The 131,917-nt window shown below is 40.9% G+C and overlaps 2 protein-coding genes and 2 long non-coding RNA genes across 8 annotated transcripts; all 4 read left to right on the forward strand.

Annotated features, from left to right (window-relative positions):
• The first annotated feature begins 507 nt into the window (after positions 1 to 507).
• PLCH1 (phospholipase C eta 1) lies at positions 508 to 80,758 on the forward strand. Of its 5 annotated transcripts, XM_057421705.1 has the most exons (24): positions 508 to 841; positions 16,204 to 16,321; positions 38,784 to 38,930; positions 39,961 to 40,204; positions 43,267 to 43,396; positions 46,202 to 46,372; positions 50,134 to 50,227; positions 52,931 to 53,134; positions 54,689 to 54,809; positions 56,090 to 56,261; positions 59,172 to 59,279; positions 60,947 to 61,108; positions 63,672 to 63,743; positions 66,556 to 66,650; positions 67,301 to 67,401; positions 69,430 to 69,609; positions 69,705 to 69,812; positions 70,155 to 70,279; positions 70,708 to 70,792; positions 71,560 to 71,706; positions 72,090 to 72,169; positions 74,168 to 74,227; positions 74,704 to 75,061; positions 78,035 to 80,758. In XM_057421705.1, the coding sequence occupies exons 2-24, from the start codon at positions 16,243 to 16,245 to the stop codon at positions 80,140 to 80,142; spliced, it is 5,151 nt and encodes a 1,716-aa protein (XP_057277688.1). In that variant the 5' UTR covers positions 508 to 841; positions 16,204 to 16,242; the 3' UTR covers positions 80,143 to 80,758. The 5 variants fall into 5 exon arrangements, with proteins under 5 accessions (XP_057277688.1, XP_057277690.1, XP_057277691.1 ...); XM_057421707.1 differs by lacking the exon at positions 74,168 to 74,227; XM_057421708.1 differs by lacking the exon at positions 74,168 to 74,227 and having other exon boundaries at positions 67,304 to 67,401.
• A 2,295-nt stretch (positions 80,759 to 83,053) lies between these two features.
• Positions 83,054 to 98,061, forward strand: LOC130605895 (uncharacterized). The gene is made up of 3 exons (XR_008973819.1): positions 83,054 to 83,223; positions 96,160 to 96,378; positions 97,803 to 98,061. It is a non-coding gene; the product is annotated as an uncharacterized LOC130605895 (long non-coding RNA).
• Positions 98,062 to 108,910: 10,849 nt separating this feature from the next.
• On the forward strand, positions 108,911 to 112,750 carry LOC130605952 (uncharacterized). Its single transcript, XR_008973835.1, has 3 exons — positions 108,911 to 109,333; positions 111,472 to 111,546; positions 112,499 to 112,750. It is a non-coding gene; the product is annotated as an uncharacterized LOC130605952 (long non-coding RNA).
• An 8,106-nt stretch (positions 112,751 to 120,856) lies between these two features.
• On the forward strand, positions 120,857 to 121,551 carry STRIT1 (small transmembrane regulator of ion transport 1). The gene is made up of 2 exons (XM_057421690.1): positions 120,857 to 121,005; positions 121,089 to 121,551. Exon 1 carries the CDS (start codon positions 120,869 to 120,871, stop codon positions 120,998 to 121,000), a length of 132 nt encoding a protein of 43 aa, XP_057277673.1. The 5' UTR covers positions 120,857 to 120,868; the 3' UTR covers positions 121,001 to 121,005; positions 121,089 to 121,551.
• Positions 121,552 to 131,917: the final 10,366 nt, after the last annotated feature.

The raw sequence follows: 131,917 nt of genomic DNA on the forward strand, positions 1-131,917 counted from the left end.
CCTCCAGCACAGAGCTGCATTCCTTCACACCAGGACATCCGTTCACCGTCGGTATGCTGGATGTCAGGGACACTGGGGCTGTACAGGTACCGGCTATCGTTTCTCTGCAGTTACACTCTGTTAGGGCAGGTGAACGTCACCATAGATTTTTAAAAGCAAAAAAGTACTTCAGAAGTCCGCCAACGCGGTATTCCCCTCCCCGGGGGGGGGGGGGGGGGATCCCGCACTGCTCGGAGGAAGGCCCCTAAAGGCTCTTTCCAACTCCTGGAGGCGACGGGTCTCTCCCAGGGCTCGCCTCGTTCCGCGCCGCCCCGCGGCAGGTGCGGCGTTGTGGCCGTTGTTGCGCGATGCCCTGAGGTGACGGGGCCGTCCCGCGCGTCTCCATGACACCCGCCGCCGGCGGGACGAAGGTGAGCCTCAGGGTCCGCCTCACCGCGGCTGCTCCCCCCCCAGCTCGGGAGCTCTGTGATTCCGCCAAGGGGAGACTCTACCGGGACATGGCTAGGGGAAGGGCCCCTCGTTCTGCGGCAGCCCGTGAAGCGGGGTAGCGCTGAGGGGCAGCACGGCGCCCCACCGGCTCGGAGCGCACACAATGGAGCAGGTTGAATGGGAGCGGGCGCGGGGCCGCAGCAACAACGGGGCTGGATCGCTGGCCTCAGCCGCTACCGCCGCCCCGCTAGCGGACGGGAGCACGCTCCATTCCGCGTCCGGCGCTGCTCCGGGTTTCCCCTGAGCTCCGCGCTGGAGGGCGGACCCGGCTGGGCCGGGCGGCAGAGCCGTGCGTTTGAACCGGAGAGCAGGTTGCGGCGGTACGAGATTGATCTGAATCTGGCGTCCTGTGGTGAGTGCGGACGGGCTGAGCCCCCGGCGGGAGCCTTCGAGGCCCTGGCCATTGAGGCGCGGGCAGGCGGGTGGCTGTGGAGCGGTGGTGGGACGGAGCTGTCCTGGGGCGTGCGCGGACTGCCCGCCTCTGGGGGAACCTCCGCTGGGGTCTTGCTTCGGGAATTAATGCCGGTTTTTTGCTGTGTTTGTCGCCGGAAGTTAAGGTAAGGGTTTACACACTGTAACTACCCCCCCGATAAAATATTGCTGTGGTCGGTGAGAAACGCTGTACCTCACGGGACGCCGTTATAGTAGCTTTTTCAAGAAACCGCGACTTTTCCTTTCTCTGGAGCCGCAGCCGGTCCGGGGCATCCTCGAGGGCATCGTGGGGTCCCCGAGGGAAGCGGCAGCGCCCGCAGCACAGCTGGTCCATGGGCTGTTCCTTGGTACTCCGAGGTGCACCTGGAGCCGGCCGGAGTCATAAGGGGCTACACCAGCGGTTGTGTTGGCCGTATTTGTTCTGTTGGTTAAATAATGAATCATGCCGGATAAAATTTCAGCCGTCTTTGGGCTCTTTGCCCACTTTCTTGGGGGTGAAATCTGCTTTGCCATGTGCTGTGGGAGGTTCTGCTTGAAGGCTGCGTCAAAACGGTTGCAGGACCCACTTCGGCGGTGAGCTAAAACCAGAGAAAGCTGCAGCCGTTTGGTATGCCTTAAATTTAGGCCAGACCGTGTTAAATGAGGCTTCACGTAAAGTCGTGACCCCACTGAGAAGAGTCGAGGACGCTACCCAGAGTGTTGCAGGGTGTAACAGTGAGGGAGAGCACTTGGTCTTAACCCTGTAAGGTGCTGAAATAGGTGTGAGTCAAGCCTCTTGGGGTATTAAGTACTTCATCAGCCCTCAAACAAGGCATTTTTTGGATCTACTCAGCAAACTATTTTTCAAGGGGGAAAAAGAGCCAAAGCAACAAAACAGAACATACGATGAGCTGGGAATTATACTCCGTGCCGGTTTTGTTGTATTTAGGTAACTATATAATTCTGGGAACTTCAACTCTAGCTGACCAAAAAGTGTTCCTAAAAGAAGTGTTATTAAATTCCAGGGAGAGAGATATAAGCCTTATCTGATGAACCAGTCATAGGCTCTTTGTTTAAAGTGTGCTTTAACTCGTGAGTTATAAAGCACAATGTTTGCCTGTTTTCAGTGGACTCTCCTGATTTACTTGTCCTTGAGACTTCTGGCCTTTGTATGTTACAAAACTTAGACGAAGAGAAAGAAAACTTTGGGTGTCTTGTTCTGAAATGTGAAAGAATAATTGCACACACCATTACTGAAAGGACAGACAGGATTCAACCTGGCAACAAGACACCAAATTTAGCAATAATGTGGTATATAAAAAAAAAAAAAGAAAGCAGACTTTCTGGGAGGTGGAGTACATGGACACTGTTAGAAATCTTCCTGTTTCTTTAAATTTTAGCTGTCTGGAATAAGTTTGAGAATGCTACTTACTTTAAAAAAGAAAACTCTGAAAGATGCTTTTTTCTAGGTCTAAAAATACTGGTAGGCTGTCAGAGAAAAAAAATATTAAGTTTTATCAGTTGAAGACACAGGATTTGTGAAAAATTATCTGACCAGTGGCAGACGTTTTCTGTTTTTTTTCTACCTATTGTCTCTAGAAATGGGGATCAGCTGGTGGTTTTGGATTGAGTGGTGCACAACTCATTATTTTAACAACACTGGCTCAGCCTGAGAGGTTGCCTAGGGAATTGTTTTAATGCTTCTGTCCTTTCACCCTTTGAGGCACGTGTCCCATGATGACTTTGATAAAAATCACCAGTAGTTGTAAAAGAATAAAATTTTCACTCCATAAAAGCAAAGGAGAGGCCACCCACTATTAACAGATCCTGGTTTTGCATGAGTAGATCTGTAATTCAAAACACTGCTAAGAAATACCTGTAAAACAATTTTATGAGCATCAAAACACAGAACAAAAATTAATCTTATATTCAATATTTAGCTTCCCTTTATTTGGGAAAGGCTTTTATGCTGAAGCTGTGTATTTCTTTTGGCTCTACAACGTAATCTTTCCATAAATAGAATGATTTTTCCTTCAATGAAATGGGAATACGATTTTTCTTAAAGGTGTCACCCAAGATCCAATTCAATTAAATGGATTACCTAGGCAGCAAAGCCAGAGCTGCAGCTACAAAAGGTGATGTGGTGTTTTTTTCTGTTTGTTTTTGTTTTGTGTTTTTTTTTTTTTTTGTAATAAGTTAAAGTCTGAATATTAAAATAAAACCCCAATAACATAAACACTCAAAATTTGGAAACCCGAGGTCTGCTTCCCCTCCTGTATTATCTTCAACAGGATAGCATTTTTTGCCTGTATTTTCAGAGGAGGTAAGGTTGCCATGTATGACTGCTGTGGTCTTGCAGAAACTGCTTTAATGCTTCAAATTTGCTTCAATGTGTTGAAATGAAGGTGCTTTAGGAGCACAGTTATTATGGCATTTTCTTTTTGGCATAGTAGGATGCAGAGCATGGTCTGAGCAGTCATTAGGGGCTGTTGTACTGGAAGGGTGTTAAAGCCACTTATCTGCACAATGTGGCTCCCCCGGGGCGAAGGAGCAGGGCTGAGCAATGTGCTAGAGTTTAATTGGTCTGAACCATTGGGTCTGGACTTTGCTAGGGATAGACCTGTCTTTGCTTCCAAGTCTGTAAGCAGAAGATGCTTCTGCTTGAGTACTGCTGAGGTTGGCCAACGTTTGTGCAGACTGATCTAATGGCCAGGAGGGAGGTGTGTGTACTCTTTCTATTTTGGTTTGGTTTTTGATTTGTTTTCTTGCTTATTTTGGGAAACTGAGATTGATTCTGTAACAAAGATAACTTTTCTTGTCCATGGATACTGAGGTCATTATCATTACTCCAGAGATAGGAGCTTGCCCTCTGCTTTCCTGACTTACGGTGCATTTTGATGGTCATCCAGCATTACAGAGGGACTATCTGGTTGTACCTGGGTGGCAGAGAGTGATGTAGAGTGTGCATTTGAGAGATGGTAAGGCAGGCTGGGAGATCCAGAAGGTGAGGAAATATCTGCTACCATGGATAGGCACTTACTGTGGTTCCCACAAGGGCAGTAGGAGTGCCGAGGAGTGGAATAGAGAGGTGGGCGGAGTGGCTGACAGCGGTTGGAGGCAGACACCTGTTGCAGTGCTAGAGAAAGCCAGGGACAGGATGATGCAGATGCTCCATACCCCTGAAGAGGCTCAGGTCCACCAGTGAACAATGCAAAACTGCTTCAAGGCCGCCTGTCCGTGTGTTAAAGCAGTATATCATTCTCAGCAAGAGCTGTCCATGTGAATCTCTTCAACCTGAAATAACTCAAGGTTGCATGCAAGAGATTTCAAGTGGAGACAAACTGTTGTGTAAAGCAGTCCATGCTCCATTACCAAATTGATTTATTGGAACTGACACACAGTTCAGGTACCTACACACACTGAGCATGACCAAGCATGTTACTGAGATGGAGTACGTGATAACTGCGTGGGTCTGAATTGGGCACTGCTGAGGCTCACATTAATGTGCTTCCCATATTCTTTGCTTGGTCTTAGTTCCAGCCACATGCGATTGACGCATTGGTTGGTAGTGTCCGTACAAGAAAAAGAGGGAAGGAAATTGGCAATTACCAACTGTCTCAATGACAAACGCAACAGGTCTTGTGGTTTAAAACATCTGCTTTGTGGGGGACTATGTATCGAGTGGTAAGTAACTATATATACATTTACATGGCTGGCTGTGCTGATACAAATCCTTTCCAGGCATCTTATTTTTATCTTCTCGTATTGTCGCATTATTTGAATTACTCTATGCTACAGAAAATCAACATCCAGGGTCCTCTAAGTAGAGCCAGACCTGTAAGTTCAGCAATAGCTCATTTAGCTATGAAGAATAAGGTCTTGTATGTTAACAGTGTGTCTGAAAATGGCTTCTCCAAATTATTAAATATTTACTCATAGTGAGAGATGGGTACTCCTGGGTGTGATCTGGTGTGCTGTGTATCACCTGCTTTTTACAGGGTATATTTCTGATGATCTCTTGAGGAAAAAAAGGTCCTCCTTAAAGCAAAATAACCTATGGGAGAGAAATTTTTATATTAGTTTCTAGAAAGAGAATTGTTTTCTAGAATTATGATGGGCAAGAACAAAGCAAGCTTATGCTTCATGTTCATTATCATGACTTCATGCCTTTAAAGCATGGTTTTGCTGGTTGAAAAGGTCTTAAAGTCTTTGTCAGGTATTTTCAGAAGATCTTAAACATGTGTTGTTAGCAGCTGTTGAGTGAATTTCTCGCTGTGTTCAATCTACTCCCTTCACTTGTGTTCTGTGTTTCACACTCCAGGCAGTGATGCACATGGTGAAGTGCTGCTAAGCAGAGCTTCATCTAAAATCAGGTCTGGATGTGCTCTAGGGAGGCTGGGGGGTTCCTGTTGCCCACACTCAATAGTTCACCCTAGTCAGCATCAGCACCACCAAACTGAGTGGTGGGAATTAGTCTTTTCTTGACTGTGTGCAGTAATGTAATTCATTGAAGTCTGTGAAATTTTTCATCTCCAGCACGGGAGATAAAGTTGGCTTATTTTTAATATATATATATATATATATATATATATTTTTTTTTTTTTTTTTCCTCTTGATCTAGTTTTTTGCCTTAAGAATTGAGGCATGAGCCAGGAATCTCTGGAAGTCCAGAAACTGCCTCTGATACCAATCAATTCTTCTGACTTTGGGAGCATTAATATTGGGGTGGATGGCTCTGGGCTTCCTGTGCATTCCTTTGCCTACTTCAAAGTGATTGGTTTTTAAGAAGAAATTTGAGAAAATATTAAGAAAATCTCAGAGTAGAATAGAAACTGAAGATGTGTTGTTGATGATGCATTAAAAATAGCATTGCCAGTGTGGTGAAGTGAGTTCTTTCTCTGGAGATTAAAATCTCCAGTGTAGAAAGACTCTTCCATTCAGCATCTAGAGTTTGAAAGCCTTTGTGCAGCAAAACTAAAAAATGATTTGGGTTAGTTAATTGGTGTACAGAGAACTGGTAAAAGTAGCAGAAAGGTGTATAGAGTACTGGAAAGCTGTGTAAGGGAAACATACATGTACACTTGTTCATACACAGTTCCATGTCTGCTGGGATCACTGCTATGCTGAAGACGGGGTGTGCAAAGTGTTTTCCAAAGCTGTGCCTGCTGAGCGACAGAGGCAGCAGCATGCCACCCTCCTGGAAATAATTCCTTAAATAGGAGAAAAACAAATTCCATTTAGGTTTCTTGAGGAATGGGGAGCAAATGCTAATTCCCTTTCAGAGTCTGTTGCTATGGGGAATCAGTTAAAATCCTTTCTAATGCCTTCCTCAGCAGCAAGTTGTGCTGACACATGCTTTTCATGACTTCCCAGAAAGAGCAGAGAAATGACTTGAAACAAAAGGTCCATCAGAATTAACAGCCACAGGAAGATTAAGGTTTGCTGGTTTTTAGTTGTTGGTAGGGCAGATAAGAAAGTTGTCCATTACACAGGCTGACATGGGTTGACTGGCCTCCTGTCTGCAATGGGTGGGCTACACAGCGGGGAGGACTTGCTGGGCAGACACCATGTATGATGCAGCATAGTGAAGTCTACCTGCTCCTCTCCTGCAAAGTGAAAGGGTAGTTTGTGGAACAAACTGTGGGCATCAGCCCTCTGGTGTGATCCAAGTTAGATGCAGTTACGGTTAGGCTGAACCCTACATACCATTAGATGATGTGCAGCTGCCACTGCCTGCTCTTTATACCATGGCATTAGCAAAGTGAAGCTGAGTACAGCTTCCTGAGTGTCCTCAGTTGAATGCTGGAACTGGGACAAGAGACTGAACTGTTGTAGGGGACAGTGAAGGGATCTGTGGTCTGATACGGCAGTAGCAACGGTATGATAATGCTATTTCAGTCTTGCTGATGTAGATAATCGCTGTAAAATGAACAAAGATTTAGAAGCATTTTTAAACACTTAAGTAAACTGATATAAGAGTCTGTCTTCATCTAGTGAATGATGTATAACTAAGATTTGCATTTAATGGTCTAATATGGGAACAGCCAAAATAAAAGTTTAAAGCAAATAAAATAATAAAAAAATCTGCATTTTCAGGAAACCACATCTGCCTCAAGTATATGCAAGTGCAGCATCTGTGTCCTAAATCCAAACTGTCTTATGCCTTTTTCCATTTGAACAGACAACTCTGACTTCTAAGAGTTTCCAATTGCTCCCAGCAAAATCCACAGGATTTCTACTGAGCTGGCTTGCATACTCCAACACCTTTACTGCCAGCTTTTTGCCAGCACAGCTGTTCTTGTGGCATCATGGCACGTTAGATTAGGGAACTGATCTGGCAGAAAAATAAACCAAACCAAAATCACTTCTTCTATTCCTCCAGACCAGTTCCTCGAGAGATAAGAAAAGGATCAAATACTGGTTGGTTTTCCTTTCTATTATCAAGTATTATCAGTAATATTTTTTTCATGCTGGTGGTACTTACAGATAAATATTTGCTGTTGAAAAGGGAGTTTAACTTTTTTAAGCTTTTTGTTTATGCATGATACTTTAACTTCTGGTAAGTACCCCTACATTTCTGAAATAGTTTACACCGTAGATAGGTGAAACTTTGTTTTTTGAGTTAGAGAGCAACATTAATTTGTGGTCAAAAATGTCATTTTCTATCAGCAGGGTGAATCTTCCACTTGATGCCACTAATGTGCCTTGCCTATTCCTCATGGGTCCTATGCATCTAACTTTACCCACATTTATACAAGTTATTTTGAGTCAATGTTGATACTTGATACTAATTAAAGTGAAAGTCTGCACAGATGATGTATGGAACCCTTAGAGAGCCTGGCTCTGTATGGCAGTTAAATCTAAATCTGCATGAATTCAGACCAGCTTAAATGTTTAGCAATATTTGGGTGGTTTAGTGGCTTAATGTAATAAGAATCCCAAGATGCTCCATCCCTGGCAGTGCTCAAGGCCAGGTTGGATGAAGCCTTGGGTGGCATAGTTTAGTGTGAGGTGTCCCTGCCCATGGCAGCGGGGTTGGAACTAGATGATCTTAAGGTCCTTTCCAACCCTAACTATTCTATGATTTTAAGATTGCAGATGGGTGGATGCCCTATGAAATATTGTCATATTAGGATGTTATTATCTCTTCAGGTTCTGTTTTCAGGTCTGACTATGAGTAAGCTTTTCATGTGATAGCCTACTTTGTTTTGTGGATACTGTTTAAAAAAAAAAATACAGCCCATGTTGTTCAGCTGATCTCTGAAAGCTTGAAGGTTGCTTCACTAGAAGATTTGTCCATACTTTCTTTAGAAAGTAAAACCACGGGCTAGAAACACCAGCTGTTCTAATGCAGCAAGCCTGGAAAGAGGTTTGTGCTAGTGGCTACTGATGAGCTAATTTAGGATAAATCCTTCAGCATATATTAACATGCTCCAGGGAAAGAGTTGTTGAGGGCTTAATTTTTCCTGGTTGCATGTTGTGGTGTAAACAGAATTGCAAATTACTTCCCTCCCTCTTTTTAGTACCTGTTATTTTGTAATATTAGTATAACAAAGGACTGAGCCCTAGGACCCTTGAGAGCATGTTCTGGGATAAGTCTTATCTGATTTCTACTGCCATGAGTTTGTCAAGCTGCTGAGTGCTGATGACACCTTTAGATATGATGTATGGCTTGATCTGGAACATTTCTTTATCAAATTTAGGAGGTCTTACAGACAGACCAAGAATCTCAACCCCACCTTGGCAGTCCTCATTCTGATCCTGAGGTGTGCAAGTAAATCTTTTGCTTACTCTCAAATTTAAGGCAAATCTAATGGTCTACCTCTGTTCTAATACCTCTCCTTCTAATCTACATGTATGTACATCTGCTGTGAAGCTAATTTGCTTGACTTTGAATACTACATCAGTATTTTCAAAGAAAAGTTCAAAGTGGAATTTGTACTGTGATTTGGTGTTTGTTTTTATTGTTTCTAATAACTGGAAGCTAACTGGATGCACATGATAGCAGTCAGATTCTGAGTGTGCCCGCTGCAATCACAGCTGTCAGATTAAAGACCAGGGTTTCTCTTTGGACAGTATATTTTTCTGCTCCTTAGTGCCAGCCAGGTAGTCTTTCTGCCCTCACATACAGATGTTTGATGTTTTTAAGGGTGCTCTCTGGCCATATCTGGAGCTAATACAGTAGTATTTCCAGTCACACACTTGGTGTGTCCTTTGCTTGATTGCATTACTTTTCTCATTTCTAAACTATTTCTTGTTTATCTGTTTCTTTATTATTCTTTCCCTTTACATCAGTTGTGGTGTCCATTTTCTCTGAATTATTTTTCATTGTAAAATTTATCATAACAGATAAATCATAAATTTATCATAACAGATATCTTAAACAGGTGCATGCTTCCAAAATCTGCAGTCCTCTGAATATTCAGTGTTTTCTGGGCTTTCTTTCCAGTTTAAGACAGAATTGCCAGGCACCCAGGCACATGCACATTTTTTATTTTTTATTTTTTTTTACTTTGGTAGAACTTTCCACAAAATATTTGTTTTTTTTTCCCATACACCATTTGTGCTAAGGAATACTTTTTTTTTATAAATCATACTTTCAAAATATGCTTACTAGGTAGATTCTGGTGTGAGCTTTGAAGCTGGAGCTGTGGTTTTGTCAGAGGGTGGTTAACAGCAGTATCTGTCCTGTTATTAGGAACAATTCACAGCATCTGATTGACTTAATACTGTTATCTGTTGAAGTGCTTTAGAAACAAGAAGGGGAGAGGGCAGCTAAGAAAAAGTGAGATTAGCAATCTCTCCACCTGTACACTGTTTGCTTAACTACCTGTTAATCTATCTGAGCATTCTCAAGAGAGCTGTGCAGTGAACTCCCAACTGCACAGGCAGAGTTCCCACCTGGTGCTAAATGGATGTGTGCCTAATACCCTCTACACATTTGGGACCTTCACAGGTCCAGGTTAAATATTGCAGATAAATATTTAGATTATGCTGCTACTCTCAAAAACGGCTTGGTGCTAACCGTAGCAGTCAGCCTGGGCTGAGAACATATTCTGCTCAAGTGTTGATCACCCTCCAGCTGCTGGTGTTGTGATTCACTGGAATGAGCATTCTGCTCCTCTGCAAAACTCACTAAAGCATGGGGGTTTTAGTGCAAGAGGGAAAACTGGAGCATACAGTGACACCAGTGTGTCAGGTGTTCCTGGTGTTAAGCCTCTTGTAATAAGAAGCATTTATCACAACCTAGACAGAATATGCATCCTCTTCTAGATTCAGAAGTATCTTACACATTCATCTCTACAACTTTCATAATAAAATGATTTCATAATGTATGCATATAGAAAAAATTCTGTTGTAAGAAGCTTACCCACTATGTTGATAACAACAACAAAAAAAATCGTATTTGTTAATTTCATCCAGCTATCTGGGGTTGGTATTGGGACCGGTGCTGTTCAACATTGTCAGTGACATGGACAGTGGGATTGAGTGCAGCCTTAGGAACCTTACTGATACCAAGCTATGTGGTGTGGTTGACATGATGGATGGAAGGGTTCCCATCCAGAGGAACCTGGACAGGCTCAAGAGGTAGACCAGCACAAACCTCATGAAGTTCAACAAGGCCAAGTGCCAGGTCCTGCACATGGGCTGGGGCAATCCCAAGCACAACTGCAGGCTGGGCAGAGACTGGATTGAAAGCATCTCTGAGGAGAACAATTTGAGAGTGTTGGTTGACAAAAAGCTCAACCTGACCCTGCAATGTGCACTTGCAGCCCAGAAACCAGCCATATGCTGGGCTGCATCAAAAGGAATGTGGCCAGCAGGTTGAGATGGGATTCTACCCCTCTACTCTGCTCTTGTGAGACCCTACCTGCAGTACTGCTTTCAGCTCTGGAGCCCCAAACATAAGGGATGTAGATCTGCTTCAGTGAGTCCAGAGGAGGGCCACAAGTGCTTGGAGGCCTGGAGCACCTCTCCTATGGAGACAGGCTGAGAGAGCTGGGGTTGTTCAGCCAGGAGAAGGCTTGAAGGAGGACTTATAACAGTCTTCCAGTACCTAAAGAGGGCCTAAAAGAAAGCTGGAGAGGGATTTTTTTATAAGGGCATATACTGATAGGATAAGGGAGAATGGCTTTAAACTGACAGAGGGTAGATTTAGATCAGATATTATGAAGAAATTTTTTGCTATAAGGGTGGTGAGGCACTGGCACAGGTTGCCTAGGGAAGTTGTGAATGCCCCATCCCTGGAAGTGTTTAAGGCCAGGTTGGATGGGGCTTTGAGCAACCTAGTCCAGTGGAAGGTGTCTCTGCCTGTGGCTGGGGAGTTGGCACTAGACGATCTTTAAGGTCCCTTCCAACCCTAACCATTCTATGATTCTCTATCAACAGATACATGTATATACATGCATACATGCATGAATACATAAGTTTAATTTTCTTGTATCAAACTCTCTTGTAAAGAACAGTTCAGTAGGAATAATCATAGCTCTTCTGAAGTATGTCTTTCATGGAACATAGTACTAAAATAGGACAAGAAATCTGAAGGACTTTTTACAAGGGCATGTAGTGATAGGACAAGGGGGAATGGTTTTAAATTGAAAGAGGGTAGATTTAGAATTAGGTATTAGGAAAAAAATTCTTTACTATAAGGATGATGAGATATTGGAATAGAAGCTGTGGCTGCCCCATCCCTGGAAGTGTTTAAGGCTAGGTTGGATGGGGCTTTGAGCAATTTCGCCTAATGGAAGGTGTCCCTTCCCGTGATGGGGGTTGGATGGATGATCTCTAATGTCCCTTCCAACCTCAACCATTCTATGATTCTATGAAAATAACACAGCTGACACACATTTAATGGAAATTAATTGGCTAAAATAGAAAGTACAGTTCTTTCAAGTTCTTGTGTTTCTGCAGACCACATAATGGACTCCCTTGCTCCCTGCCTGTAAATTCACTTTATCCAGGTATAAAGTAGATGGATTCTTGACACGCTGGAGTAATGTCTCTTCACTTGACTGGTGAAACACTGATTACCACTTTGAATGTGCCAGGCTCAGGACTGAACCTGCAGGAATTCTGTTCGTTGTGAAAGAATGATACCCCTAAGGTGAGAAATCTGCAGAGTGGAAAAGTTAGGAATGTTTTCAAGTCTTTCTGAATTGGTTGCTTTATCAAGTAACTACACACAAAAATTTTGAATTCAGATTTATATATGCTCAGGATCTTCGTAACTTTTGCCAAAATAGTTTGGTGGTACAAGTCCTTTCCTACTTAAACATATGCTTACTGGCACTTTTTACTCATATAGCATATTCTACATGACATAACCAGGATATTCTTTTTCTGCTACATTGTTGTTGAAATGGTGCAAATTTTTGAACAGTTATGTTCCAAAGTGCATGTTAATTTGAGATAATGGTATTTTGGTCCAAAGTGTGTGATTGCTTGGTTTCTTGCTTGCTTTTTTTTGTGTAATATAGGGCGTGATCCTGCCTGGGCTCTCCCAGAGCTCTGTGACAGAAAAAGCAAATAACTTTGAGGGCCATCCAAATAACTGCTGGCATTTCTTAGGAAGGTTTTCTTACAGGATGTTTGTGTCAGCTGATACAGCTACTTTGGGATTCTGCCTTCATCCCTGATGTGCCAGGAAGAACGTTTGTTCTAAGGGGCCACTGTGGTGTGGGAGAGCCCTTTGTGCAAGAACAAAGGAGTGTTGAATCAGCAGGAGCCGTGAGAGGGAGGGGGCTGAAGGGCTTCTTTCAGAGGTGCTGCATATGTGTTTTGATGGCAACATTTTCCCTATAAGTCTCCCCTGTGGTATGAGTTCTGTGTGGAAGCTGAGCAGGAGATAACTTCTCTTTTTATTTTGTATAAATTCTCAATGATGAATATTTGATATGTGTTTCTTAATTAGAAACATGGTGCCACTTGCATTTTTATAGCCTAAAATCAAAAAGCCTGGCAGTAGGCTGGGTCATGATGGTAAAATTATTCCTACACTTTAAAAGTAACTAACAGCTTGTGCCTTACTAATTAATGCTAGAAGAGTAACCCTAGTTATGGCAAGTTATAATGAAAGCTCATGTCTGACAAGGGTGAAAGTCCAGGAAACGTAGAAGATGAAGTTTGGCAGAGGTAGCAGGTATTACTGCTTAGCATTCCAAATTTTATGCCTTTAGTGTAAACAATACATGGGCCATGCTCAAAAGACATACTGTAATGGAGACTGATAGGTTTAAGATAGAGCAAACCAGAATGGGTGTTTTTGACTCACACTTGGAGTGGATCGTTCAGATCATCTCTCCTCCCCACAGAGGCAACAGTAGAGAGGCAAATCCTGCATCTACAGCAACAGCCTCCTCACAAACCTGCAACAGAAATATCATAGACATCATGTCAGTATTTGCCTATCAATCTCTAATACTTGCACCGATCAACACTGCAAGTAAACATGAACGTAATTTTGCACTTTTGCACAAGTTGTTGGCTTCAGCCCCAGGCTAGCTGTTGTTTCTGCGAAGGAAAACCTATCCCTGCTCCAGACAGAGCGCCCCTGGCAGGGATGTTTTTGACACCCCAGCGGATCTGACAGCTCCTTGGCAGGAGATCTGAAGGCTGTCTCCACCTCTGCCTTGCCTCCACGTTGCAGGATGTTGCTATCCCTTCACATGGGCAATGCTGCTGAACCTTCTCTGAGCTCATTCAGCCTGCTAGCTCTCCAGGAACAGCCTGCTGTTTTTCCTGGGTTTATGAGGTGAATCAGTTGAGGAGGTGTCTGGTGACTTATTGAGAGGGAGGGAAGGTCCGTTCTTTTGATACGGGGGACTACAATAGAGGTGGGACTGAGGCTGTTCCCAGGTGGACCAGACACAGCAGGTATTTCTGGGCTCTTCACGATCAGCTGCTTCATCACTGCAGGAGATGGCATTCATCATACTAACGAATGGGAAAGGGGAAAAGTTCTCCAGGTTCCTTAGTTCCCATATAGCTGGGTTGGGTCCCAGCAAAGGATTGTAGCTAAACTGATCATTAAATGAGTCCTGTTAGCTATGACTTAAGATTACTTGTTTATTTTCTTGTTTTGAAATCCCTTGAACAAAATGGATTTGTGTTCCTCAGCAGAGCTGCAGTCCAGGCATTTACAACATGCTGTGGTATTTCATCTGTGGGGATTTGTTACTGCCCCCTAGCAGTACTTTTATGAGGAGGCTTGAATAGCAGTGTCCTTGCATCCTGCTAGCGGTTTGCTTGGATAAAGACAACTGGAGTTGCTTATATCTGGCGTGGGCGAGAAAGCAGCTGGGTTGACTGATGTGAAGGTGGGAGGGAGATAAAATAGGAGGCCAAAGTGGGCTTGTAACAGGAAGGGGTAACTGGGTTGCTGAAACGAGAGTCTTGAACTTAACAATGCTGCAGACGGAGAAGGAGGATCCAGTGAAAGGATTTGGTGTTAGAGCAAGATATCAAGGAGTCCATGGTTGGTTGGTTTCTTTTTTGTTGGGGATTTTTTTTGTTTGTTTGTTTGGGTTTTCTTGGTGTTTTTGGTTTGGGGTGAGTTTTGGGTTTGGTTTTTTTTTTTTTTGCTTTTTTTTTTTTTTAGCAACAAGTATCAAAGAAATATGAAATACATTTTTGTTTGGCTATAACTGTAACTGGCATAAGAAGGCCTGCTGGGTTTTTGCAAGGTCCAACTTGCAAAACAAAAGTTTGGAAGGTCAGGGAAATTCAATGAAATGACTCAAACAAATACAGCCTTGTCTTGAGTTATAACCATCAGCTTATTAATGAGTTAACTTCTACTGTTTAGGTCTCTGAATATAATTGTTCCAATTGTTTCTGTTGTCCTGGGTTGTGGCAGTAGAACAATGAGTGGCTATGATGGAAACACTCCCAGAGCTGAAGGAGGGTTGTTTCTCACCTCATTGTCAGCGATTGGATCACGTTTCCTTCGCTTGGCTGGGCGCGTTTGGCCTCGCTTGCTGTTCATTTCTATTTTAACTGGTTTCTAAATATTACTGGCTGGATCCAAGAAAGATTAGTGGTTGGGGGCTTGGCCTAGTGGAGCTCCGGGGCCTGTGTCCAAAAAGACTGCTCTCCCCTCCCAGCACTTCTTGGTGGTAGCATCTGCGGCAAATTACCCATGAATGCTTTGATGACTTGTCTCTGATGCTGCTGGTGTCAGAGGCAGAACTCATCTGTGACAGTGCTGGGAGCCTCGGCAATCCCTTGCAAGCAGGGAAGGCAGGGCCTCCATGCACCCGTGCAGGGGCGGGCTGCTGCAGTTTCCTGGGATGTTCTCTGCAGTCTGCCTCTGAAATGAGTGCTGTGGTTCAGAGATGAATCCCAGTCTTCCTGCACAGCAGTGTGAGCTTCTGCCTGCTGATAAAGACATATGGTTTGTGGCCTCCACTGTGGAGGGGGAGCGCTCAGGCTCCCAGGTGCTCTGGCTGTGCCCTGGGCTGTCCTCAGCTGGTGGCACTGCCAGGAAGGGTGCTGCTCCCACTCTGGTTGGTTTGGTGATTAGCTGTGCAATAGGAGTGTAATGGAGGCAGGGGAAGCAGAAAAGATGGAAGCAGATTGACAATATCATGTGCTTCAGCACATGGTAGCCCTGGCACTCTGAGTTGAGGGCATCTCTTCCCTGTGCAAAACTGGTGTCCCTTAGGGCTAAAGGACACAAATTTTGCATGGGTGACTGCCTCCTCAAAGGTGCTGCTCAAACTGCCTGTCCCCAGGAGAGTTCTTGAGCTCCCTCACAGGAAACTGCCAAAGGCAAGGGTGCGTAGGCACAGGGGAGTGCTCAGAGGCTCTGTGTCCACGTAACACTACTTTAGTCTCAAAATTAACTTTGATTCATTTGGGGAAGGTTTATAGTTTTGTCCATTGTCTGGTGTTTCTGCAGCTCGTTAAATATGGGACAGCATCACTAAATAGACTAAATTGATCATCTCGTCATGGCCCCACAGTAGCCTGCAGGGACTGTGGAGGTGGCTGTAACAACAGGCACCCATTGTGGGTGCAGTGAGTGCTGGGTAGGCTGGGCTTGCTCCAGCAGCCTTTAACATGCTAGCTATAAGTGTGCTGACCCTTCTGCCCTGTCCAGATGATCTGCTCCTACCCTTTGCCTGTACATAATCAGAGATGGGCATGTTTGGAGAGTGAAGGACTAACTCTGTTGCAATGCTTTGTATGACGCTAATGAACTGTTTTGCATAAGGGGCACAAACAGCACTCTTACAGTGCTTTGTAGTTATGCATTTCTTGTAAATTAACTTCTAATTATCCACTCTTTGTTTTCCTTTGTAGGGCCACTGCCTTGGATGGTGAGCAGGAAATTATCTTACGATGAGTTACTGGAGTCTGGACAAGAAATGCTGTATGCAGTACTGCAGGCACTTCTTGGTGGACAATGGTGTGTTTCATGGTGAGTTACAACATACCCTAAGTGCTGGCTTCTAGCGTTTCCTACGGTCAGGTGCCACCGAGGTTTTGAGCGTGTATGCACATCGTGTTGGTAATGCAGCTCTTGGGGCCAGTTAGCAACGGGGCCTGCTCAGCTCACCGTGGGTGCGAAGGCCTGGATGCTCTTCGGGTGGGGTGCCGGGGCTGCGGCGTCCCAGTGGTGCGTTAGTGGCCGGGGGGTGCACAGAGTGGGGCCGGCCGCTGGCGGCGCCGCGCGGGCACGCCAGGGGGCGCTCCGGGACCGCACGCCCTCCACAAGTGCTGCCCCCCCGCACACCGGCCGCGGCTCCCGGCAGGTCAGCGCAGGGAGCCCTTCCCTTTCTCCCCGCCGCTTGGCTCAGGAATGCGCTTCCTTCCTTCCCCATGGGTGAGGCCACCGACAGGCTGGTGCACCTGGCAGGTTATGCTTAACCAGAGCATTAAAGCCCGGAGAAAAGCAGCGCAGCAGTGGGAGCACAAGCAGTGGGCAGGGTTGCTTGTAGTGTAGGTGGTAATTGTACTTTGGGGTGAAATGGATTAATTGTGTTCGCAAAGCCTGGCGCTGCCTTACACTTAAACATTCCCTCCTGACATTTCTAGAACTGCTCCAGTTGCAGGTATGCATCCTTTGTGCTCCTAAAAAGAAGGAATTGAAAGTGTCCGAAAGAGCTTGACTTCCAAGTATTGACCAGGCATTTGTGTACGTGCAAAATAGATGCCTAATAGTGATCCCTGGTTAGTTCCCTATCAACCCCTTAGATCTTAGTCTCTTGCCATTGCAGATAACATGCTATAATCATTTAGTTATTGAAGTATTTATCCAATAGCAAAGTCAGGAAATACTCTGAAGAAATTTTGTTATAAGAGGCTTCCTTCTCAGGACCTTTTTTTATTCACTTCAAATTTGATTTATCAATTTAGAGCATGCGTGTCCCCCATGCAGGTTTCTCTCCCCTTGCTTTACTCTTGGACACAGGGTGTTGAGCCCAGCCCATGCTCCTGCAGTGGGTTAGGGACCACCAGGACTTGGAAGCCATGCCTGCCTGGAATAGACTCCTGCAGGCCTAATCTAATAAGACTGCTGGACACCTACCTGTCCTGCTGGGGGAGGGACTTTCTAATGCTGTTTCCAGGAGCCCAAATTTTGTATTCTTTATTCCCTTTGAGATCAGTGGTTAAAAATTGTCACTTTAGGGTAGATTTGTGGGACTATTAGTAGCAGCAGTGTGAAATGCCTATAAATTTAACAGAAATACTCAACTTTTTCAAAAGCAATTTTTTTTTCCCCTAGAGAACCTACGCCTCCTTTTTCATTGCTTGTCAGGAAGCTGGGGAAGTTTGAGCCTTGCAGAACTTCAATGTAACCCATCATAAACCAAACTGCATCTGCATTTTTGTCACTAGTTAAGTTACCATTGATGAAGCTAGTAGCTAGTGGTTGAATTAATCATTTGTCAATTTCTGCATCATCTTAACAGTCTATTTAGAGATTACCATTTTCCCCTGTATTGCTTTTTTTCTTGCCCGTAGGCACTGTTAGTTCTGTTTGGGACATTGGAAGAATGTTGTTACTTTTCTGTAAGTCAGTCTGACAGCAGCACTGTCATTCAATTTTGTGCTACATCTGGGACATGCGTTACATGGAAGATGGTTCACAAACTTGTCATTGGTAAATCTGTTGTCTCCAGGCACAGCTGTTCTGCTTCTCAGATGAAGCAGATGCGTTCCTGGGATTCATCAGGCCACACATGTGGCCCCACTGCCTTTTGTGGGATCGTGTTCTCTCTGACACCATAGGAGGAGACTGTTGTTTCCCAGATATCTTCACCCAGCTACCTCTTTTCTGAGTCTGAGCACTCTGGCAATGTTTTGGTAGATGCCAATTAATCACACTTTTCTCCAGGTAACAGTCTGCTTTCTGAGTGTATAACTGGAGCAGCCGTGTTTTGGGTGTGTATTTGCAATTTTGCTATTCCAGATCAAGTGAAAGAAAAGTCTGGTCCATACTATGTAACTTGAGGTAGCATTTTATTGTAAAGCATCACAATGTCTTTATCTCCCTCATGGCATGAAGGATAGATAATGAGCCATTAGCACAAAGTCCAGTAGTCCATGAACAGCTATAGAGTAATGAGTCTGAAAAGTGATAGTCATCTAAAATAGAAGACAGAATTAGCAGGCATCCTAGACCAGAAAGATTCTATAGCTTAATTTATTTTTCTTTCATTAATGACCAGACAGGTTTAATTATTTTTCTCTGACAGAATCCTTCAGGGCTTCCTATTTGTCTCTTTGACCTAAGCAAGGCACTGCAGTGACAGTTATTTTCACACTGAGTATATGGAGGGTGTTGAAGTCCAAGCTGGACAGTGACAGAGGTCCCAACAGCATGACATAAGTGGACATGTGCATGTCTGTGGGAATTAGCATGTTGCTCCTGATGCTCAAGAGAAGCTGGTTTCCTGTGGGACTATGCTGATATAGATAAAAGGGTTGATGGAGCTTTTTAAGGATTTGGGTTTTTTTGTCAGTGAGCCTTCTTATCTTGTAGGTCCTGACAAAGAGCACGGGGGACTGGTGGGGGTGTGTGGGCTGGGTGCTTGCCCCCATTCCTAGTGGCAGGTAAGACCAACCCATTTCCTTTCCGTTCTTGAAGAGTTCAAGTGGGTCTGAGCAGTGAACTTTTGAGCTTTGCATGGCTAAGTGAAAGCCACACAACTAAATTGGGACTTACCTGTGTCTGAGGCCATATTTTCTTCAGCAGATATAAGGAAATTGTACTTGTTTAGAACTTTTTTATAGCGCTGGGAAATTGGGAAAGAAAATCTCATATGAACTCTGTGGGAAGGGACTGTTAGCAGGGAAGGTACTGTGATACAACCCCTTGTGATTTGCTGACATTTTAGTGTTTGGGTTTGTACATGTCCAGCTTTAGGGTGTATTAATTCTGTTTTACACATTTTTTTCATTTTTTTTTTTTAGTTATTACTATTATCATTTCGTATTCTGACATTGAGAACATAGCTCTTCAGGGAGCAGGCACACAGAGCTATTGATTAGCTTATTTTTCTATGTTTATGAATGCTAATACTCTGTAATAGTTAAACAGAAAGAAGCTGTGACACGTTTAGCAAATAGCTGATTTTGTCTTGGCAGTTCTGAAAGTATCTGTTCATATATAGAGTCAGTTACCTATGCCAATTTTCTTCTTAAGTTCTCTCAGAAATACAACCCTTTTGTTTTAATTGTGTTTCCATAATTGTAATTCATTCTCTGTTTCTAATGTTATCTTCTGGATTCTGCACCTCTTTCCAGACTTGTGTCGAGGGACTTGGTCACTGTTGGTAGGATGTCATGTTAATTAAGTCTTGTTCATATTACCTAAACTGCACTCTTCAGAGTGATGGACTAATTTAATTGTATCATCTTCTCTAGAAGGTTCCATCACAGTGGTACAGTTATTATCTGCAATTGAGCTTGTAACCTGGAAGAACTGTTGCACCTTGGGTGCAAACCAGTTGGATAAAAATATCCCACTCCATCAGATGGTGTTCTTAAAAAGCATAGGAACATCATTATCTGTAGAGACCTAAGTACTGGAAGCATCTACAGTGGCACACAATATGAACTTTGCTGCTCAACTGCATTCATCTCTGGTGCCTTCTTGGAGCTCAGGAACAGGCAGAAAAAAGGACTACAGAAGTGGAGGCAAGATGAGTCTGGTTTGTTTAGCCTGGGAAATCAAAGATTGATAGGGGATGTGACTGACTATCAGTGCATTGCTCAGGGAAGCAAGGGCTTATTTGAACTGATGGGGAAATCTGGCACAAGAGCAAATTGAAAATTGTCCACAAGTATATAAAGAGACACAGGAAAAACTAGCATACTTTGAGCTGGAGATTGAGCTGGTAAGTTTTGGAAAAAAATTCTTAAAGCACCCTGTCTGTGCTCTTACTCTGAAGTTATAAATGTAATTAGTAGCAAGCAGTATATTGGCTAATGTGGATGTAAGGCTGAGGAATTATTGAAGTGGTCCCAATTCAAATCCTGTGTACAGTGAATATCAAGTACAAACAGGAGTGTTTCCATTCTATTCTAGAAAATGCTGCTGTACAAAATCAGGCTGCTCTTTCCCTACATTATGATGATGAGACACATGTTGTTAGGCAAGAAAAAGTATTGATACATAGCTGTGTGCCTTTCCATGGAGCTTTAATGGGTTGCCTTTGAGTAATGACTGAACATTCATCTGTGTAATGCTGAAGTACTATATGCATCAAAAGTGCCTAAGGATTTATCCTAATTTTATAATTTTTTAATAAAAATCTGCTAATAGCTGCAGTTGCAAAATATAAAATTCTAATCTGTTAATGTCTGAAATTTTTGGTTACAGAAGTGAAGGTTGCTGCTGTGTCTTGTAGTCTAGGGAGTCTTATCTGCCTAGAAGCAAAAATGTCAGTTTTCTTCAGCAACAGTTAAGATACGGCACTGTGTGTGCACACAGAGAATAACAAACCGAAGACAGAACTGGGTTTAAGCTATTTTAGCAGTTTCTGTAGAACAGAGCAGATAAGCAATTATAATGTGCCGAAAAGCCATGAGGACTTGATGAACCCACTTTCTTTTCCTTCCTGTTGCATACAGTGCCAAAATACTAAGTATATCGTGCCTCTAGGCTTGGAAAAAGAGTTTTTAATTTTCTCAGGGTTTTTCAAGCTATAAATGTGGATCATATTTTGTTTGTTTGCTGGCAGTAACAATGTAGGAATGGTGGTGTTGTCAGACCAAGCATCCATCTACTTTGCTAGTAGATGTTTGGGGCTTAAAGCAAAAAGGGGGAAAACCACAGTCTGTACATAATAACCCTTTCTGTGGCACACGCTCCCAGTGCCTGTTGGTCAGCAGCATAAGTACTTCCCAAGCCAGAAGCTGCATCTAGATACTTGCATTTATTAACCTTTACATCTGATAAGTTTTTCTCCTGAAGTTTTTTGGAATTCATTTATGCTTGTGACCATCTGTGCAGGTAAACTACAAAATTAACAATGGTTGGTGTAAATCTGCTTGAATGGATACAATAATTTCATGTAACAATGCCACATTCAGACCATAATAGATGGAACAGGTTTGGTTGCTTGATTGGTTCACCTTTGAAAAACTATTGGCTGGATGTCCTGAACTGAGGGCCAAATCCGTAAGATAGAGAGGTACTTCAGTCTTGTCAGGCAGACATTTTGATAGCTTCGAATGTCTGCTTTCTAACATCTTGCAGAGGAAATGGGTGGAGAACATTGTGGTGATAGCACTTTCTGCTGCCCCTGAGAAAGGGAAAGCAGCAAGAATGGGAACTTCATTCTGAACTTCAATATTGAGGTCAGTATTGAGGTCTTGAGACATCACAGTGAAGCTTTGTGGCACAGTGAATACAAGTACTTCCACTTACTTTAAATGGCACTTTGAGACAGGCCACTCAGATGTCTGTCTCGTGCTGGCACTAAGCAAACAATATTTTTCAGTAATTATTTTGTCATCTGACAGTGTGCAGTGTCTATCCCAGCCACCAGCAGACTTGCAGGGAAAATTGCTGGCTGCTGATTTGGATTCCTGCATGTGCTCTCTGCCTCTTGTTTCGGGAATATCCAGCTCATCTCTCAAAAGGTTCTTCCAAATCTCCTACTTCTATACATCCCAAGTTGAGGAGGGAGAGACTTAGTCCAAGGCAGTTGCTTATTTTGAGAGATAATCTCAAAGATTTCCCAATTGTAATGGATGTAATTGTGCACTGCCTTTATTAGATGAGCAGCTACTCCTGTTACACAACCAGCTTTGCACAGGTAAACAAGAGGTTGCTTATGGCTGGTGTTACTGCAGTGGTTTTCCATTCATTTCAGCCTGAGAGGCTGAGCTTTTGTGCAAGTTGTTGTAGAATTCTTTTGCTTCAGTGATCCTGAACTTTTGTGCCCAATGAATGGGAATGTGAAATGCATTATATTTTACTTTTTATGCAATAAAATGGTCTATTTTGGTTATTAGAGCACAAGAGTTTGGGAAAACAATATTAAATCATTGTTGAAGTGCCCATATATGTTAGGCTTGATGTTTGCTGATGGGCAGTGCTTTATAATTAGCTCTGCTGAAGCCTCATGCAAGCCCTGTGCTTGAGGCTACAGTGCTAAAGATGGCAGATGTAGACTGCAGAATTCAGACTTACATCTTAGTAGTCAGCTTCAATTTAAGTTTTATAATGATGCATGGGAAAGTAGGACAAGATAATAGTGCAATAATTTTTGTTTTGGTTTATATTCTGATTTATGTAGCAAAATATCCACAATTCATTCCTTGAGAGAACCAGACATAACTGAAAATGTATATGCAAGAAGGGCATTAAAGAATTTCTTTATTAAAGTTCGCATAGGTTTAAGAAGTGCCTAAAATTCCTGAAGAAAGGGCCTCTTGATGCTTCGTTGAATGTATAACTACCTTCAAGAACCCCGTGTGTTGTTAGATGCATCTTTGCTGAAAGGAGGAGTTTCATGTGTGGGATTCCTCTCATAGTGTATCAGGGGGTGAGTTCTAATGCCAAGTGTTTTCACCTTTCCATCTTTATATACTTGTTAGCTTTCCAAAGGGCCATGTCTTCATAAATCACAAATGAGTAGAGTTGATAAAAACTTTAATCTGATAAAAACGATGAGTTTTTCATGCAGCTAAATTAAAGTTTTCTTCACTGTTAGCTGGCTTTTCATGAGGAGGTTGTATTACAGCTTAGGTCTAAGATTAAATTTGGATGATTAATATGAAGATGTTATCCTCTTATTTCATTATCTATTTGCTGTAAGAGGTAGAAGTTCTCTAATCAGCTTTTCTTGCTTTTTAGCAGAATTAGTCTCTATACAAGTTTCCAGCTATTTTGACAGTGAAAAAGGAAAAACTGATGAACCAGAAAATTAATATTCTTTTGACGCTATAATTTCAAAACTGTTAGTTAAATCATATTCTCATTTACTGGAAAATGAATATTTTGCTGTACAACTTGCAGTGTTGTGTCTCTGCCCAGTGTCTAAGCCTTGTGAGGTATGGTTTTTAGTGTTAAAAATTGGGCTTCTGTTTCTGGCAATCTGGCAAAGGCTGATGCTTTTGGTAATTAAATTTCTTCAGTAGTGAACGGCGACGTGTCAGGCGCCTAGTTCAGGTGCTGCTGGGCTGTGGTGAGGAAGGGAAGTCTTCTGTGTCTCAGGGCGCAGGCAGGGCTACACCGCAGCTGGTTCTCCAGGAGATACCTTGGACCATGGCCACTAAGCATTGCCAAATGTGGGCTGTTAGCTCTTGAAAGGAGCATCTGCCTGAGCTCGTGTGGTACAGCCCTGCCTGGCTTCCTGCATCTTGTCTAACCCAGAGCAGCAAACACAAGGCAGGATTTTTACCCTGCAAGTACTGGTTCAGGTTTTCATGGCACATGTATCTTCCATGCATCTCAAGGGAGTTTTTAACTGGTTTTATAGCCCAACAGACTTGAGCTGCCTGGGGAGAAGGGGCTTGAATGTAGCGATTCCTGCAGCTGGCTGGCTGTCTCCTTGGTCATTCCATGTGGGAATATTTGCTAGTTACCCCATCGGCTGTTCCCTCACAGGGATGAGCTGGGAGTGCCTTGGTGGCAGGTTTAATCCATATTTTCTTGCAAAGAGCTGAAAGCATTGGCTATGGTTTGGCATATATACCCCAAGCCAAGCCAGCACCTCTTTGTCCCTCTGGCATTGTTTTTGGTGGAAACCCACATTCTTTCATCTCGCTCAGAGCTGTAAGCTGAACTACAGTGTATTTTAAATGAAAACATATCTGTAACTATGGGCATGGAAGAGAAGAACTACAGTCTGCAGATATTACAAGAAAGCTTTAAATCCCCTTTTTTAATGAAATGGTAGGGATAGTGCTTTGACACTGTCTGCTTTGTACCTGGAGGTACTTGTTGTCTTACCTCAAAATAATTCCAGTGGTTTAATGACAGAAGTGTTGTTGTTTTTGTTTGTTTTTTTTTGAACAGCAAATTGAAAAGACTGGAAAATAATATGAGCCTAGGGGAGATGAGTGAATAAGCATCTTTTTATGTATTTTGTTGCTTTTGTAGCTGGATTGTCAAAAGCTATTGGCGAGATGAAGTTTGGAGGATAGTTCATGTGTTTCTTGAAACCAGCTTAAAAAGTTTTAAACTCCAGCCTTTTAAGTATGCAAAGCACTGGCAAAGGTCTTGCAAGGAAGTGCTTAAGGGGCAGAAAACATGAACAGGAAAAACAGGCATACAAGTGAGCCTGTTACCTTCCATGCCAAACCTTATCTGGGGATTGTGCAGTGGTGGCTGTTCAGAGTATGTATATTTGTCTTACAGTGCTCATTGATGTTAATCAAATTCAGGTAATGATAACAATTTTATATTCAGAAAGGGTGCTTGTTACCATCAACCCTGAGACTTTGGTAGGACTTTGTGTGTGGTGGCTCCGTGAATGGCTCCCAGCAGGAACATCATGATCCCCTTGAGAATAGGGGATGTATGTGAAAGTGAAGTGGGCTGGAAGGATGTGAGGGTCACCCAGCCATGGCTGCAATAAGATGTAGGTACAGCATCAGATGGAATAAAGTGAACTATTTGTCTTTTGACTTCTCCCCTTGCAGACAGTCAAACTCATGTAGAGTGTCTTTGGGGACACACCATTTTCAGATCTGACTCTGACAGGGCCAGAAATCAGATGCAAAACCTGGCTTGTCAGTGAAGAGTTGTCATGGTGAGTTTTTTGGGGGGTGTAAGTTGAATAAGCCTACAATTATCTTCATATCAGTTTGCATGTCTCCTGAATTATATAGAAGTCTTTGGGCTGTTTTAAAAGGAACTTTATTTTGAAGACAAAATAATAAGGAATGTATTAATTATTGAGCAAGGTTTCTTACAGAGTAGCTTTTTTAAAGATGGTTGTGTATAGCTCCTTTCATAATTAACAGAAGGATAGGACTATGGAGTAATTTGCATTTAACACATTGTCAAGTGCAATCTGATCTATCAATAATTAAACTATAGACTGGTGATAGTTTAGATTTTGTTGTTGAATTGCAACTTCAGCACATCAATTCATTTGAATGTAAATGTATTGATAACTGTCTAGAGGCTTCAGAGTGAGGACTTCATCCATTAATCTTGTGAACTGAGGTGTGAACCAGTGGTGGGGTAATGATGCAGCTGTTTCATTTCCCTTGTTATAACTGAGATGAGTGACACCTCTTTCCACAGAGCATGACTTCTGCTGTGTCCTGAAAGTGTGATTAGGAGTGTGAGCTTTGAGTGCAGATAAGAATGATCCTTCAGTGGGTTTGGTACATTGTTTCATTTTATAGGTTTGTTAGATATAGTACACACACATATTGCAGTGTGCTGTGATCTATTGTGACGTGGTGACTGTGGGAAGTCTTACAATTTGTCTTAGCAGCAGCTAAGAAGTAATGATATCTCAGCAAGTAAAACATGTCGGCTCCACTTGTATCTTGTCTCCCATCTTATGCAAGTTCTACAGGCATGTAGAACTGTGGGCTTTTTTTGGTTTTGTTTTGTTTTCTCAGTCACGCTGTCTATTATGTAACTTTCTCCTAGCATGTGCTAGGCAAATTCTGTCCTTTTTTATTACTGTTACAATCTTTGAGAATACAACTGGGGATTTCTTTGGTGTTCTGATGTAAATGTCACTCTGTAAAAAGGCAGCTGAATAGTAAAACAATTAGGAAATGCAATAAATCAAAGATGTGAAGCATTATGTATGGAGCCTGCTTTATTCTTGCTATGCTTTCCAGCCCTCTGCCCCCTTGGGCTCTGTCATAAGTAAGTGCAGTTTATGCAAGTCTGAATGTTTCTTCCCATTGTTCCACCCTGACTATAAACCTATTGATTTGAGTTAGTTTAAACAAGCCTGGTATTTTAGCCGGTAGTATGGTAATTTTTTTTTATAGCTCTTGGAAGAGTTAGCGCTCAGCATCTCACAGGAGACTACTTGTTCTTACGAAATCAAATACTCAGTGATGCAGACACTGAACATTTGCATGCTTTGTGCTCTAATTGCCTTGATTCTGCACAATGACTGTTCCCTATCAAGTTAGTGACAGAGACAGGAGGGGGGGCACAAATCTAGGGGGAAGAAGTGCAGTCCACAGGGATTCTGTCCTGCCTCGCAGAATCCCATGGCTGCAGATGCTGAGACTTTTCTTGGAACAAGGGTCATTTCTCTTCTGCATTCAGCTGGTGTCTTTCTCCCACTTTTTACTTGAAGTATGGTAATCCTTTCCTGACCAGCTTTCCTAGATGCAAGCAGGATTTCCTCACACTTGCCTATATAGAGCTGCTCTTCCCAGGCGTTGCGCACACTTACTGCCTGGAGCATCTTAATCGCTGTGCTATGTATGCATGTCTCATACCAAAAGTAGTCGCTGCTTCTGCGTTCCTGCAGCAGCAGCAGCATAGAGCAGCATCCTTCTCAGACTGTGCTTTTCGGTTTTGAAGAAAGTTGCCTAGTATTGTCTCTGGATTTGTCCTTTCCTGGTTTTATGGATCATGAAGGTTTCATCATTTCTTGTAAAGAGCAGTGCTGACAGTGTTCTCCTGTGCTTCTAAGGACTGCTTTCCAAATGTTTTAGCTGTGGAGACATGAAGACTAAATTGAGCCTTTCCTGCAGTGAGAATTTCCATTCCACTTGCCAATAATGCATGAGTTACAAATTTAATGGCAGACCTTGAGGTATATAAAAATTTAAGTCCAGAAAAAGGTAAGGATGTTTGAGTTTGGAATTACTCTAGGAAGAGCTTGTAACATTTCTGGAAGTGCTATAGAAAAATGAGGTAACTTTACCCTTATGGCTGGTGAGTCACATACAATATGTGGACATTGTTAGTATGAAAAATATGTGCATATATATATATATATATATATATATATATATATATATATATTCCTGAATATTTAAAAGGAAAACTTGGAATTTTTGTATTGACTTGAAAGTATATTTGTCCATGAAAACATAATATGTATTGTATGTGAGATGCTGCTATGACATGGACGTACTGCACTTGTGTGTTACCTTAAATTATTAAAAACGTATCTGTGTGTAGAGAAAAATATATATAATCTTGACATTTTCATCTCTTGGTCATTTTGTTGTGGCATAGCTTTCTATGGAAAAGAGTTTCTGTGGCTAGTTGTTGGGGTTTTTGCCCTAGTAGCACTTACAAATAGTATAACACACCTGCAAAGGATGTGTAAAATTTTAATCAAATAGCATTGGGTGGTAAAGATGTGTCTTTTCAAGAATTGCAGGAGGATGGTACAAAACAGGAAGGCATCTTGAATAACTTTCTCCAGTAACTTGTAGTTTACAATTTCTGACTTTGTTCAATTTAAGTCATTGCTGGATGGAAAGTGGTAATTGGCTTAAGCATCTTAAGTGGAGGCTGTAGTGCTGTGGAAAAATCATGAGGGATAAAATTTATTTTTGTATTTTTCTTATCCTTAATCATGTTGGATTATATGCTTTTAAAGAGAAAACAACACAATTTACAAAATACATTTAGCAGAGAGCTGGCTTGCCAGAATGGGGTAGTTCAGACGACATTTGCTAACAATATTATCAATAAGTTGAAACCAAACTAATCTAAAATAAAACCACCAAAAGTCATGGATTGTATTTGAAATATCATTTTGCCCACTATGAAACATGTTAAAAAGGATTAAGGGCAGTGTTGGCGATTAATATATACTGATTTTTTTAATTAATATTTATTTAGCATGGATTATTTTATTTGACAAATTTTTTTTTTAACTAGAGAAAATTACTGGAAATAGACACAGCTGTTGTACAAGAAATTGATATATTTTTAAAGAAAAGGTCAGTGATTTGTATATCCTCTCAGGGAAGGAACTGTATGCTACAGTTCCAAATGCTGTGTTTTTATTTTGGAGGTTTTGGTTACACAAAACTCTACATTAAGCTTTGATGCATATGGTTAGGTAAAGGAGACCAGGTGTTACTCCATCTGAGATGCAGAAGGTAATGGATATGTCCCCATTCAATAATTTACAAGAGCTAGCTTATTTGAAGGGGGTGTTTTTTGAGCAGTCTTGGAAGAAAAGCATCAGGTTTAAGTTTTGAAGCTCATGTAAATGTGTGTGTATGTGTAGATAAGCAGGTTTCATACCAAAGTACTCAGCTGATGGTGAAAATCTGTCTGAGGTCATTTTTTAGTCAGTACCTTTTTCTTAGGCAGATATAATAGCAACTGCCAAATTTCTGTTGATCTTTTCCAGTTAGCAGCACTACCGTTTCTCTGCCTGCTGGAGGTGGTTAAAGGATGCAGCAGCAGCAAGTGCAACACCATGTGACTTGGTATCCCTTGCATTCAGGTTCGGCTGCTTTGGTGGTGTTGCAGCAGTGCATGTGGGGTCATGGTTGGGCGACTGGGGTGCCCACAGCACCAGGCAAGCACAGACTGTGGACAGTGCATTTCGTAGGCATGAATATATTCATGTGCTTGAATGTTGGAAGAAGGCAGATTACTTCATCTTCTCTTGCTCAGGCTGGTGATCACTGATGCTGATAACAGCAGGATCACACCCCTTGCACAATTTAGGCACAATAAGAGTGCTTGTATGACGTACAGCACCTGTATAAGGGGATAGCTGAACATACAGGTTCTGTGTGTGCTGTTGCTGGCTGGGTGTCTGATTTGCTCTTCAATAAGCACTTGCAGGAAGCAGTAGCTCTGCACCTGCGAGTAGCTTGGCTGTGAGTTCATATGCGACTTCTAACCACTGTGAACAGGAAATGTGCATGTGCAATAAGGGGTATCAGCAGTGGGACATTAATGGGCATGGCACAGGAGGAGCGGTATGGACTTCCCTTGTTCATGGGTCTGTATCTTTGGCTAATGGGGTCATAGTACTTGGTAGTTACCTTGTTACTGCTTTAGCAGAGCACTAGGGTTGCAGCTGGTACAGCTAAGCAGAGAACTGCATTGTATTTCATTGACAGACTATTGCAGCAGCCTTTTTTAACGTCATTATTAGTGCTTCTTTGGGACTCTTGTATCCTTCGTTGCATCTGACCAAGTGCTTGTGTCCTGGGTTCAGCAGTAGCAGTCATGTTTCTCCTTCTTGGTAGCTGATGCAGTGCAGTGTTTTGACTTTCGGCCTGGGCCGGTTCACCCCTCCTTAGTCAACCTGGTGTGCCTCAGCTCCCTGTGGCTCACCATATTGATGCCGGCCTTAGCGCGGAAAGTCAAAACACTGCACTGCACCAGCTACCAAGAAGGAGAAACATGACTGCTACTGCTGAACCCAGCACAGCTTGTAAACCAAGTATTAAGTATAGACACTAGAATAGTAAGTGATATATAAATAAATTACCTCAGAATGGCATACACAGTGGATATCGAAGGCATTAGCCTCCTCCTGTGAAGAAATTAGGTCTTCCATAAATTTAATCCCACTAATGTCTTAAATCGATCACAGTATTATGTGCACTTGCAGTAAAGTAACATATGCATATGGTTCAAAGCCTCTGGGTTGTTTGGTATGTTCTGATGATGTTACCCTGTGTGAAGTGAAACCCCTCACCTGCCAGCCTAAAAAGAGCGTCTCTGTGGTGTGCAGTGTGGAGTGCCAAGTCCTTCTGTGGCACCACTGAAGTTTCATAGGATGCTGGAGTTGGATACCGAATGCTGATGGCTGAGTGAAAGGTGTGTAATCTGCTTCTGTATGCTTGGTATATACTTTGTGTTCCGTTTTTTTGTTTGTTTGTTTTGTGTTTTCTGTGCTTGTGAATTAAATAAGCTCCTGTTTCAATAAATCTACAGGACACCATCATCTTGTGATACTGAAAAGGTTCTTAGAATTTGCTGGAGAACTGTGCCTTTCTGAAAGTATACGGCAAAATTTAGAACTGTTAAAGTAACTCTTTCATTGCTTTGATGATGGCCAGATGCCAGCACTGAGCTTACCTACAAGGGGAAATATGTGTGCTTATTTTTCCTCTTTACCATGAATTTTGAAGTAGTCCCTTAAGAAGTTCATGTCTTAAAGGGCAGCCTGTTAGTATACAGGCAGCATTTTGTGCTGGTATGTGTGCTTCTTGGATGACTAAAATTAAAGTCATGGGAAACCATAAGCTGTCTTTTTTTATACAAGTGACGGAAGTGACAGAAAAAAGCTGCACCAAGGGAGGTTTAGATTGGATATTAAGAAAAATTTATTCACTGAGAGGGTGATCAGGTATTGGAACAGGATGCTAGGGAAGTGGTGGAATCATCGTCACTGGAAGTGTGCAAAAACCATGAAGATGATGAGGGCCTCAGTGACAAGGTTTAGTGGTGGTCTTGGCAGTGTAGGGTAACAGTTGGACTTGATGATCTTAGAGGTCTTTTCCAACCTAACTGATTCTGTAATTCTCTGTGTTTCAATTGGGTTCTGACTGATACTAAAAAAAAAACAAACCTGCAGGTGAGGAAGTTTACCTGTTCTAGGTCAGATTATTGCTGTCCTCAGCAATGTAACAGTAACTGGTTTGGAGGCATTTTCACATTACTGGTAGAAACATAGATCAGCATGAGACTTGTGCACAAATAGATGCACAAAACATGATTATTTTTGTCAATAAAATTACTTTGGTGTTTGAGACTCAAGTCATTGTTTGTCCACAGACGACTTACTGTTGTGAGTGACTTGCACTGAGGTAATCTGAGAATAGAATCCACATGTTTCTTTAGCAAAATTGCTTTCTGAGGCATTTGAATAAATTATTTCATATAATCAGTTATGCTGTAGTCTTCATTACTTCTAAAGGTTTATTAACTCTACCTTCATTTCTATTCTGTTTCTTTTTTCTACCTCCTATTCTTACCAAGCCCCAGATGTGGATTTATTTGGCATTATTTGGCAGCCGAAGGGGAAGCAATGCTTCCACCAGTCCAACCACTGTCGCAACCCATCATGATGAGTGGGCTCCAGGTCCTGGGGACTGGATCCTTTTCCACCCACTTCATCCTACTTCATACAGCTAGCTGCTCTTGTGCCCGGTGTTTTATTCCCCTGACCAGGATGTGATGCTGTACAGGTGCCAAAATTGCTGTGACATTGCTATTTGCTGATAAATTTGTAGACATTAGAATTCATTGTTTGCACTGAAGCTGAGACAGTTTATCCTCTGCACGTCTTCTGTGTGGGGACAGAAGCAAGCTTTATGAAGGGTGTTCTCATGAGGGTTTTATTCTTTTGTTTTGTTGGAGAAGTTGGGGGGAGGGAAATATAAAAGAATAGCATATTTCTGGGGCAGAAGGGAGGGGATCTGACCCAGCTCAGTATGTTACAGTGGGAAATGTATTTCATTGAAGACCTGGGTAGTATTGAGGAACAGTGATGACATTCAGTGCTGTACAGCAAAGGCAGGCTTAGAAAAAGACATAGTTGGTTATTGGTCATATGATCCTACTTTATGTACTTATTGATTTTTAGAGGGCAGACATTCTGGGATTCTGGAAAAGAAAGATTTTACTGTTTTGAGCTCTGATCTCTGTATCCAGAGGCACAGCTTCAGGGGTGCCTTTCAGACTTCTTTATCAGTTGCTGTGTGGCCTCAAAGGAGAAGCTCATGTCTTAGTGCTGCTGGGGAGCATACACAGGTGACTCAGCTGAGCTACTCAGAGTGAGTTAATGCTGTTTTTTTCTGGGAACTGAGCAAACGCTTGCCTAGTTGAAAGGCGACCCTAGGGTTTCCTTTGGAGAGATGACCCTAGAACAATGTCTTATATTCCATGTGAATGGTTACAGTGGAGTGAAGGTGCTGCCCGAGAAGCCAAATGTGCCTCTGCCCTTTGCTTGTCCTGAACTGTACTACTTTGGCTACCACAGCAATATGTATGTACAGACCTGTCCACTCATCCTCCTTGTTGGCAGGTGTTGTAGAAACTGTCCTCCTCCATTTCGTCCTTTCTGCTGCTGCTTCCATTTGCTCTATGGTGTCATTATCAATTGCTGTGCCCTCCCTGCTTCAGGAGTCCTCATGCAATAGTAGGGATTAGGATGTGCAAACTTGTCAGCTGTATTTGCTTAATAAATATACGTTCTTTGTTCACTCTATTGATGTGAGGATGTGTTTTGGCAGTTGGCCGTGTCTGTGGTTACATGGTTGTGTGTTTTCAGTGTTGAGAAAGGAGTAATTCAAGGAATGGAAAACTTACAGTCCTCAGACATGCGTTGCAGTGGCGCAAGAGCTCTTGAACAGCTTTGCTGCAGCCTATTTCTGAAAAGCCTTGTTCTTAAGCATCACCCCTCTTGTTTGCATATTATTTAGTGAATTTACAAGTGTAAGTCGGTTTTCAGATTTTATGATTTTCATTCATTCGCAATTGTTTTGAGTGTCAGAGTTTGTGTTTGGCTGGACTATTTGTTTTGATTCTCTACCTTCTTGAGGGCTGAAATGAAATACCTGCATGTTTTTTCAGCTGGGCCTTGCAAGGACTAACATCAGCCTTTGACATCTCTGCTGGTTTTGTGTAACTTCCTTGAGGATTTTGAGATTTGCAGAAGTGTGAGAGATTGTCCATCTCATGTCCATAGACTTCACAGAGATTATGATTCGATCCACTCTAAGAAGCTTAATGTAAAATTCCATCAGGTTGAAAGAGTTGCTGCAAATCAAATTACAATCTGGCATAAAATATGACATGTGGCTATTAAAAATGGTCCTGACTGGGGCTGCCATGGATTCCCCCAGACCTGTGGTCTCTGTTCTCCTGGGCTTTTTGCCCATTACGTAATAAAACAGCAATCAACCATTTGATGACATTAGTGGTAAGCTGCGTGGTCTGCTGGATATTAGTGCTGTTCTATGGGATTTAGATAAAATGTGCTTGCTGGGGAATGGAGGTAGGGAGGAAATGGCTTTAATGGCATTAGTGTAAAGGCAAACTTACAACTTTCATATGATTAATAAATGATGCAAAAAAGGGTGATGAGAAGAATTCAGACAACTGAGAATACTGGGGGTTTGGTAGTTTGTTGCTGGGGTTTTGGTTGTTTTTTTTTTTTGTTCTATTGGTTTTGTTTTTTTTTGTTTTTTTTTTTTGTTTTTGTGGGGGAGTTTGGGGATTTTTGTGGTGGTGGTGGTGTTTTTTTTTTGGTTGCCTGTTTTGGTTTGGTGATTTCATCCAGAGTATCTTCACTACTTGAATCCTGACAGTTTAATTTCATACAGTTCTCTAGCTCAGGAGTGTGTGTGGGTTTTGGGTTGTTTTGGTTTTTTTTTGTTGTTTTTTTTTTGTTTGTTTGTTTGGGTTTTTTGTTTTTTGTGTTTTTGTTTTTTTTTTTAATATATATACTTCTTCAATGCCTGCTTCTGGGAATGTGCATCAGTGTCAGTAAAAATGGATTCCAAACTGGATCCAAGTACATGACTACAGTGGTGGAAGCATGCTGAGACTCCTTTGTTAACTACCAACCACACACTTTTTGTAACAGCCCCATTTAGAGTTCAGTTTCTGGAATTTGGGGGGGGGGGGGGGTGTGTTAAATCTGAAAACTGAAGATAATAACAACTAAGATAAACCATGGTTTCTGTAGTGTAAGAGCAGTTACCTTATGTTGAACCTCTTGGGATGCTGCGTCCAGTGAATCACAGGAGCTGTCTGCAGAAGTCCTGGCAATTGTGTGGGTGGGAATAGTGTTTGGTAGTACCGGAGGGTCTTTTGGTTCTTCCCTCTCGGAAGAGAGAGCAAACAATGTATCTGCAAAGTGTACAGTGAAACAAAAACACCTGAAAGGGGGGGAGAAGAGCTGATGTTGCAGTTGAAAAAGTAACTTCTGCGTTTTATGGCTTTCTTTTATTTCCTCAAGCTTAATGTTGGCTTTATGCGGTTACTGCATATAGTTTAGAAACGTGGCTCATCCTCTTTCATAATTATACTTCTCATTGTTTGGTAATGCTCTTTATACCTTATTTAATCTTTTTGATTTGTCAGACAGCTGTAACATTAAGTCCATAAAAGCAGTGGAGTTGGGATAACCCAGAAAACGGCGTGCAGTGTTGGCTGTCACGTGTGGGCGATGGGGCAGCTGGTACATGCCAAATATCCCAGCTGCATCCCAGCCAGCATCCCTTGGGTGCCAGTGCCTCTCCTGCATGGTGCCTGCCTGTTGGCTCCAATTGCACAGTGACCCGCGTATTTATTTAATCTTGGATAACATGTTCTATGGGGAGTGGATATTTGTTTCACTGATGTGATGTGCCCTATATAGTAAAGTGCATTTCTGTTTTACTGAAAGTGGTGCCAGGTGTAATGTTTTAATTCCCTAAATATTTTCCATCTAAAGGGTTCTGCACACCTTAGGGCTTTGTAGTGAAACACAGCAGCAAGCAGATGTATAAGTCATAACTATGACTGTTGAGAATTAAACCAAGTTAATTGCAAACCCTTGAATAACAGGTCATGACTGTTAAACCTGTGAACAGAGCTGTAACTTTCTGTGAGAGATTCTTGCAGGGTGCAGTGCTAAGCTATTCGCTGGTTATTAAAGACCTGATTACATATCGGGATAGATTAGAGCAGAGCTGGATGGACAGTAGCATTGACTGATTTGTGGCAGATTAGAGTGCTTTTTGAACATAAGACCACGTATGGTTAGTGGTCAGAGTTCCAGCTTAGTGTTCCCAGGCAGCAGCTTGATTTATTCAGCAGCAAGGAGCTGTGCTGTCAGGTAGAATAAATAGAATCTGCCTAACGTGCAAGATTTCAAGTAACATCTGGACTTTCCAGGAGCTTGGATGGCTTTCCTCCTGGCTTCAGAGGTCTGCCATGTGCTGGGGAGTGTGGCCACTTCAGAAAAAGTCCAGCTGGCACAGATGGGTTTGTATCTGGCTTACTGTTAGAGAAGCAGCTCCTTCTGCGAGGAGATGTGTGTACTACTAGGAATAGTTATCATTGTTTGAACTAGAAATCGGAAAACGCTTTTTGAACTCAGGTCTGTTTAGCTCTAAATGGTTATTTGGAAGGAAAAAATAGACTTTTTTAATATTATTAAAATCCATTAAACTACAGGATGTCTGGATGAATTTAGACTATCAAGAATAAGTTTGCATAAATCTGGAAAGAGAAATTACTAGTTTTCAGATTTTTATTTTTTTTCATTTGAAGGTAAAGCTTTAAATAAACAATGCATAAGCTTAATAATTTTGTATTTCCAGATTAACTTGCTTTGTTCTTGTAATATATAAACTATATTGTATTCTAGTTTCACTAAATTAATTTTCAGACTTCGGGCAAAAAATGCATAGCTAGTCCTTGTGTAAAAAAAAAAACAACCCACCATTTAATGGAGATCATTATATGTCTTGTTTTCTCAAACTTCTGCATCGAGGAGCTGCTTCACTTACTTAGTATTCATGATTTAGCTAGACAATTAAATGTTTTTCTGAAGTGAGTTTTCCTATTCCTTAGTGAAAGCATTCTTGAATTGCTGTTCTGGAGCTTTATTCTGAACTGCCTTCACTTTATTCAGATGCTAACGTGCGGTGGTCTCTCTTTTATGAATGTCTGGCCAGAGACTGAAATTAGCATATTAGGAATAGATTTGAACAGGAGTTTTTTTCTTTGTGTACTTATATTTTATAAATAGCTTTAAGGGGAGGACTATATTTTGTAAATGGTTTGCAGAGTTGAAATCCAATGGGCCTATGAATGGTGTGGCAGTTCCATTACCCTAGTCCTTTCTTTAGAAGTGGATTGTTTCTGTTATTAACACCTACACAGTAGGGACAATGTGATGAACTCTCTTACATGTTTACTATTCTTCTTTAAATGTTTGCATTTGGATGATATTTTCTGATGGAAAATTTCAAGCAGAAAAGATGGTGCTTATTTGGGCAGTGGGCTTCTTTGCAGGTGGCATCCAAAAAATGGAGAATGTTGAGATATTTGGCAGGAACTGGATTTCTTCCACTTTGAAAAAAAGTGTTTTAAAATCTGTTCCCTCTAACTTTGATTCAGAAGTCTATCTGCAAGTGTGTATGTGAAATGCATCTATAACAGTTACAAATGTGATACAGAAATTATTAGGCAATTGAAACAGTGAAGAGGTTTTGGTTTGTGGGTTTTTTGTTTTTTCTTTTCTCCCCATGGCTTTGTTGGCTGTAATTATCTGTGTGGCCCATTTTCTGCTTTTCTTACAGTAAAGAAATGTAGACCTCTTTCTTCTGCTGTTTGTTATCTGTCTTCAGCATCTTTAGTGAAGCCAGATTGTTGTTGGTTGTTTTTTTTTCCTATGATAACTGAGCTAATAAAAATAAAGACTTATGTAAGAATTAGGTTTTTTGTAAGACTTCTAATAATAACTGATAGCCTTGGGTGCAAAGAAGCACACTTTGTGTTGAATAGCTTGTTGCTAAACCTCTTCCTTAGATAAAACACTGTTGCAATTGATCGCTCTAATGGTGTTGATACTTTTAATAGTGAAATAAGAACGTGTCTGAAGTTTGTATGCCAGGCTAATGCAGCGGTACAGATTTGCATATCCACGCACACACTGGTACAACTTTTTTTTGTGGAGAACCTTATTCCTGTGCTGGAGGACAATTATTGTATGTTAAGCATGAATCCAAGGCAAACTTGATCTAAACTCAGTTCCAAAATGAAAAGCTCAGTTTGCCAAGAGAAGGTGTGCGTGTATGTACATATGTAATAAGTTTTAGAGGTTTAGTTTTGCTTCAGTTAACCTTTCTTCAAGGTTCTGAATATTCCATCTCTTGTAGTGTAAAGGCTTGTCTTCCTGTTATTTTGTGCATCTTCAGGTAGGTACAGGTTAAAACTGCCACAGTCACTGTGTGGATATTGCACAACGTCTATTTCTGGCTTGATCTATGTACTTTCCTGGCTCATCTTAAAGAACTTCCAAAGCCACATTTTTATTTCGTGTATATTATGTATATTCAGGGAAGGACATATATTTATGGACATATAAAGGACAAATTTACTGCACTCATGCATCTGATGCTTTCAGAACACTTTAGTTCTGTTTAGCTCAACCTGAGTCCTCTCTTTCCTTCAGGAAAAACAACTCGGTAAAAACTGCTTCTGATGCAGTTTATGTGATGTGGAGCTTGGCTTGCCATCTCCCTTTGTGTGAGGGAGCCAGGGGAAGCTGGTCCAGCAACCATGGCTGTTTGTCCCATATTTGACTAATGTTTGGGATGCTGTTCTGACTGCATCTGACCCAGAGATGCTTCAGAAGGAGCATCAGGCTTATTTTCTTTCACTGATAGCCTCAGAGTTGTGTGACTGCTGGAAGGCATGCTCTGGCCATATATCTGCTGTGGAGGTTAACTGAGAAGGGCGATCACAATGTGTTTTGGTGTACGAGAGCACTGTTGGGTTTCAGCTGGGTCTGAGTCCACTGCTGGATGTGCCACTTGCTGTGGGAGTTAAGGAGTTGTCAGGAGCTTAGAAAATAAATCCTGGTTCTGACAGAGAGGAGTGAGAGGGTGTCTTGGTCTTTGTTGTGATACCAAGAGGAGTATTGGAGAGAAATAATAGAGAGCAGAAGGGTGATAAGAAGTAAAGACAGACACAGATAGTGTTTGGGAGCCAGCCAGAGTGTAAACAAATCATCTGAGAGGTGAATGTGGAGTGATATCAAGTGAGGAGAGGCTGTGAATGGATATGAGACCGTAACTTAAGAGCATGGATCAAGAGGAAATGTTATCTTGATCCTACTGTTTGGAAAACTGTAGGAGGGAAGATGTGAGATGAAATGGAAGAGATGGGTATATTTTGGTCAAAACATAGAGAAACAAAGCCCTATCATCCTGGGTGGGATGATTAAAGGAAGTCATCACAGTATGTGCTTGAAACTTAGTAGCAGGATGGAGAGGGTGTAAATGTGTGTGGTAGGGAGGAGGGATTGTGTATTTCTAAATCTGTTATCAATTCTAACAGTGTCAAAAGCGCAAGATATAGGCTAAAAGATTAGCAGACCCAGAGGAATGGGAGTTTGAGTGATAATCTCACCATCTGAAATTTGCAGAGTACTGGGGTTTAAAATTACAGTAGTGTGTGTAATAATAGAAAATAATTAAGTGAGGTAAGTATTGAACAACTTTAACTTATTTAGCTTCAATACATGGTAAAGTTTTCTTTGCCTCCTTTGTTGTGAAAGTGTTTTGACAGATTATTTTTGATTTTATTTATTTTTTTCCCTATATGGAGAAGCTACTGAAGAAGAAATAATATGTCTCATACAGCAGTGACTAGTTTCTGTCATTAAAGGTGCAAATCGAAAATGTGATATGCTTGGCAGATGTTGGAAAGCCAGTAAGTCATTTTACTAGAGGAATTAGATGGCCATTTAGTTGAATTTATTCTGTCTGTTACACAGTTGAAAGATGCATGAGTGTTATGCAATCTGGGACTCAGATGGTTAAGCTGAAGAGTGGAACCAAAGGACTAGTTCGTCTCTTCTACCTGGATGAGCACAGAACCTGCATTCGATGGAGACCATCCAGAAAAAGCGAAAAGGCAAAAAGTAAACTTCTAATATTCCTTTTAATTTCTGGGGCAGTTCAGTATTAGAATGTGAACTACAGAGGGATTGATTAAATAAATGCTTTTTGATGCTTGTTTCAAATGTGATGTTATTCTTACATGAAGATTTTCAAGAGTGTGGGTAGAGTTTAACCACCTACTAAAAGTTCAGGATTATGAAAGGAAGGCAGTGTAGTTCAGTCTGATGTCAACATTTTCCATACCTCTATATGAATTATGAGCAAACTGAATATAACTGCAGGGAACTATTTTAAATATATACATCACAGGTGGTTTAAGTACAGAATCTAGAAAAGTTTAGATTGAGGTTTCTTAATCTTAACTGATAATTTTCTTTAGATATTAAATCTTGAAGTCAATGTGTAGCATTATTTTGTATTGAAACTGTTTCTGCTGCACTGTTTTAAATTGGAATTTGAAATTAGTGGCTTATTGAATAAAATAACTAGTTCACAGGACTGTCAAGGAGGCTTGAGATTAAAAGCAAGCAATTGGGTAGGCTACAGACAGTGACAGTTGATGCTTTTGGTTCAGTGAGTGGTGGCTAAGAGCTGTTGTGTTGAACAGCATAGCTGTTTCATGGTATGGCACTGGGAACCATGTTATCCATCACTGTGCCATGGTATCCCTGTCTTCCTGCTCTAGAGAGTACAGCTGTGATAGGAGGAGTCCCTTTGGAGCTATGCAGTGTTTCACTCATTGATGGAAGACATTTGGTATCTGTCTTCTTGTGCTCCCCTTTGAGTAGCCTGCAGTCCTCTGATGTAGCAAGGAGCACTCAGAGCTCTGCTGTAACCTGCCTGTACATGCGCTGGCATGCCTTCAAGGCAGATGCACTGTACATGTGGCTTGGACAAACCTAGAAAACAAAAAGCACTTTGGGATATGACAATGTAACATTAACAAATGTTTAATGACATTTTGCCTGAATAAATCAGAATTGCTAAAACCAGAAAGAGGTTGTGTGGATATCCAAGCATGCCAATTTCTGTTTTCCCTTTTCCCAACAGTTGTCATTGATTCTATTTACAAAGTCACTGAAGGCCGGCAGTCTGAAATTTTCCACCGCCATGCAGAGGGGAACTTTGACCCGAGCTGTTGCTTTACCATTTACCATGGCAGCCACATGGAGTCACTGGATCTGATTACATCTAACCCAGAGGAAGCTCGCACCTGGATCACAGGACTGAAATATTTGATGGCTGGAATAAGTGATGAGGACTCACTTGCTAAGCGACAGAGAACACATGATCAGTATCCTTTTATGAGCCCGAGCTCCATCTTCTGATTCAGTGTTTCTGGCTTGTATTTTTTGTGTTTTAGTGACTTCAGCTTAGGGTGTCCTTTTACCTGCTGTTATGTGATCAAAAACCTTACCGTTGATTGTAATGAAAGCTTGAGTAATGGGTTTGACATGGACACTTACCTGTGCAATAAAACATCAGCTGTGCCTTAGGGATTGCATTAAGCTGCAATGAAGTCAGGGGATAGTCTTGCATTTTGTTAGTGAAATTCTTGTTGAAGAGTCAAAACAGTCATTTCTAATTATCGCAGTAAATACTAACCTATCCTGGGTTCAGCAGTAGCAGTCATTTTTTCTCCTTCTTAGTAGCTGGTGCAGTGCTGTGTTTTTGACTTTTGGCCTGGGAACCATGCTGATAACACCGATGTTTTTAGTTACTGCTCAAATGTTTAGTCTGACCAAGGACTTTCTGAGTCTCATGCTCTGCCAGGGAGGAGAGGAAGCTGGGAGGAAGCAGAGACAGGACACCTGACCCAAACTAGCCAAAGAGATATTCCATACCACAGCACGTCATGCCCAGGATGTAACTGAGAGTTACCCGGCAGGGCTAGTTCACTGCTTGGTCAGGCTGGGTATTGACAGGTGGTATTGTATTCTCTTCCCTTGTTATTCCCCTTATCATTATTATCATTGGTGGTAGTAGTAGTGGTAGTAGTGGTTTGTGTTATACCTTAGTTACTGGACTGCTCTTATCTCAACCCCTGGGAGTTACATTCTTTCGATTCTCCTCCCCGTTCCTCCGGGAGCAGGGTGGGGGGAGAAAGTGGGGGAGTGAGAGAGCGGGCTGCGTGGGTTACTGACTGTACTTGAACCATGACATAACCTCAGCATGATTTCAGGATTTCTGTCATCTTCTGTGTTTTTATTCTTCTGCTGCAAATTGCAAAGTCCATTAGAAGACACTGTCTTCAAGATACTGTCAATTGAAAACTTGAATTCGTTAGCTTCTGCACAAGTGAAACTCAGTGTTTTTAGGAGTCTTCAAGTAAACTGACTTGTAATTCCTTGTCATCTCTGTTTCTCCTGGTCAGTGTATGTCAGATATGTGTCTACTTCTCAGCCTCCATTGATTGTCGGGAGCACAAATCTTTAAAGCTCCTTAAATGTTTGTTGTAACCTAGCAACCAAAATGAACGTCTTATAAAGATCATGTCCATTGAATATTTCTTTGATGTGCTTGCTTTCACAACAGTGTTGACTAGTATTTTAGGCCAGGTTGGACCAGGCTTTGAGCAACCTGGTCTAGTGGAAAGTGTCCCTGCTTGTGGCAGGAGAGTTAGAACTGCATGATATTTAAGGTCCCTTACAAACCAAACTATTCTATGATTCATTCTGTGTTAAATACAAAGAACACTCTTCCCACTAAACCAAAACCTCACCTCCAAAAAACCCAGAACAACAAACCAATAAACAACAAAGCCCATATTGACTAAAATTGTAACCTGTCTCTTCTGCCACATGTAAATCTACAGTGATCACTTGTAAATATTCCTTCTGAAGAATATACATCAGGTATTTTTAATTCCTATTTCCAGTGTTTAATTCTTTACAAGATAGGCACAGGTCCATTTGGGGGTTATATTGCATACGCTGTTGCACACATACTTAGTTTGCTGTATTTATCCACAACTTTTCCAAGCTGCATGTCCTCTACTGATGAAACATCACTTGAAGTCTCATTTGTGGTATCAAAAGGGGCAGCTGAGAGACTGCAGACAGAATGACCCTGTACCAGTTCCACCTAGCATAAGGACCTGGCAAAAGCTGCAAAGGGATATATGTGCAAAGAGGGGGTACAAGGTACTGGTTAGAAAGTGGAGGAATTCAAGCAGAAGGGAGGGAGAAGTGGAAGATGATGTTGGAGCAAGCTGAACAGTCTTTGAAAACTTAGAGTGTGTTCTCAGAGAAGTTAGTAGCAGAAATGAGATTGTGAAGGGGCTGGTATTGTGAACCTGTAAATAATAGTCCAAACCAGTACCAGTTATAAGCTTTTGAATGAAATTGTAGCAGGGCAGGGAGAGGGGGAGAGAAAAACTGGTTTAGTGTCGGCTCAAACCCATGTAAACCTGCAGAACATCCCAATAAAGGTTATGTTAAAAACGAGCTCTATGCTGCGTGAAGAATCACCTCTTGTTTTCTGAATTTGACAGCTGTTGACTTTATTTGATGCCATTTTGCCTTTGTGAGGGGAGAAAAAGTGAATGTATGGGCGCTATCCATTTTCTCTGTGCCACTTACAGTTCTGATGCCCTCTGGAAGTGTAACACAAGGTGAGGACAGAGGTGTTGGAGATAAAGTGGTGGACAAAGAACTTGTCCAGAGATGGAAGAGTTATACAGATACAGGTGAAAGAACTGTGTGACAGTCTTGAAGGAGAGAGCATGGAAAAACAAGAATAGTTAATTTTTAATGAGGTTCTGATGGAAACCAGAGGCCGATAATCATGTACTTTGGCTGGTTTAACAGAGTCTTCCTTATTCTATCCTCTTACACTAGATTAACATCATCCCTGATACAGATGGCTATTGAGCTTGATTCCTTAGAGTTGAGTCACAAAATCACCAGCCCTCAAATATAACTGTTTTAGTTGCACCAAGCAGGAGGTGCAATAGCAAATTGTACCACAGGGTGTACAGTAGTAAAAATGCTTTGATTTGGCACGAGTGTGTGGAGAACAATGTAGATAGCACCAGATCTTTGCCAGCAATAACTTTATTTCACAGTGTACCTATGATAACAATAATGCAGGCTGTGGGAAGTCTTAATGCAAATGTTCTACTTGGAAGCACTGACTTGAGGAAGACTTGTTTGTGAAGACTGAATTGAATAATGCCCAAGTTTTTCTCCCTGGAAGTTGTTAAGGTTCTCTGCTAAGGATTACTTCCCTGCCCAGAAGATTTGGGGCAGAGACTTGTTCTCCTGAATCTGAGTCTTGTCCCTTACCTCTTAACTGCTTTGTCTCCGTATGCATGAGGAAATTTCACTCTTGTGCCTTTCCTTGACACATTTGTAGCTGGGTCAAACAAACCTTTGAGGAGGCTGACAAGAATGGAGATGGTCTGCTGAATATTGAAGAGATCCACCAGCTGATGCATAAACTAAATGTTAACCTGCCCCGCAGGAAGGTCCGGCAGATGTTTCAGGTTGGTAGTCTCTAACACAGTTTTGCTGTGGTAAGATAGTGCCAGTTATGGTCTGTTTCTGGACAGATCCAGAATAGGATTTGCAAGTTGCGGCTTTAAACTCTGTCCTTTCCAGCACCCCAGACTTTCTTTGGGCCTCAACCTTTTTGTAGACAAGGATGCATCAGAACATTGTTTTAATAATGTGAGCCACACAGAAGACAATTTATTAATATTACTTTTTCAGATGCATGATTGTTTTCATCTCTGAACTGAATTGTTCTATGCTGGCATTGATGGACAATGAAGTTACTCTGTTTCTATTGAAATACTTTTTCATTTCCTTTATGAAAAATTATTTAATAGAAACTAGCTTTATGACAGTAATTGTTTGGTTTTTTTTTTTAAAAAAAAGCTTCCTCTTAGTTAGCCAGAATCAATTTTTTTACTTCTGTCTGAAAGCAGTTACCATTTTCCACCAGCCCTAGTATTTGCTGATAGAAATAGATAAAAGATAAGCCAAGGACGTAATGAAGAACAGAATATTTTTTTCTTAACTCTTCAGAAACAGTAGCAGCCAGAAGTTGGCTTGCTGTAAAACATGGGAAAATTAAAGAATCTTCTATAGTCAGAAGTAATTTGGTTTTCTGTCATAAACCCCATATTAGAGATACATCTATGGAGTTTTCAAGTTACTCCCCAATGACTTTAGAAGTGTGGAAACTGGTGGGGCTGTGTTGCAGTAATGAATTCAGGTTGTACTTGTTCCCACAAACGGTAAATATCATTTAAGATATGTAGTAGGTATAAAATGCTTCAAAATCCAACTCAGCATCAGATAGCTGGGAATTATTTTCTTCTCGGCTTACTTTGTGATCTGAGTTTATAGCTCAGATGGCATTAGAACTAATAAGGTGTAATGAAATGCAGCTCCCTGAGATCCTCAGGTTTTGCTGATACTGTGAACTGCTACAGGAGAGGGAGTTGTGAAGCCATGTACTGAGAGGAAAAATAACGTAGTTCTGTCTGCACTGTTAAACTGTCTAGGAATGAGTGCTAGGGCACTCTAGAAACCATTAGCTTTTGTATAATCAGAGGGAACTTTTGATTAAAAATGAAATGCTTTATTTACTTTCATTTTGCTGCACTTTCTGCCAGCATATACCCGAGTTAATGTCCTAGACTTCACAGACATGGTTAAAGTTATTAAGGTCGAGTAGAAAAGTAGCGTTGAAAGTTTGTTTATTGTTAGTCATTCAGGGCTCAATCCTAGAGGTCTTACCGCACAAGCAGTGCTTTGTGCCAGCAGTTCTATGGACTTCCAGGACTTAATGCAGGATAAAGGGAGTAGCAGAATAATGGTGGGACAAATCCTTGCCCCTGTATCTAGCTACTCTGCCCTGTTCTTGCACTTAATCTGCTCAGGTGGTACTGTTTATGTGACTTAGCATTACAGTTTGGACATGGCACAAACAGCACCTGGCCTGGAGGAACACCTGTGGTCCATGGGAATCGCTGGGCACCCTGCACCTGGGAATAGAGTATGGGGCTGCTACTTCAGCTGTGTGAACTTACTAAGAGTAAAGATGGTTTCCTGTTCTAAGACGTGCTTCAAAGTTAAGTGGAGTATTTTATGTGAAGGGGAAAGTAGAACCGGATCCTTGGAAAGCAAGCCAGGTCAGAGATGTGTTCATTGTGTCTGCTCTTCTTCTGTAGAAAAAGTGAGGTTGGACACCAATTGGAAGAGCATTCTTGTGAAGGAAGAAATGATAGCAGGATGAATATGTCCTCCATCTGGAGAAAAACTTGTGTTTGGTGCACAGCTGTAGATGCAAGACCATAGGTTCAAAGCAAAGTCAGTGTTAAAAGGGCTCTCTGCACAGAAGGTCTTCTGATCGGAACAGAAGAAAACACTACTTTTAACAGAATATGGTTTGAGAATGGCAATGGGGTTTATAACAACTACAGAGAAAAAAACACCCTATATACAGCTATGAATGAAGTGCATTATTCATGGGAAAAATAGCATACTTCTAAACATTTATTTCATTTTGTCTCCGTTATCTGCTTATGGCCTCAAACTTGGCAAGAGTTGAGTTTCCATGAAGTTTGTTTTTTGTGGAGACCTACGTGAAGTTTTACGGCAGTTCTCCAGAATATATTGTTTGTTTTGAAAGTCCAAAGAAATCCTCTTAGGCAGATGTTCACAGTGAAAAGCTTGTATTAACATGCTTTAAGTACTGTTTTCTTCTCTTTGTACCTCTGAGGATAAACAAAACCTGCCATCAAGACTCAGGCTATTTGGCATGTGGTATCTTATTGCTGCTGCAGACTTGTCCCCTCTACAGAGTGCTGACAGGGGGCTGAGTGTGTTGTAGTTTGGATTACCATATAAGACTCTGATATTGTCCTGAATGCTTTCAAATCTGAGACGCTGTTGTTTGGGGAAGCCATGTGAGAAATTATTAGGTTCCTTACTATATTTTAATCCAGGATAGCTGCAGGGCATACAAGAGAGTAACAGAGATCAGAATAAAGCCCCAGGTGAGCCTCTTAACAGGGGTAACAAATTCAAAACTAAGGATGGAATTGAGTCTTTCATAAGACACCTGTAGTTTTAGTGTGGCAACTGTTTTCACAAAAAAAAATAATCCAATAGATGGTACTATAATTTTGCAGTTATTTTTGCCACTGGAATTTGTGTCTGAACAGAATCTTGCAGACTAGAATTTACTAGATTTCTGTTGTCTATGTAAAACCTGTTCTGCTTTGTTCCCTGAATTCACCTGTGTTTAGCATGCTTATCTGAGTTTCTTTACCTCTTAGGAAGCAGACACGGATGAGAACCAGGGAACCCTAAATTTTGAAGAATTTTCAGTGTTTTACAAGATGATGTCCTTACGTCGAGATCTCTACTTACTGCTCTTAAGTTACAGTGACAAGAAGGATCACCTCACTGTTGAAGAACTTGCTCAGTTTCTAAAGGTGGAACAAAAGGTATGGGAATACTAGGCAGGCATATATATGACCATTTAAATATATCCAAGCATAGGGAAAAAATGTTCAGACAGCTGTTGTGTGACTGCTCTTCCCTCTGTGTTTCTGCTGCACTCACAGCACATCAAGTGCTTTTATTTCAGTCATAGCAGAGACCTTTTTGATTCTTGTGCTGATGGCTTTATGCAGTTACAAGGTTCGTGTTACAAACATGAAATATTTAGTTTTGATTTCCTGAGAGTGAAGTTTCCCCATGTGCCTGCTTGCCACTTGGATCAGTTACTTTGCAATACAGTGTTCCTCTGTCCTGAAAATAAGGGCAGCCTGCTGAGAATTTGCCTACAGCAGCATTCTCTGCATGCTCCAAGAAAGTGCTTCATATTGAATGATGTGCCCTGTTATGCTCCCAGGTGACAAGAATCAGGTGGACTTGTTAATACTGTGGCACCATATTGGTACCAAACTGGTATCTTCTGTGGTTAAAAGGGCAGCTGTTATATGCAGCCCAAAAGAAACTGATGACAAAAATGAATGCCCCTGTTCATTTTAATTGAGCTAAAAAGGAAGCAATTTTGTAACAGTTACACCCTCGGAACATGCACATATAATTATGTAAAGCTTTTTGTTAATTATTCAGTATGGGCTACTGCATTTTGAGTTAAGCCTTCTTGAGAGAGTAATTTTCCTCTTGTTACTTCTCTACATTAATTATAGAGTATCACAGGAATAACTAGGGATGTGGTGAATAGTGAAAATGTGACAAAAAGTGGTGACAAATGGTGATTAAGTACACTTTTAGAAAATGAATATTTTGAAATAACTGTATGTGCTCTCTTGGGAGGTGTTTTAAAGGGCTATAATGAGATAGTATATACCAGGGTGTGTCTGTATGTGTCAGGCTATGATCTGAAACGGTGTGTGCAGAAGAATATCAGGAGCCAGTATCCCAAAAGGAATAGGGAACTGATAAGAATATCAGTGTTGGTGCACAGACTTTAAAAACAGGAGAAACTGTAGAGCTTGTTACTATTAGGTAAAGAATACAATATCAGACTATCATGCCTAGTCAATCCTTGCTGCTTTCCAAAAAAACCCAAAACCACCACCAAAAACCCCTCTATGGCAACACAAACTCTTGATTGGAAAGCAAGATGATGCCTTCCTCCCTCTCTCACACAAGAAGATAATCACTATAACAGATTTATGTGGTGACCCAGTACGTCATGACATCTTACATTGACATCTTGCACTGAAATTGGAAGAATGGCTTTGATTATTTATATTTTGACTTTTCTTACAGAATAAATAACTGAGCAACTAAAGCCTAAACCATTACAGTACTTTAGACGTGCCTGGTGGGTTGGCATCCTGTCTAGGAATACCTGTTATTAGCATTGTGCTGCTTTTCTAACTTCTCCTTTTTTTTCATAACTTCCCTTCTACTTTACATTCCCTTCTCCCACTTTCTTTCCTATGAGAATGGGAAATGAGGTCTCTCCTATTACTTCACATTGCAGTGCTTTGCAGCTTCAGATAGCATTAGACTTTCAGCATCCAGTCAGATTGGTGAAATCAAAAGTGAGTTCCCTCTTCTTTCTCATACTTCTACACTGAAGATTAGGGATAATGTTGTTTTTTTTGTAGTTCTGTAGGATCTTATTTTAGGAAAATTAATTGGTAGTTCATTTAGTTAAAAACAAAGTCTTATTGGCTATTCAAAGGCTGATGACCTTGTAAAGGAGATATCTCCATCAAAACTAAAGCATTTAGCCAGGAACATAAAAAGTAGCTATGTATTCAAGAGATTTTGGAAATACTGCTGTCGGCCATCTTCAATAATTCATGTATCTAAATATTCAGTTATTGATCACGATTATTGCTATTTTATATTAATTTTAGTGGAATACTTTAAAACTTAATGAAAACAAATTTAAATGAGTAGCCTAAGTTATCATCTCTCAATCTCCAGTTAAAAAGCATGAATCAGTGGGCTTTTCCCTAGCAGATGCAGCTTTGGACTAGATTAGACATTTTCATTCTTAGAGCACACAAGTGTGCTGCCATTCAGCCATCAAGGAGCCATACGGGACAATGAAAACTTTATTTCTAGCCAGCTCATGCTGAAGAATGGCCTGCTATGAATAGTGTTTGCAATCAAACAGCAACAGTTACTTGAGCTAAGATAATCAGTTGGGTTTTTTCCTACTGAATTGTTCTTTTTCCTATAATCCTGTGTAAATCCTGCAGGCGTCTCATGATTTTTGGCTTAGGTAGGAGATATAAATGTTTGGAGAAGGAGATGGGCCAAGCCATGCTTTCCCTGTGCAAGAGTAAAACAGAGGCAAGGGCAAAGGGCAGAAAGGCTAGAAAATAGCTCTATGTCTCTCAACTCACATGGCAACTCAAGCTGAAGTGTTCACATGCTTGCCTTCTGTTACTACTAACATTGACATATCTAGTTTTTCAACTCCTCTGGTAACTTTTCATACTTAGGCCATAGCCTTTTAGTTGTTATGAAATATGGTCAGGCATGGCATCCAAATTTCTTAAGAGGAACCCAGCACTTGGCAGGATTGGGCCTTTAGAGAAAATGAGATTGAGAGAGTCAACATAGTTCTAGATTTCCATATAGCTGAATGCTGTTACTGGGAATCCCGAGCTACAGGAAATAATGGAAAGCACAAATTCATCAAAGGCCACATAGAGAGCAGCGTAAATAAAATTGATGTTGCCATCTGAAAGAGAAGTCTGTTAGTAAGAACAGTTCACAGAGAGACTGTTTTCAAATTTAAAACAATAAATACTGTGTAACCTGCATGATGACTAACTTCACTTCTGTCTCTGCCTGAAGCAGTCATGTTAACAGAGGCAACACACTATCTGAGAGGGGGAACTGCATGTTCTTGTGCTTCCAGACTGTCTGCATGTCAGGGCATTTGAGCTGACTTTGACAAAGGATGCTGAGTACAACCAGTAAACAGAATAATGATACAAATAAGCTGCCAAAGGTTTTAGTGTTGTCATTGTCATCCTGTGATATTATTATTGGAGGAAATGAAATACACCCAGTTGTATTTCTTCTCACTTTGGTTCTATACACCTTCAGGGTGGTGTGACAAGAGAAGAGCTGAGCAACAAAAGCTGCTACTTTCCTTTAAAATTAAAGGAAATAGAAGTATGTGGTGATACTTTGACCACACTAGTCAGGTAGGACTTAAGCTGCTGGCTAGTTGAAGCTGATGACAAAACTCTTACTTGTTTCAGAAGAACTGCTGGTTTTCTTTTCAGAATCTAATTATTTATCTCAGCCTGTGTATTATAGTGAACACTCCTGGAAGTAATGAAATCACAGAAGCGGAAAATACATGAAAATGAAATCAAACCCTGACAATTTTTTTTTGCATGTTTAAGTGGATTATATTAAAGAATATAACTTCATAGTTCTCATTTCATCAGTATTGCCCAGTACAAATAGTAAGTTTGCTTAACAGTTTATTTTAATCTTTAAATTACAATGACACACCTTTTAAGTGATTGCTACCTCTCCTATTTTTATCCTCAAAGATAAGAGCCATGAGGCTTGTGCCAGAAATAAAATCAAAATCATACAAGTCTTTTACAGTAGTGTTACTGACTCTCTTACTCATATTTGACTGATCTCAATTTGATCATAAGTTTTTTCAACTGAACCCAGAAGCCTGAAGTAAGGTTTGACATGGTATTTAATGTAAGTGCACCGATGCTGTTTTTTTTTTGTGCAGATGAATAATGTGACACCAGAATATTGTCTTGACATCATACAGAAGTTTGAAGTATCAGAAGAAAACAAGAAACAAAATGTTCTTGGGATTGAAGGTAAAGGTTTTGATTTCAAAATTATCTTTGTCTCTATATAATGTAGTGGAATGGAAAAGCTTTAACAGTGTTCTAGTGTAGCCAAAACGTCCTGTGATAGGATGTTATGTAGATTAGCAGTCTGATCAGTAGTGGAGGTGCTTTTTTGTGGGACACGGCAGAGATGAGAGTAGGTGGGGTGAATTAGCAGTTAGTATTGTACAGTGATACATCATAAGCATCAGACAGTAATGTGAATGCCTTGGGCTTGAATGAATTTGTTGCTGAGTATTTGTAAAACACAAACGTAAAACATTCTATACCATGTGATTTATACCACATCTTGCTCGCAACTGCAGCAATAAAAGCGAAGTTTCCATTCTGCTCTGTCTTTGCAGGTTTGGAATTGCTCCTGTACAATCCATTGATTTATGCTTATGTGAAATAAGCAGATGAAATTAAATACGGGTAGTTGCATTTTCTTTGGGTTTGAAAACCTTATTGATCTTGTTTGCTAAAGCAATTCTAAATGGTTTATTTGTTCAGAACCCAGGTTGGAATCAAATGAAAATCTGAACTGGCATGAAATAGATTAAATGCCATGGTGTGTTAATTTGCCCAGAAGACAGCTTTCCATGAAGCAGCATAATTTAAATGGTGACTTTGGGGCGGGGGAAGGAGAATTCTTTCAGATGGTACTTAAATCCTCGGTATAACCTTCCAGATCTTAAACAAGCCTCTGGTGTGACCCAGGGCACCGCACTTGAACTGAAGTGAGGATAGCAAAATGAACAAGCCATGCACTTAGATAACAAATATTTCTGAAAGCATTCCTGTTCCTCTTAACCTTACTGCTGCTGCTTTTGTGTTTGAGCTGCTTTCAGGGTTAGGGTTGTTTGCACTATCCTTTTGTAATATTTTACATTTCTCTGTCTCAAAGGAGGTATTTTTAAAACTTTATCTATCTAAAAGCTGATTTGCAGAAGTATAAACCAACTACCATCTTCTCAGATAAACTTGAAGCATAGGGAAAACTGTAAATTATAGTGAAATTAGCTAGATGTTCGAGTTGGCTAGCATGGGCCCCGTGCTCCCTGCACTGCAGTGTAGCTGTTTGGGTGGTGCTACCTTGTCTACATATTATATTCAGTCAGGGTAGTGCTTACAGTAAAGGAGTGTCACTGGGGCAGAGTCAGCGATAAACTCAGGGAGCGGGGGAAAGGATGGAAAGGAAGCCTTTGCTTCAAAGTCAGGATGTCAGTCTAACTCCCACTTCTGTCCTGTGATCTGTATAAGAAAGATCTGACAATTTCACTTCGATAAAAGTGTTATTTTGTTTTGTTCTTGACACTGTTGTGCTTTCTGAAGATAACTTCTCAACTTGGGACCCATGGAGCATTACCAGCATCATGAAGTCCTGGCAGCTCTGCAGGATACCAAAACTATACTCTTGCAGGTGTCATAACCTTTGTTTCTTCTGCTGCCCAGTATTTGAGGGATTTCCTCTGCTTCCTCTTATTTACGATACATTACACTTGTGACGGAGCAGAACAGAATAGCATTTACCTGCTACCATCACAAGGGTCCATTGAGGGAAAGATGGTGCACATGTCAAATTCTTTGCATCCTGCTGAAAGTGAGGCTGAGGTTCCTCCCCCCCTCCCACCTTCCCATCTACATTCCCAGCAAGCAAATCACTTGCCCTCCAAGGCACAATTCATTGTCCCAGGAAATGCAGACTGATGCTGCTGAAGCATTTGACCGAATTTCTCAGTTATACTGATGCTTTAACAAGGATCATGAGGGTGTAAGGGATACCAGTTTGAGAAGAAGGGGAAGGAAAAGACAGTTTTTGTAGCAGTAATGACTCATGGTTTAGCTGCTTACATAGCATCTAGATGAAGAGATCATTTTTATCTCACTGAATAATGGTGAGGGAGGATATTTTCTTCCACCAGTTCTAACAGAATCAGTAACAGATTCTTCTGTTCCACTTAATAGTGGAGTGGTTTTGTCTGAACTGCAGAAGGCAGCTGGAGCACACTTGTTTGTCCATGCACTGGATTTGGTGTAGGCTTGTCAGGGTTTCATAGAATTTTTACATGTGTGTTTTTGTCATCTGCCCCTTTTGAGGGTCTGAATGAAACATCTGATCTGAAAATAGGTTGGCCAGTGGCCATATCTATCTGTCTTGTTTTCAGCCTTCTCATATAGCTACTGTTCTTTACTTTTTATGTTTCTCTTAGAATCCTATTTTGTTTTTCACTATTAGTTGTTAATTAATTTCTAAAGAGACTTAGCTCAATGTGACATTTTGCAAATGCTTGATTTTTATTTTTCAGAGAAGTCATAAATGTGTCTTTCTAGATTATATTTGCTCTTCTAGTTCAAAGCTGTTTGAAAATTGTCTGGGTTGGATCTTGGGAATGTGTACTTGTCAAAGGTGTCAGAACTTCTATAGGCTAAAAAAAGAAATACCTGTGTGTCTGCCACCAGTGGACTGAGTATGTGCAGCATCTTCAGTTTGCAAAGAACCAATCAAGTCACAGACAGGACTTAATATGTTGAAAACACAGGGTACAGGAAAATAATCCCTGTGATGTGGTTTTGGAGACCACAAGCACAGACAAGCATAAACAGAAAAAAATAAATGTTACAGTGCAAATCATTTGCTTGGCAAATATGTACTGCATCTATTGCAAAACTGTTTCTCTTTGTTCAAAGGTTTCACCAATTTCATGCGCAGTCCTGCTTGTGATATATTTAATCCGCTGCACTGCGAAGTGCATCAGGATATGGATCAACCCCTTTGTAACTACTTTATTGCTTCATCTCACAATACATACCTGACGGGAGACCAACTGCTGTCCCAGTCCAGAGTGGAGATGTATGCACGAGTGCTGCAAGATGGTTGTCGATGTGTTGAAGGTATATTTTTAGTGTAACTTGCTGGCTCTGGGAAGTATGGTGGATATTTCTTATGAGCACAAAGTCAGTGGCAAATTCAAAGCATTAATGCTTCACTGTCTGATTACCTTAAATAGTAAACTCTTGTTTTCTAGCTGTCTAAACAGAATTTTCCTATTGGGGATGACAATCTCAAACATCACAGACACCACAGTTTTCTCCTGCCTGCTGCTGTGTTCTGCTTTTCTCAGCCAGTGCAAGTCTTCCATTGCCCTGAATTTGTGTAAAGCATATTTTTTTGTGGCACAAGTTCCAGTAAGGCAATGGGCAGGCACCTGTCTGGGAACCTGCAGCTCCAGCAGAGCAGGCCTGGGTGTTCTGCTCTGCAGGTCCCCTGTGCATCACAGAACAGCTTCCAAATCCACATTGTTCAGAATGAGCTAAACTAGCAAAGACCTTTTTGTTTCACAAGCTGAATGGGAAAGTGGGTGTTTGCATATGCAGTTCCTCTCGTGAATGCAAAGGGAAGATGAAAGGTGCCTGGAGGAGGAGGACAGGTGAGCACAGTTCATTCTGTCAGCACAGCTGAGTATCTACTTCTGTCACCATCTTAGAGCTGAGAAACTTAGCTTTTGTCTGCCACAATGGAGAGGTGGGATGCAGTTTCATTGGCTTAATGCTGATGGATTAAAACAAGATGCTGTTTGATAGCCTAGAGAGTGTGTTGGATTCTTGTTTAAGTTCTGCATGATTTAAATAATAACAAAACATTAGCATTTTGTTTTCAGGATTCTGGGTAGAATAAAGTCTTTTGACAAATTTTTTAGAACTAATACTGCAAAACTCATCTCTAGAAAAGAAAAGTTACTCTGAATTTAGAAATTAATTAGAGAAAGTGAACCTGAGAAGATTGGGCAATCTACCACTGTACTTTCACTTTTGTAGGAAAGTTCACCAGAACACAGAGTAGCATGCTATTTTGTTTGATCTCAAAACTGTTGTGGGCTCTATACAGCCTAGCTAATAGCTCTGTGGCTTCTCTTTGTGAAGCTCTTGACTTCCTATAGAGGCAATAGTAGTAACAAGGTTGGTGTGAATCCAGGATAATTCATTAGGAGAAGTATTACTGTCCTAATCCATTCTACGTATTATGGATTTGATGCTACTTTTACTATAGTCAGTTATAAAACTGCATGCTTAATTGGGCATGGAAAAAGACTAAATTCTTTTTAAATAGTCTGTCTTTCAGAAGCAGAAGCTGCTTTCCCAAGAGATAGCTGTAAATGTTATTTGCCTATCACACCTTTATAATTTTATATATAAGGGAAAAAACCTCTGCTTAATATAAGGGGAAAAAGCTAATTTAGGTTACGTATTTCTCATTTGGTGTAAGAAAAAAACCTGGTTTGTTAGTGTTAACTCAATTGGTAGGTCATAATAAATTGAATGAATTTCTTGACACCTGCATGTTTGGGTAGTGTACCTATTATTGCCAGTTCTGCTGGCAAGCAAGATCAGCAGAAATGTATCAGATCATGGGCATCTCTTAATGTATAGCTTTTTCTTTCCTAATAGTGGACTGCTGGGATGGTCCAGATGGAGAGCCGGTAGTGCACCATGGTTACACTCTTACTTCTAAAATACTATTCCGTGATGTGGCAGAAACTATCAATAAATACGCCTTCATCAAAAACGAGTAAGTGTAGAGTGAGTTTTGAAGCTACATGTCTGGTTTGTGTAGTTAATCCCATGTCTAAATCAATAATCAATGTCAGGAAGTACGAATATTCATTAAAACACACTGAAAAATTATAAATTTGGTTCTGTTCCCGTTTGTCATATTTATTGTTCAACTGCAAGAGCTGTTTCCATCAATCAAGTTAGAATGTTCGTTCTAAGTTAGAAAGACCTTTCTTGCATTGTAAACTCAGTAATGTTTTGAACAGCCTGAGACTGTTGAATATCTTTGAACAGAACTTCCCACTCATATCCACAGGGAAATTATTCTTAAAAATCAGTATATTCTCTACGTAAGGAAAATGCTTCATTTCAGTAGGAAAATTGAGAAACTATCTCATACATAGCATGAGAAAATACTGAGATGTGGGGCAATGTTCAGATTCTATTTTGTTTACCATGGTAACATGTAACAGTTTATGAAAATCATGGAGTTTAACCACATATATCCAGCAGTCTTAGGTCATGAGTATAGAATTTTGAGTATTTTAGAGAGAATAAAGGGGAAATGCTTACATTCTCTTTTTAAAAAAGAAAAGGGCAGGAGGCAGGGGGAGGCAAAAAAATTCCCAACCAACAAACAAAATACTCAAGCCCAAAAGTTTGGTGTTATCGATTAGAAACAGGAGATGGGGATTTCAAAACTGAAGGAGATGGCTCTTTATTTGAGGTGTAGTTGGCACTGGGGATTCCTTGCCATAGAATTCTGGGGCTGCCAAGAGTTTAGAAAACAACAAGGCAAATTTGTGGAATGTCTTTACCTAAGGAAACTTCAGCTGTAAGTTACTGGAGCCTTGGATCTTTTGATTCCAAAACATTTTTCTTCAGGAGCATCTTGCTGGTCATTTAGAGCTTACGAAGACTTTGTTCATGGCTTGCAAAGGAGTAACGTACCTTCTGCTCAGTTAGATAGAACAGCAAGGCATTCTGTTGCTGATGAGCTTTATTGCAAGTTTCTCTGTGCCTCATGCTTGGTGATCATCACTTTCAAACTTTGTCATCCTGTGTGCTAGTGGGTAGGGTTGGAGTAAAAGAGCAGAATCGCCTGCAGGGACTGCCCAAGGGATTCTGACAGAACACAGATTTGGGAGTTCATGTGTAAAGTCCTTCTTTCCAAAGTGAGTTTGTTTCCAGACTACTAACAATGCAAAAGCAAACTGTAAAATAGTTTACATGGCAAGCTGTGCAGGTCTTCTCTCTTAAAACAGTTATGACAATATCTGGGTTTTTTGCTTCTAGGTTTCCGGTGATACTGTCTATTGAAAACCATTGCAGTATTCAGCAGCAAAAGAAGATTGCTCAGTACATGAAGGAGATATTTGGTGACAAACTGGACTTGTCATCTGTAGTCACTGCAGATTACAGACAACTTCCTAGCCCTCAAAATTTGAAAGGGAAAATTCTAGTGAAGGTAACTTGCTACTGGTGGTGTGTTCAAAATGCAAAAAAAAAGAGTAATATTTATTGTGCTATTTATTGTGTATTTTCTTTGGCTTTAGAGATCTAGTTCAGCAGTATCATGTAGAATAGTACAGATGCAGTAAGTGAGTTAAAATTCTGAGCTTTTCAGAGGCACTCAAACTGAGTTCACCTTGGACTTGGCAAGGGTTCCAAAGTACTTTTGTAGGTGTTTCAACAGGGAGGTGATATCAAGAGCAGTGGAAAGAAAATTCTTCCTATTTTTTGAGCATCTTACCTGAGAGTCTTAAAGAAAAAGGTGCTTATTTGTAAACCTTAGCACCATGTCAGGAGAGCAGAAAAATGACATAAAATCCATCAAGATGAATAAAAAGAACTGTGACAGTTATCTGAACCTGGTATTTTCTTTTTTTTTTTTTTTATTTTTAATTTGTTTAAATTTGTCTGGCCTGTTATTAGTGGATATTGTTCTGTATGGTTCAGATCCCTATAGCATCTAAACATTACCCTACAGTTCCTTCTTGATACTCATATTTTGGAGTAATATAAAAGCATCTCAAAATTTCTTGTGTTTTCTCTCATTTCCCCCTCATCTTGCTTTGAGCAGTAGTTCATGAAATGAAACTATTTTCATGGTTCATCAGCTGTGTTTATGAAAGAAGAGCACTTCAGAAGGTAGCTGTAAGGAACAGTGAAGGAGGAGGAGGCCCTGGAGCACTGAAGTTAGTGTTGTATGCAAGATTAATTGTTTGAACCTCTCAGTATAAATGGGTTTGCTCTGAAAGGAATTTCGAAGACTGAGATGGATATAATAAGAAAGAAATGCAAGGCAGATCTTTGAGAGGGTGATTAATAGAGTTGTAGCTTATCAGACTGTCAAATTTACTTTGACACATGAGAGCAATTACTTTGTTGTGAGCTCTTGATATACTTTTTTTTTTTTTCCCCTCTGTCCTCTATATCAAGCTGGCTACCAGGATTCACAATTCTGGTTTGATGTTAATTTGGATATATTTCAATGTGTAGTGCAAAGCTGATTCTGAATTAGAAGACCTTTATGTGCTTTACTGAATCAGTTTTCATGTGTAACTGCTAGTTAATAAACTATGCAAGCATGCAGTGTTGGTGTTTTAGAGAGTCAAACTAAACAGTATGTAATGTCAGTCATGTGACAAAACCTGGCACACCTGGCTTGAAATACAATGTCAATGCAGAAAAAAAACAGAAGAGGTTTGATACTGTGCAGCTCTTACATGAAAATTTGAGCTGTTTTTTGTAGTACACCTGAGTTTGTAACTTTGGTTTAATTCTTCAGTTGACAGTGCTGAAACCCCATGAGCTGTTACAAAATAGTATGGAGCTGAGCTAATGTTTAGAGAATAGGGAATGCTATTTTAAGCATCACAGTATCTTTTCACAAAGCCCTGTCTCCCATCTCCTTCTCAATTTAAGTAGCCCTCTCGCAAAAGATAAAATCATATATAAGAATCAACATCCTGTTGAGAAGTAAACCAGTTTCTCATATTTTGCCATTATTTTTGCTGGGGTTTGCATTTTACTTTGAAAGGCAGTTTTGATTCATTAGCCAAACAATTTTGAGTAATGGCATAATTTTCATTCTGCTAGTGTATATAAAGAGTAATTGTAATAATACTCACAGATTTAAGCCAGTATTAAAGGTGACAGTGTGTAGTGAATTTGACCTACTCGTTAGCGGTAGCATTATTAATTTTGAAATGCAGCCAGAAATCAATCTATTTCTGCAGAAAACTGGGTGTAATTCTTGTCTACCTCTGCCACTGATGAAACAGACTGTGAACATTTCTGTAGTCAGTGAGAAAGACACACATAGAAGTAATAACTCAAAAGTTTAATAGGGTAATTTATTAAGTAGCAGATGGTAAAGCAAGAGGCAGTGGCCACAAGTTACAGCTTGGGAGGGGCAGATTGGATGCCAGGAAAAGCTTTTTCAGCTGATAGTAGTGCAGCATGGAAAGAGACTGTGCAGAAGGCCAGGGGAGTCTCCACCTTTGAAAGTTTGCAAGACGTGGCAAAGGAAAGCTCGACGAGAGCCGGTAATGATCCTCCTTTACTGGGAGATTGGACCAAAGACATTCAGAGTTCCCATAGCCAACATTTCTAAGGTTCTGTGATTGCGCTTCACTGTAAGTCATGAAACAGCAAAATCAAAGGTTAATGCTCTAAAAAGCAAAACTAATCTGTCAGAGCATTTGTTTGTTTGTTTGTTTTACTGTAAGTAGCCAGTAACCTCTGTTTGATGCTCACCACTCTAATCAGTTGTTGGAAACTAGACATGGAGTTAAAGTAGTTCCTTTCTAATGTAGATATACAACATTCACAGTACTGGATTAGCATCTAATTTTGGACTGCTGACTATACTCTTGCATGAGCATGCAATATTAAAATAGGTTTTGGCTTTGCTGCTTCCTTCATGTTGATGGGTGCTTGCAGTGACTTCTTTTGTGTCTGTGTTTTCTATTCTTATGAGGAACCTATAACAAAATCTCAGCTTGTGACTTTTTTTAAAATGTTAAATATACAGTCGTCTGCTTGCTAGGAGTAAGTCTGAAATATCTGAAAGTTAACTCAAAAAAATCTTTTGGACCCTTGCTTGCTTTCGCCACACATGGGAGATGATACGCTTTTTTGAAAGAGCTTGCAAAGATCTTCCAGTAAGAAACTCTTCCAGAAAATCTTAAAATATCACCTGTGATAATCTAGGTCCTTGAACCAGTTTGCGTGAGACTCTCTGAAAACAATTTCCAGACTGTGGCCATAATTAAAATAAGGAATAGTTGAGGAATGGGCTGTTTTGGTCTTTGCATTAAATAAAACTGTCCATGTGTGCATTTATTGTGAATATTTTTTTTCCTCATTCTAGGGTAAAAAGTTGCCTTGCAGTCTCGGGCCAGATGCTGAGGAAGGAGAAGTTTCAGATGAGGATAGTGCTGATGAAATTGAAGATGACTGCAAATTAAAGCCTAGCTATGTATGTGCATTTATACAGTTCCTAGAACTGTTATAACTCTACAATGCATACTCTATAATCCTACGTAGTTGTTAGCAGATGAGTTTTTAACTGTGATTTTTAAGTCAGGCCCTTAAGATACAGAAGTTATATAATTTCACATTTAGATATGGAATTACGTTGTTTGGAAATGCACACTTTGTCTTTTAAATCATATAAATAAAGGATTTAAATAATTCAGGTACACTAGACTGTAAGCATTGATGCCAGCACTTGCAAGCTTGCTAGGCTTTTTTCAGATACAAATGTGTAGTACTTAAAGCAATGGCATGATGGATTTGCTACACAATTGCTAGATGAAAATTGAGACATACAAATGAAACAAATATGAGGTTCATTTTCAATCCTTCTTTTTCTTATTTTTTGATACAGAAGCTTGATTTCTGTTTGCTTTCTTAACTCTTCATTTATTTTTCTGCTGTTAATTTTATTAACATATTTTTTGCTACAAGCTGAAACTGGTGTGCATTATCCAGCAAGTGGGTTTTAGTCTAGTCAGGAGACAGCCTTGCTTCACCAGTTAAAACTTTTGAACAAAGAAAATGCTATCTAGGGAGACATAGAAAGAATTGATTTGAAAGAATTCAAATTAGCAATTGGCAAGTCTAGTGTTTAGCTTGCTCCATGACTCAGAATGTTATATTTTTGTTGGTATTTACTACAGTATTGGAAATATTTGGTATTAATTTTATGGGGAAGCTTGAAGACTCCCAATTCCATAAATCTTTAGGAATATGATTGATTTTAAGTATAGCTACAAAATTCTGCAGGTTTAAGTTCAAGGAAAAAGTATATATTGAAAGAACATAACTCTCATTATGGGTGTAGTGAGATGAGATTGCTCTACTGGTTCTGAAACCAATGTAAGGCCTGAAACCAATGTGCTGTTCAAAGGAGCAGTCTGTGTAATCCATGTATACTTTACTAATGTGGCTTCAGCACTTCTGATAAGATTATGGTTTCTTTAACAGAAAGATCTATGACAAATTTGGCAATCCTTAAAGCCAATGCAAAACACAGTATGTATTTTGGGGTTAGAAATGGAACGTGTTAGTACAGAACAGTTGCTATCTTCTCCTTTCTCAAGAGAGGTCTCCCACCTCAGTGACAAAGGGATGCTAAGTGCACACTGTTCTACAAGATCCATTTTTATTCTAGGCACCTTATGTAAGAGACTGGTTTCTGTCTGTATAGTACATATGAGTGATGTTAACTCCTCTTTCTTACTGTTTGGAGCCAAAGTATAACGATGCTTGGGTTGTCTGGTATTTTGGAGGAAGTAGGTAAGTGCATTAGCTTGTCATCATCTGAGAGAGAAGATCAGACTTGTGACAGTTTTGAAAGAAATTGCTAACACCAGGGCCAGGTTCTCGGCGTTCTACGTGGTGGACTGTGATTTGGTGTGGCAGTGTAAGTTGTGTCGGGAGGACTAAAAAGAAAAAGGAGAATGGAAAGGGCGGTAAAAGTGACTAATAAAAAGGCAAGGTTATGCAAGACAGAATTATACAAGAAGCTTCTTACAAAGAAAATGTTCGGAGTGTTGTGTTGCCCAAAACGTGTGTAATGCTTCCTCAGGCTGTTCCAGAAGCGATGGACATAATAATCTACTTTAACTGGATTTCTTTCAGAGTAATGGTGCAACTGAGCACCAGGTGGAATCTTTTATAAGAACAAAACTGGAATCTCTAATAAAAGAATCCCAAATCAGGGACAAAGAAGATCCTGACAGCTTCACTGTGAGAGCCCTACTAAAGGCAACTCATGAGGGTTTAAATGTTAACCTGAAGCAGGTATGTGGGTTTTTCCCTTTCATATGCTCTGTTCAATATTAAGAGAGTACAATGTGTATTGCACATTTTTCAGATGAGAAAACTGATACATTTTAAACAGCTTCTGAAAGTTTGCTTTGTCCAAAAAGCAAAAACTTGGAACTATTTTAGGGAAATACCTAAGAAGAGAATTTGGTCAAATGTGAAGAGTATGTTGCTTCAATGTTTTCTAATCGGGTTTACTCCTTGTAACACTTGGAAGCAACCAGCGCAGTCAAGTACCAATTGCAAGCATGTATCAAGCAATTCAGTTTGTGTCTAGGAAGATCCTTTTTCTGTTGCCTTAGTCTTAGGAAGTCTGGCTGTAATAACAGAAAGCGTTCTCTGCCTGTAATGCCAATGGATGAAAGAAAGGCTGGGTTTTTTTCATGACTTTGAGACTGTTTCAGATCAAGAAGGGCAGGTTTTCTTTTCCCTTTTGACATCAAACTACTTTTGTAAAACAATAAAATGTATCAGAATTTTGACTACGTCAGTAAACAGTACCTTGAATCCACGGATACCATACTTTTACCTCAATTGTATGCAAACCTCGGTTAAATACTGAGTGAATTGTTGTGTGGGAGTGCCTACTCTGTAAGAGGTGTAGTCTTAAAGGTCAAGTACACGTAGCTCTGCTTCCTGCATGTCTTCCCACTCTTTAGAGCTTATGTAGTTCTCATCAATCTTTCTCCAAGGCTGGACCTATGAGACTTTTGCCTGGAGCCAGGCTTGACTGCAGCAAACATGCTCGGCTTGTGCTGATGCTTGAGACATCTGTAAAACCTGTGTTGTGGTGGGAAGAGGCTGTAAGAGTGCAGAGGACAAAGCAATCTGACATGACAGAGAAGGGTTATTTTCAGACTTTGGCTTTGCAGTCTGAGAACAGTCAGATTGCTTGTTCCCTTTGGCCTTCATGAGGTCAGAAAAGTGGGATTTCAGAGAGCAAACTCCCTGTGTTAGTAAATATGATTATATATGAGTCATTTCAATGCTACTTTGTGTTAAAATTACATTTGCTGTGTTCTCTGATGTCTGGAAAATTATTGGCCCCTAGATAGCTTTTGAAGGGGTAAGAAGTTTTGTTTAGAGAATGCAAATTTCTATGAGGTGTTGATGTTGGATATGATGAATGAGATTACCCTTTACATGTCATTGATGTGATAAAAGTACTGAAAATACTTTAGTAATACAAGTGCATTATTCAGATATCTGTCAGGTAATAATATTAAATGATAGAATTTTCTAACTGACATTTGAAATTATTAGATCTCTTGCTGCAACAATCCTGTGTGAAGATTGATTGTACATGACTCTTTTCAAGGGTCTTATAGCAATACAGAGCTGAACAATTAATAATAGTTAAAACAATAATAAGAATAATTTATAGCCACTGTTGACTTAGATGGGAGGAAGCTAACTGGTTAAACACTTTGGTGGTTTGGTAATTGTCTAACTCATTAGCTAGCTTTGGTGGTGTTGTAAAGCTTTTTTCTAGTAGTTACTTTGTAATTGATGTACCAAAATGGGATCTGTTGGGAATTTTTTCTACTTTTTGGTGGTCAGATCTCATTTTCCTTTATCGCAAGTTTTATGTGCTCATCTCCAGTAATTACCAAGCGGGTTCTGGGGGTAGGTGAGCAAGGTAAGCAAGCAGTGTGTACAATACTTACTGTCAGGCCTGATACTAGTTTCAGTTTGCTGTTGAAATTGTCAACTCTCACCCTTATCTGAGGGAGAAAAGCACTTTGTCTGCTGAAGTTTCGTTCAGCGTTTTACAGAGACTTTCATCCTGAGCTAGGAACAGATCTTTGAACATAGATACAGAGGCTATTGACCTCCTTGGATGTAGTGCCCTTACCACGACAGTAGTCGGAAGCGAATTCCAACTCAACACTGAACAGGGAATAATTGGAATTCATAGGAATTGCTGAAACCCTGGGGAAATATTCTTCAGCACCTTTAGGTCTTTGTTTTGCTTTTTAGAAGAGGAAGGAATGTGCTTTTCTGACAGAAAAAGCTAGGTGCTGCTTGGGATTATCAAATTTGTGTCTAGGGGCATGGCTATGAACATGAAACTCAGACTTCATGCTACCTATGAAAAGTTCACATTTATCTGCTAGATTATTTTTTTTTTTCCCTTTTCCTTTGTGATTGTTTTCAAGTGCACTTTCAAATGTGTTTTGTTGTTGCTTGCTTGTTTTTGCTAGACTGCTTTTTGTACATGGTTGGTTGTTGTCTTAAGTGTCAATATTTTTCCTTAATGCTAGAGGGTTGCTAAGCTATCAATTATATAAGCAAATTAGAGAAGTCCTGTGAAGATCTTGGATTTCAGTTTATGGTCACAGATCAGTATGTTGCAGTTTAGACTTTAACTCACTTTTATTCTCACTTGGAATCACTGTACTTTTCTAATAGTGAATCAGGGTGACATGCAAAAACTTACGTTAGGTAGAAATGATGTCTTTTAGAGACTGTAGCAGTCTCTTTAAGGATGCTTCTGAAGGTATCTAGTTACACTTCTTATTGCACTTTCTCTGCACAGAACCTGGATGTAAAAGAAGGTGGAAAAAAGTCTCATAGTCGATCATTAATGGGCAACTTCGGTAAACACAAAGTAAGTAAAATGAAAGACTCAGTTTGTTCTTCTAGTTCTCACAGCATTCTAGAGACACTGGATATGTTTTATTGCTTGGAACAAGCATGGTGTGTAGGGGCAGTCAGAAAATCTATGTGATTACACATTTATTGCTGTTCAGAGGAATACTGGCTGCTAGCAGTATTGGAGAACTTTTTAAAGATGAGCTTGTAAAGTAAAAAAAAAAATAAATAAAAAAACACCAACACAAAAAAAAAAAAACACAAAATCTTGCCGGACCAAAAAGATTGTCTTTACCAGTGATGTGGAATTGCTGGTTTTCTGATCAAACTTGCAACGGCATAAAAGTAACATAGACAAATGCCTTGGTGTATTCTTATTTTCCAGACTTGTGTGCACACAGCACACATAATGTTGGTTTCATTCAGGGTCCAGTTTTGCTATTTCATACCCTGAGCAGTGCCACACAGGGTGTGCTGTGACTGGCTTTCCACTTGATTTAGGGGTCTGCTGTGACTGAGTACTGGCTCTGACTTCTGCTTTGTAAGAATGTATTCTTTTCTGATCTCTTAATGGTTTTGCAGCTAAGTTAGATCTTTGTGTAGCTGCTAGGTCAAACTGTTTGCTTCGCTGGGTCTTCACTGTTGCAGCTGAACCAAGTAAGATCTGATATAATTCAAATGAGTGTGAGGTTTTGTTTTACAGGTGGACAGCAGCTACCAGAAGTGACAGTGAGCCTATGTTTCTTCCTATTCCCATATCTTGACAAATGTGTTCCTGTCATCCACCTCCCCTGTTCCCACACTCCCACAGTGCTTTGAGGCTTGGATTTATTGAACATGTAATCTCAGCATGATTTGGTTCAACTGAAGGCTTCCTTCCTCCTGAGTCAATTAGCAGATACCAAGTAAATAAATCAGTAGATAGGCTTGTCAGGAAAGGGGCACACAGCAGTTCTGCGTCTGAGTCACTGTTCTGCCAGCACTTCCTCTGCCCCAGCTTGCAAGACACCTGTATTGCTCTTCAGTGCTCTCTGCAGTGAAAGCTGCATCTGAGCAGGGAACACACTCTGTAATAGATAAAATCTGAGCATCAGCTTAGGAAAAACAGCAATTATGAAATAGTTCATACAACTTAATCAGCCACCAGTTCATCTGCCGTGGAGTCAGCTAGTAGCCATCAGAAATTCTCTAAGCAGGACTCATTTACACTGTGATTATAAGCTTACATCAGATGGAAGCGAACATACTTCTTTCAGCAGCTTTAGCTAAGTGCACATTATTCACCCAGAATATGTTGAGATCTGTAAGTACCTGTTGTGCATGATAGTGGACACTTCTCTTTGTAACCTGTGCTTGCTGATGGGAAAACAAATGCTGTGTAATGAGATATCACAGGCGAAAGTCAGCCACTAAAAATTGCTGGTTACGCTGAGGGCTGGAAAATATGTCAATAGTTTAATTACTACAACTATCTAACCTAATGGATAGAGAAGGTTGGAAAGCCCATTTGCTTCATCTCTGCTGAAAAAAATTCAGAGTATATATAGATTTATTTTTTTTTTCTTCCCAATTGTGTTGTAGACCGAGGCAACAGGGTTGTCCAGTAACTTCCCATTTATGCCATTCCAGCTAAAGGGAAGGACAGTTACTATTGATATTTTTGCAGGTACAAAATCATCCACTCAGGGATATTGACTTGGGGTATTTTCAGCCAGCTCTTGTGCCTCATGTATAAACTCTTTAAAAACTGCCAGTGGAGGGACAAACACACTAAGGCTGGCAGTTCCTGCAACTTAACTGTGGGAAGCATCCCCAGTGCAGACCTTCAGATTCCAAAATTAAACCAAGGAAATTATTCCCAATCTAGGCAATTTTATTTCAGCACTAAACACAGCAAACTAAATTATGTACATTATTTGTGTATCGTAACAGGAGAAAAGAAATCTGTGCTCAATTAGCCATATGAGTAAAAGGGTAAAGAGTCTTCAGTTATATGGTTAATTACCCCTTGATGAGAAGGGAATTAAAGAAACTCTCACTTGAAGACATTGTTAGTGTTACAAAAGATGTAATGTTGTTGAAATAGGAAACTATTAAGTAACAGTTGCTTGTGAAATAAAGGTGCTTTGGAGATGTTAATGTTTTTATCATAGCTATTTACTGTCTACTGTAATAATTTGGAATAACTTGAATGCTTGTATGGGGGGGCTCAAAAGGCCGCAGAAGGGTGATGTTTGAAAATTTTTGCCCAGACTGTTCTCCACTTCATGGATTATTCCCTAAATTTTCTAAGTTGGGAGTAGCATAGGTAGGTGAAAGTAATGCATGTTGTGTGTTACTGTTTGTTAAATATGATACAACCCATTAGAATTTCAGCAGGACTGGTGGCCAGTGTACTGGAGACAGTTGGAGCATTGTTGTGTTTTCATGTTAGGAGGGAGCAGGGGAGGGAAGCTGCAGAATATGCACTGGCTTGCAACGGACTGGTCAGTTTGCAGAAATAATATTCTTCAGGCTTGGATTTGTCTGCTTGCCAGCAGGTAAAACTGCTCCCTGGATGCAGGCTTGGACCCTTGCGGCCAGATAGTGAGATCTGGGCACAGGTGCTTTGTTTTGGCTTTTTTTCTCTGCATGTATGGAAACACTTGACATACCCAGAGTTTTCTGTTGTCAAACCCCCAGAGGTCATTCAGCATCCTTGTAGGACACTGGTCCTGTGCTGTAAACCTTCTGCAGCTTGCCCAACCCACTGACAGTAATTACAATAATGTGTACTTATAGACCCACCCCATAAGCTGACACAGCTGTGCTTGATTCTTTCCCAACAGAAAGCTGTGAAGGTAGCATCCAAATACCATAGTGCATCAGATGATGATGAAAGCCAGCAAACACCCTGTGGGAAGGAAATGGGGCAGCTCCACAGGTGAGCCATGAATCACCATAGTTTTACAGCTCAGTTAAGCTAGAGGCAATATTTATTATTATCAATACTTACATGTCATTGCCTCGGGGAAGTCTGTTCTTAAGAGCAGGTCATTTATGACACTTCTGTTGGTGTATATTTTGCTTGACTGCTGTAGCCTGATATTTTGATTACATAGGTTTTCATAGCTGATAGTAATACTCTTCTAATGGAAAAATGCCGATCTACATTTTGCATGCTGTAAGAAAACTGTTTAGGCTAGGTAAGGGTACATCACAGCCCAGCGAACTTTATTACATCTGAGAATGTAAAGAAAAAGCAATCAAAAAAGTGCCATTGAGAATGCATTTGTTGTCACTGCAGTGCTCCTTTTTCAGATACAGCTCAAAGCTGTCTGCCTTGTTTATGTTGAGAAGAGACATGGTGCAGCTATTTCATTATGTTTTAAATGAAAAAAAATGTGTATTGTGACTCTACAGGTACGAGGGGAACAGTCGTCTTGGAGCCCTCTCTGAGAAGGTTTGCCACACACAGTTCCCTGTTCACAGTTGTTCATTTCCTTATAGATGAAAAGAAGAGAAAGGGAGCTTGAAATATGCTTTAAATATTGAAAATCTCCTGATTTGTTTTATGTATTGAACATATTTCAGCAGACTGGCTCATCGAAGAAGAACAGTGAAGCTGTGCCGAGCTCTCTCTGACCTAGTGGTGTACACAAACTCTGTGGCTGCCCAGGATATAGTAGATGATGGTAAGGCTGCTGGCACAAGACTTATACATGCCTTTTTCACTTTCCTATTTGGATAGGAAGCATGTCTGCCTTCTTCATTTTTCCCTTGTTTGTTTGTTGGTTTTGGTTTTGTTTTTTGTTTTGTTTTGTTTTTTTTTTAAGATGTTTTAAAAGCAGGGGAGTTAGTTACCTGTTCCTTTTACCTAACTGACTGCTACTGCCGAACCCACGACAGAGAGAAAGAGTAAAGCACCACCTTTCCCTTGATATGTCATTCATGTTTTAGTGATGGTTTTGAAAATGTCTTTTTGTTTTGAAAAGCTTTTTTTAGGCAAACCCTTTCCTGTTTTCACAGTTTTCTAGAATTTGTCATCATCTTTTAGCTTTATCAGTTTTAAGTAGCATCTAATAACATGATAGATTTTTAGCTGTGATAAATAGATATGATCCCCATTCAGAAAGTGTGCAGTTGTTTTACTAAACAGAGGTAAAATGGACACTGAGAAAGTTGCAAAGGAATTTGTGGGGAAGGTCACTAAATGTACATGAGCAAACTCTGTATGAAATTCTGTAATTACTATAAAATTAATTCCTAATTTAATAGAATTTAATGGGAGAAGTTAAGGAGGGTGAAAGCACCATGGAGAGAGTTCAAGGTATCATACAAGAACAAAGTCTTGAAGAGTTTCAGTGTCATTGTTCTGAGCTGACAAACAGCTCAGCTTTTTCTGCAAGTCCAGGTGCAATCTGAATCCATCTGATTGCTCTTGACGATTTGGAAAGGAGGGCTTGCTCTTACCTTTTGTCTAGATCTTGTGCTTTCTTGATCCTAGCTGAAGAGATGGGCATGGAGAGATCATATGGCTGAGTGGGTCTAACTGCTCTCTCACAGTTGGGCACTTTCACCTAAGAAAGTCTTCTGGGCAGTCTTTCTCCCAGAGGGCTGATCAGAGGGGGTATGCCTAAGGGGTAAAACTCTCAGAGGAAAGACCTACAAATTGGAAAGTTTGCTTGGATTACTTAGTGTCCTGGGTTCAGCAGTAGCAGTCATTTTTCTCCTTCTTGGTGGCTGGTGTAGTGCAGTGTTTTGACTTTCAGCTCGGGAACAGAGCTGATAGCGATGTTTTGGTTTGGCCAAGGACTTTGTGAGCCTCATGCTCTGCCAGGGGGAGGGGAAGCCAGGAGGAAGCAGAGACAGGACACCTGACCCAAACTGACCAAAGAGGTATTCCATACCACAGCACGTCATGCCCAGGATGTAACTGGGAGTGAGCCAGAAGGGCTGGGAGACTGCAGGGTTGGAGGAGGTATCGGTCGGAGCTTGGTCGGGCTGAGGGGGGGCAAGTTATCGGTCTGCTGGTGCTGAGGTCTTGTATTCTCTTCCCTTGTTATTTCCTTTATCATTATTATCATTGGTGGTAGCAGTAGTGATTTGTGTTATACCTTAGTTACTAAACTGTTCTTATCTCAACCCGTGGGAGTTGCATTCTTTTTGATTCTCCTCTCCGTCCCTCTGGGAGCAGGGGGAGGGAAAGAAGGGGGGGAGTGAGTGAATGAGTTACCTGACTGGGTTTAAACCACGACACTTAGAGAAAGGATGAGTTGAAATGGGTTGAGTGCTTCTATTAATGTGTTAACAAGGACAAGAGACCTGCTGGGCACTTCTTCCCCCTGACTGTAAGCTCTTGAGTAAGATAGTTATCATCATGCTGCCATTAGTAGATTTCTCTATAGATTCTTCTTAGCAATCATGTCTGGGCTGTTTGGCAGGAGAAAAGGCTCTAGCAATTAGCTTCAGCTCTTGCTTGGCTTCCCCTTTAAGTTCTGGAAGCTTGACAGTAGAACAAAAGACCCTGCTGGAAGGGGAAACTGGTGGTCTTCAGTTATGCAGTGTGTGTGATTTGCATATGACAGGGCAATCTGTGTTATAATTTAGGACTAAATCTCATGTTCCCCTTGATTAAGACCAGCATAACTGAGGTCTGAGTTCAGGCCCCCATCTTCTGGGATTCCTTTATAACCTGTTTGTTGATTTAACAATGCACGCAGGATCAACAGGGAATGTGCTGTCATTCAGTGAAACAAGAGCCCACCAAGCAGTGCAGCAGAAGGCTGAACAGTTTATGCTTTACAACCAGAAACAGCTTACAAGGGTGTATCCATCAGCCTATCGGATTGACTCCAGCAATTTCAATCCTTTACCTTACTGGAACGTTGGCTGCCAGTTAGGTAGGTGTTGCATGAAAACTTACTTCCCAGTCCTTGTGTATGTGATAAGTGAATATTATCATTATCAATGACACCTGAGTTTTTTCTTTCATCAGTGGCACTAAACTACCAGTCTGAGGGACGTGTGATGCAGTTAAATGAAGCAAAATTTAGGGTAAATGGCAACTGTGGTTATGTCCTCAAACCTCAGCAGATGTGCAAAGGTAATGCCCCACTATACATTTCTTACTGTGTCAAGCCTTTCAGAAAGTGTCTTCATATGAAGTCGTGAAGACACAAGAAAGAACATATATAGAATCTTTAATATTTCCATACATTCATAACTTATTAGAGGGGACCTTTCTGTCTTGTAATCATATAACCAAGGGCTGCTTAGCTCAGAAAAGGTTGCAAGAAAGTGGAATGGAATTTTAAAATTAATCAACAGCTGTTTCATACTCTAAGTTTCTTTCTTATGACTGAATTTCAGCTATATGAATGCATCTTGGGTGATACATCTTCTATGTATGTTTTCCTTACAATTCTCATTCTTTGCCATCTTTTAGGCACATTCAACCCCTACTCTGCTGACCCACTTCCTGCCAGTCCTAAAAAGCAGTTTATTCTGAAAATCATCAGTGGACAGCAGCTTCCTAAGCCCCCTGACTCCATGTTAGGGGACAGAGGAGAGGTAAGATACTCTGATACCAACAGATGCTTCAATGAGAGGCCCTGGAGTGACATGACAGATTGTGACTCAAATAAGCTTTCTCCTTATTTAAATATACTAATAAATTTCCGATATTTTCAAGCTTTTGGTCACTAAATGCTGCATTTTCCCAAGGAGTCTGTATTCTACACATGATCTTTAAGAGCTGATTTGTACTTTCTTGAAAATTAGTCATAGCTGGCCATAGCTTTTGAGACTGCAAACCATACCTCAACTTATACTTTATGAAGTCATTTCTCATGATTATGCTGCTTGAAAATCCATGTGAATCAAAGGTTTTTGAATTCTCATATGAATTTAAATTAACTCTCTGCATGAATTTTCTGAAAAATTGACTTTTAGATTTTATTATTGGCTTGTTTTTAAAATACTTTGTTTTTAAAAAATAGATAATAGATCCCTTTGTTGAGGTGGAAATCATTGGGCTACCTGTTGACTGCTGTAAAGATCAGACCAGGGTGGTTGACGACAATGGTAAGATAATCAGGCTGATTTCTTCTTCTTGGAGTAAAATATTAAATAATTATAAATGATTTAATATCTGTTATTACTTTCTAAATTGCAGAGATTCTTATCTGATGAATTGAAATGATTGTATTCTAACAGATTAATTCTGAATTTCTGGTGTGGGGAGACAGACAAGCTAGGAGTGAAGGACAGGAGCTGTTCACCACAGTATTGTCTCCTGGATAGTTCTTAAACCTCCTTTATGCAGAAGTTGCAAATTTTTTATGTATTTTTTTTAATGTATGGAAAATACAGGTATAACTTCAAATGCAACAAAAAAACCAAATCACACCCTAGGCAATTTCCCTGCCACCTCAGCCTTCATAGGAGGAAGATTGAATAACAGAGTGGGATAGCCTATTGCAACAGGAGAGGTGGGATCACTTCTCATAGGCAGTTGTAAAACAATGGGGAGGGAACAAATGTAGTTCCTGTTTGTTCTGATTTGTCTTTAGCCTACTTCAGTTCTACAAAAAAGTGACTTGCCTTAGTATCCTTGCCAGCTACCCAAACAGAACTGTTTTGTTTGTAAAAGCAAACCAAGAGACAGATCTGTCACTTTGAGTTACATACATAATAGAGATTGAGTGCACCTCTATCTGGATGAGCAATAAGTTATCATTTGTGTGTTTGGTCTGCTTGTTTCCTATGCCTCTTGCTGCCTATCAGGAATATTGAGGCTAGTGCTTCCTATGGACTTGTTTTCCAAAATTTCTGTTCTGTTTGCTTTACAGGGTTTAATCCTGTTTGGGAGGAAACACTCACTTTCACTGTCCACATGCCTGAAATAGCTTTGGTGCGATTTCTTGTTTGGGACCATGATCCTATAGGGCGAGACTTCGTTGGACAAAGAACCCTGGCCTTTAGTAGTCTTGTGCCTGGTTAGTCCCACTTGTTTGATTTAGAAATCTAGCTGAAGAACAAACAGCTTTAAACTTAAAGTTTAAGATGAAGTTATCAACATAAGAGATACGCTAATATATCTCTGAGACTTCTTGTACAAGCATGGACAGTTCTCCTTAGGGTGGTATATTCAGCATTATGTGAAGGAGTTTGGGTGTCTGTGCTTTTGGAAATTGCTATTAGGGTCCGATTTATAACTTGGAGGAAATTTGTTCTGGGGTGGGCTTGGAAAACAAGTAAGAACCTAAGAGAAGTTTTAGTAAAAGCATAAGGTGGCTTACTGTGTATATTTCACTTTTATAGGCAGTCATTACCAGTTGTGCTTAAAATTATATGTAGTGTAATATTTTTGGCTTACTAGGTTATCGTCATGTGTATTTAGAAGGACTGACAGAAGCTTCCATATTCGTTCATATAATCATAAATGACATCTATGGAAAGGTAGGTATATTTGGAAATTTACATCCTTTGTGACTTGTTTGTTTTAATTCTTCTGATAAAAATGGATTTAAATATATAACAGAACCTCACAGATTTGTGTGGTTTCTAAATGATTCTTGCAGCTTAGGTTTGTGGCAGTTTGTACCTTGGTTTAGCAGTGCCTAGCTCTCCCTGGCAATGATCAGTAATAAATTTGAAACAAAATATTAGGATTATACAATAATGACATAGCACAATGTCTGATTCTCTGTTGTCCTAAACTTGATGTCTTTGTTTATACTTGTGTCTATAGGTAACTACAAACATACAGGTGTCAGCATTCTCAAAGAAGAGAAATACAATGCCTTATAGTGTTTTCTCTGAGGAGCACCGAGCCAGGGTATCCATTCACAGCACACCCATGACCAGTAAAACCTGTCTTTCTCCAGCTCAGATACCCCAATAACAGCAAAGACATGCTTCTGTTGGAGCACTCAGGAAGGAGAAGGATGTAGCCCATAGCGCGTGATGGGGTTCCCTGTGGGTGATCAGCAAGGAAAGCATAATGTGCTCTTACTCTAGGCTTAGCATGCATGTACTCATCAATGTTCTTACTGTTAGCGCCTAATAATTATCATGTCAAGATACAGTAAGTACATTTCTTCAATGTGTTAAACTAATTTTATTTTAAAGTAAATCTTGAGAACTATAACAGCACCAGAACATGGTATTGGGCAAGCTATTTTAGCAACCGATTTAAGCTTTAAATCTTTAAGGTTTTAGAGCAGAGATTTTGGTTTTCTGCAAGATTACTGATTTTAATTTTTTTTTAAATGAAAATAAAAGCACAGTCCATTTTCTGTGCATTCCTGCTTCAACTGCCTTCATGAACAGTTCACATTGGAGATAACTAGCACAAATAAATGAAGGCCATATTCAGTGGAATACTAAAATAAAATAGCTCTTTGTAATGATTGAAAAAACTAACCAAACAGAAAACCCCACAAACCAGCCTCCCCACCTTTATGAAGGGTAAAGGTTGAAAAGAACAGTTAGCCCTCAGTCTTTCTCCCTTCTGAGAGTGGATGCAAAGAATGTCATGTCAAATATGTAAAACCACAGTTCTGCAAGCACCCAAGGAAAGCCGAGTGGAACAGAAATAGAAAATAACATATACAGGTCCTTGGGGCTGAGATTTGGTATAGAACAGATCCTTACTTAACTCCCCTACCTTTGTTGTCACTGATCCCATTAGGTTACTGAATGATTCAATGGTGGCTCTCTAAGCAACTTAGGTATCTTGCTCTTGGCATCCTTGTCTCAGCACAGGGACCAGGGTTTCAATGTACTCCTCTGTTTTTGCCTCCACAAGTGTTCTTCCTGCCAGTGAGGACAGCAGCAAGGTGGTGGAAGGAACGACACTGACCATTCCAGATCTGTTCACATTCTGTGCACAAAGAGAATCTTTTAGTATTCAAGGTAGACTTTGTTACTCCTAAATCAGTGTAAAAAGAGAAACAGTAGTGAACAGGCTGGAATTCACTGCAATGTATACCTAGATCTGTACATGTCTGGGTACAAATGTGAAATCACATACAATTTTGGTGGTAGTCTGTAGCAGAGCCTGTTTGGCTATTACTCTTGGCTCATGTGCTCTTCAAAGAAGAAACAGACTCAAGAAAAATAGTAAAGAGAAGTTTCATAGGAAGACCAAGAGGAGGAAGGGAGGAGAAGACCCATTGAGACTTGATCTCTGTATCACTTGATCTGTTCATCTAATGCTTGCCTTAATGATGGGCTGTGCTATTGTTTCTAATGTATAAACAAAGGCTGAATGCATATTTGTCTCCTTACAAGTGAGGGTATCTGTTCAAGTTTCTGAGAGAAACTTACTTTAGATTAATAAATAGGTTTAAATTTGCTGTAGAGCAGTTATATTTACAGCTGATGTACTACTACCATATTTGCTTGTATCAAGCTTGTAGCCAAATGTATTTGCATTTTGTTTTTGCCTTTCAGTGGAGTCCTTTAATCCTCAATCCCAGTTACACAATATTGCACTTTCTAGGAGCCACAAAGGTAGACTTCATTAGCATGCACTTTGCACTTGCTGGGCACAGATATTTTTGAATGGTTCCTAATCGCATGATCTGCAACTACCGAATTTACATCATTCTTCATTCAGACTCTGAAACATTTGAATATTGCTTTGATGAAGCCCATGCATAGAATTCCAAGTTAATGTGTAGCCTGTCACTGTAGTACATGTTTTACAATCTTGTCATCTCTGATTAAGAGATTTTGAGCAAACTTCTTATAACTGTGGCAGGCTGCCATCTTAATGAGGAGAAATACAGACATGCATGAATTCATGGAGGCCAGTGCTGATAGTTTCTTGGTCAGAGCGGACGTGAATTGCTTGGTGTGAATTTTTGCTTTGCTGCATTTTTAACTTTGTCTTCATCATTCATAAATGCTGTAAAAGCAGGCCTTTTCATTGTATTCATACAATAGTTTGAACTCACTTGAAACTGTGGCTATTCTTGTCCTTTCAGAATAAGCAACTGATAGGACTCAGGGGTCTGTTTAACAAGAACCCAAAGCACAGTTCTGCTGAAACCAGTGGGCACTGTGTACGGAAGCGATCTATTGGTGATAGAATTCTCCGGCGCACAGCCAGTGCACCAGCAAAAGGTAGAAAGAAAAGCAAGATGGGTTTTCTGGAAGCTACTGAAATTAAAGACAGTGCATCAGAACCAACAGACCTGAAGGACAAAGGAGTTGTAAGGCGTACAAGCCGGAGCTTGCAAGCACGTCCTGCTTCTATGCCCGTGGACAAATATCTTCTTGTAGGACTGCCATGCCCAGCAGATGAAACTGCCCAAGATGCCAAAGGGAAAGAAAACACATCTGGTAAGATACTTCCAAAATTACTATTGGTGTAGTAAGTTGAAATAGTCTGCTAAAAGGCTTAGTTCTGCAGTCTCTATGCAAGTGATTTTACTCAACTCAACGTGGACAAAATTGCTCTGCAAACAAGGCAAATGAATTGCAATAATTTTTGGAAGTACTCTTAAAAGGGCAGTACCCAAATTTCTTTTTTGTATTTTAAGAAGCAACTTTCAGTTGTATTTCAGTTTCTGGTTTACTGCTATCCATTTACATATGGAACCGGAGCTGCTGGCATGGTGGTTTTTTCTCTCCATTTTCAAGGAGGGACAACAGCATGCAGCATACGTTTTTGAAAATAAGTGTGTGCAAAGACTAATGCAGACTTTCAAATAGATGTAAGGGGGGCAAAAGTAGGTCAAACTCTACCCAGCATTCTCGATATTAACCTAGGTTGCTTAATTTAATTTGTATCAAAAGCATGTGTTGGGATACAATCGTGGTCTTCTATTATTGATGCACAATACAATCTAATTCTTAAAATACCCTTTTTTTCGTAAGTACATTCAGCAATAATAGTCCTGGTTTCAAAATCCAGTTATTCCCATGACTACAGCAAAGTTAGTGTGTTTGACCTGCCTAATATTTTATTTGCTGGAGTATTTACATAAGTTTAGGAATCTTGAATACAGTAGCTGTAGTTCATTAGACCTGCTGTCTTCACCCTGAGCTTTTACCTGATCCAGATCATCTATACTGCTTTTGAGGGCTGTTTTTTGTTTGTTTGGAAAGAGCGTGTGCACTCACATAGGCTGTCCCCATGTGGCTGCAGGGGTAGCCAAATCATAGTTCTGACAGCACAGTGTTTCTGCAGTTAGTCCTGCAGGGCTCTTCCTCAGCTGACACAGGACAGCCAGAAGCACAGTCTGTCTTCCTTGGCTCACAGAGAGTGCACAGAGAAGCTCTCTTGGCTGGGGGGAGTGATAGAAATGCTGCTCTGAATATTTTCAGCTGGGAAGCAGCAGCTTCCAGCAGCCACAGGAGCCACCCTAAAATAGGGGAACTGCTGGGGGCAGATAAGAATATGTTGTTAAGTCACCTTTGTTTTACTTGCCTATGTAAGTGGCTCTGAAGGAACAGATAATCTGCAGGTCACCTTGTAAAAGAAGTTAGGAGAAATAGCAAGCAAAATCAAACCAGTTCTTTTTCTACCACCCTGAGAAGAAACTGTAGATGGGAAAAAGGATATTCCTTGTAAAAGAAGTTAACTTTGAAATGCTGTATTTTAAATTGAAAGATCCTCTAGATAAACCTTTGAAGATGATGCAGCTCAGCCATTCTTTGCAAAAGATGTAATAATTTCTTTCATATTTCTTCTGAAGATGCTACATACAAACACACAAAATTCTTTAGAAGAAAAGTTTTTGGAGGTTGGAATTGTTCACTTGTAGCAAAATAACCTTTGTCGAAAACACAGACCTTGGTGACATGACCTAAAAAAACCCAAAAGCTGTCACAGGGAATGAATCCTGCCCCTTCTAACTATGAGAAGCATAGAATTCTGTCCATTAGAGTCTCCATAAGGAAGGCTAGTCTGCGAAGGACTGGTCACCTTAGACATCAAGAAATGAGACATGAAGAAGACAGCATTCCAAATGGAGCCCTCTTCTGTCCCCAAGGGAGCTGTTCCCTTCTCTGTGCTGCAGGAACACCCTGGCTTAGTGGTGGATGTAGAGAAAAGCTGCCTGTGTCCCCCCCTTTTTTTTTTTTTTTTTCTCTTGTGGAAGCACCTATGTGGAATAGTGGTAAGAAAAGGTACAATGCACCCTTGTGCACCTACAGGAATAGGCCTGGGTATTCTCATAAAGTAAGCTCAGCCTAAATATTTCAGAGTGGGAGGTGGCTTCACCCATGGGGAGTTATTAGCCAGTTGAGGTGTTCGTTATTGTAGAATACAATGAAGAATGGAAAGGGCTGGCTGTCCAACAGAGATGTTTCTTGCTAAAATACTATGGCTGAGCGTACCTCTAGTGCCTTAATTGGGAGTATGCCAAGTGGTCTATTTTCACCTTTGTTCTTCATAGAGAAGACAAAAAAAACCAACTTAACAAATCAAAGCAGCGTACATCTCATCCATCCTTAGGTAGAAGCACCTGGAAAGCTTGGGAAACTACAGATTTTGGAGATCAGCAAAACCAGACATGTCTGTTAGAAACAGTTCTTACTGTGGGGGTTCAGGCGCTGTTAGTGAATGATCAAGGCTTCTCATTTCCTCCTAGGGTACCTGATTTCTGACAAATGTTAGATACAGTATGTATTATGCCAAGCTTGATTCTGTGGTCCCTGCTTGATTAAAAGCTCCAAAGAAATGGGTCTTGGAGCTTGGATTTGGCATATAAAGACATATAAGAAGATTTGGTGGAGAAAATATCTAATTCACTTTCTTTAAGGAATTCAAAATCTTGCTCTCATGAATGTAGCATGCTGTTAGAAGATGAAAAATGAAATCCTTAAATTGTGATACTTTACAATAACTACGTGTATAAAACAGTCTGGAATCCATCTATTTGGTACTTTTTACTCAGCTCTTTTAACCATGCATCTGGTTTCAAAGTATTACGTTTTTTTAACAGAGCTGTTTTGTTCTGTCTTTATTGCCATGCTTCTTTATAGTACAAAACTGAATAGGAACACAGCTGAAGGTAATACCATGTGCAAGCTATGATATGGTGCCTCATTAACATTATTTGCAACAAATATTACATCACATGCTTGATGTAATAGACATTCAAAGGAAGTTTCAGTGAAGTGCTTGCAGTTGTATTTTTTCATTTAATCATGTCACTCAGATAATTTGTACCTGCACAACCCCATGATTAAGTTCTGTCACAAACTGTACCCAATTTTGCGTTCTCCATTTGTCTGTCTAAGGACAAAATAGTTGTTAATAAACAACACAGTATTGTATGCAACTAATATGTTTCTTATTTAATTTAGCCAACAGTGATGGCAATACAAACGAGAAGGAAACAAACTTGAAAGAATCTGTTTTTCCGTGTTCAGAGAAACCAGCAAATACTTCAAATTTGGCATCTCAGTTTAAGAATGACCAGGAGACTACAGTTGACTCTTTAGCATCACCTCTACAGGAGCAACCTGAAAATTTAGTTTTTGCAAGTGGAGTAGCTGAAGCAAATCACCTTATAGACTATCAGGAAAATAATCTTTCTGATGAAACTGTCCCTCTAATGCAGCACTCTGATTTTGAACTTGCCACAGAAAAAACGCATAACAAAAACTGTGCAGACAATAAAAAGGAAGATGATGCAAAAGGGTCTAAGGAAGAGAAAATAACTCATGTAGGGACTTCCCTTTCCCCAAAAGAAGAGATGGAAAGTAAAAAACATGACATTATCAAGAAAAGCACTGCAGCCCTTCTTTCTTTGACAGGTATTTCTTCTACCACTTGCCCTGATGCACCTGATTTGCACTCTAGTCTAACCATGCAAGACAGTGACCTTTCTCGCCTTATAGATGAAGTTTCTTTAGTGAATGAGAGCGAGATGGATAGCGCTGTCTCAGCTCTGATTGGGCAGTTTGATGTCACAGATGATGAAACTAGTCTTACTGCTGTATCAAGCCTCCATGGCACTAGCAGCCAGGCCTTCAGTATGACAGGTACACACACATGTGTGCTTACCGAGGATCCTAACAGTCCCTGTATGCACAACTTTGCTGTCACAAAAGCCATCAAATCCCCTTTGTTCTCCACTCCAGATACTACCCTGTTCTCCAGCCCTGAGACTGCAGAGTATTCTGTGCACACAGTTGCCCATGAAGCAACTCTTACACCAGTTTCTGAATGTAAGACCCACAATGGATTACTTTGCAAGAAGAAAATAAATAGTATAGAAAATAACATGCCTAGCTCTCCTTGTCCAGCACCTCTCTCTTTGCTAAATGCAAATTCCAAAGGAATATGTGGAACAAAATCTGGAACAAGTTGGGAAGCCTGCAAGACCGCTAGTTCTTTTGCTTCCAATAGCCTCATCTTTGAGGAGGCACTTGTTGACCCTCTCAGTGGTGAGAATTCAGAAAGCAGCAGTCTTATAGAAGTAGATGGGGATTCTCAAGATCTGTTGATAACTGCATGTGAGTATAAAAGGGAAGATATGAGCCAGTTGGCTTCCCCTTTGAAACTGAGGCAAAAGCAGGATGCTGGGCACGATGGAGAGAGGCCTTCTGAGAACAGTGCAACTGTTGAGCTCTGTGCTGCAGCCCTGGACTGCTCAGGAAACTTCAGGACTGCAGGGAGTCATCTCCCTTTTCCAGTGTGTGAAAATGTTGGTTTCTTGTATCATCATCATTCAGATAAACAAAAAAATGTAATGTGTACCTCCAAGAGATCCCAGCTCAACATACACTCACCGCTGCTCAAAAATGCTTTGTCTTTCCCCCCTCATTCAGCTATCAAGCAGACTAGCCCTTGCAAATCCAAGAGTCTTGGTGACTTGACATCAGAGGATATTTCCTGCAATTTTGAAAGTAAGTATCAATACATAAGTAGGAGCTTTATCTCATCAGGCATGAGGGACAAGAAACTTGCCTCTATGAAAAATATGAGACCACATTCAACAGATGCTCTGACGGAACAGCTGAGGAAGCTGGTGTCCCTGGACCAGGAGGACAGCTGTCAAACGCTGTACTCCAGGCAGATTGATGAAGACTGCCCAAAAGCACTGGTCAGAAAACTCTCCTCCAGAAGCCAGAGCAGAGTGCGGAATATAGCCAGTCGTGCCAAGGAGAGGCAGGAGGCTGCCAGCAAGCAAAAATCTTCTAACACAAGTAGTGTAGCAGGGGTTATCCTTCGGAACAAGCCCTCAGCATGTCCTCATGTTATCAACAGGCATTCAACAGGCTCATACATAGCCAGATACCTGAATGGCTTCCATGGGGAGGATGTGGAGGGCCGAGGAATGCCGGAGGGTACATGTTCTGCTTTGCACTATGGATGTAGTGACCAGTTATATACACATGATTCTGTTCTGCAGCTGGAACACAGTAATGATGATAAACCTGAAATTTATTTCCTGCTGAGACTGTAGATTGTATAAATGTACATCTTCAAAGTATACAAACTATTACACTGAGAAATGAAGGATTTTTAGCAAGAAATACTTTTTGAGGGATTAAATTATTTAGAAATGTAATTTCATGGTAGTGAGCCACTCATGATTTAATGTGCCCTTTCTTATCAAAGCTTAAATAAACAGAATCCATGCTTCATCCTTACATATGTATTATTTTGATTTAGAAATTATGAAGTAGTCTGGTGACTATCTGCATGCATTAAGCATTTGTAGCATTTTGTATTAGTAATGCTGTACTTGAATGCCTGATATTGCAATGAATGCAACAGTATTCTGTTTTTCCGATGTCCTTGTCCTACTGTTTGTAAAACATTTTTAGTGATCACTTTTGGCCTTTCATATGAATTTTACTAAGATTGTGCTTTCTGTTACTGGTAATGTCCCTGGGGTAAGACTGCTGAACTAGGGCTTGTTCTGCCCAAGAAGCAGTAGTCATGGAATGAGACCCCCTCATTGGCATCACTGTTTTCACTCCGACTTGTACTTAATTGTTAATATTATTTTTACATGTTTCCATGTATGAGTTATGATTATACAGCAAACAATTTGTGGAATTAGGGTTAGTCCCAATTTGTGATTAATGTAGATTTCTGCACATTCTATGAAATACAATAACAGTTGTCTTCCTTTTTGGTCACTGTGTTGAATGTTCATTTTGGGACAGAGTGGAATGTGGGAGTAATTCTGCATTTATGAATGGAAAACACTTAATTTCTGCATATTTTGTTATTATGAATTTTTGCTATTGGTTGTATGTGTAGCTATGCAGTAGTAGTGCAGTAGCAGATCTGTTTTCTGTATAGTTGTAATTTTATTGCTAAATTGTTGACAGTCAGTGAAATATTTAAAGCTGACATGGTAGAGTAATTATTTTGACAGTCCATCTTCATCTTTTTCCAAAAGTGAATCGAGTGATTAATCGCAAATACCTGAAGCTTTCCTGCAGCGAACAACATAGCTTTATTTTGGTTTTAAGATATTCTTTGCCTTTGGTGTAAGTTTCTTATATGTAAAAGATGTACCTTTTACCTTTCTTTTGTAACGAAGAGTATTATTATTCTTGAAAACATCATTAAAATAGATTTTTAAGCACTTGATTACTTGTTTACTGAAACTATAGCAAATCCAATTATGCTTAAATTAACAGTAACTGGTGGCTGCAGTCATCTGTCCTGTCATGAGCTTGCAATAAGGTTTCATGAAGGGAAAAAAATGTTATTTCACATGATGGGAAAGGTTCTTAGCTGGAAACCTGCAGCTGAGTTCGCTTTCTTTTTTTTGTAGGAAACCCTGTTTATTGAGTAGGTCCAACTGGCTGAATGTGCCTATTTTGTTCCATTAAGAGTCTAAGAGGTACAACTGGTTGTTGTTTCAATTGCTTAGGAGAGAACAGTGTCTTTTCTAAATAAATATCATTTTTCCATGGAGGAGCAGACCCAGGTGCTGGATTAGTCCCTTAAGCTTTGGACCCGAATGTCTATTCTGGTACTTGTGATACAATTCCAAAAGTGTGACTGAAGCCACCTTTAACTTCAGGGAAGTTCAGAAGCTCTCTGCCTTTTCGTGTCAGAATTCCCCTGAAAGAGAACTTGCCTGCTCTGGTAGTGTAGACACTTTTACCAGGTGAAGGAGGGGATGTGTGCAGGCTGTGATCTGTTCTGCTGAATGCTGCCTGCCACAGGTGCTCACACACTGTATCCAGATAAATTTACTTGTATTAGTAAAAGCTATAAATTCTCTAGAAATAACTGACATGAAAAGTGCCTTGTAGTTAAGAAAATAATAAAATCTCCATCACAGGAGATGAAAAATCTAGACTTGAAGATTGTTAGTTTAAATTGGAATTATTTAGAAAAATTGTATGGTGCGTGCAGGTCAGGATAGATCATTACAGTGGTCTCTTACCACTTAATCTCATACTTTTGTCTTAATTTTAGAAGTTAATTCGGATGAGGACACTTTTCTGTGTGAAAGTGAAATTTTAATAGCAAAACTGGGCAGGGTTTCTGTAACATAGACTGAAGCCAAAGACCTGGCGCAGTGGTTTTTCCTCACTGGGCTTAGCGTTGTGGGCTTTCTGTTTTGGTTTGGGGTTTTTTGCCTTGCTGAGATTCAAATTATGTCTTGAATCTGTAGTATTGGGGTGCCAACACTGACTTCTCAGTGCTGGCATACTCTGAGCCTGGAAGAACTCAAGTTAGAGTATTCAAGATATTCAAAGGACTTCTTGTGATCTAGCACAGGTGAGAAGGCAGAGAGTACTGATTTCAACTACCATTAATTTCTGTTCTTGAGTAATCTGTAGGGCAGTCTGTGGGCCTGGACATGGAAAACTGATAAGAAAGGCTATTTGTAATTGTTTGCAATGGTGGTATTGTAAGAGAGAAGTTTTCAGATTGCAGAACTTAATTTCAATAGGTTGTATTAGAAATGGCTTTGGTCCTTAAATGTATGTCAATAAATGAAAAAAATATTAAATCGCAAGTGTTATGTATAGAAGTGTGAAGATACCTGTCTGAGCTCTGCACAGAGAAGCTTGATGATGTGATGAAGTGTTTTGAAGATTGGAAGCAAGCATTCTGTATAAAATGTTTGAATTGTAGAGGGGTCTAAGCTAAAGTCAGAGACATTATCCTCTTATGTTCATAATTATAAAAGAAGAAAAGCTTAGTAGTAAACCTAAGTGCTAAAAAGTCAGTGGTATTATTTTGCACATATTATACATTTGGAATATATGTTTATGTTTATATATACATATACTCCACATATATAATATGTTTAGTACTTTGTATTAAAGCAAGTGTACCAGTTGTTTTTAGAAGATAACCATTTGACCATCTCTCTCTTAATTTACTAGAAGTGGAGAGCGCTCAGACTCTGGAATGAAGAACTTGAGATTCAAAGGAGCTGAGTCCATACTACCCTTACAGAATAGGCAGGTGAAGGATTCTCCCCAAGACTGGCCTGCCTTCTGTTTTTCTGCCAGCTGGCATAGCATCCAGTCCAAGTGCAGTGCTGTTTCTCTGTGGGTACCAGGTCAGAAAGTATTTCTAATCCCCAAAAGCCATTCCTATGCTTGCTGTTAAGTATATGGCTAAGGTATTCACAGAATTAGGAACCATTCCATAAGCAGATGTCAAGGATGCTTGAAACCTCAAGTTAAATTTTCCAAACGAGAGCCTGTATAAACAATTTAATCCATATGGCTTCTGAATCTGCAATTTACAAATAGTAGAAATGTACGGCAAAGACAAAAGATGTAACAGAAAGTTAAAGGCATTGTTTATCTGATAAACTGATACTTATTTGTGTGTTAAGCGAGAAGTTAAGATGAATTCTAGACAGGTAGACAGCACTCTCCAGTGAAGTAAGTTGGTATAAATCAATTATTCTAAAGGAGATGTACTGCATTCTGTACCAGTTTATATTCTCAATTCCAGTGGATTTTATATATCCAAGATTTCTATTGTATCTTCACTTCTTAGTTTAACTGAGTGAGCTTCATTTTCTTTCATGGAATGGAAGAGCTATAGACAAAAGTACATTCCTATAGTGATGAGAACTGTAATTAGTGTACAATACCAGTCTGTTGCAGGTAATGTCTCGTTTCTAAGTACTGGGCCAAATACATCTCTGGTATAACTAAAAGGTCTGATCAGAGAAGCTATACTTGGACTAAATCTGCCTTATGAGATACAAACTTTTTGGCATGTTAAAACAGTGTGTTTTGATTAAATAGCACCCACTTTTTCTGTTAAATTCTGATACTTGGCATAAACTTACATACAACACATTTTCTACATGCATGCCTCTGGAAGTCGCTGCTGCTGCACCAGAAAGCAGTCATGTGAGAGTCAACAGGCTAACTGATGCTGAGCCTGGGCTCACTGACTGCCATGCTATAGCCTAGGGATCAGGGTAGTTCTGTAGCTGCCAACTTGTAGAAGGAAATGGACAACCTCTTTGAGATGCTTTCATGAGCCTGGAAGCATGCTGCCAATCCAGCTGCTGCAGTGGTCATGTTCCTGTCACAAAGGTGGCCTGGCATATCTGAAAACACACTGGTGATCCTCTTGTGCCTGGAGGATGATGGTGTCCCTCCCCATGGCAGGGGGATTGGAACTTAAGGTCCTTTCTAACCCTAACTGTTCTATGACGTAATGGTGGTCTAATGTGATACTCTCAAAAAAACATAGAAATGTTTGTCTCACTGTGAATTTGTGCTGCAGAAATGATAGCAGTGTCAGAAAAAATATAACCCAGAAGTAATATGCTTCATACAGCAATACTAAAATGTGATGCTGAATAGCAGTAGGAATGGGACAGTTTTGGAAAACTCTGATTGCTTGCTGCAGTAGGCTGGTGTACTAGATAATAAAATGAAGAGGCACTGTATCAAGAAATTAAGTACTTTCTGAACTCATCTTGGTCTTTAAACCCCTGTGAGCATCTGGTACATAGATTACAAGATGCATAGTATAGAGCCAGGATTTTTAGATATATTATAGAACAGACCAGCAATCTGCAGTTCAGACATTTATAAGGCCATTCATTTTTAGTTGTTCCCCAAAGTTAATTAAACTGTGTACGAACAAGGCTGCAGCTTTTTGAAAATCCATCTAATGAAGACTTTTTTGGTGCAGAATTTGTTGCAAACTGCAATTTATTGCAATATTACTCTCAGTGCTTAAAACCAAGTATTTATGGCTAATGTTTGTCTAGCTTCACTTTCCAGCATGAAACTATGTTTCATCTGACTGCTCAGTTGAAAGGGCTGTTACCACAGAAGTTTCTCTGTCATAAACATGAGACCGCAGCTTTCTCTTGGACATCCTACATGGATCACCTCCCCTTGAAGTCTCCCTTTTAAAAATATTTTATTTGTTCCTGGATGTCTCCTGTGAAGATTATGAAGTTTCCAGCACCATTCAATAACTAGGCACCAGAACCAGCTGCCGCATGTCAGGGGCAGTTATGTCAGTGGAAAGCATGGAGATAAGATGATTAGTACTAGATTGTGGTTATATTTATAATGTAAGGACATTTAACCTGTTTGGCTGCAGTATTGCAGTTAAGAATCTATTTGGTGGGTATTTGTCATGTCTCCCAACTATTTTATTTTTTTTAATTCTTTAGAGGTCAGAGTTCTACTTTTGTAAATAAAATTTGCATTTTTTTTCTGTCTGAGGTTCATTTTTCCTTCCTACCATCTTATCTCACTGTCCAGCTCAGAAATGTGTTCTTTATTATTTTGCATTCCTCAAATTTTTATGTCCTCTGTAAACCTTAATAATTACAAATTTAACACTTTTTTTTTTTTCAGGTCATTGATACAGCACAGGACCAATGTCTAAGTCTTATAGGACTCCTATAGAAATGTTCTTGCTCGCCACTGATTTACTGTCTGTAGCTCCATTTGGAGGTACAGCTGCTAACCAGCTTTGTGCTCTTCTAACGAGTGTCATAATGATCATGTATCATTCAAGTCTCTTGATGAAAATGTCATGAAGCACCTGATGAAATGCTTTATAGAAGGCTAAACACTCATCGTCATCATCGTCACTTTTACCTGTATAGACTGAACTGTTATAATTCATGTCCAAACTAGTAAATCTAGTTTCTTTAACCCTGTTTTGTTTGGTATTATTATTATCCTCTTTTAACTCTTTCTAAACAAATATTTCCTTACTTATTCTTTAATTACTTATATTACTTTGCCCAATTTTTACATCAGACTCTTAGCCAAGAGTTATTTCTCTTGTTACATTTACTCTTTTAAATATCGGTACACATTAGCTGTATTTCAGCCCTGTGCAACTTTTGGAACTTTTGGAATCAGAAGGCTTTCTTCATTAGCTTTCCCTTCTCATCTTAAATAAGATTGAGCTCTAAAAGAATAAAATATTTAATTTATGAAAAGAAAAAAAGAAAAAAAAAAGGAAGCACTATAGAGAGAGAACAGCCAGGATTTCCCCCAGGAGCATGTTGGGTCAGTTTTATTCTTTTCTTAGGCTGATGCACATTTAAGTTTGTTTTGGTAAGATTTTAAGGCTGGTTTTGCAGCAGGGAAAACAGCATTTGGGACCCTTACTCCACACATGTGAAGTGTGGCAATGTGATTACACTGATTACAGATCTGCTTAGACATGCAGAAGGAGACATAAATTGAATTTCTATCAGAGATTATCTTTTAAAGTCCCATGTTGATTGGGGCAGAAATAAATTAAAATGGGCAGTGCCTTCACTGGCCTAGTTGAGCATGGAATTGTGTGTGTGTGTTTGTGTAAAAGCCATGGAAGTTGAAATGTGTTCTTTAGTATGTAAATGTAGTATCTGGTATAACTGTGGAGCAAACCAGGAATATTTGGAATCCAGGTACAGCTTACAGCTGAATTACCTCACCTTCTCTTGCTGTTCGTCTGCAAATGCTTTTATGTCAGATGTACAAGTGTGTATTTATATGTATAAGATGTCCTGGGAGGGAGGGGAAGGAGGGCACCTGTAACTTTTGCAGTGGATTTATTAGTCCTTTGCTTAAGAAACAGTTGTTTCTTGAATACAAAAACTCTTTGCAAGAGACTTGTCTTTACATATGGCTTGACTCAAGGACTGCTGTAGTCCTAACTGTTTCTAGGGTTCAGATACAGAGAGAAGAATACTGTCAGCCTCTTCTGCAAGTGGAGTTAGGTTATTTCTATGCCTGCCTTTGCTGCTTTGGTTTGCAGGTATGTGTGTGCAGCAAAGACACAGGCATTTAATGAATGGTGAAATGGTCGAAGGGAGTTTGAGATTCTGAACGAACTAAAATTTTACAATTGCTTTGCTGAGCACCTGCCAATAGAGATAAATCCTCTTTTTCCTGGTGGGTGAAAAGTACTGTGAACTTCCATTTCAGACTTTATGGTGACATGGAAATAGCCTTCATATTCAAAATGGTAAGATCTAATCTTGGCATGCAGCAGATATGGCTGTGTAAAAAATGAATGGGAACTCAGGGATCTGGAATATGTCAGTACTCCGGGGCAGGTTTACTCCTGGAGGCTGCGCTACTGATGGTCAAGGGTACCTTGCTGTGCAGTGATACAAGAGAGTAGAAGGTTTCGGGAATAAAGCCCCCTCTACTCAGACAGAACATCCATGCAGCGCTGCATGGGACTTTGTTGTTTCCCTTTTATGACCAGTGCTAAAGTACTGAATTAGATCTGCTCCATCGCCTTTGTGTGACAGTTATTTCCCTGAAGCTCTGTTGTTCCAGATTCATACAATGTTCTGTAATGGCATTAGTTGGATGGTTAATTTAGGTACATCTGGATATAGACTTAAATTTGTCAGTAAAGTCAGACAGTATTTATGTGATCCTGATCTCATATTAATGAATAATAGTCTTAAGAAAGCACATTTTAAAGGAAAACAGATGTCTTGAAGCAGATTATTAATTCATGCTTAGTTTTCAAACACTCATTTGACTTACAGGGTTTTTAAAGTAGATTCTTCTAATTTGTGCTTCACATCTTAAACATTTATATGAAAATCTTAATTAAAGATGTAGTAGTCTAAAATGTCACTTTTAAATTCAGTGGAAAAGTTCTGCTGAAAATCAACACTGCTGAAAAAAAGATATAGATTTGCAGAGTGTCTGCAAGTTCTGTTGATTTGACTTTATTTTCAGCACTACTTTTTTTTTTTTCAGTAAAATAAAAAATGTTGCATCTGAGTGGATCCTCTTTCAGGACAGGGTTCAGCAGAAGGAGGAATACAATCAGGTGTGTATCCAGCGTGTAACTATTGGAGTTGATGGAGTTTCCCCAGACATTTGCAAGGATGGGAGCCTATTTCTTGACTACTTACTTATCTCCATTTAGAGATGTTCAAAAGGCTAATAGTAGAGATGGAAGTTTGATTTAAAACTTGCTTCAGGTTTCTAGTACTTTTCCATATCTGATCTGCTAATAGAGGTGATGCTGAGTAAGGAAGATGGTAATTAATACCCTGGTATTTATTTGCCTCGGGACTAAGATGTTAAATATGTAAAATATATGCTTCTTAAGGGTGAGGGTGCATGTGCTGTTTCAAATTAATTTAAATAAATAGTAGCACTATTGACCTGCACTCCCACTTTTTTCCTATAGCTTGAGTGAGAACCTAGTTATGCATAGTATTTGCATAAAATAAGGCTTTAGCACTAATCAGCTGTGTTCTTAATTATGGAAGATAATCACTATTATCTGTTTTTCTGTTTTGATCTGTGCAGTCAGTGAGCAAAGGGTCAGCCCCCTTGTATGCATAATGCCCTCTGGAGGAGACTCTTCAGTCTTTGGCTGAATGAGTAGGGTGCATTAGGTGACTAGTTTTAATTTGGTACTCATTAGCTTTTTAAAGCTGCAATCCTGGCTCTCTTCATCCTGCACATACACACACACACAAAGTACACAGTGTTTGAGGGTATTTATGAAGCCTAAGCTTAGAGAACCTGTTCCCATGTTAACTCACCAGATGAAGAAATCTAATGCCACCATAAAGTGTCTGTTGCTCTCCAGAGAACTTGTTCTTAGCTAGAAATGTTGAAGCAACCACAGGGAATCTGCTGATGGAATAAAAGACCAAATCTGAGAACAGTTTGAGATAAAGCTGCCAGCATCCTCCAAGGGTAAAAGGGGACAAAAACAAATGTTTCAGGACCACTTAAGTAAAGCCAGGCAATAGAGAGTTAAAGCTGCTGCATTGATTTACCCAACGTTCAAGTTGTGGGAACAGGAGCCATGAGACCTTTCTTGCAGTGGCATCCTTCCCCATCCACATTTGTGTATGAGAAAGTTGAGGGAGAATTAATCTTTCTGGGTTTCCCTGGAGCCATTAGATAGATGTTTTCATGAGGTAAACCAAGATTTACTTATTAAAATAGTTTTTAATATGAAAGAAAAATCCTCACCAGTCTCTGCCTCTGGTTTCCATGCTCAGTCTTTCTGTGCCAAAAACTACTGAACCAGCTTTGCAGCAGTAATACTGCTAGACTTGACAGCAGGAGTGAAGGGAAAAAGCCTGATGTCCAGTAAATTGTTCCTTTTATTTCCTTGCTTTTTAGTCAAAAGATGTGAAAGTGTGTATTTCTTTTGCCAGTAATTCAAGTTCATACATTATCAGGCCAGTAGGATGCAAGACCTTCTCTGCTGTAGGTCTTTGCTAGGAATTGTGCAGAAGGATTCAGTCCAGTGCCAAATGAAATGGTTTCTCTCTCTTCAACGGTTTTGGCAGCCCCTGCTGTTGCAGCAAATAGAGATGCTAAATGCAAGATGAATAGATACAAGCCACAGCTGACTTCTGCTTCTGAATGCAAAGGCTTAAACAAGAAACACTTTATTTATTTTGTTTGAACTATATAACAGTATAAATTAGACCTAAATTCATAGTTGTTGGTCATACACATCAAATATGTTTTCATTTGTTCTAAAGTGAAAGAACTGTGGAGAAAGTGCTGGTATGACTCATAGAAAACAACACTGTAAGCGTGGCAATTGTGATTTTCCGATGTATTAATGCCTTGCCAGGCTCAACATTCAGTCCAGTGCAGTTGCTGAATGGATACGTGTTCTAGAAAGATCTATAGTTCTGAGTACTACTTTGCACTGTAGTTCTGAGTAGTTTGGTAGTTAAGGAGCTTCATATATGGAAAATCCTGTGTCAAGGGGCTCAGTTTCACACTGGACACACTGGACTTGCAGCCCCAGGCTCCATCAGCTACCAATGTTCATCATTCTGGATAGGTGTTGGTGAGGTCTCCAACAACCTCTCTTCCTTATGACTGTAGGAGGGAGCAGCAGGAGATGTTTGTTCTTGTCAGACAAATAAGATGAGACTATCTTTTCACTTGGTAAAATAACCACCTGTGCTGCAGGGTGCTTGTAGACCACACAAGTCCTATCTTTTTGCCTTCCAGAGCCAAAGCACCAATGTGCTGGTATATGGTCAGGATGCTGATAATACAAGTTAGTGTCATATAATTCTGAACAGTGTGAATTTCTGCTCCAGACATTGCTAAAGGAGGAAACAGAGGGTGATGATACGTGCTTGCTGTTAAACGCCGGCAAGTTTAAGGTTGGTTCTTACCAAAGCAGGCTATGCTGAAAGATAATGCTTGAAGAAGGGAATTCCAAAATAGTGTTTGCAGGTAATTATCCCTATAAAGTAAAGGAGAAGGATGTGATAGTAACAAGAAGAATGTTGTTGCAGGCTCATTACCTCCCTAATGACTTGTAATTGAGCAACGTCTTTGGAAAAGTGTCTGCCTGCCCAGTAGTCTCTAGCCACCTTGGCTCTAGACACCCGAAAGGTATTTGTTCCCCTGTACATGCATCAAAATGCTCTGGATGCAAAATCAGATGAAAATGATGCAAGGCAGATGCAAGATGATGCAGATCATCTTTTCATCAAAAGGCAGATGAAAATGATGCAAGCCAGGTTAGCCTCTGTGGGCAAAGGAGAGGGAACAAAGGATATGAAGGAGGAAGGAAAAAATTTGTTTCTGATAGCATGGAGGGCAAGCTTACTAGAAGACATGAATGTCTTTTCCAGGAGTTGGACCCCAGTGAGGGGAAGGCAGATCCTGAGTCAGCTTGACCCTGACTCACCCACATTTACTGTGAGGTCCCTGAAACACGGGCCCTGTGTTTTGAAATATTATCATTTCCAGAGATGGAGCAGTGTGGAAAGACTTTGGGGGAGCTCACCTGTATTTTCCTGTAGTTTCAGGGTGTTGATGTATGGAAATTTGCTTCTTACCTATACTTTTTAAGATGCACATTGCTTTAGAGCAACAGATTTGTATCATGACAAGTACAACAGATTCATCCTTAAAAAAAAAATCCTAACAGAAAGTACATGATATTTTTATCGCATGACACTGAACTAAGCAGGGTTACTCAGCGTGTTAGTCCATTAAGGCCTTTGTGGCTTCCTCTGAACGTTAACTGAACTTTTAAGGCTGGAATTGGATCTTCAAGGACAGGAGTTGCATGCTGCAACACTTGTGCACAGTGCCAAAGAACAGTTACATACTCTTCTTCATTCTTTTGTGACTATAAATATATTGTCTCAGTATTCTTCTAATACTCCAGTATTGTATTAAATTACAAACAGATGTTCCTGTTTTGCAGCTACAGTTCTACTGCACTTTTTTTATGTGGCTGTTCTTACACTTGCATTGTGTATGATGATGCCTGGAAGAAGGGAGAGGCTGGGATATTATCATAGAATACTTTGGGTTGGAAGGGACCTTCAAAGGTCATCTAGTCCAAACCCCCTGCAATGAGCAGGGACATCTTCAACTGAATCAGAACTGCATCCAGCCTGGCCTTGAATGTCTCCAGGTATGTCTACCACCTCTCTGGGCAGCCTGGTCCAGTACTTTACCATCCTCACTGTAAAAAATTTCTTCCTCACGTCCAGCCTAAATCTCCCCCCTTTTAGTTTAAAACCATTACCCCTTGTCCTATTGCAACAGGCCCTGCTGAAAAGTCTCTACCCATCTTTAATACAAGCCCCTTTCAAGAACTGAAAGTCTGCAATGAGGTCTACCTGGAGTCTTCTCTAGGCTGAACAACCCCAACTGTCTTAGCCTTTCCTCATAGGAGAGGTGTTCCATCCCTCTGATAATTTTTGTAGCCCTCCTCTGAACCCTCTCCAACATGTCCATATCTTTCCTGTACTGAGGACTCCAGAGCTGGACACAGTACTGCAGGTGTTGGTCTAACCACAGCAGAATAAATGGGGAGAATAACCTCCATTGACCTGCTGGCCATGGTCCTTTGGATGCAGCCCAAAATCCAATAGGCCTTCTGGGTTGTGAGCTCATGTTGCCAGCTCATGTCCAATCTTTCAGCCACCAGTATCCCCAAATCCTTCTCTGGATTAATCTCAATCCCTTCATCCCTGCCATGGTTTAAACCCAGGCGTAACTCAGAACCACTCAGACGTTCGTTCACTCCCCCCATTCCTCCCCTCTGCTGCCAGAGATGTGGGGAGGAGAATCAAAAGAATGTAACTCCCACGGGTTGAGATAAGAGCAGTCCAGTAACTAAGGTATAATGCAGACCACTGCCGCTACCACCAGTAATAATGATAAGGGAAATAACAAGGGAAGAGAATACAACCGCTCACCACCTGATGACTGATACCCAGCCAGACTGAGCAGTGATTTAACCCTTCTGGGTAACTGCCCCCAGTTTATACAGTGGGTATCTTGTGCTGTGGTATGGAATACCTCTTTGGTTAGTTTGGGTCAGGTGTCCTGTCTCTGCTTCCTCCTGGCTTTCCCTCCTCCCTGGCAGAGCATGAGACTCACAAAGTCCTTGGTCAGAGTAAACATTACTGAGCAGCAACTAAAAACATCGGTGTTATCAGCACTGTTCCCAGGCTGAAAGTCAAAACCACAGCACTGCACCAGCTACTAAGAAGGAGAAAAATGACTGCTACTGCTGAACCCAGGGCAATCCCCCAGTCCCCAAATCTGACCCAGCTTTGGCCTTGTTGAACCTGATAAGGTTTGCATGGGCCTACTTCTCAAGCTTGTCCAAGTCCCTCTGGATGGTGTCTTTTGAACTACCTTTAATGCAATTCCTCTGGAAAACAAAGAAAGCACAAGTAGGGAGTGCAACATCTTCAACTATAGTGTTTATCAGATTTTGGGTCCTTTAAAATCCCTCTCTTTTTGGACTTGGCATTGCTATTCTTTCTTAAACAGAAGTTTAGTCTCCTGTTAAAAAGGAATGCATACTAAACCAGTTGATGCCTTTCTTCCTATGAAAAAAAGTTAAGCTATTAAAGTTCAGCTGTTTTTTCGTTTCTGAAACATGGTTGTGTCTTGTGATTCTGCTCTGAATTGCTTCTCTGTATGTATTTGATTCCAATATAACACTGACAGCTGAAACAAAAAAAAAAAAAAGAGGCAGACTACCTCAGAACACCCTGTTGGTTCCTTTTCCTTTTTTATTTCTTTAAGCCTAAGAAAAAGCAGCTGCCAATATGTTCAACGGCTGGCAAGTAAAGCACTGTCAGTACAGCTGACTTGCTGCGAAATATTAGTAAACAAGCAGTTACATGAACAGTAGCCAAGTTTAACAAGATCTCCACTTATTATCCTGTCATTTTTTTTTGTGGAAGAATATGCCATTGCTGTCACATCCATCTGTTCGATTGCACAGCCTGTGCATAGAAATCACCTAGTCTTACACATGGGGAAAGATTGTGGAGAAACCTGAAACCAGGAATGCAAGATGAATAGAAGATCTGTGAATAAATAGTTAGAACTCAATTTAGATAAATGACTGTGTAGCTGAGAGCAGCCAGGTTTTGTTATGTTGTGTGCAGTGGTGAAAAATCTGGCTATCTGGCCCAATGCAAACATGGTTTGTTGTAGTCTGTGTAGCTCAAATGATATCCACAGCTTGGTTCATCACAAAATGATACAGAAAGGAGGTGGAAGAGAGACATTGCTGGGGAAAGCCACAGAAGAAAAGCATGTAAGAAGTTATCAGTTTAAACTTTTTCTTTTTTCTTTCAAAAACAGATGAATTAACCTGATCACTTGCTGTGAAAATCACTGCTGGTGTAATTAGGATACCCTTCTTGGAAGCAGTGGTATGGAAAAATTAACAAATACTGGAGAAACTTCAAGGGATAAATACATAATCCTAATGTTATCTTATTGTTTTTCCTATTCCATCTACGAGGTTGAACAAAAGTTGCAGAGCAAGAGGATAGTTGTTTGAATGGTCTCTTCTTCTTTTAGAGCACAAGTCTTACGAGGAGCAGCTGAGGGAAATCCAAAGTGGGTATGACATTTCAGTCATTGTCAATCAATAAATAAATAATGGTTGGGCTAATTCTAAAACTATTTCAGTAAAAAATGAATGCTATTGCTGCTCTCCTCCACAGTGGTGAATCTGTCTCCTAATGCTGTCAAACCTGTCTTCTTGCTGCTTTGGTGCAAATTCAGAGGCCTTGCTGAAAGGACTGACAGTGGAATAGGATGAAGTGACTGCAGAAGCATGGCAGAATGTTAACAGAAACTGAAGTTTTAACCTGGCTCTCTGGTTTACACTAACACCTTTATGGAACTGGGCAGAACAACTAACTAGCTGCCAAACTATTCATTAAAGTTTAATAAATTGCTTGCTTAAATATTTAGATCCAGCTTTGTGACTTTTGCACAGCAAATTTATGTCAACTGTCTAATATCTTTGCTGTAGACATGTGGCAGGGCCTATCACATATTTGCAGGGCACACTTCTGTCAGCAATTGTACTGTCATTCTGGTGATTTTTGCAGTTTGGAATTTTTACTTGCCTGTCAGTAAATATCTGAGTAGTACTCTTAGCTACTCTAAAATGAAATGGATCCCCTTTAATTTCCATGGGACTGGTTCAGACCTCAATGTATTTAAGAGATCTATTTGGAGATACTTAGGGGTGTCAGGTTTGGAAGTTCTAGTGAAGTCAAATATACTCTGATGTCAGAATTTCTCCTGTCATTTATTTCATGCATGGTTGTTTTGTGTTTTTTTTTGACACTGGTCTGTCCACATGGCCTCTCCATGTATCAGCTCTGGTGTATGTCACTGCACAGCTGAATTTATTATGTTGTTAATACATCTGTTCAGCAGCAGGGATAGTGGTCTTAATTAGGAAAACAAAAATGATCTGCCAGAGCATTCAGCTAACATCTTTAAAAGCTAGAGACCAAATGTGTACTGTGCTTGGTGGTACATGTGAAGCTTCTGGTGTCAATTCCACCTGCAACCTGGGTGAAGAACTTCTCTCTTCCTTGTCTTCACAGCCTGGGATGCAGGCAGAAAAAAACAAGAGGGGTTGAACACATGATAGTAGAGATGAGCTTTGTGTCAAACTGAGCATGCATGGTCAGTCCTTCCAACGATAGGTCTCTTTCTGTCCAGGCTTCATCACAGTTCTTGCTGTTCTGGGACAGTGGAGAGAACAAGCGGTTGTAGGATATGGCTGGTGTGTCTCTGAAAGGAATGGGGATTTGGGGTTTTGGTGGCTTTTTTTTTTTTTTTTTTGTGGTTTGGTTTTGAGGTGGTGGTGGTGGTGGTGGTGTTTATTGTTTTTTTGGCTGGTTTGGGGGGGTTTTTTTTGAGGTCTTTTTTTTTTGGTTGGTTGGGTTTTTGTTGTCTGTGTCAGAAACTTTCATAGAATCACAGAATGGTTTGGGTTGGAAGGGACCTTGAAGATCATCCAGTTCCAGCTCCCCTGCCACAGGCACGGACACCTTCCACTACATCAGGTTGCTGGCCTTGAACAGTTGGCCTTGCTGGCCGTCCACCCTGGCCTTGAATACTGCTAGAGATGGGGCAGCCACAGCTGCTCTGGGCAACCTGTGCCAGTGCCTCATAGTGACAAATTTCTTCCTAATATCTGATCTAAATCTACCCTCTTTCACCTTAAAACTATTGTCCCTTTTACTCTTACTACATGCTCCCTTGTTCTTTGCCCTTTGCAAAATTTAATCTGGAGTAAGCTACTGGGTGGCTTTTGCTTTCCGTGGCATCTATTTTGCCTCCTGTTTGATCAGCCTAATTAACAGATCACAGCCTCCAGTCCTGGTTTAGACAGAGGGCTTTATTTGGAACTTCAAAGTTGGTCCTTCAGCTTAAGTTACTTTTTGCCCTTCAGCAAGTGTGAATTGTCTAGGCTTTTCCCTTCACCCAAGCACAGAAGCAGTGTGCAGGCTGTCCAGGTTTGGGGGTGCCTGGGGTGGTGTTGGTGGCTGATACAGGCAGGACCCAGCTTCCAGGCTGTTGATTTGAGCCAGTTCAGCAGGGAGCACAGAGATGGCAGCAGTGCTCAGGCAGGATTCCTGTGGGCCTGTTGCTAACGATGTTAGGGTAGGTGTGAGGTTGAAGCTGTCAGCTTTGTGATTTGAAGCAGCTAAAGGAAGTGAACCATGTCTGTTAAAACCTAGTGAGATCAGCACATGCATGGGAGTGTAATCTGCATCCGGATCTGCAGCAGAATGTGTCGAATCCCAGCTCTGCCCAGAGCAAAGCAGAGAGTGTCCAGCACCCCCTAATCCAGAGAGGGATGGAGTCAGCTCACAGAAGCGGAATCACGCTCCAGTGGGCTGTCACACTGCAAGTTTCTGAGCATTTTTACTTTGTCATTCTGGATGGGAACGTTTAAGGTAACGATCATTATTTTTCTACTTTTTTGTAACTATGGAGACCAGAAACTTCATAGAGCAAAGCAAAGAAGAGGCTGTCTAGGTGCAGCTGGAACTAGCTCAGACATTTGTCTCTTTTGGCTCCTTGTCAAATCTTTTTTATTTCCTGGGAACTGGAAAAAAGAATGAGAGTGGCATATGCAGAATATTATACTTTAGATTAAAATTCAGTGAATAAACATGAATGAATCTGCATTTGAAAACAAAGGCTAACTTTCAAAAGCCCCTCTCCCACAGCAGCTCTGCTCTGAATATGAAAGGTATGTGCCAGTAAAATCAGCAGGTATGGCAGCTCTCTTGTCAGACAGGCACCCACATCTTTTTCAAAGGCAGAAGGACCTTTGTATCTGGAAATGACAGTAACTAAGGAGGAGGAAAATGTTTTGTGTTATATATATTTGAATCTGTGAACTGTTGGATAGGGATAGAAACAAACACAAAGATATAACAACACAAAGATGAAATAGTATAGTAAGTGATAGTTCAGGAACACTACTTACTTATATTCTGTGTAACTCCTTACACTGTTACATACTCTTATTTGTATCTAAGACATACATGAGACTTTTATTCTGTAAGTATTCCTGCTAGATTTCTCTTTCCCTTGCAGTTTGACCTGTGAACAAGACCTTTCTGATTTTATCTGTGTGCAATGAGACACTGTATTTTGTGCAGGGAGCCTAGACAAAAGGCTGCAAAAGCTGGCTTGTACTGATTGCGTTATGCCCCATAACACAAGTATGAAGAATCACCGCAGGGAACGGATCCCATGTCTAACTGTTAACAGCATTAATAGGTTTTAGGTGTCTCCTAAAGCAGTGAAACTAACTGATATGCCTATAAGAACGTAACTGTCAGCTCCCATATACAGTTTTGGGATATATTGTTTGGTGGAAGATAGTCCCATAATTTAAGATCTGTATTTAGTTTAAGATCTATGTTGTTATGATGATGGTTTTCCCAAAAGATAAAAAATTAGAGAAGCATCAATATGCTGACTGATTTCAATGACTAACATAGCTTAGAGACTCCTTGATATATGTAAAAATTGGCAGTGGAGAGTCAAAGAGGCTTTTTGTAGTTCTCATGTGTCCTTCAATGAACTTGGAATAAACTGTTTTCAGCAAATTGGTTATGCTAGAAAAATAATATAGGGATGATTAATAGGCCAGGAAGTAGCTGAACAGTGTACTACCATAAGACAAACTTAATCTGTCCAAACAGCCCACTACCACAGTCCACATGCGGCATTGACATCATTTAGCAAGAGAAGGATAAGAGTGAAAACTAATGGATTTAGTGGGGAGGACTTTTTCTTGAGGACTGGCCTTGAGTTGGCAGGGGAAATTAGCAGCCTGTCTTTCTGCATGCTTCTTGGTTCAAAGGAGATGTTAATGGAGAGTGAAAAGGCAACTGTATTCCTCAAATTGCTGGAAGGAAGCCTGTTTCGCCACAGAGATCTCTTTTCTTTATTTAATGAACTTTGAGAACCGTACATCCGCCTGACAGTTAAGACTTCAATGTTCTGCCTGGAAATGAGGTCCTTACCAGCAAGCCTGCTGCATGTAAGATCTTGCCTTGCATCCCTTCTTTGCCCGTGTGCTCCTTCTTCATCTGAAACTGTCTTTTCATGACATGATCTGAGCTGAAGCTCTTCCACTTGATGGGGAGGACAGGAGCTACCAGGCTGCTGGTGCCCTCCCCTTCCATTTCTGTGCAGAACCAGCCCTAATTTGTCATAGGAAACACATATGGATGTTGAAAAGTAACAAAAGAACTGATAAAATATGCACCAAATATAAATTCATGAGCAAGGTAATGCAACAGGATCATTCTAGCACAACTGTTATTTTCTACTTGGCCTTTTTAATTTGAAAAATTCAGAGCAGTTTTAGAGTTTTGACATGTAATAAGATCCTGACCTGTTTTCCACAAAATTGCAATTGTAGAGCTTAATAATATATTGCCATCTGGAACTGAGTCAAAGTAAATCCACATACATTACATAACTTGAATTGACTTACAAAAGGAGAAGGGGATATAATATCTTAAGCCTTTTAAATAAGGGATAAGTGCAATACTGGGAATTTGTTAATATTATTTCATGCTAAATTTTAAAATGCGTTCCCAGGTGCAGTATTTAAAGGCGGGATTGTTTATTTGATGGGATCATTTGCTTTACAGTGTCTGGGAGTTGCAACTGGTAGCAGTGCCAATAGGCTGTTATCCTGGGGTTGGATATTACTGTGTTCAGATGCTGTTGTGATGACTTTGGTAGATATACCCAGATGAATAGGGGGAGAGCTCTTCTTCCTCCCAGAAATGGAAGCAAATGAATGATTTGCTGGAGTGAATAGAAATAGTAATGGTTTAAACATGCTGGTCATGAAAGTTAGTCAAGAACTCCAAAAATAGCTCCTTCTATCAGTGTCATTTACTAGCCTGCAGAAAATTGTCCAAGCTTGTTTATTTTAATAGGAGAAAGTTAATTTACTGGCATTTTAAAGCATGCTGTCTACTTTGTGGAGGCTAGAGGGTACTATATAGGTTGCCAGTGCAGTTCCAGGGCTCAGTTTCTCAGGTACTCTACAGAAAGTTACCATTTGGCTCAGAGGTGATCACACAATTTATTCTGTGATCTCAGTGCAGTGTAAGCCTCAATTGATGCCTCCCTAAATTGTTTTTCACTCTCTGTGCAATGAGGCTGGCCTGTCTTGCAAATGTATAGGTACATAAATCACATCTTATACCGACATTTCAACAGCACGTTAAGAGGAACTGGGCTTTACTGGAGCACTGTGGAGTTGCTTGCAAGCAGCAGTGTCACACACGCTGTCACAGGATGGACAGGATTATTGGATGGGCTGTGCCATGCCATCACGGTATTGCAACCACTCCAGCTACTGAGCCCCAGGTGCCAGCACAGCCGGCATGACATTTTCTAAGTATTTTTAGGTGTCTCAGTTGTGAAGGTTTTCTTATGTCATCTCTCCAATTTCAGAGTCCAGGGAATAACATAGAAAGACCAAAACTTTGACCTTGGTGACTTGCATATGCATATATATATATATATATATATATTACATATACCTAACTTCGTGTTCTTGGAGTATTACTCTAAAGCGACTGGGATGAAAGGTAGCATTACTGGCATGTGGAATGAAGTTCAGGGATTTTGCAGCAACAAGTACAATACAGAAGTTAAATTAAAAATAGATCAACTAAAAATATACTGTACATCAACAAGTCTTGTGTGCGAGCCTGAAACCTGACACATTGTCAGTCATTAGCAACACCCCCCCCCCATCAATCAAGAGGCCTCTTACCACAGTGTCCCTGACAATGACTCAGAGGAATAGTGCTTCTCACCTGTTGCAGCCATAAATGCAGTCCAACCAAATAGTGACTGTGAATTGTTTCCATGTGATGAAGTGTGGCCGGTTTGAGATGAGCTGGTGTCACAAAAGCACTCTCTCTCTATAGTTGGCATGTAGATGGTTGTCAGGCACAGGACAAAGGGCAAAGAATAGGCATTTAAGGCTATTTTACTCTATTTTAAGCAGGGATTTTTTTATGCTGTTTTTGTCATATACATTGCCACATTTGAGGTCATGACATGATTTGGCTAAAATCTGAATGTTACAGTTTGTGCTGATCTTGTTCTTTTCTGTGGCATCAGCAGCACATGGGCTTTTTGGACAGAATTGTCCTTCACAAGTTGTGCTGCTGTAGAGTTGTGTTGGCAAGGACAAGAGGGTGACATCACACACGACAGTTCCTAGCTCCTGGAAGGAGTCGCAGAAGTGATGATCCAAAGATTAACTATGTGTGAAGGACACTGTTTTAATGGGAATTCTCTGGGATCACATTTAATTCAGCAGAGCTTATTTTAAAAGTATACAGAACCGTATTACCAAACCCTGCACTAAAGTGTAAACTCTTCCCACTCTACCAACGGACGTACAATGCGGTGTTATGGATGGGATGTGGCCACCGGTCTGCATCAGGTGCTGGAGGACCTGGCACCATAAGGTTCATAATCAACAGCTCAAGGCAAAGGAGCGGCAGAAAGAGTGATCAAGGAGATGATCAGTACATTATAGATTGTTAATTTAATAACTTTACACAATTAAGAAATATATGCTAATATATCAATACAGAAAATAAAACCCACACAATACTGAATAGTAATTGTCTCAGTTGAATCTCACATAATACAAACAATTTAAAATAAGTGTAGTTACCTAGCTACTAATTTAATTAGCATTCATTTAGAAGAAAACATCCTTTGGCATTTGACAGCATTTAAACTTTATGTGGCTGTTCAGAAATAGCTGCCAAGAAAAAAAAAAACGAGTCCACTTAGGGAATACCTGATAAATTAAAAAATATTTTGAAATTAAACTGTTTCCTCTATTTCCTTCCCTTGTGTGTGTTCATATAAAAATCGGCATTGGGATTTTGGAATTCTCATTTTGCATGAATAACATTTCAGATTATAATATTTGTATTCACAGAATCTACTTGGTTCTACTTGATCAGCAGCATCAGTTTCTCTGGAGAGAAAAGTAAGGGAATTTATGTTTCTTTTGGGGTTTTAGTATGTTCTAAACTATTGCTGGTGGTTGGTGATGTTTGCAACTGTTCATGTAACACATGGAATATTTTTGCTTCAGTATGTTTGGTGATTCTGTAGCCTACACAGCTTGATGACTAGTTCAGAGCACGTGCTGAACTAGGAAAGGCATTGGTGCTCAGATAAAAATAATAACTCTGAGGTGCACTCAGAAAACATGAACTTGTTATCTACCAAAAATATAATCTAGTATAGATTGTTACACCCACAGAAGGATTGTTTTCTTCCAAACACTGAGGACAGCCCATATGCAATTTCTCCACAGATTTTGCTTTAAATGAAAACTTCAAGATAACTTATTAAAAGGCTACTTCTACAGATTATCCCTCTACAAAAACCATCAAAAGTATCTTGTTTTCCTTTTTGGCCTAGCTTTTGGACTTTTTCATGTGCCCTTTTACTTACAGCATGATTTTAAAGCACTTACACAAACGATAACATGTTCTTTATGAGGTTTAAAGACAGCTCATTTCAGTTCAGTATAAACGAAACAATAAACTGAATCTGAGGAAAGCCTTTTACTGAACTAGTCACTTCTGCATTTTGCAGCAACTACACTGGAGTAGTGGAAGTGTACATAAGGGCTTGCAAATATGACCACTGGCCTTTTATATTTTGGATGAGGGTTTTATAAAAATACCTACCTTCACTGGGAAAGTAAAGCCAAATTACACTGCTTTTCCAGTCTGTGCCACTGCTACCACTTTCATTAGCATCATGAATATTTACTTGATTGTATATATATATAACAAGGTAGAATAACATTAAAAATTTCAAAAGTAGATTTTTTATTTTCATGGTAGAAGTATATTTAGATCTATTTCCCTCACCAAATGTTTAGTCTTCTGCAGGATCTTGCTGCCCCTTGGGCTGAGATGCAGGCCTGCAGAACCAAACGTGGCAAATTTTTGCTTGTGACATCCTTTTTCATTAGGGGTGCATTGCAAAATGTGTTGATTCTTTGAGGAAAGACAGGTGAGTTCTGTCATTTATTCTTTGCTCCATACTAATGAGGGATGTATTAAGTGAAGTGGCTTAACAGGAGCATACATCATGGAAACATTTCCGGAGCCAGAGCTATTGCAGAAAGAATTGTCTTTGAAACTTTGATTAAATTGGGATTTTTTTCTCACCTCATGATTATTCCAGATCGTTTTATGATGTCTGCGACTATGATATATCACTGAGAGTATGGAAAAGGAACCATTCCTCGAGTGTTTAAGAAACAAAACGTTGCTGCAAGTGTGTATCTGTGTGTATAGGTCGGCAACAGAGCAAGGAAGAACTGGCTCTTTATTTCCCTTTTGTAGTCTCTGTATCTTGAGCAGTTTGTTTCAAAAATCCAGGAAAAACAATACTTTTCCTATATAAATAATACTTCTATAATTAATGGTATTACTAAATTTTGTGTGCTTTTGGTTGTTTTGTTGTTTGGTTGTGTTTTTTTTTTTTAATAATTCTGACCTATTTCCCCCAAACTCCCTGTACGCCTGAAACAAAGCACTGGCCTGGCTGCCCAGGACTGCAGGAAGGGGTTGCCATCTGCTGGCAACCACGCAGCACGGAGCAAGAGTGAGTGAGCAGGTTCATGCAGGGGAGAGATTTTGGTGTGTGGGACCTAACCTCTCAAGTCCTGCAGAAGCTGGATGCCGACAGGTCAGTCTAACCTGAGCAGTAACAAATCTCGAATTTTGTGTACTGTGCACAAAGTGAGGTGAGATGATGTATGGCTTTTGCTTAGGAAACAGCCTGAACCTGTTGCAGTGGCCAGATTTAACTAGTGCATACAATCTGTGACTGCTCTGGAAAACAGGGAGCTAATTAGGCAGTGTGGATTTGTGATTCAATAACAGAAGTAGCTTCTGAAAGCAAAACCCAGCAAATTCTGGGAGCTCAGACTACAGCAAAATACGTTCTCCGTAAAGCACCTACTGGAATGAGAAAGGTAGGGGAGGGCTAAAATCAAACAAACACCAAAGTCTGTGTTTCTATCTGTAGATGTTGCTCCCAGTTACTCAAGTGGCCTGAACAGTAGCCAGCAGGCTAGTGCTCAGCCAGTTTTTATCATCTTTGGCTTGTATCACAGTATGCTAGAGATTGGAAGGGACCTCGAAAGATCATCTAGTCCAATCCCCCTGCCGGAGCAGGAACACCTAGATAATGTTACACAGGAATGTGTCCAGGCGGGTTTTGAATGTCTCCAGGGAAGGAGACTCCACAACCTCCCTGGGCAGCCTGTTCCAGTGTTCCGTCACCCTCACTGAGAAGAAGTTTCTTCTCAAGTTTAAGTGGAACCTCTTGTGTTCCAGTTTGTGCCCATTACCCCTTGTCCTATCATTGTTTGCCACTGAGTAAAGCCTGGCTCCATCCTCGTGACACTCTCCCTTTATATATTTATATACACTAATAAGGTCACCCCTCAGTCTCCTCTTCTCCAAACTATAGAGACCCAGCTCCCTCAGTCTTTCCTCATAAGGGAGATGCTCCACTCCCTTAATCATCTTCGTTGCCCTGCGCTGGACTCTCTCTAGCAGCTCCCTGTCCTTCTTGAACTGAGGGGCCCAGAACTGGACACAATATTCCAGATGCGGTCTCACCAGGGCAGAGTAGAGGGGAAGGAGGACCTCTCTCGACCTACTAACCACCTCCCTTCTAATACACCCCAGGATGCCATTGGCCTTCTTGGCCACAAGGGCACAGTGTTGGCTCGTGGTCATCCTGTCGTCCACTAGGACCCCCAGGTCCCTCTCCCCTGCACTGCTCTCTAACAGGTCGTTCCCCAACCTATACTGGAACCTGGGGTTGTTCCTGCCCAGATGCAGGACTCTACACTTTCCCTTGTTATATTTTATCAAGTTACTCCCTGCCCAACTCTCCAGCCTGTCCAGGTCTCACTGGATGGCAGCACAGCCTTCTGGCGTGTCAGCCACTCCTCCCAGCTTAGTGTCATCAGCAAACTTGCTGATAGTACACTCAATTCCCTCATCTAAATCATTGATGAATATATTAAATAATACTGGTCCCAGTACTGACCCTTGAGGCACTCCACTAGTTACAGGCCTCCAACTAGACTCCACCCCATAGACTACAACTCTCTGGCTTCTCTCCTTCAGCCAGTTCGCAGTCCACCTCACTACCTGATCATCCAGTCCACACTTCCTCATTTTAGCCGTGAGGATGCTGTGGGAGACTGTGTCAAATGCTTTGCTGAGGTCAAGGTAGACCACATCCACCGCTCTGCCATCATCCATCCACAGTGTTATTTCCTCATAAAAGGCTAAGAGATTGGTCAAGTATGATTTCCCCTTGGTGAAGCCATGTTGACTGCCCCTCATAACCCTCTTATCCTTGATATGCCTTAAGATGGCACCAAGGATAAGGTGTTCCATCCCTTTCCCAGGGATGGAGGTGAGGCTGACCGGTCTATAGTTACCCGGGTCCTCCTTCTTGCCCTTTTTGAAGACTGGAGTGACATTTGCTTTCCTCCAGTCCTCAGGCACCTCTCCCGTTTCCCAAGACTTGGTAAAGATGATGGAGAGTGGTCTAGCAATGACTTCCGCCAGTTCCCTCAGCACCCGCGGGTGCATCCCATCTGGACCCATGGATTTATGGATGTCCAGATTGCTCAACTGGTCTCTAACCCATTCCTCATCGACTAAGGCAAACCGCTCCGTTGACCTGACTTCATCTAAGGTCTCAGGGGTACAGGGCTCTTCAGGACTGCCTGCAGCAGAGTAGACAGAGACAAAGAAGGCATTCAGTAACTCTGCCATCTCTATATCTTCTGTCACCAGGGCACCCATCCCGTTCATCAGTGGGCCTACATTGCCTCTGGTGTTAGTTTTGTCTGCCATGTATTTGAAAAAGCTCTTTTTGCTGTCCTTGACCCTTCTCGCCAGGTTTAATTCTAAGGAGGCCTTAGTCCTCCTAGCTGCCTTCCTACGTCCTCCTAGCTGCCTTCCTACATCCTCTAGCAGCAGCCTTATATTCCTCCCAAGTGGCCAGCCCCTCCTTCCATGACCTGTAAACTCCCCTCTTCCACTTGAGCACACCCAGCAATTCCCTATTTAGCCACGCAGGTCTCCTGGCCCTCTTCCTTGACTTCCTACATGTCGGGATGCTCCGATCTTGAGCTCAGATAAAGCAATCCTTGAATGCCAACCAACTATCTTGGGCCCCTTTACCTTCAAGCAGCCTTGCCCATGGGATTTCCCCTAGCAATTGCTTGAAAAGGCCAAAGTTTGCCCTGCTAAAGTCCAGGGTTGCAATTCTACTTGCTATTCTACTAGTCCTACCACACAAGATCCTGAATTCCACCATCTCGTGGTCACTGCAACCAAGGCAGCCCTCAACCCTTACTGCTTCGAGCAGACCCTCCTTGTTAGCGAGGATGAGATCCAGCAGCGCTCCTCTCCTGGTTGGCTCATCCACCATTTGCAGGAGGAAGTTATCATCCATACACTGGAGGAACCTCCTGGACTGTGGCTGGGTTGCTGAGTGGTCCTTCCAGCAAACATCAGGGAAGTTAAAATCCCCCACGACGACCACGGCCTGTGACTGTGAGGCCGCTCTCAGCTGCCTGTAGAAGGCCTCGTCAACTTCCACATCCTGATCTGGTGGTCTGTAACAGACACCTACAACAGTATCACCCCTGCCAGCCTGCCCCTTAATTCTCACCCACAGACTCTCAACTTGCTCGTCATCTGTCCCTGGACAGAACTCAGTGCATTGTAGTTCCTCCTGCACATAAAGAGCAACCCCACCACCCTTCCTGGCTGGCCTGTCTTTCCTGAAAAGGACATAGCCCTCCATGACTATATACCAGTCATGTGAGCTGTCCCATCACGTCTCTGTAATTGCCACCAGATCATAGTCTCCTGACTTAACACAGGTTTCCAACTCCTCCTGCTTATTTCCCATGCTGCGCGCATTGGTGTACAGACATTCCAGGGAGCGAGCTGAGCACACCGATTTCACCCTAGGATTGTAGGAGGCCTCCCAGTCTTCATTAATTCTGGAGCGCTGCCCCACTGGGGCAAGCCCAGCAACAACCCCATCCCCCTTCGAATCTAGTTTAAAGCTCTCCGAACGAGCCCCGCTAATTCGTGCCCCAGCATCCTTTTGCCTCTGTGAGACAAACCTTTCTCACTTGTCCTTGTCCAGACTGGTGCCCTATAAAACCAGCTGTTACCAAAGAATCCAAAGCCCTGCCTGTAGCACCAGTCTCGAAGCCAACTGTTTATGGACTGAATCTTCCCATTCCTTCCCACATCATCAGTGGAAGATGGAAAGAGTGAGGAAAAGATCACTTGAGCCCCAGACTCTTTCACCATCCGTCCCAAGGCCCTGTAGTCTTTCTTCATCCCCCTCAGACTGCGGGAAGCAGCTTCCCCCTCACCTGTCTGGAAGACCAGCAGCGGGTAGTAGCCTGTCGGGTGCACCTCGTGATATCCCTGATCCGGGCTCCAGGCAGACTACAAACTTCCCTATGATGAGGGTCAACTCTGCATATCGGGCCCTCTCTTCCTCTCAGAAGGGAATCCCCTACTACAATGACCCTTCTTTCTTTCTTAACAGAGGCAGTCTTGAGGTGCAAAGTCGACCCCTTTTCTTATGTGGCCTTGTAGGCTGGCCTTGCACCACATCCTCACCCACCTCTCCTTCAAGATCCAGGGCCTCGAACCTATTACGGAGGGACACCTGGGGAAGCAGGGCAGGAAGGAGGGAGGGTTTCCCACGACGCCGAACTGGGACTCGCTTCCAGTGCACAGGGGTATTGAGGGCTGAGGAGAGCGAGATTCAGGTGCCCTCCTTCATTTGTAGAAGAATTCATTTGAACAGGGACAGAGACACCTCCGAATGAGGAAACGCTCAGTTTTTTCAAAGCCCCAAGCCACTATATATTTCCTGAGAAAAGTTTTAAGTACAGCATATATAGTTTTGGTGCTGGGGGGGGGGGGGTGTGAACAGGACACACCAAATAACAAACCCCGCACAAAACCAAACAAAAATAATTAAAAAAAAAAACACAAACCCAAGCCAAACAACAGCCAAACAACCGCCACAAACCTAACCACAAAAACCCACACACTTTTTTTTGTGCATGTAGCTCCAGTGCCTCCTTTGATACTGCAGAGCACCCTCTAGTTTCCCTGTAGATCTGAAGTTGCCCAGTCTGGCGCAAGAGGGCACTGCTGCACAAGTGTAGGAGCTGCTGCTGTTCTCTGCCTTTCCCTTAAGGACTTGGTGTTTACAGTACGCATCTAGCTAGTAAAGCTGGCTACCTTCTCACAAATAAGTTACTTTATTAATCTGTGCATGGAAGTGTCAATTTTTTAATGTTTGTAGAATTTTACTTCTGGTTGCATAAAACTTGGTAACGTTTTAATGGCTTTTCAAGGCTTGCACGGCTTTTTTTAATAAAGTGCTTTGTTCTTGTAGTTTTTAAAATTCATCTTTTCCCCAGCACAGTAGATGCATTTAAAAATGAAAATATAAGCTATAGAAAAGGAAAGGAACAAAGATCCATCTCATGTTCTTCTGCCAGCAGATGGACTGAAAAAGGAAGAGTCATCTCCACACAGGAAAACTTAGGCCAGAGTCACCTGGAAAAGGAAGGAGAAAATGACTAGTTGTCTACAAATGCAGTGGAAGTCTGAACTGGTCCTTCCAGGAGGACAGTGTCAAATCTTGTGTCGAGATCATGCAGATACAACTCGCATTCAGAAGTGATTAGTTTTTGGAGAGTGCAGGGCTCTCTGTCACTCACATGAAGGCTGTTTCCTTACGGCTGAATCTCAGCTGGTGCAGTCTTGTGTATCTCTGCTGACCTTAGTATGGCTTTGCTTTCACACAAGTTGTTTTCTTCTGGTCTTGAATTTTGTTCCCTTTCATTAAATGCCAACCTTGGTTAGGCTTGCTTTTTCCAGTGTTTAAGAAAACGGAGTTGTCCTACGTACAGATGAGAGCAAGATATCTGTGGGTATTTCTGATGGAAAAGATGCAGTTTAGGGTGGGTGACTTTAGGGCACAAATTCCAGGGCCAGCTTATACTCAGTTGTGTTGTAGTTTTCTAACACATAGGAAAATGCAGAATAAAACATTCTAAGGAAATCGTAGAATGGTTTAGGTTGGAAAGGATCACTTTGTTGTAGCAAACATGAGGACATTGAAATCATCTTACTCCATTTTATCCAGTGTTTATGGTTAACTGGAGTGATCAGATAAATAATTTAAATCTTAGATGAACATGGCATTTTAGAAAGTCTTTCACAAATTATGTTATTGAATACATCCTTTTTTCTTCAGCCACTTTGTGTTTGCCATTGTATTCCTTGCTGGCATGATCTAATGTTCTTTCAGAGAACACAGTAAGATCCAGTAAAAATATTTTCAGCCTGTGCATGACTTTGCTCTGCACATGAGCTGAAATCATATGAGCTAGCATTTGTTTCTGAATGTGTATCTTCAGTCTAGTAAGTTGTTTTCAATTCAGGGTTGAACCAAGAACTGAAGATGCATCCCAGCTAAGCAGTACACTTATTTGTTTTCCAGGAGTTAAAACAAGGGAACAACCAAAAGCATAATCTAATACCCAGCTGTAGCCATCTCTTTGTCTGGGCATGGCCTGGGCATCACGGCAAAAGCCAAATGTTTGAGAATAACAATCCCCTTAGGTGACCCTTGTTGGTTGCTCTGGGCCTCCCGCACTGCTGCCTCCCCACCCTCTGAATGGACCTTTTCCTGCCCATTTGAGTCTGAAATGGTAAAAAGGCATCCTGAGCACTAAACTTTAAACTTCATCTTCTAGAACAGTCACTTTGCAAGCCAGGGAAAGAGGGGAACTGGGCAAAAAGAAATCAGTTGGGAAGCAGCTCTGGCAGTCACTCGCTCTGTTTCCTTTCCTCCACCTTTCTTCTTGTGCCACAAGCAGTGCTGGGGAAGGGGGAAGCCTCCCAAGCTCTTCTGTGTGCCCCATTTCACCCTTGGGTGCAGGGGAAGTGGTGGGAGCTGGGACTGGCCTGGCTGGCCTGAGCTGGGAGAGCACTGTGTATTCAGGTTTCTTCAAGCAGGTCAGACATGGGAGTCCTCATTTCTTCTCTGTCCTTACAACCGCTGGAAAGAATTTTCTACAAATAGTGCGGATGGCACAGTGTGCCTGGATTTCTTTTTGCCCACTACCCAACTTCCAGCAGACCTGGAGCCAGAGGAAGCATTCCAGCCCAGTGTCAGTGGAAGGCTGGAAGATGTAGTGTCCTCAACATGATTGACTGCTTGAAGGTAGGTCACGATCACAACTACTGCAAAGCAGTACGGGGTCTGCTCTATTATTGGGGGTGGCTTAGTGCTCCTTTTAGCTTTTTGCTAGCAGAACGGAGCAGTGCAAGAGGCTAAGACTCTGGCACCTGGCCGCTGCTGGACATGCCTACCTGCACATGTACTGAGGCCTTTTCCTCACTCTTTTTTTCTGTATAAGGGGTGCACTGCACAACGTTTCTTATCCAAAAAAACAGAATGAAAGGATTATGAACTTTGTGGGTTTGTGATAGCAGAAAAATCACATGGAAAATGCAGCATGGTAAGACTGGAGTTTTAACTTGGCCTTAGTAGCTTGGTCAGGAAGTTAAGATTCAGTGCAAATCTGAGTGGCACATTAAATGCCGATTTTTCTTTGGCTCTCACAGTAAAAGCCACACCAACAGGTTATGCTAATGTATAAATCATAAAATGCATCTTCCAGAAAGCTGACATTTCCCAAATCATAAATCCCTTGCTGATTTACAGTGTATGATGGGTTGGGTTTCCCTCCAGAAGAATAATCACTGGAGAAGAAGAAATTCATTAAGTTTTTATAGGAAATAATCTGAAACTTGTCCTGTTGCTGACCCTACACTGGGCAGCTTTGGTTGCTGAGCTATTCCTGGGAGGTGTTTATCATCCTACGTGTCCTTCAGTTCAGCAGCAGGCAAGGGTGTGCAGCACTTGGTTGGACAGGGCTCCAGACCTTCTTTCTGTCTCCAAGTATCTTCTGTTACGTGCACTCAGTTCTTTGTTCACATACAGCCATCCCCATGGAGTGGGCTGTTGTCCATGGTCTCGGCAGGCTGTGCAGAACAAGCTGGAAACCCAGGTCAGGTTGCAGTGCCCATTGAGACTCTGGCCACTAAAGTGGAAGCTTTGAAATCTGGCCTTGCCTTGTGTGCCATTGCTTTGTAGGGCAGTTTACCTCCCAGTCATCTAAAGTTCAGTACTAAGCAATCCAACTGAGATGGTTTCTCATAAATTATGTGTCAGGCAGATTTATTCACAGCAATTATCCCCTTGCCAGCTAGAAAGGTATTCACCAGTCACTGAGCAGCCATTGGAATGAAGCTGTACAAAGACAAAACCCACGTCGTTATCCACATTATTTTTAGGCAGCAGTGGGGAACTAATCCAGAAATGACATTGCACATGTAGATGTCTACAATGATAGTGCCCTTTTTCTGTTATATTTACAGACTTTTTTTATCTGGTATCTCAGCATTCAGCTGAAGAGCTCTGCTAAGAGAAATGACTCATATACCCCGAGCCGTAGGAACTAGTGTGTGGAATTAAATATTTAGTAGATTAATAAATGGCTCTTTTCATGTCTTCAGTTGTGTAGTTATCAAATAACAATCAGTCTTTATTTTCATGATGTAAATGTGAGTGGAAGTAATGTCTGGCAATTTTTAAGGGAGGTTTCAAATTCTAAGATTGCTGTGACTAATAAAATGCATCTCATTAGACAATTTTTCCATATCTATTTTGTGAATGCAATAATCTGATAATTTGTCACGTGTTAGTCTGCAGGTCACAGGAGACTATGGCAAAGTAATAACACATTTTAAGGCGTATAAACATGGCTTTCAATTTGCTAGCAAATCAGGGCATTTTAAAGGGAAAGGCTCAGTTGAAGTAAATGTGCTTAAATAACTACCAATATTGCAAAGCTGTAGGTATTACTTGGAGCATTAATTTTGTGAGTTGGTATGTCCCTCTAATATAAAGCAATATAGCCTTCAGTTATTTAAAAGAATTGCACAGAATTTGTAAATTGAAAGCATTTCTTTGCCAGGCTACTGAATACTGTATGTAGATGTTCACGTGTCAGAAGTACAACTAACAATAATATAAATTTGACATTCTAATACTTCTTATCTAGGTACTAGCGAAATTATGAAGGTTAGAATGTACTCTAAATATATTAGCTATTTAAACAGTAAATATTGCCAATTTTCTTGCAAAATGCATTGTATTTTAAAGAGGTTTTCTGATAGTTGCTTCCCAAATATCAGATGCTACATCACTCAAGACTCAGCAAAAGTAGCATAGCAAAAGCATATGTGTTGCTGTTACCAAGCAGCTGATATTTGCTTTCTCTATTTTTTTCCCAGCATTCCTCAGAGAGAACTGTGTTATGAAAAAAACCTGTTCTGGTACAAAAGGGGAAGAGTTTGCTTCTTAATGAGGTGATAGGTGATTGTTTCTAGCTAAATCTTTCCCGAACATGTTGTCTAAAAACCAGCACTAGTTCAGAGAGAGGAAACCCGAAGTTCACGAAGCAGAAATGTTTGTCTCTGACTGTTCTCTAACCAAGCACAGCCTTTACTTCTGCTTACTGTAACACCCCATGTGTACAAACACAACACAGCGGGTGGGTTGAAGGATGGAGAGATGCTGTATTTAGATGTTCTGATGTTAGACCTGTGCCCATTGCTGTTACAGGAGAACAAATCCAGCAATGTATTTGTGGCAACGTATCTGTTGGCCTTGTGGCCCCAGTATTCGGTTAGCCAGCTGAAATGCTCTTATGTAACCAGTCTACCTGTTAAGGAGCTGTACAAACATTTCTGGTAGTGCTGGCCTGATTTTTTTCTGTTTTCTATAGGATTGGACTCTGTCTCTAATTGCCCCCTTGTCCATTAATTTTCCATGAACATTGTGCTCAAGGACAGATGCTGTGGATCCTTGTTTTGGTGTGGCAAAGGAGCTGGTGACAGACAGCTCCCCAGGGCTTGCCTGGCCTTTTTGGTGCAGACACAGTAAAATGGCGTGGATGAGAATGGCAGGCTCATATACCTCCTTTGTATGACTGAAGGAATATCCAAAAAGATAGCCATCAGTGAAATAGTGCACTTTATACTACCAGGGAACATAATTTTGAACACAGCTAGGGGCATTGTTCCTCCAAACCAGGTAAATGGCCTGTAGAGGGTTCTCAGTGCCCGGCAGCAGGAGTTGGTGAACAACAACATTCGTAACTTCCAGCCAGCCAGTGGATCCAAAGCCTCTGTTTTTTTTCCCTTTTTTTTTTTTTTTTTTCCCCTTCTTGGCAAAGTCCACATGGATCTGAAGAAGGGAATTTAATATTTTATAAAACATCAGTACTGTTTTTCCCCTTAAAATTGCTTTCTCTTCCAGAAAGACTTGCAGCCCTGCTGACTTACTCAATTTCTTCTAATTCACTTAAAGTACTGAAGGCATTTAAAGTGCATTCCTAGCTTTGAGCAGATAAGAGGACTGAAATCAGGGAGCCTGCTCAAAAGACTGCCTTAAGTGAGACAAATCTGTTTGAGTACCTCAGTGAACTAAAGGCTAAAAGAGAGATCTTATTTCTGAGCACAGCTAACTCTGAATATTGAGTATTTCATGATGCCAGCACAAAAACAGAGAAAAAAAAAATTACACTTTAATTTGAAACACAAATAAGAATGAGGAAGTTGTTTTTCATACGTATTGTTCTTCAGCAGGCAAAAAAGCAATTGCTTTTTGTTACAAATCCCTCTCCTGATTTTATTCTTAAGCATTGTGTACTCTTCTTGTTTTTTATATTTTAAAACTGTCCCTCTGCTTTTTTTTTTCTGGCTGTTGGACTGAGATCTATTGTAGAATTTGTCTGCAGTTCTCTTGTCCATTCCAAACAGATGATGTGTTGTTTAAAATAATGTCGATATTGTTACACTATTCTTTGCTGCAGTTACAACTTTTATATCCTTAACCTCATGCTTTAGGCTTGCAGAACAATACTTACTGTGCTTGCAGCTAAATTAAGGTAGTAGTTAGGAAAACTGTTGTGAACAGCAATGACTCTCTGTCCTTGCTTAAGGCAACTAGGCCTGGAAAGTTCCCAATCTGTGAAGGTCAGATTCTCTTGTTAGGAATACCTGGTTCCAGGCACAAATTACTTCCATTAGATCAGATGTGTGTATGCATGTATGTAATTAGTAGAACCAAAGCAGATAGGATTCTTACGGGAACAGCTATGGAGCCAATGAAGCTATTGTATCAGAGGGGTTGGGGGTATTTTTCAATAAATATATTACACAAAGAACAGAATCATATTACTTTTTACACCAAATTGCATCATATCCCAAAACCTCTGCTTTACAGCATAGCTAGACAAAGAATGTAAAGCTCGTATTTTATTCTTGTGTCTCAAAATGATGTGATACACTGAATTGTGCATGGCATAGCAAAATATTATAGAGTTTTATTTTAAGAGTATGCCCATTTTGGATGAGCAGTAATGAAACTGCTTTCCTTATGTGGTGCTTGGAGAAAGGCAAGCATTTTTTAAGGAGCTCTGTCTTGTTCAAGAATGCAGAGGACTGGCAAAAGCCAGCAGTGGAGACATACTAGGCATATCCAGTACCAGAAAACTTCAGTACTTGCAGAACTTGCCATTTCGGTTACTATATTAGCATACCCATTGGGTCAAACCGATCTCTAGAAACCAGTGGAAGTTCTTTGACTAGTTTCCCTGGGCAGGTGAACATGATTCTTTGAGGGGACTCACTGAGTCTTTACTGGTCTGAAGGCATTGCTGGTGTTATCGCAACTGTTGGGAAACCACCAGTGGGAAATTCTAGAGATTAGCAGGTACCATGGTGTTAAAATTGATGAAAAAGATGTTATCTCATGATGCTGTTATTTGGCAATCAGGTGTTTCAGGTCCCCAAAAATCCTGTAAGTCCTGTACTCCTACTAGAAGAAGGAGGAGTCTAATCCTTCAGCCAGCAAAGTTCCGCTGTCAGAAGAGACTTCCTGCTATGAACCTGGTATTACTGGGCAGACAGTAAAGCTCCATGTCTCTGTTGCATCTGCAGAACTGGAAATAATGCCTCGAAGTACCTACTTTGATATATCTCATTGTGCAAACAGAAACACAAGAGTCTGAGAGAGCACAAACTGACTGAGGATCAAGATGGTCAAGATACTGATTGCAGAAATTGATGAAAACTTCCTTAGGTGACATGACTTGGCTTCTGTTGTTTTTTTTTCTTTTCCATAACTGCCATCTTAGAATCCATGCCAGACTCAAAAGACCAAAAAAGTAAGATTGTTTATAGTATGCAATCTATACACAACTAAAGTCATTGCTGATGTGAAACAACTGTCTTCAGTAAAGTTTTGCCAGAGTTGAGTGCTGCTCAGTCACATTGTATGTGTGTTAGCATGGTTTCTAAGATACTGATCACAGCAATACAAATAATTGTATTTAGAATATTCTTCTGCCATTCTTTATTGTTGTTCATTCCAGATGCAAGTACTCTGCAGCTGGATGTAAGTCATGTAGCGTGGGGCCCACAGTTTCCACTCTTCCATCTAGGATAAAAAGAATATTATTCCTGTAAAAATAACCAGACATCTAATTGCATTTGCTATGGGTATACTGAAGGCTGTCTCTCCCAGCTGTTTTCTATGTGTAGCATTGGACATGTATCTGCACCATTCTGCTCTGCCTCTTCAGCCATGGGGTGGGCAGGGAACTTAGAAGGGAACCCTGGGAAGCAGCTTCTGTGTTCAGGAGCAGACGCTTCCTTGGTAGGGACTGGTATTGCATTTACATTATAAAAAGATCTAGTCCTTTCACAATTACATACTTGAGTTATGAACTTGCTTTGGAACAAGTTAGATTGTGTTGGTATGAAAAGCTGGTATTTTTTCCACCTGGTGCTCTGGAGTCTAACTTTGGCTTAATTCCTTTTCTTCAGGCTGTCAGATATAATAGCTCTAAGGAAGAATCGATCTCCATAGCCACTGTAAGAGAGGAAACAATTCTGAAGAAAGGTGATAACTGATTTTTTTTTTTTAATGTACTTAATATTTAAGCAAAAAGCACATAAGAAAACTATAATCTGTCTTAGAAGGTCTGCATAATGTCTCTCTGTGCTCTGCCTTGTCTTTTGGGAGCCCACACCAAAGCCTCCAAACTAGACAAGCATGCAGATAGATTTCTTCAAAACATCCCATGTACCTGTTCTGGAATGGCTTTTGAACAGCAAGTTGTGTCCTCTTCCATTTCAGAAACACATGGGAAGAATCCCTGTCTCATTCAGGCACAGCTCTGAAATGGTATTTTATGTAAGCTTGATGAATGCTAGAGGAAATGTCCTCCTGTTGCTGAAACAAAGCATTTGTTAGGGGCTTTTTGCTAACATGGATGCACCTGTGTGTTTCTCTGAATGACTGAAGCATATGTACAGGGCTTCATTTCCTTAACAAACTTTGAGTGGGTTTCTTATTGGTCAAAAACTGTGGCCAGGATCACAGCAAGGGATCTTTATACAGAGCTCTCCTTCATGTGATACAAGCTTGCGTAACATGCAATTTCTCCTTTTGGTTCAGATCTGGCACTAGCTCCATGTTTTTTTCTCTTCTGAGTTTGAGAGAGTTTGCAATGATTTATCCTATTTAGGACAAAATCATTCTCAGATTATCTTACAGATGTTCCTCCCTTGAATTTTGTTACCCACTACCCACAGGAGCAATGAAAACCTGTGACTGTACACTGTAATCTTTCAGAGGGAAGATGCTAAATGTACCTCTGCGCTTTGTGGAGTACAAGATACTTGGTGATGTTTAGCAAGTGTGTGTGTATGTGTTTGTGTGTGTATATATATATATAAAACATATATAGCCTATAACTATATGTAGCTGTAACTACAGAAATACATGCACCAGGTATTACTGAATAGGCCTTGGCTTGTTTTTTTGATAGGAGAGGGATGAGAAAAGATGTGGAAGAGTAAGAACAACTTGGAACCCTGTCATACTTTAAATATATGGATGCACATAAATATGACATAAACTTGCCATCTGGTGTTTCACGGTTGTAAAGAGACCATAAAGCAGGCTTTGCCCTTTTTTCTTTCCCTCTTCAAAAATTGACCCATCTTTATTTAGTCTTCACCGAAACACACGTGCAGTTGCATGAATAGGAAGATGTAACCTTGAATCCCTTCAGCTCCTGCCTTTTTAGACAATTGAACGCATATAGCCAAAAACTGGCATCAGTGAGCAAGGCAGCTGCAGCACATTCCAAATATTGCTCTATTTAAAGCATCCTGAGGCTCACAAGAACAACTGCAGAGGCAAACCTTAAAACTTGCCAATAAAACTAGCAGAGGGGGGAATGGCAGAACCAGGTAAGATGCAGAGTTAACTGTGAGTGTAACAATGTAGTATTAAAACTCAGATCTGAGCAGTGTAATGTATTCTTGTGTAGTATGCTATATATTTTACTCTTCAGTAAGAAAGTGTAATCAGTTTAAAAGCTAATTCTGTTAACAGCAATCAGTTTAACGTAGCTTGCGGTTCCTCCTGTATTTCCGCATCCTATCAGTTTTGTTTTCTTTGGGTTTTTTGTAGTTGTAATTTTAAATTGACTAATGTAATAAAATGGAGTGTGTTTGTATTACTAACATAATAAAATGAGTTATGTTTGACAGCATTTTAAAAATACTGTGCAGCTGAAATCTGAGTGTAATGCTAGGTGAACATATAAAACTTTATATTTTAACCCCACAAAGCCCAAGTGGCAGAGCAAAATGAAATTTTAATAATGAACTTGTCATTGTAAACACATTTCCAACTTCTCCAAGGAGCAAAGGCATTTATAAAAATGCATATTACATTCATTGTAATTTTCTGTTTCCTTCACTGTAAGATGTAAGATTTATTTCCACTGTTGGGATGGTGAAATGACTAAGTTTAAATATGGTGTTAGCTGTGTACACAGGCAGTACTCTTCCTTGTAGATGTTAACTTTTTTAATACATCTTCACAGCTGTATTAAGTCTTTAAAAGACTTCTATTTTCCTTTATTTTTTTTTTTGCATTGTCACCACTGGTATCTAAGAAGGATAGTAGAATTCTACTAAATGCAGCTAAAACAGGACACTGAATGTATTTCTTAATTTTAGTTTTCATTGATATCTGCAGAAATCATATTGATACTGGTATTCCACTAGGAGTTATCACTTGACCATATTTTGTGTTCGTAGGATGTGCGTTGTTATTTGTGTTTAGTTTGAGGTGGGGTGTATTTATTTATTTATTTTAGAAGCACTGTGGCCGTAATCACTCAGATGTTCCAGGCTGGCACCAACACCAGCCCTTGGGTGGCAGTGGGAGTTCACAACACTGGGGCAGCTGTGCTTGATTCCCTCTGGTCCTGCCCTGCACGCCCTCTGCAAGGAGCAGATTAGAAATGGCTGGGCAACCTCACTGAAATGAGTAACTGCCCGGTTCGTGTGAGTTTTAAATACAAAGCTGGCAAATGCCAACACCACAGGAGCCTGTCAACATCAGTGCTGTGGTTCAGTTGTGTATTGGAGCACGTAAAGAGCACAGAAAAACTTGTCTGTTGGAGCTGGCAGCTGGGAGACATGCAGGAGGCATGGTCCTCTGGGACACGCACACATTCTCTCCCAGCCTGCTGACTAGTGTCATGTTCAAACTGCTGTCCCAGTGCTGAGCCAGTTGTCTGGTTGTGTGTGTGCCTGTACCCTGTATGAGACAAAATACAAAGAAAACTTTTGGAAAATTCTGAGGCATTTTGGTGTAGGGAATGTAAGACTGTGAGCCCAAGCTTAACAGGCTCAGGCAGGGAATCATCCCCTTCTCTACCTGCCAAGCCTCTGCCTGTTTAAGGGGGAGATTTTCTGCAATGTACTTTGGGGCACCCTTGTCAGTGCAGTTAGGCCCAGAGATTTCAGGGGTGAAGACAGCTCAGCGAGACCACACACATTGGTTTGCTTGTGGTAGCTGTCAGAGGAGTTTTGACCAAATACAGACTGCAAAATCAAGGCAACCTTCAGGTCTGGATAAAAGGTAGACACCTAACACCACCACCCCAGCAAAAAAAAGAAAAAAAAAATATTACAGTGATCAGCTTGAATTTCTCAGTATATTTAGTCTCTATTTAGCTTGGAAACCTGTACTGTGATATCCTGTAGCCAATGGATCCTTGGCTTCACTGTGGTACCCAGGCATCCTGTGGAGGGCAATTCCAGAGGCTTTCAACCTGCAAAAATGCAAAGCCTGGGAGTCTGTCAATCCCACGCAGAGGAACCCCACACAGCAAAAGTCATGTGTGTTTGCTGCTCAGACCAGCCTCTCTCTGTTTGAGATAAATTCATGCTTGAAGTAGGAAAAACATCTATAATGGGTGAAAAAAAAAGTAATTTGTAGCTAGAATACAAGCTTACATACATAGGTGACAGTGAGATTCCTTCATTTATTCTTGCTGCCATCCAGAACGGGCTTTTTATTTCAGCAGGCTCTAGCTCAAACCCCAGAAGCTAGGATTTGTTGCTTTGTTCTGTTTGAAAACAAAACTTGTGACTGCTCCTCAACAATACGTTTCTCTCAGTATACTGCTTTCATGTGAATTAATTTAAACAGTGATTATAATGAAACCTTGTAGTTTAGTCTGCACGTATCAGTAAAGATTTCTTTCTTTCCAAAACGCAGCTGCCTAAAAGTATTCTGTTCCTCTGCTGCTAGTCCCTCCATGCCCATCTCCACCTCAGGCTGGGAAGTGGATGACACAGATGCTCTCTTTCTGGCTGTTGGTGCACACAGCCTTGCTCCATGGTGAGGGATAATGCCAATTACCACATTTAGACTCAGGGTATTTTCCCTTGGACCAAATATTAGGACCTTTGAGTTTGTCACCTTCTTCTGAGGTCTTACAAAGGGGTGATCTGCTTGGACATCTCACCCAGCCAAGCCCTAGCCTTGTGCTTATCTCATGCTTGCTTGTGGCATAAAACACAGTCTTCCAAGCAGTTGATTTATCTCAAGTCTTGGGGTATCTGTCTTGTGACATACAGGAGATCAGAGCAAATGATTTCATGGTCATTTCTGTTCCTAAACTATGAAACACAAGTACTCCCAATGGCTCTCAGGAAACTCTATACCCTGGAGCCAGCTGCTTGCTACTTTATGCCAAATATTGGGCACAGCATTCCTGCTGACCCCCTGGGACTTGCCTGCCTCTCTTGTCTTACTGCATTTGAACTGGATCTCATATAACAAAACACCATATTCAGCAGAGACCATGGCAACTCAACACAGCTCTGTCAAAATTCCCCCATGTATCCCAGCAGGATCCAGCCCTTTTCTTTTGTAATAGGACCTTTAGAAAAAATTGCAAGTCGAGAGAAATGATTCTCAAAAGAAGTAGCTTTACCTTACCAGGTGTCAAAGGAGTAGCAGTCTTTAAATGAAACAGGTAAAGGACTCCTCTGTGGCAAAAGGACTCTCAGCTTCAGAGCAGGATTTTGTCTTTGCTGTGTGATTGCTTATCTGCTTAATATTTTTATGCCAGCCCATGCAGATTTTCTGTCTGTATTTTCTCTCAGTACATACACTATGTGGTATCACAGTGAGACATGTTTGTGCTGGCATAGCTTTAAAAAAGCAATGCGGAAACCCTTAAATTATTAAGCATCCCTTCAAAGTCTGTCTGCTTGATTTAAACTGTGCAAGGTGGTGTGAATAGTTTTACATTATTTATTAATCCCTTCAGAAACCTGGAAATCTTTCAACTGCAGAAAAGATAATGCTTTGTTGTATTATAATGGTAAGTAATGCCATCTCAAAAGTTGATATGCTGCTTTCTGGCAAGCTTCTACTATTTGCAGGAAACTTAAAGGAGGGTCTTTAAAATTATCATGCCGTACAGAACTGTATTTGTGCTAGTCCTGTTTCCAGCATGCTCCCTGAAAAAACATAACCTGCACTGGACTCCACATCTCTATGTTAATTTTTCAACTTGGTCTAGTACTATTGCACAATACAGGCAGGACATCATGTTTGTGCCCAGCCCAACTCAGCCAGGCAAGGCGTACTGTTATTTTTTTACTTGAAAGTGGGGAACATCCTTGCGGGTAATTCCATCAGTCTTAACTACCCCACATCACTGTAGTGACAGGGTAGGAGAGGCCTAAGTTCGGCACTGTGCACAGAGATAAGCTGTGAGTCCCTGACACACGGCTGTTGGCGAACATCCCTTTGGCATGCAGGAACTCATACAGCATTCCCTCACTGCAGCCCCAGGCACACTGATTGTAAATGGGTGTGATAATAGTCACTTTGCGGCTAACCTAATGAGACTTCTAGAAGGTGCTGTAAATGTCAGGGATAAGGTCCTCAATTTGCCAGGACAGCTGCTGTTAATAAAACCTAGTACAGATGTTCTGCTGATGACCTGTGGAGACCAAGGACAGAACCATGCTTCTGTCTCCTCCCTGTACCTTGCTGCTTTTGGAAGTGCTAAGCCTTGTACCTATCTGATTGCAGAGGACATACCATGAAAATCTCTTTGGGCTTTTGCCAGGTATTCTCATTAGGAGAATGTCAAGATACAGCTGTGAAGATACAGTGACTCCATACTAAAAATAGCAATCGTAGATAATGCAACCTGAGCTCACAGGTATCTTACTGCTCTGTGGTAACTGGGTTTGATGTGGTGAATTTAGTGATTTCTTTTTTAAGTGTAACATGACCTTTCTGAAGAAGACCATCTTTTCTCTTTCAGCCCAAGTTCCGCTTTCACATCTCGTTGTACCTATACTCCTCGCAGTTGGCTGGATAGTGGGCTGTGCACTAATGGTTTACATTGTCTTCTCCTGATGGAAGTGAGTGACTTGTACAGCATCATGTACTATCCATGCTTTCTTTCACTGCCACCTTTTTAAACATAATTTCCTTTGTCTTACAGGACAAAAGAATTTACAGTGATGTTGATTAGAAGAACGTGGATGTTAAACTGAAATTTCTAATGACTGTTATAAAATGATTTGGTTTTAATGTCAACACTGCAAACATGGTGTACACTTTTTATCTACAACAGAAGTTTGAAATGCTAATTAGAGCTTTAGAAAGAATCATCAAACCAACTTGTCAGGTTTCAAATTGTTTGTAATTGATGGACTAGTTTCTGGAGTCCAGCAGTAGGTCAGATACCTGCTTGCTTTATTGTTGCCACATTGAATTGAAGCAGTTTGGGAAACTTTTCCCAGAGTTAGTGATGCAGTGCTGGACAAAAAAGTGAGTTCAGCTCATTTTTAAGATGTGCTGAGCAGGGGAAGAAGTATCTCAATGTGTGTCGGAAAGTAGTAAGTGAGTTAAGACAAAAAAGTTTTGTAGTAAAAAATAAATTACTAAATTTAAAATATGGTGGTGCGCTCTTCCTGTGCCAAGATCTTACATGTCAGTGTCTTAAATAATTTTTCTGAAACTACATTACCTTCCTTTTATAAAAAAGCAGTCAGTCACAGAAGCATACTAACACATAAACCAGAAGAAGTCCTTTAGAAAATGAAAGGCAGACAGGGAAAGTTGCCTGGTAGCAATGCATGCTCAAATGTATGGCTTGGACTTTCTCAATTCTAAATATTTAATAGCATGTAGATAAATATGAAATTAACTGTCAGTCTCTTCTGTTTACATGATGCTCAGGGCCCAATACTGTATTTTTCCATTGGTAACCAATCCAGTTCTTGTCAAATTAAATGCTGCTGGACTCGCTGGGCAGTGAAGCAGATCGCAACCATGTGGAATTCGGCCCTGTTTTCTGGCACGCTGGCAGCCCCCCTCTGCTGGCACCAGCCAGAGTGCAATCCAGGGAGACTGGAGAACAAAGCTGCAGTTCAAAATGAACCTAAATAACTAGTCTGGAAAAAAATGCAACACAATAGGTCTGAAAATTCAATTTCTACACTTCGCAGGAGCTGTTAAAAAAATAAAATAGGGGATAGAAATTACTGGCTGCATAGCAATTTTCAGAAAAGAGCCTAGGAATTGCCATGTATCACAATCTGAATTCAGGTCAGAAATGCCATAATGGTGGTGTGAAAAGAGAAACACTGTCCTGGGATGATTACCAGAAAAATGCCTTGAGAGATGCTGAAGCCACCCCCTGCTCTATAAGCAAGGGTTGGGCCTCCCTGGCCTGCTGCAGCTGGCCCCGCCACTGCAGGAACCAGCTGTGGGTCAAGGGGAAGGAAAACAGGAGAGAGCAGTAAGAGGGAACTGAGACTGGTAACGTTTAACCAGTGAGACAAGAAGCACACTGGATAGGTTCAGCCTAGAAAAGAGCAGACAGAAGGAAATGTAAGTCTTAAATCTACCAGACTTTTTGAAAGGTGAAGTGAATAATCTCTTCTTGGTGATACAGAGGGCAAGAAGTAGTGAAGAACTAGCAAGTAAGGACTAGTAAGTCCTTATGGTAGAGGCGTAGAAGTACTGAATGACATTTTCAAGCATAATTATATTAATGTTGATTACTGGAGGCTTTTGAGAACAGGTGAGCAAACATCCCTTGCCATCCTGCAGGAATCCTTGTGATCCTGCCTTGGTGCTTGAGGGCAGTAATTTCATATCTTCTCAGTCTTTATGACCAAGTACTCCCATGAAATTCTGCGGGACTGTTGGCTGAGAAGAGATAGAACCAACAGATGGTAACAGGCAAGTACTACTTCTGATGTTAGGCTTTTTGGCATGGAAGGAAAACATTTTAATGCTGGTTGCAGTGTTAGGAAAAGTCTGTATAGCATTGAATAGGGGGTGAGCTGCAGATCACCCACACTGCTCAGGTGAAGCCATGTGAAGGAAGGCAGCACTGCTGTCAGAGCAGTGAGACTGATTGTGAAGGCTCATGTTCAAATTTTTTAGCAGTACCTGATTTTTGAGAGTTTGAAGATCTGATTTGGCACAGTGAAACAGAGTAACTCTCTAGCCTGGCTTCAATATTGTCAAGCTGACTTGCTAAGTACCAAAGGAAAAGAAGTCTCCGCCAGTTTTTCAGGGTAATAAAAGTGGATTTATTCCAATGAAACACTCATCCCACACACTGTTTAAACCTGAGCACTCTGCAACGTGGCCTTTTGCAACCACCTTCAGGACAACCCACTCAGGTGTCTTCACAAATGAAACTACACAATGCCCTGCTGAAGCTTCCCACACTTGCAAGTATGTATTTGGTAATTGAAGGTTTGGGGTTTAGTTTTCTTCTCAAAAAATAAAACAAGTGTTTGGGTACTGAATCTTTTCTCTAAAATGAGGCAATGCTGGTGAGTTATGAGAAGAAAAAATATACAAATTCGTATTTCTTCCAAAGTTTGGGTCCAAAGTTACTGAAGCATGGCAGTAACTTCGGTTTTTCTGTCATTGTGCCAGTAAGTAGAATGTTTTTACTGTCATTACGCTGGAGAAGACACTGGCTTCCTTAAAGTATGATGCCATTGAGGACCAAAGAGCTGTATTGCATCACCTGAGATCCAGTGCTCAGTGAGTGGAAGTGCCCTGCACACCCTTAGGGGTGGGCACATTTGTCAAGCCCCCTTTTCATATTGTTTCCTTGCAGACAGGATGATATTTTCTGTGATCTAAGATTATTTTTACTCATTATTAGTATTTTTAGATATAAAAGTGGGAACATTTGACTTCTCGTTCCAGAGAATTGTGCCCAAGCTTGTACCATGGCCTCTGCTTGGCTTTTCCCATTACCCACTGCGCAACTATCCGCGTTGATTAGGGATGAGTTTCTGTGCAATGCTGCATACAGCTTCCTGTAACTGTTCCAGCTTCTTGTTTACATCCTTTTAATGCTTGTAAGCCAATTTAAGGATATTGGTATACACACAAGTGTAACTGTGTTTCTTTCTGCTGGCTACAATGGAGCCACTGGGAGACAGCCTGCTAACCAGAGCTTAGCTGGAGGAGACCTTCCTGCTCCAGACCAGGACCAAAGGCAGTGGCTCCAGGGCACTTTGCCCACCTCTCCTGTCTCTTCTGCCTTGATGCTTCCATCAGCACAGGGACCAGTTTAACCTGCCCCTTGACCTGCTGGCTCCAGGCCCAGATTAGCAATGCCTTTCACACCTGGGTTTAACCACGTCGCTAACCAACAGCACTGTGCTAGCCCTGTTAGTGGACAGCCCCGTCTCCAGAGCAGCATCCACGGAGGATGAGCTTCCCTGCTCTTCACCTCCTCCCGGTTAAGAGTGGAAGGTGAAGAACACACCCATGGCAACCCCGGGCCAGGGTCTCCTTGGGCCCTTCCCAGGCCTGGCCAACCGCGGTGCCGGCGGCGCACTCAGTGACCAGCGCTCCCTGCGGCCCCGGCGCGGTGTTCGGTGCTCGCGCTGCCCCGGGGGGGAGGGCGGCCTGACGGAAACATCTGCACGGAGAGAAGCCAGCTCCCTTGCGGCCGCTCTAACGTGTGCCGCAGCGCCCAAAACCTGCTGGAATGCGGCGGAGCTCGGCAAGGACACTGAGGGGCGGGGCCGGGGAAACTTCTGGAAGGGGGTGGAGTTATTGAGGGCACTGAGGGGCGGAGCCCTTTGTTGCCCTGGGGACCGGCTGGTGGTTGATGTGCAAGGCCGGTGTGGTAGGGTTCGCTCTTTGGCGGGCCTGCCAGGCGTTACAGGAGCACCTCGTCCCAGGCTTGACTTAAAACCGCCTCTGGGAGGTGTTTCAGCATGGACTGGCATAGGTACAAGCCCTTGCCTCACCCCAGGCTGTGGGACGCTGGCGCAGACCACCTGGAGCTTCGCTTTACCTGCGGTAGGGCTGCTGCCGCCACAGGTAAGGAGCAACATCTGGTTTTGTGTTAACAGTGAACGGAGATAGCTGATTGCTTAACTTTGTCTTATAGGAGTGCATCAGACCTGTAAAACTTAAATGATTCAAAGTACAACAGTAATGGTATTTCTGTGTGTAGAAATCGAGACCTACCTCAGACCCTATCAAAGTTTCCAGACCTGTTCCTGGTTCTCGTCTGACAGTGCTGAGGAGGCTTAGCAGCTGTCTTCCTTTACGGGGATTCTGTGTTCCTTTACTAACGCTAGTGGCATGTGATTAATTACGTTTGCTTTTAAAAATAATTCTGTTGTACAAAGCTGGAGGGAACATCTTTTCCAGTGTGAAAATACAGGACTTAAAAGTTCTTACTGTTTCGTGAGAGGGTTTTTTTCTGTTCAAAGTTACATAGTGGGGTTGCATTTGGTTTATTTCAGTTGTTTACTGACACCTTAAAAAAGTGATCCTGGGGAATTGGTGTTTAGGTTAATTGATTTGCAGGATGTTATTGTGCTTCACCAGCTGTAGGAGCTGGAGATGAATCCATCCTTGCCGTGATCCAGCTGAAAGGGGCTGACCTGGGCATACCCCAGACTGGATACTTCATGTTACTGGTAACAGGTCAGACCTAATAGTAGCCTCTTACTCTTGATGTTCACGTGGGAGCTGGGTATAATTAGGAACCCGTGCTGACTGGTGAAGGATCTCTCTGAGGCATAGGGCCTGTCCTTCTATCTCCAGCCCTCACCCCGAAGTGTTTGCTCTGTTCCCTTTGTCTAGAAAGAGAGTTGTGGCCTCTCAGCCATTTGCAGAGGCCAGCTTGTAGCTGTTCGCAGTCATGATGTGTTGATTAATATACAATCAGTATTTAAAGTTTTTACAGCAGCAATGTTTTGGAGCCCTTCAGGTTGCAGTGTCTTCAGCCTGCTGCTATGCAAGGAGGTGTAGCCAATGACCATTTCAGTGCCAGTGATTCATGAGTTGAGGTGTTATGACAGGAAAAAATTTGAAAGACATTCTTTATTGTGAGGGTGGTGAGGCACTGGCACAAGTTGCCAAGAGAAGTTGTGGCTAACCCATCCCTGGCAGTGTTCAAGGCCAGGTTGGATGGGGCTTTGAGCAACCTGATCTAGTGGAAGCTGACTGTCCATGTTAGGGGATTGGAACTTGATGAGCTTTAAGGTCCCTTCCAACCCAAACTGTTCTGTGGTTCTCTGACAGGCTGCAAGGCAGATAGAGTTCACACCTACAATAGTCTTTTCTGTTGTTACTTATGAAGGTGTATGGTTTAATTAAAGATTGTAAACCTTTGTGTTTCAAGATAGCAGTGGTCACTGGAGGTAGTCTTAACACAGGATGAAGAGTTAATCTGCCAGTAGTGTGGTCCTTAAGCTGAATTACTTAAAACTGATTTAATAGATTCTTGATTTAGTAATCAAATGGTAGCTACTAGTACTCTATGTAAGTACCTTATTCTGGGTGGTAATGAAGGGAGAAGGTCACCAGAGAAGCTTCATACTTGGATGAGAAATCCTCCTGGAGAACAACAGTTAACTAGGATTAGGAATGTAGCTGATAAAGACAGCAGGCTTTACCGAGTTCAGTCCTGAAAGGTGTCCTCAGAAAAGGTAGGAAGGGTTTCTTTTAATCTGGGGGAAACATTCTGGTGAGTAGCCTTCTGTAGTTTCATCTGGTTGAAGATGTACTGGACAACTGGTTTATTTAGCAAAGAGCCTGGGAGTTGCTGCTGGCTACCTCCTTGACACAAGGTCTTCCATAACAGCAGTTGTGAGTTATGCTTTCTGCCATCCATTTTGACATCCATACCTCATCAAGGTGATTAATGACTTTGCCTCAGTTCATTGTCTCATAGCTGGGCTTCAAGCACACAATTTATATAGGCATGAAGCCCAGATCATAAAAGAGTCCAGCCTAGCATAGAAAGTCTCAACATCAGTAGCATAACTACCTTCTGCCCCTATGTTAGGTTCTCATAAAATACTAAATCAAGTTAGTGTCAGTCCTTACGTTCAAGGCTCTTGCTGAAACAGTACCAGGATATCTAAACAATTCTGGATCAAGGGTATAATTGGCAAACCTAGTCTTGAAGCACTGTGTAGCTACTAGAAGGTGACCTGAGCAAGAGGAGGATCTTTTCTCAGGATCTGGTTCAACTCTGGATCAAATTATGACTTCTGAGGTACAACAGAAACCACATCTTACGATTTTTCTGTGTAATGTATTTACATCTTTGTGTCTCCTCCAGCATGAGTATATATAGCTTATATATAACTGTGTGTACATATGTAGGTACATAACTAAATGAAGGTGGATGCTGTATTGCGTGTCAGCTGTTGTAGTGAGGAGGGTAACAGCAAGCATATTCTCAGTATTCTGCAGTGTATCATGGTTGAGGTTTAAGACTTGGAATAGATATGGGATATTTCGTAGCAATTAAGTGGAAATAGTCATCTTGGATAATTTTACAACATCATCAATAAAATCCTCTTACAAGGAAGGAAGCCTTAGGACAATAAAATGGTCTACTTAGTAGCCTTACATGTGTAATCTCACAAAGGATTATTCCAAACCGTGTTCTGTTGTTTCCATTAGTGTAATAGCTAATTGCTATGTGAGGGTCTGCATGGAAGATGGAAAACATACTGAATGGTACTATTGTTGCCAGGAGGTCAGTGTAAAACAGAAGCTGTGAATGGGAAGTCTGAATACTGACACCGTGAGAAATTTTGTCCCAGATGTATGACTGCTAGATTCTGGTGTGTGTGTAAGATTCTGATGGTACCTGTAAAGGCTCTAAGAGGGTTGCACTGTTTGGACATCAGTGCACGTATTCCTTCCTGGGTACAGGAAGCAGTTCCCTTATCTGAGGTAACAGTCTTTGATGCGAAGTGTTCTAAACATTTGTAGTTACACAGCAGAGTCCCAGGCAGCACAACAGCAGCTGGGCCTGCACGAGGGAATGAATATAATTTCAAAAACAAGGAGGTGAGTAGGACTTCAGGGCACAAATCCAGCCTTCTGCCTGTTACTGAGTCAGAGGGGCTGGTCTGAGCTCATTAGGACCCACATCTATTAAACACTGATTTTATGAGGAAAATTTATTTTCACTGCCATCACTTCCTCCCATATTTGGTTCTGGTATCTCAATGTGTGATGTGATGAGAATTGAATTAATGCAGACCAGAGGAGACATCAAGACACGTGGAATCTGAATAATTTGGGAAAAATCTGCCTGCTGTCAAAACCCAGCATATTTATTTTTTTTATGATCATTGGTGCCACTTTCATTTGTTTTCTGAACTGTCTGCTTTCTGTTTTGTGGGACATTGCTCCAGTAGTGAAAAGTTGGTTGTGTTATATAAAGTAATTCCAGATTCAGCTATGCTCACTAATAGGGTGACTGACTCATTATGTGCATCTTTGATTTTTCTGGAGGAGAATTGATACCAGTGCCTCCTAATAAAGTAACTTTTGGACTTGTTTAGGTTAGTGGGAGGATTTAATTCTGAGATAACCCTTCTTCTATTAGATTATCCTTCTATGAATATTACACCTTCAGAATTAGGTTTTTAATTACCGTTTTTCTGTACTACTGTAGTAATGTAGACACTGTGAGCTGTGCTCCTGTTCCAGCCTTCTTCACTGCTGAGCAATGAAATGACCCAGTGATTTGAATGGAACGCCAGTAATTTGCCCCAAGCACTGAGCTCATATGTGTGTCTGCATGAAATATGATTGTCCATTTCTATGTGGATAAAAGGTAATAATGATTGGTATATGTAGGGGCAGAGATGTATGTATGGAGAGGACACTTCCCGAGCAGCTGGAAAGGTTGTTGCTTTGTGGAATAAGAACTTCTTGATGGTTTAGCTAAGAAAATGAACATCGAACCTAGCAGTCTGTCAGCAGCAGGTCAAGTAAGAAAAGCACTGGGAAATACTTAAAGGAAAATTATACATGCTGTGGTATATTACAGAAACATCAAAACTTTCCCTGTGTTGAGTTAAAAAGGAAGGAGTCCAGGAGAAGGAGCAGGGGGGGGAGGGGGGGCCAGGGACGGGACACATACACTCAAGGAATCTGGATGCATTATGGATCCCCAGCGCTTGGCTTTTCCTGGAAGGTTAATGCAAGGGTCACTGCTGTGCTAGGAAACTAAAGGATCCTTTGGGTCAGTAGCTGAACTATGCAGTAGGGAAAAAGTCTCCTTTCTATGGCCTTAGTTTTATTTCTGGACATCTTTGTCTGACAAACCTTTCATCTGATGTCCATATCTGGAGTTGGGTTTTTTTTGTTATCTTCTTGTTTTCATCTGAATTTGCCATGAATGAAGGGTGATTTTTAAGGTACAGGATTAGCATCAAGACATTCAGTCCCTGTGAGAATTGAAATGAGGTATAGCAACCTTTGAATTGGAACATGTCCTTACTTAAACTGTGAGCTTATCTAGGATTTGGTGGTGCTAAAGTTTGGAAAGAACAAACTATGACCATGATTAACCAGTAATGCTCTTTGAGAAAAGGACTGAGGTACCGGGGTGGGTTCCAACTGTGTGTTGCTGCCTTCATGCCTCATTTTGCATTGGAAGGAAGCCTTGGGGCACATGCAGAGAGTGAAGCACAGCCTGATCTGAATGATCAAGAGACAGGACCAAGTGCCAGAGTTCTGATTCCAAGTGCAGCCTGTAGGATGTGGGATTGAATCACCTTAGTTCTTACCTCTGCTGACACTTTTCTTTGTTGGTTAAGCACAATGCTGGGGAAAATCCTTTATTGGACAATTGTTACTCATAAGCCATATGGGTGAAGAGCTCTCTGAACAATGTTATGGAACATGTGTGAATCCACTGTGGCTCCTGAACACAGTATGTGCCGTGTCTTGCCTATTTCTTGCTGTACTGTGATTTTCCACCAAGTGTTGCAAAAGACTGAGAAAACTCAGGTCTTTTATGTTTTGGAGCTAACGTAAATGCCCATGATTCAGTATCTGAAACTGGGATGTTCAAAAGTGGGGGTGGGTGGGGAAGAAGTGAATGTAGCATATGTAGACATGTACGAAAATACATTAACACTTGGCTAAGAAGTAGTGGTTAAGGAGTCACTTGTCCAGAAGCAGAAATCCCTGAGGGTTATTCTTAGCATCATCCTCACCCTTGGAGCTTTTCCATGGGCTGTGAGTCCAGACACTGGTCTATGGCACAAGGGCCCTGTGGCTGGAGTGAAGCTGGTTTACTTTGAATCATGGCACCTCAGCAGTACTCAGATGAATTATTTAGTGGTGGTTGTGTGTTATGTACGTTTGGTACCCGTTTCATTAATGCCTTACCAATTAATTGACCAATGTCAGTATTTATGTGTATTTTATGTAGTCCCCAAGGTTTTGTCAGTCAGCTGCTGTGGAAAGTCAAGTTAAGTCAACTGAAACAACCAAAAGACATCCATAGAACTATAGTGACTGACTCTTTAGATTTTTAAGGAAGCTGACAGGGATACTGTAAATTGTTTATAATTTGGTGTTAGGTAAAATGGAGTGGGGGGTTTTCTTCAGAAGTATAAACAAATGCAGAAATTTACTGACTGATTCCTGCTATAGCTCAGTCTCGCTGTTCATTAGACTTTCAAGTAACTCTGTCCTTTCTTGCAAGGAAATATATCATAGAGCTGTTAAATTATTTTTTTTTTCATGCCTGTACATGTTTTTTTCCCCATGTACATTTCATTGGTCTTAACAAGGATGTTGTGATAAAGCAAAAAGCTGAAGTGACATTTCAGCCAAGATGAAAAAATGCAAAATGTGTAACGAGAAGGAAATCGGGCACATACCAGCTCTTCCCTTCAGATTTTGATGCTCTCCTCAGAACTTCAGAGCTCTTGGGAGGGTATGCAGGATATGATAAGGGCAGCCTGACCAAGCTTTTGAGGAGAGGGGCTGTAACCCTCCCTTGATGACCTCTCCCGGCCCCGATGCTGATGAGTGTAAATCCTGCGTGACTTGTAGCAGCCTCCGTGCAGGCAAAAGCTGGAAATGGCTCTGCAAAACTAGCTTGCAAAATAACGGCTGTTATCTTGGGAGTGCCCAAACTTGTATGAGTGTATTTAAAGAAGAATACAGTGGAGGGAGAAGTTACAGTTTAAGTGGGCAGGAAATGAGTAAGAAACACTGCAGATGGGTTATGTAATTGTATGGTTATTGGCCAGGGATTTAATTCTCTAAGACAATACAGAAGGAAGGTGACTTAAGTAGCTGGAAAAGGAAAACCAGGAATAAAACTATCAAAGGCAAGGGAATTGTAGGATTCTGAATGGAGGAGATAGCCTATATTCATCCACAAATCAATATCAATTTAAATACTCATCAGGTGTTAACAGACTTTTATTTCTTTTATGTATGGAATACTGTCTTTTTCCAGAAATTCCTTGCCTTCTGTTGAGGTAATACTGTTGGGGTTTTGTGTGTGTTTGTTTTCTTTTTTGTTTGTTTGTTTGGTTTTTGTTTTTTTTTTTTTGTGCCATTTTTCACTCTTTCTGGTTTTGAGCACTAACAAACACACACTGATTCACACTTCATAAGGCACTATCTTTTTTTCTACATATTGTCACAAATTCTTCAGTGTTCCTGCCAACTTGATTGTAAGCATTTTCTCAGTAAAACAAACTACATTTTCTTAGCCAGTGTAGCCAAGGTAGGTAAAATCGATGGAAAACACACTTTATCAATGCAGCGTTTGTGTCAGTGATACCATCTTTACTGGTTTTAAAACTTTCGGCAATGAGTCTGGCAATTTACTGAATTCACAGGTGCCTCATGCCAGGCTCATGGAAATGCTAGAATGGACCAGTGCACTTGTACACAACTTGAGCTACTCCTGTGAAATCCAGGAGTGTTTAAATGTGGAACTGAAGAAGCAGCAAACATCAATGCTGCAGTGAGTGGCATGTCCTTCAG

Source organism: Pezoporus wallicus, unplaced genomic scaffold, assembly GCF_028554395.1.
Source record: "Pezoporus wallicus isolate ANWC-B61680 ecotype Strahan unplaced genomic scaffold, APGP_CSIRO_Pwel_v1 scaffold_7402, whole genome shotgun sequence".
Taxonomy (NCBI): Eukaryota; Metazoa; Chordata; class Aves; order Psittaciformes; family Psittacidae; genus Pezoporus; species Pezoporus wallicus.

Coding starts and splice junctions, on each gene's coding strand:
- PLCH1 (XM_057421705.1), top strand. CDS start 16,243: ATGAGTTACTGGAGTCTGGACAAGAAATGCTGTATGCAGTACTGCAGG. Junction 70,793..71,559: donor CAGGGTGGTTGACGACAATG/GTAAGATAATCA, acceptor TTTGCTTTACAG/GGTTTAATCCTGTTTGGGAG. Junction 75,062..78,034: donor AGGGAAAGAAAACACATCTG/GTAAGATACTTC, acceptor TATTTAATTTAG/CCAACAGTGATGGCAATACA.
- STRIT1 (XM_057421690.1), top strand. CDS start 120,869: ATGACCTTTCTGAAGAAGACCATCTTTTCTCTTTCAGCCCAAGTTCCG.